This window comes from Antechinus flavipes, chromosome 5, assembly GCF_016432865.1.
Source record: "Antechinus flavipes isolate AdamAnt ecotype Samford, QLD, Australia chromosome 5, AdamAnt_v2, whole genome shotgun sequence".
Lineage (NCBI taxonomy): Eukaryota > Metazoa > Chordata > Mammalia > Dasyuromorphia > Dasyuridae > Antechinus > Antechinus flavipes.
In genome coordinates, this window is record NC_067402.1 from 209,481,433 (window position 1) to 209,609,126 (window position 127,694).

The 127,694-nt window shown below is 35.0% G+C and overlaps 1 protein-coding gene across 1 annotated transcript; it reads right to left on the reverse strand.

The window, feature by feature from the left end:
• Window positions 1-251: 251 nt before the first annotated feature.
• Window positions 252-90,598, reverse strand: LEMD3 (LEM domain containing 3). Its single transcript, XM_051963713.1, has 13 exons — window positions 81,951-90,598; window positions 52,376-52,413; window positions 38,599-38,665; window positions 31,399-31,466; window positions 12,427-12,506; window positions 12,172-12,335; window positions 11,111-11,212; window positions 10,850-10,952; window positions 10,188-10,366; window positions 4,920-5,001; window positions 2,764-2,869; window positions 2,606-2,684; window positions 252-2,442 (listed from the first exon to the last, which is right to left on the reverse strand). The coding sequence occupies exons 1-13, from the start codon at window positions 83,530-83,532 to the stop codon at window positions 2,279-2,281; spliced, it is 2,814 nt and encodes a 937-aa protein (XP_051819673.1). The 5' UTR covers window positions 83,533-90,598; the 3' UTR covers window positions 252-2,278.
• Between the last annotated feature and the right edge of the window lie 37,096 nt (window positions 90,599-127,694).

A 127,694-nucleotide genomic window follows, 5' to 3' on the forward strand; every position in this document is an offset into this window, starting at 1 on the left:
AGTTGTAGTTCCTGGAACATAACTACCACCCATCCTCAGCCCATACTCCTAATTTTGTCCTAAAATCTAGACCTTGAGTCTTTTACGAATTTACTATTGCTAATCATAAGTACCATAGGAAGTGTTTGGATGACAGAAGAGTCATTCACCAACATCTCTAGAAAAATTTAACAAATGCTACCATTTTTACCAAAGAAAAAAAGACAGAGACAGACACATGGCACTTTAAAAGAAATCTAAAAGGCAAAACATATGTAAAAACCCCTAATAAACTTTTAATTAGAGTTTTTTTTTCCTTTTTATGTTTTTTGTTTTTTTTAAACAGGACAAGTGACAAATTACATCAAACATCTGAACGTCTCAAATGTCTAAGTTATTATACACATTCCCATCTGTCTTGCAGGAAGGGACATTGGTCAGCTTAAACAGTTGTAGGTAAAATATGCGGCATAATAGTACATATTACAATAATAAATGTACAATGTTTACATGAAATATATTTTAGAAGCAAGGGAGAGATGCATTTGCATCAAAAGGCGACCTTTTAAAATGCCACAGCTATTTTTACATTCATTCTTGCAACAGGTCACAAGATGGGGTCACTAAGCTCAAGTCAACAAATCACTATGATGCACATAAAATACAGCAAGATCATTTATATATTATATATTTATATTTTCACACTTTAGCATCTGAGACGTAAACTGAGAATTTTAAATGTATTCTCTTCAATTAACAAATCCACCTTTATTCTTCATAAACATGGTGCCCACAAAAGCACAAAGGTAAGGCACAATAGGGTTGTGTTGCAGAAGTGTGCATCATGTTTACTTAACCAGAAAACGTGCATTATCTGTGCAAGTTCATGCTGCAAACCCAACACATTTACAAAAACAGGAAAAAATAACTGAGTTTTAAACAAAATTATTAGAACTCATGTATTTCCAGGCTTGCTATCTATGCATAATTCCTTCTGAAGAATTGATAGCTATGCTTATCAACAGGATATCAGGAGAGCCAATCAGAAGAATACAACTAAATTTTGCTCAGCAAGCATTCTTACTCAGAAATTATCAACAGCAATAAAATAACTTATCAATAGCTGAATTTTAATACTGAGGCACAAAGTAATTGTCACTTGTACATTTACTATAATTCCAGCTCTCAAACCCCAAAATTGCAAATATTATTTGTCAAACAAATGTACATTTTATTGCAAAATGGTACACTGCTTCCAACTTTACAGATAACTGGGTGGTTAAGACTTTATTAAATTATAAATAGATTGGGAGAATGACTCAATCCCAATGGTTCTTTGTCACAGTCCTGTTATAATAAATACAGCTTTCACAAAATATTTTTCCAGTATCTGCCAATTGCTTCTTTATTGCTTACATAAATTTGATTTCATTACAATTGGTATCAGAACTTTCACACAAAATCATAGCCAGACATTTTAATATAAAACCTATAAAAGATATTTTAAACTGGTATCTAATACTTTAAGGTGTTTGGCTGATTGACCTAAGTGATGGTACAGCCTATATATTTATATATATATATATATATTTATATATAATATAAAACATTAGGTTATGAATAAAATAGGAAGCTTATTCACTGCATTAATGCAGACATCCTCACAGAACAGGACTATTTTTGCCACCACCAGCATTTACATGTATATACAAAAACCAGTTTAAATATCTCTGCATCCCTTCACACTAATATGCAACCACTAAAGCCAAATAAATTTCCCCATATTCCAGCGGCAGCAAATCAATCTCTTATAGAACAGAAACCTAAGATTAAATTCTGAAATTAACAGCTTTACCTATCAGTCATCGGGAACCATGTAGGTGGTTGGTTACAAAAACTCACAACATTAGTTCACAGGAAACTATGAAAATGCAAGAAGTCTTCTCTTCACCATGCTTGTATGTGGTTATTAAAATACTTCTTGATGCAATGTACAACCACCATAATGAAAAATGTTTAATAAATTCAATGTTCCTCATGCAAAACTTTAAATGCATTGGTTTATCTGAGCTCCCCAAATGACAGGAAGCAATTGTTCTATTTGTTCAATGTTATTCTAAGTCCCTTTGGAAACTGAAGATTTCTGGAACATTCAAGCAGACCTGTTTTCATTAATGAAAATATTACATACAAAAAGCTTAAACAAAACAAAACAAAACAAAACAAAAAGGAAGACCGGCAGCCAAACAGGGATTCTCCTGCTGTGAATAATAGTCTTAGCAGTGACAGAAACACTCTCTCAGGAGCTTCCCTGAGAATTAGCTGTGCCTGTCCGAAGACGGAGATGAGACATAGAGTTCATATGTTTGTTTGATGGCTTCAAGGGAACGTTGCAAGTGAGGGCTTGGGGAAAACGATGATGGTATCTATCTAGTCGTAGGTATTTTACTGTTACCAATTTTCCTGTTATAAAATACAAAGAATGTTTTAGATTCTAAGAAGAAACAGAATTAGCTCATAAGAAAAAAAAATCTACTGAAAGATGTCAAGACACCCTTGAGACTTAAATGAATAATATATATTTATCTAAATGGGATCCTCTTTTATTATAAAACAAATTTCTTACCATCAAACCATGAGCCATGTAATGCCTTAAAAGCCTTTCCAGCATATTCTGGAGATAGACATTTAACATAAACACAACCCTGTGATGAAATAATAATTACAGTCAGTTTCATTTCATTATGCCAAATCAACAAAAAGAAGACATGCAAACTAATTTACCTCACATGAGTTTCTGTCTACCGCAATGTGAACGATACCATCATTATCGCTGCATTTTTCTAAAATTGCTTCTTGAATTGCCAGGTGCCAATGATCCCCTATTTCCCTAAAAAAATAAAAAAATAAATAGAAAGACATAATTATTCAATAAAAAAATAGCACTCTGCTACAATGTGACTATCATAATTAAGTATTTCAAAAAGATGCACAATGATGTTTGTTAAGATGATATCACTCCCTATCTCCCCTCTTGTCTCTGTAATAAAATACAAACTACTCTGTTTGGAATTCAAAGGTCTTCACAATCTCAGACTTTTTTATCCATTATGTTCTTGGACAAATTCTGGGTATGCTCCCTTCTGTCTTCTACCTCAGTGTGCTTGCAGACCGTGGCCCTATTTGACCAACACCTTCAAAGCATCTCCAGCCCCCTTTTAAACACAATTTAAGTATCATTCCTCTCCCCAAGAGCTGCCAGTTTCCCTTTCCAAAGAAAGCAATTTACATGTATTTAGGATATACAATTTTTTTTGTTTTTGCTGAACTTAATAGAAGCTTGATAAATATTGGGTGATTATTATTTAAACTTATCCTAGCAAGTGACATGTTGATTATGAACCATCAAATGATACCACCTTACCAATTGCAAAATGATGACATTTCTGATGGAAATGGAACTTTTCTAAAAATATAGGACCAATGCTGAGTGATTTTTATCCTTAACCAAATGTCTTACTTTCTTAAAATTTTGATTTTCTAGCCACAATGTCAAATTTACATTTGTTTTTAGTAACATTTTCCCTTGCAGTCATCATAAGTTATAGGTTTTGTTTCTCTTTGAATAAATAAAAGCTTTTAAACTTAAGTGTTTTTCTACTTTGAAATTTTATTTCCCAAAGACAGATTAAAAAATATATTGTCCCTGTAAGACACTTTAATATTGTCATATTAAATAACTTCTAAGAGATAATATAATGGGCTTATTCCCTCATGAAAACTGAAAGATTTTTCACTTTCTTAACTGTTAAGTTTCACAAATTGTTAAAACATATCATCTATAATCAAAAGCTCATAGATGCATAGATTCATCTTTTGTTAGTTAATTGGATATAGAGAAATATTACTAGAATATGCTTTGGAAGGGAAAAAAGTGTTTTAATCTTTATCTTGGATATAATCATCATTATTATAACAGCTACAAAAGTTCTAAAAATCATTACATTTGCATGCAGAAATAGCAATTAAAAAAAAAAGAACTGGGATGTCAAATGAGAAAAAAAGTCATTTTATAGGCACATCATCAAATAGTTCCATAATATTAAATGAAATGATTTTATAGGGGGACAGTTCCATGAATGTGTTCTATATGGGTAATAAAGAAAAATGATTTTTATACAGTAAGATTTGGTTGCAATATATAAACAACCTTACTGCAAAACAACATTGGTCAGGGCAACCAAAAGTAAGGAATATTATTATGAATGGACAAATAAACTAAACATGTTTTTTATGGAAATGTATTACTCCTGATTTAACTGGTGTAGCTGCAGATTTAACCTGAAAGCTTCTACCAATGCAAATTATCAATATATGTGAATCAGAGACACAGAAGAGTTGTTGGAACGAGAGGTTAAGGGCCTTGCTCATAGCAAGAAACAGAGCTAGAATAAAGCAGAAGCCAAACCAAATCTTCTTCACTCTAAGGCTATCCCCATGTGCCTCTTAGACATGCTTGACACAATTATCAAAATGTATTATTTTATTACCCATCTACGTTTACTTCTACGTTGATTTCAGACAAAAGGAAATAACAGAGTGTATGCCTGATGACTAATCTTACACACAAAATGCATCTTAGGCATTAATAAGAAGAGAAGATTTATAGTTCTTACAAATACACTCTTTAAAGTGATAACATCCTGCTAGCTCTAGGTGTAACCCAAGAACCTCTGTGTAATAAGTTCTTGAGGCTACTCCTTCTACAGTTTAGTTGCTACAGCTGGAAGAGTCGCACTCACACAAGGAAGTTGGGAATGGTAACAACCTCCCATTTAGCTGGACTGATGCTTAGAAGACATTCAGTGGAACCAAAGTTGCATCCTTAAAGGATCCACCAAATATAAAGACCACTTGGTATACATAACTGTCATACTTACATAACAGGGTCAAACATATTTCGAATCTTTAGACATGGCGTCAGACTATTTGGTGGTGAATTTCTTCGATCTAAATGAAATGCTAGAAAACACAAACAAATCAATTTTACTAATATTTTGTGGTCATATCATTTTATAGACATATATTTCATTAAAAAAATATAAGATCTTCTTCTACCATTAAGAAGAAGCAAGAATTGTCGAGAAGGATGTTATACACAAACTCTGATAATTTGATAAGGTAAATGATAACTTAGCAGCCTGGGGCATTAATTTAAGCAGTTCATTATTAGTCAAGGGCCTGACAATTATGATAAAATTCAGTGAGCTTTTTTCCCCTTTGCAATAAATTCTTGCCATATAGTTACTGATTCCCTAAATTTCCACTTGCAAGGATGTTTATAAGGCTTTAAAGGACCCTCTAGGCTTCTGCAGTTATAAAAGTTTCTGTTTGGCTTTTAGATAAGTCAAGTTCTAAGCTTTCCTACTTCCTCAACTTTTTTTGTGAGAAGAAAGAACATGACCCATAAAGAACTGCATAACTCTTCTCCACTTAACCCAAAATCCTACTTAGTATTACAGACGAAAGACTGGCCTAGAATGAGCTTATTTACCAGGTCATTTTCAGAATAAAAAACTTTTATAGACCTACTTGATACACATCTTTTCTTCCTAACAGGAAGACCTTGCAGACAGGACTTTGACCCTCCATAAAAGGAACCAGTCAATTTCAAAATCTTTAGAGCTGTCTTTTGGGGGTGAAAATTGTATTATTTGTTATATACTATGACTTTTTGCTGTATAATCAATCTGCTTCTTCTCTAGTTTACTCATTATCAGTGTAGTGAATATTTTATCATTCCTTGAGAGAATCAAGGTTATAATAACAACACATTCTTCAGAACTTGAAAGCTTGGGACAAATTTCATTTTTAAAATGCCTAATCAAAAACTGCAACTACCCTTTTGGGTACTATAAGAAAAAAGTTTACATGTTGTGGTAAGGAGTATGATGCTACAAAAAAGAAAATTCATTTTAGGTATTAAGAGTTATTACATTAAGGAGTAATATAGTTACAATTTAATGAAAAGCATTCATTTTCTACTCTTTGAGGTGTCTGAAAAAGAGGAAAGATTTGAGAGTCAAATCTTGAGTGATCTGGAGAAAGCCACTTGACCTGAATGTTCCTTTACTTATTTATCTGCAAAATGTAGGTTAAAAAATCTTTGTAAACTGTTATGTGCATGCCACCTATTAACATTACATCATTCTAACAGTATACAGTGATTAAAATAATTCAAATATCTGCAAAGTTATTATTATGGCCTCATGTGTGGATACCATCTTGAAGTAAGGGAAAGCCTGTCCTTTCATCTTCCTACATATTACCCAACAAGAATCCCTCTGAGACAAATCTCACCAAGTAAAAACAAAATTAACTAAAAACTCCTTCAAGTTCTCTATCTGGTAAATTCCAACAAACCTTAGCATTCCTTACATATAGCAAAGTTTAAGTCCATTCTGGACTCCACTGAAAAGAAAGAGTATGGCATTAAGAATAAATATTTTCGGAGTTTGGATCCTTGCTCCAACCTGAACCATTTATTTGATCCTTAGGCAAAACAACTCTTGGGACTCAGTTTTCTTTACTATCAAATGTGGATAGTACTTACACTAAATGAATTTCTCAGGATGATTGAAAGGTAATTTTAAAAATATGAAAAAATTTACAGAAATGCAAACTTTTTTTTTAAACTACTAGAGGGTATTTATATGAAAGTCCCAGAAACAGAAACTTAATACTTCCCTTGAAACCCTATTACCTTTATAGTGAGAATCGCCAGATTTTTTGGAGCAAAGCAGCATCACAATAATTTATTTTGTTTGGGATCCAATGTAACTAAATTCAAGACTACCTTCTGTCCCAGGCACCAAAAATTTTTCTCTTCCCTTCTCTTTTCATTTAACAAATTATAAACATCATTATATTTTACCTGAGTTTTATGTAGGGATTTCAATCATGTTCTAGATAGTTTAGAGGCATTAGAACCTCCAAATAACAAAAAATCTATTTTTCACTATTTGGAAAAGCAAATGAAAATCATCAATCATTTTTTAAAAGGTACCCTAGGAGCGTCATATAAGCAATTTTCCTCAAAATCTCATAATTACTTCACTGCCAAAACTAATGACAAAATATTATACCAAAAATTATGTCTATTAAAATCAGGCATTAATTTAAATGAAATCTGATTATTTTTATGTTCTAGTTTTAATGTACCCTTTTTATACTCACACAAAGAGGATTGCTATTCTACCTGTTAATACCTGGCAAAATCCAGTTCATGACATTAAAGTTGCCTTTTACTTTAACTTTGAAGAAAAAATGTGAATGGTTTTTAGGGTTTTAATTTTGTATTCTCAATATAATTTTATTACCTTTTAGATGAATGCTGTTTTCAGCTATTAATGGTGAGTATGCTTTTGTAGAACAAACTTACACACTCACCATTTTCTGATGTAGGAATTCCAGTTTCACTGTGGATCAAGAGCTTCATTTTTATGAGACAACCCTTCCCCTCCCACCCCAATCCCACCCCCTTTGCTTAGTTTGCTGGTGACATCATCATAACCTTTGAATCCTGCTATAGAGGACTAAAGCAAGTCCTTTTTTAAAAAAAATTTTATTTAAATAGCACATGGTTTTGTAAAGTTTTATTTTTAAATGTTATACCCCAAAGGGTATAAAATAAAAACTTCACAGAACTGCGCAATATTGTAAGAAATGGAACTTACCTGACCTCTAGAGGTCGGCTTCATCAAAGAACAAAGGTGAGTGTGATGTTACCAGCAAAACTGCACAAAAGGGACATCACAGCAAGCTGGAGCTAGCCATCTGTGGTGGGTCTGGACATCATGAACTTAAAAAGGAAAAACAAATGGTAAATTTTCAGTTGAATCTGAGGGGGACTATGTGCCTATGAAAGTTTTTATGTTGTGGGAATCAAGAGAACTTCTTGGGGGAGGAGGGGAGGGGGAAGGAAGAGGATGAGATGAGGACAAGGGAGATGTGAAAGGGCAAAAGGAAATGGAAAGCTCTGGAGTTCTTGTATATTCCAACAAAATTTTCAATCAATTTTTCAGTGGGTTTTTTTTTTTTCCTGCTGTAATAAGGAACAAACTCAATTTTAAAAGAAAATCTGGACCTGCAATTCTCTGTTCAAATTTAGGGATGTTGCAAATATTCTCATACTCAGTTAACAAAAATATGGCAGCAAAAGATCAATTAAATCAAAGAATAGTATCATACTTAGTAAATTAATGTGTTGCTACTGAATGGATAAATAAACAATAAGTTGGAAATAGAATTCAAATATAAAACAATCATTTAAATTATCTGAGGAACTAAGATCTCTTTTGTAGGAATAATGTAACTTCAATTGGTTCTTACTGACAAAAATTTTAAGTGAAAATATGATTGGTACAGAGATAATATCTCACCTCCCTGCAATACTTACAGCACTCTGAAATTTTAACTACCAAACTACATCAGGAACTCAGTTCCAAATCTAAATTCAACAATTTCACCACCAGCTAACAAGATGTCAGTTTCTGTAGGAATAACATTAATTCCAATGATGTCAAACAAAACAAATAGCTCTTTAAAACAATGGATATTACAATTGTAAAATAAGACTGACAAAAAGGATACATACACAATTCTAGGAAAACAATAATATAAAGGACAGAATACAAGTATTCTATTTTTTCAAACTAATGCTCTGATAAATTCATTTATAATTTTGGCAATCATTAACTCAGAAGCTTCATTTTAATCATAAGCAAACAATACCATATAGGTTCAATGTTGTGAAGACAAGTGAAGTATTTTAACAAAATACAAAGCAAAAACAATAAACATATACTTAATCTCATATATGTAAATATTATAATATTTACTAATTATACCAAATACAACTTATTATCAACAATTCATTAATATATTGACAATAAGTTAACTAACAGAATATTAATTATATTGATATTACAACATAATAGTTTTAGAATAATATATAAATTACTAAATAACATGGTATTTTATATTTTCCAAATTTTTTTCAAATATATTTTTTCATCAAAGCCTTCCAACAAGCCTGTTAGGCAGATAAAATTGCTATTGATCCCACTTTAAAATGAGGAAATATATACTGAGATTAAATAGCTTACCCAAAGATATACTGCTAATTGATGATATAGTCAAATTAAAACATTCAAATTTTCAAACAAATGTACTGGTTCACTAATTTTTCCATTATAATATTCTCTCAATCTCAATAATTATTATGGTCAAAGATAGGAGCTAATGACACTGATGAGTAAATTAAGTTTTATAACATGCCAAAATCAATATTGTCAAGTGTTAAAATTGCTTCTGTTATATAGCATTGGGACCCTAACACACTCTTTAAATCCCATAAGCATCCCAACTCCAAATACAATAAGTAAAATCCAATGGCCAAAAAAAACAGTAGGATGGGGGGGCGGGGGTGGCGCAATGTGGGGAGTGACAAAAGGATACACACACACACACACACACACACACACACACACACACACACACACACATATGGCTTTGCTGTACTTTTTTTTTCTTTCCTGAAGGCAAAGAGGGAGAAAGTGGCTTTCAAAGAAAAAGAAGAAGTTTAGCCAAAAAAAGGTACTGGTAAAGGGTTTTTTTTAGGACAGACTGGGTATGATGATAAAAAGATATGAACCCAGGTACAAAAGATAGACATGCAGATTCAAAGATAATGATGACATAACTATAGCTGATATTTATATGTTGCTAACCAGCTTAGTTGGTAGACAGCACAAGAACTTTCACTTCCATTTTACAATCCTCACACAGCTTGCTCAGAGTCACAAAAATAGCAAGAAAAACTAGGATTTGAATTCAGATGTCCTGACTCCAAAACAAGTCCTCCTTTCACTGTTCAGAATTCATTCTTTCAACTCTATTAACAATTTTGTCTATCAATGATCTACTTGAAATGTGATAGGACCTGCTTTTATACTATTTGAATCCTTTTTTAGAACAAAATAGATCCTCCTAAAGGATCATGAACTTATAAAAGGAGAACACGTTAGAGGTCATCTAACCTAAACCCTCATTTTACTGAGTTACTGAGGAACACAATGGATAAAGTGCCTTCAAACACTCGTTTTCTGTAACTTGAACATTCAATTGAATTAAAAACAAAAGAATACCTTGTCCTTGCCAAACTTTAGAAGGTACCACTAAGATTTTGTCACGGGATGCCGATGGTTGTATCCATCTCCAAACCAGAAAATCTACACCCCCTATTCTTCGTGTCTCTGTACGAACTCTAGATTCATCTGCTGCCAGGAAATCGACAGCTCTATCCCAGACTTTCTTCATTTTTTTCCTATAATAGAAGACAAAATGAAGTTAAACTCCCATGGCTTGATTCATTGTGCATCTATTAAAATGAAATATGTTGCATCATCTTTTATTCTTAGTAAGAGATCAGGAAACATTTCTACTAAAATTAATTTTTATTACAACAAAAAGATTTGTGCTTTTGCTTGTGGAATTGCATTGATTGCCCACTTGCATTTTTGTCACCCCCAAAAGAAAAATTACCTCAATCTATTTACTATTCTTCTGTCATGCAACTCTGGACCCTAAGACTTTTCTTTCCATCTGTCAAGGATTCTCAGGCTCCAACACAAAATAAAATGAAATTCTAAATAGTTGGGGACAGTGACTTAAGTAACAAACAAAAAAATGAGGATCACAAAACAAATATAGTTCCTAGTAATAAAAAACATAGGCAAGGCTCAATGACTCAGACATACTACTTTAAAATCACCCACATTTCATTTTCTTCACCATATTTTGAACCTACCTGTCTGGAGGTGGGATTAAAGAATCTCGAACATGTGGAATAGGCATGTATGGCTGTAAATCTTTATTCTCTTGGCAAGCATCATTATGACTTCGTAATACATCTGAAAATATAACAAGGTGCTATCATACTTTACAGCTGTATTAGTTACTAAAGTTATTAAAAGCTACTAAAGAGATTTTAATATTCTTTTAAAATTTTAAACTACTTATCAAAATGTTGCTTGAAAAAGCACATCTTGGAATTTTTAAAATCACATACCTATAATCTTTATCACCATATCATACATCTGCCTTGTTTCTTCCTCTTCTTTTGTCCAGTGATATTTCACATAATGCACAACTACACAGGCCATCACTACACCTGAAATATTTTAAAATATGCTTTTAAAACTGCTTAGCTGCATCTTAAAAAGATTTTAATCTTAAAATTATTAGAAAGCTAATTTTCCAAGCTTAGTATTTATGAAGCTAACAATAATAAGGATTCAAAGACTAAGTACTATCTTAACATTAATTAAAATGGCATTAAAAGTAACAATTTTAAAAGAAGTTTCCAGACTGTTCTTAAATGTTTAAGAAAGCACCCTTCCATTACTGTAATATTTATTCATTTATATTTAATTTAATTTTAAAATCTAAACTAACATGACAATATTTTGCTAAGATTTCCTTTGAGTTCAAAACAATGAATTATTACCAAAGTAAAAAGTAAAGAATAAACTTATCTAAACAATTTCCTCAAATAATTAAAGCACATGATTTTAGAAAAATACAACTTTTAGAAGGGTTGGTAAGAAAGAAGAAATGAATGAAAGTGTCTTTTACTAAGTTTCACAAAAATAAAAAATGTAAATTGCAACATTTTACAAAATTCAGTGTTTTTAATGGATATACATATCCAAGAATAATTTAAAAATCACATCTTTTTGCTACTCCAAATTTTCCCCAGTAAAACTTTCAATGAGAAAAGACAAAGTCTGTAAAGACTCAAATCTCATCTCCACACTCCATTCCCATATTTCATGAGGTTTCTTTGAAATCTAATATAATATTTTTCATGAAAGTTCCTTGGCACATAATTACTATGATGTTCTGGAGAGAGTGCTGGACTTGGATTATTCAGAGGTTAAAACGAAATAACATAGGTAAAGCACTCTGCAAACCACATAGTTGACACATTTATATTATTTATATTTTAAAGAATGGCAAAAATCCTTAACTTTAATATTAAATAAATTAATACATCCATTATAAAAACTACCTTCTCTTCTTTATTCTCTATATAATACAAACTATGACTATTCCAGTACAATAACTTACCAAAGCACAACAACAACAATAAGCACAACAACAACAATCTGTGAGTCACAGTAATAAATGCACGTCGAAAACGACACCAGAAAGACATCTGAGGTCTGGTAGATTGCAAGAATTGCACATCAGTTATGTTTGTCAAGTCTTCATTTGAGCCATTACCAATACACCTGTTTAAAAATAATGAAGGGTGAATTTAAAACCTAAGCCATTTTCTTACAAGTTATAAATAAAAAAAAAAGGTAAAAGAAAATTATTTACCTTATGCCCACATCCTTTCCATTTTCTAAAATCCATTTCAAAGATGTATTAAATACATCTTCATATTCAGGACCTAAATCCTACCCAGAAAAAAAAAGGATAAAAGAAGAAACAGATTCCTTAGTAAACAAATGATCTTAACAAAAACTATAATACCATATTAATAAATTGCAGAGAATTAGAATGCCAGCCTAGAGTCAGGAAGAACTGAATTCTAATGTGACTTAAGGATCTTAATTAGCTGGTTGACTCTAGGACAAGTCCATTAATCCTTTTTGCCTCAGCTTCCCTATTTGGAAAATGCTCTGGAGAAGAAAATAGCAAACCAATACCTTTGCCAAGAACATCCCAAATGGAGTTACAAGTCAGACATGAATGAAATTAGTGAATAAACAAAAATCAGGTTTTTATATTCATTCTTTGATACTGGGCTTTGCTTCCCTTTTTTGTACATTTCTTTAAAAAAAAACTAAGTTGGCTGATAAGATCTCTATATAGCCAAATTGGGCTCTTCAAACAAATATATAATTTTCATTTTTCACTGTTTCCCTGTAGACTTTCACACATTGTCCATCTCTTCTGGGCTGACACCCTCAGAAATGCTTTATTCTATGGGAACTTACCCATATTTACTATGAATCATTCAGAATTGCTTTTCCAATATCTAAGCCAGACCATGACTGAAGTTCCTCTCCTTAATCACAAAATCTAAGAAACAGTGACTGTTTCCTTCAGAGTCCCTATCATTTTTACTCCAGAAACGAGTTTCTTTTAGATCCAAAATAGAATTTCCTCTTTTGCTCTGTCCACCATTTGAAGAATGAAATTATCACTTAGGCAAATGGTTATTAATTAGCTGCTCTGCTTTTGACAGCACTCCAGCATGTTTAGATAACTGAAATCCCTCATCAGTCAACTCTGTGTGCCAGGCTTGTGATGGTCTCTTTCCCAAACTCTTCTATACATTCTCTTTCTGTCCGAGGAAAAGGGGAATATTAAACTTTAAAGATATCTGATCACTCAATTATAGAATCTTTTGTGAAATGAAAATCTTTGTGTACTGAGTTTATTATAACAAGAAATACCTAAATGCACTTAACATATCAAATGAAAGAAAATTCATTAAGATCACCATAAGTACGATCAATATATCCTTAAACAAATTTTTTCAACTGTCTAAATAATGTCTACTATGTCAAATAATGTCAGCTATATGACATGAAAACAAGAGGATATGTTAGATGCTTATAAAACAATAATAAGAAGAAATAATTAGGGAGAATGGAAAAAAATTTTTATGGGATAGCTAGGTGGTACAGTGGATACAACACCAGCCCTGAAGTCAGGAGGACTAGAGTTCAATCTGGTCTCAGACACTTAACACTTCCTAGCTGTGTGAGCCTGGGCAAGTCATTTAACCCCAACTGCCTTGGGGATATATATATGTAATCATTTTCTATTTCCCCTATCAATACCTGATGTGTACTCATTTTCAGAAATACTACAGAATGGGGCAGGGATTGGGAGGTGGAGGGGTATCTTTTGCCTGCCAGAGGCCTTTTAATTATTTATAACATCATTCTGAAGCCATACACAATTATCAACTTATAGAACAAGCAATGGGAAGTTGCTGAACCTAGCTTTCAGCTCATTGCGACCAGTGGCTGATTATGCAAATGGTGGCTTTCAGGTAGGAGTTTTCTGACACTATTCACTAACAGATAAATGTCACTAGGTTTGGCAGGGTCAGGAAAGGAATCATGTAGAAGATGGTCTAAGCTATGTCCTAAAGGAAGGGAGTGAGACAAGGTTTAAGAGGAAATGTCTTCAATCATGAGGGAAGGTCAGTGCAAAGTGCAAGACAGGAAATGAAAGAAAATTTGGGAAAAATAGAGAGAAAACTAATTTGACTAGATCACAGTGTGGAAGTAACAGATAAGCTGGAAAAAATGGGCTGGGACAAGGTTGTAAAGGTACTTAAAAGCTTAAAAAAGTTTTTAGGAGAAAGTAAACAAGGAACTATTTGAGTTTGAAAAAGTGAGTGATGACGTTGGTCAGAGGCTGCTAGATGGCACAATAAATAAGAGTACCAAGTCTGAAGTCAGGAACGTTTGAATTCAAATCCCTGACTCTGGGCAAGTCACTTAACCTGTCTAACTCAGTTACCTTATCTACAAAATGAAGGTAACAATAGCACATATTTCCCAGAGTTGTTACAAGCATATAATGAGATGATATGCGTAAAGCATTTTGCAAACATTAAAATAATATTCACCCATGTCTATTAAAAACACTAGAGAGTATAGAAATAAATGGACTTTTCCTTAAAATAGTCCGAAGCATCTATTTAAAACCATCAGTAAGCATCATATGTAATGGGGAAAAACTGGAACCATTCCCAGTAAGATCAGAAATGAAACAAGATTGCCCACTATCACCACTACTATTCAATATTGTATTAGAAATGCTAGCTTTGGCAATAAGAGTAGAGAAAGAGATTAAAGGAATTAAAGTAGGTAACGAGGAAACCAAATCATCACTCTTTGCAGATGATATGATAGTATACTTAGAGAACATCCGAGATTCTACTAAAAAGCTATTAGAAATAACTCACAACTTTAGCAAAGTTACAGGATACAAAATAAACCCACATAAATCCTCAGCATTTTTATACATCACTAACAAAATCCAACAGCAAGAGACACAAAGAGAAATTCCATTTAAAATAACTATCGATAGTATAAAATATTTGGGAATCTATCTGCCAAGGGAAAATCAGGAACTATATGAACAAAACTATAAAAAACTTTCCACACAAATAAAGTCAGATTTTAACAATTGAAAAAATATTAAGTGCTCTTGGGTAGATCGGGCAAATATAATACAGATGACAATACTACCTAAACTAATCTATTTAGTTAGTGCTATACCAATCAGACTCCCAAGAAACTATTTTAATGACCTAGAAAAAATAACAAAAAAATTCATCTGGAAGAACAAAAGGTTAAGAATTTCAAGGAAACTAATGGGAATAAAAAAAAAAAAAATCAAATGAAGGTGGCCTAGCTGTACCTGATCTAAAAGTATATTATAAAGCAGCGGTCATCAAAACCATTTGGTACTGGCTAAGAAACAGACTAGTTGATTAGTGGAATAGGTTAGGTTCACAGGACAAAATAGTCAATAACTATAGCAATCTAGTGTTTGACAAACCCAAAGACCTCAACCTTTGACAAAAACTGCTAGGAAAATTGGAAATTAGTATGGCAGAAATTAGGCATTGTCCCACATATGACACCATATAAAGTCAAAATGGATTCATGATCTAGACATAAAGAACAAGATTATAAATAAATTAGAGGAACATAAGATAGTTTACCTCTCAGACTTGTGGAGGAGGAAGGAATTTGTGAACAAAGAAGAATTAGAGATCATTACTGATCACAAACATAGAAAATTTTGATTATATCAAGTTAAAAAGCTTTTGTACAAACAAAACTAATGCAGAAAAGATTAGAAGGGAAGCAATAAACTGGGAAAACATCTTTACAGTTAAAGGTTCTGATAAAGGCCTTATTTCCAAAATATATAGAGAATTGACTCTAATTTATAAGAAATCAAGCCATTCTTCGACTAATAAATGGTCAAAGAATATGAACAATTTTCAGATGATGAAATTGAAATTACTTCTACTTGTATGAAAAGGTGTTCCAAATCATTATTGATCAGAGAAATGCAAATTAAGACAACTCTGAGATACCACTACACACCTCTCAGATTGGCAAAGATGACAGGAAAAGATAATGATGAATGTTGGAGGGAATGTGGAGAAACTGGGACACTGGTGCATTGCTGATGAGCTGTGAATGGATCCAATCATTCTGGAGAGCAATTTGGAAATATACTCAAAAAGTTGTCAAACATGCACACCCCTTGATCCAGCAGTGTTATTACTGGGCTTATATTCCAAAGAGATCTTAAAGGAGGGAAAGGGACCCATATGTGCAAAAATGTTTGTGGCAGCCCTTTTTGTAGTGGCTGGAAACTAGAAATTGAATGGAAGCCCAACAAGAATGGCTGAGTAAATTGTGGTATGTGAATGTTATGGAATATTATTGTTCTGTAAGAAATGACCACCAGGATTAATACAGAGAGACTTGGAGAGACTTACATGAACTGATGCTGAGTGAAATGAGCAGAACCAAGAGATCATTATATACTTCAACAGCGATACTGTATGAGGATATATTCTGATGGAAGTGGCTATCTTCAACAATGAGAGGATTCAAATCAGTTCCAAATGATCAGTAATGAACAGAACCAGCTACACCCAGTAAAAGAACACTGGGAAATGAGTGTGGATCACAACATAGCATTTATACTCTTTCTGTTATTGTTTGCTTGCATTTTTGTTCTTCTTCCCAGGTTATTTTTACCTTCTTTCTAAATCTGATTTTTCTTGTGTAGCAAGACAACTGTATAAATATGTATACATATATTGTATTTAACATATACTTTAATATATTTAACAGGCATGGGACTACCTAGCATCTAGGGGAGGAGGTAGAGGGAAGGAGGGGAAAAGTTGGAACAGAAGTTTTTGCATGGGTCAATGTTGAAAAATTACCCATGCATATGTTTTGTCAACAAAAAGCTATAATAAAATGCTAGTTATTGTTATTATCAATAGTATTTGTGCATAAGGAAAATCACTTTGGCAGCAAAGTGCAGGATAAAAAGCAAGAATTAGCAACTTAATTCAGATAAATAATGGCTCAGATTGATTTTTATTCCTTAAAAAAAAAATTGCATGTCATTGAAAATTTTGTTAGTTACATCACCCTCATCTATCACCCTCCACAGTGAACTCTCCCTTGTGATGAACAAAAATCAGTAAAATATGAGGCGTGCCGTCACCTGGCAAGGAAAACAAAATTAAGGATAACACAGGATAAAAAACTATGGATAGATGATATAAGTACAGAGACTTGTTAAGAATAAAAATTATTACCCAGAAAAAAAGCATTCTTTGAAAACTATGTAATCATAAGGATCAAATTTAGCTCTACAGAAAACTTTCAAAAATGCAGCTTCCTCTCTTTTACTTTCTAGTTTGAAATGAAAGCAATGTAAAAGTAAAATGGATTGACAAAACTAAGAAGAAAAATGCATTCTATTTTTAGAAAGTTGGGAAACTAGATTGTCTTAAAATCCTATGAGGTTTTATTATAAATTCTAATTTTGGTTTCATAGTGCTATACCTGTTTCATAAACCCTGTTTTAGTTAGAAGCAATTCCACTGTCTACTTATTTGAACCAACTTTAAAAAAAAATCTTATTTTATGAGAAGGGAAGAAAAAGGGAATGAAAAGCAAAATGAAAAGTGAGGAAAAGGGGGCAGAGGGGGAGAATCTAGTTGTTGGCATTTTACAAAATGGCCAAACCACAAGTTGGTAATAGTTAATAGTATCTTACAAATAACTTCAATAAATATAATAAACATTTTATTCCAAAATGATTGCTGCCTTCATTTTCTTTCCTCAGCTCTTTCTAGTCTATTTTCTGATCTTATCACTCAACTACAACTGCTTTCTCCAAAGACCAGGAACTAAGAAGCTCTGAATTGTCATATTTGATAGTCCTTGAGGACCATACCCACTAAATTCTCTCTTCCCAAGACCTTTTCATGATACTACTCTCTCCTCATTTTCCTCTTCCATGTCTGACTACTCTCCTCCATTTCCTTTTCTGGACCATGATCTATGCTCTATAGGTGTTACGCACCAACAACCCTGGGTACCTACTTCTTTCTCCATTGTCCCAATAACCTCATTATTACCATGGCTCTTATTAGCACCTCTATGTGGATGACTCATCAATCCACTACATATCTTGCCCAATCACTCCTGAGCTAAAGTCCAGCACATCCCAAAGACATTTAAAACTTAACATATCTAAAACCAAACTCATAATCTTCTCAAAAGCCATCCTTCTTCCAAACTTCCCTTTTTCTTTCATAGACACCATCCTTCCAATCTCCCAGATTTAAAATCTAAACATTATTCCAAATTCCTCATTCTTCCTCAATCCACATGTCGATTAAGTGATTAAATCTTGTTCTTTTTACTTCTTTGGATCCAACCCACTTTCCCTAATCAGAGCTACCATCTCAGTTCAGCTCTTATTTCTTACCTAGATTAGTGCAAAAACACCCTCAAGTCTCTACCTGATTGTAATGTTCTTCTCTAAAATATAATGTTCTCCGGGAGCAGGTTTCTTGAGGGCTTCTGGAGGCAGCCTTAGTTTCGGTTCAGTGTAATAATCACCTCAAATGCAGACAGGAGTGAAAGTCCAGATCCTTTATTTTCTCTTTCCAAGTCTTGTCTCCTTTACTGGGGCCCAGTTAGCTTTCTTAGAGGCTTATCTCTCTCCTTAGTTCTGAGAGCTCCTGCCGCTAGTCCTTTGCCTCTCCAGCTTCAGCCTCCAGCCAGCACAAAGCTGGAAGATGGAATGAATCTGACTCTGCCTCCTAGAGTGGACTTGTGTCTTAGTGGGCTTGTCCTTTAGTGGGCTCCTCCTTATATATGCTCTCTTAAAGGTGTGAATCTTGTGGAACTCTAATAAGTACTAAGTACATCTAGAGAACTGTTTAGCACTCTGCTGAACAACCACTGTCTCTATCAATTCTACTGACTTAGCATCTTGTAAGAATTCTAACATCTGCCCAGCCTCCACACTGGTACCAACATGATTTTGATAATGCAGATCTGACCATATCACAATCACAATGACACTTAGTGTCTTCCTAGCCTTCAGGTTCAAACACAAATGCCTTTGTTTATCTTCTAAAGTCTTGTACAACTTGACTCCAACCTAACTTTTTGGCTTTATCAAATATTTCTCCCTCTTCCCCTCTGCGATATAGCTAAATGGGTTGTGTCCTTTTTCCTGCTTCCCACACAAGGCATTCCATTCCCTGGCTCTGCCTTTGCACAAAATATTACATAAAATATTTATTTTCAAAAACTTGGAATAAAATTAACTTTGTTATTTTTCAGTTGTGTATTGACTAATACTGAAGAGGTTTGCCATTTCGTTTTCCAGCTCATTTTACTGATGAGAACTGAGGCAAATAAGATTAAGGGACTTCCCCAAGGTCAAACATTTTGCTGCCCCAAAGCCAATTTAACTTGTTTACTACTTATGTTGCCGGATTTTCCAGAAACACTGGACCCAGGAAATGCAGGGGACCCTAAACAAGTCAAGGAGAAGTGTCCTCTGAGCTGACATTATTTGTTATTTGCATCTTTAGCTGGATTCTCAATGTGTCCTTGAGGATCAAGCCACTAGTGTCTTGAGGTCAGACTGGAACTAAGGAAAATGAGCCTTCCCTGACTGCAGATGCAGTACTCTACCTTATGCACTATGGCTCTCCCTAGCCACTCCAGTGCCATCATGACATCAATCTAATTCTTGATGTCCCAACTTGGTCCAAATGAGGACCCTCTCAGAAGGGTTAAATGATTTGTCCATGGTCATTCATATAACTAGTGTGTGCTACAATTAAGTCTGATTCTAAGCTCTGGTCTCTTTCTGCTACACCACTTTACCTTAGTATAACCAAGAAGCTGCTTTTAAAACATCTGGTCCTGCTCTACTGACTCACTGTGGTTCTCAAAAATTGCCAGGTTAGTGAGCTGAGGCAGGTTCTACCAATCCGGAAAAGTTTTAAATTTAGGCCTAGTGACAGACTATATGTTTTCTGTCTAAAAACAAGCCTAGATAAAGCTAAAAGAGGCTCATTTACCGCAACATCACCACACCAGGTTTTAATTTTGGAGTCACACTAATTATCCCAAACAAGTCATAGGAAGGCTGCCATCTTGGTGGGTAAAAGAATTACTCACATCACATAGAAAAAAAAAATAAGATTATAAGAATTGAAACTGAGTCATACACACACACACACACACACACACACACAAATAAAGATCCTTGAGAATAGACCTTTCTCATTTCAGGTAGTTAAATTATAAACAAAGAGAGATGTGCTCAATGGGTCATATGTTTATGCCCCACCCAAGAGAGTTCAATTTAAGAAAGGATTTCCTCTATCTACAAATAACTATGATAATATATCAACAAAATGGATTTTTTAAAAGAAAAATAAACATAGCACATTAAAGATTCTGGTTACTTGAAACGTGTAGACATTTGAAAAAAAGCAATCTGTGTTACACGTACTCCTACATTTACAAAAAAGCTGCTTAGAATACCTAGAAGTAGGTTATTTCAGATTACTAGAAATCATTCTATTTTTTTCTCACACATGAGCTTCAAATGGCATATCCTAATGGCATATTCTTGTCCCTATAATTATTAGAGAAGAAGGTTAAAGATGACAAATCATCTCAGATGTGTGTGTTTATTTTTCCAATAAATAAAAGTATAGCCCAGCCCACAAATATTTCGGAGAGTTTAAAATGAAATTCTAACACTGAGAGATTTAAATGTACTCTATATCTACTATGAAGGTATCCACTGTTTCAAATCTAACTAGCTTCAAAAAAAAAAATCTGATCTTTTAAAATCATAGCATTAAGAGCTGAAAAATATCTTAGAAAAGTGTGTGTGTGTGTGTGTGTGTGTGTGTGTGTGTGTGTGTGTGTGTGTTTTGAGGCTACTGTGGCCTGGGTAAGAAATGGGATATCAGAGACACACTAGTCCAATAAAAGTATTTGCTTCCCACTCTTTCAAGCATTTCCTCAGCTACATCCATCAAGATTCAACGTCAGTTTCTTTCCAGTAAACAGCTATGAGAGATAAACACCATTGTAGCACTTTCATGTTTATTTCTGATTATGCTTATCAGAATAAATTTTCCCATAAAAAACATTTTATAAGGATGATAAAGTTTCCAGCCTAACATATAAAAAGTCTATTACATAATTCAGCTAATATAGCATATATACCACTATTTGATTTTCTATTAATTTTCATGACAAACAAAATGAACTAAAGTTGTGTTACAGGTTTAAAAATGTTTAAAGCCTCTCTGGATACTTAATCATAACTCATTTTCTATGGAAAAATGAAGATTCCAGAGCAATCAAATTACAAAATTAATGTTTGGAATACTTGTTTTTAATGTTAGAATGATTTTTTGAATAAAATAATATGTAACACTAATCAGGTCCACTAGAGGGACCGTAACACTTCCTATACAAAATCTGTGGGGATATATGAGTAAAGATTATTTATACTATTTATTTTTTCTTATAAAACATCTTTACTTAGTTTTTGTATATCTAAAAAAAGTGAATGTTTTCCAAAGCAAAGGGAAAGATAGAAATTGAAGAAAAGATAAAACAAATGAGTGTGCAACACACATGTAAACACACACGTACGTACACACCATGGACAAGTGACTCAATTCATGGATATGATTAAGCTGCAGCTCAAAAGTCTACCTCCAAGTCTACAAACAATGCAACTATTACAAAAAACAGTCTCTCTCATGGGAGAGCACTTTCTGTAAAGAAACCTAGACCTGAAGTCACAGGATCTAAAGTCATATTCCACCTCTGCAAACTTTGGGCAAGTCATTAACCACTTTGGACCAGTTTCTTCATTTGTAATTTGAGGGAGCTAGAATAAAAGATCTCTAAAATTCCTTCTAGCTCCAGACCTTACATGGCTTTATTTCACTCTTATGCCAACTCTACTAAGGTTTTATTGTAATTGTATTAAAACATGACATTTAAAATCTTTACACCTAGGGTTTCAAACATAGTGGGTAAAGTTTGAAATCTTGTACATGTAAAGATTCTCAGCTTCTTTTTTATGTTCTAAAATCATCTGTTTATATGGAAAGGCAGTTCGTCCAAAGAATAAAAGCCTAACTTAAACTGAAAAGGTTTAAATATACTCTAATAAGATTGTAAATATCTGTTTCAACAACTTATAACATGCTTCAAAAAACATTCAATAGTTTCTAGAATCAGATTGAGAACTGAAAGGGATCTAAGAAATCTTTTAGTCTACATCTATTTATTTTATATATCAAGAAAGTAAGGGCAAAAAATGTTCAGTAACTTTCCCATGATTAACATGGGCAATAAACAGAAGATCTGAGACTTGAAGTTAGGTCTTCAAATCCAGACAAAATATTCATAAGTTGGGATCTTATGAATATTTGAATTCATTTATGTTTCATTTTTTATAAAAATTATCTATCAAGATTCTACTAAACCAAAATAAATTTCTCTAAATATAAAGTTAGTGTAGGCAAAATACATGTGAATATTTTGTGTTTTTGCATGAATAGTTTATGACAACAAGGATATTGGTGTTTTTATTTTCTCTGCAGATACAAAGTACCTGGTACATAGAAGCTTTAGCTGAATTAATGAAAACCATGACAATATTTGAAAACTGAGGTTAATTCTATTTTCCAAATATCTGCAAATAAGAAGCTTTACTGCTTCATTAGGATGCCATTAAGTTTAATAATATTAGAAGTACCAACACTGAAGGTAGTAAGAATACAATATTGGAAATTCTTACAACATATATATAATATAAATATAAATTTATATTTATAATATAATATATAAATATATATTTAATTATATATTAATATAAATATTATATTATATAAATATAAAATATTTTAAATATATAAAAGGAAATATAAATATATAATATATATATAAAAGGAATAAAACAAATATATATTTATAAATATAAAAAAGGAATAAAATAAAAAAGGGATAATTCTAATAATTCTGATATTATGTCATGAATTGCTACTGTAATGTTGAACCAACTGTGGATGCCAAAAAAAAAAAAAAAAATCAGACTGTCAGAAAAAATTGAAGCTTAGTCCCCAAAATGTAATTTTACTCAATATCTAGTTTATTTAGAATCAAATTGAGGAGAATCTATGGTCAAAAATATTTGGATGATGGCTCTCCTCACCATGGATGCTTGCTGAATGTTTGGTATTAAGATAATGTAGGCAAGGATTGGAGGACAGAGGGAGAGGGGCCAGAGTCACTTGGCAGCAGGGAAGAGGAGGAGAGAGGCTGATGACTCCCGGACTCCAGAATCCAGGAGACATCTTTGACAAGCCTCAGGGCAGCTTCCTTGCCTCCTTCACGTCTCCCCTTACAGATCAAGAACTTTGATTTATCCTGAATCTTGCTGACCCTGAAGCTCTCCAGGGAGCTAACCCATACTTTACACTCCCTGGTATGGAAACTCCTTCTACCAAAACAGATCTTTAAATTCAACAATTTATAATTTTACAGTAGCCAAGAGTCCTGGAAAGGTGAAGTCAGTTGCCCAAGGTTGCACAACCTGAACTCAAGTCTTCTTAGTTTTGAGGCTACTTCTCTATTAACTTTAACTTTATTTAACTGGGTCTTCCTATATGTACAGAAGAGGGAAAAAGGAGGAGGCAGAAAAAAAGCAGGTGGAATTCAAAAGGAGAAAAAGAAAAAGAGAAAAAGGAATAACGAATAAAAATCTGGTATGAAGTACATGAAACCAACACTGACTTAAGATTTGATCAGGGTCATCTTAAGCTGCCTACTCTTGTTCTAACTTTACCATTAAAAAAAATCAAAAGAGGACTTCCGGTTAAGATGGCGGAGAGGAGGCTCACAGTTGCATAAGCTCCGCGCTTTCTCTCACTATCCACTTCATTACAAGCCTCTGAATCAATGCTTGACTGAAAAAAACCCACAAATAGTTACCAAGAGAAGCCATCCTTGAGATCCGCCAAGAAAGGTCTGTCTTTACTGGAGGGCTGGGGCGGTTTTAGATCGGGCGCAGGCGGCGGGCAGCGGCAGTGAGAGCACGGGAGCAGACTGGAGAGGGGGTGGGGAGTGATCGCAGCTGTCTCTGCGGGGAGAGCTTCGCTACAGGTTTGGAACCTGCAGCAAGTCAACAGCCCAGCAAAGAAGCTAAAAACACCGGGGCTGAAGAACACAACCGCAAACAGCTGGAGTCTCTCAGGACCTGGCCGCCCCCCCCTTCCCCCCCCTCAGTGACTCAGCACGCTTTGGGATCTCAGAGCGCAGGCGCAGCACAGTCCTGCTAGTGCCTCACTGCTGCCACCTGCAGTCTGTAGAGGAAGCTCGATAACACACCCAGCCCCCCCCCCCCCCAAAGAAAGACTCCAGTTTTTTCTGTTTTTCTTTGGTAGTTTGTCTCTGATTAATAGACAGAATGAGCAAGAAGCTGAAGAGGACTTTAACCCTTGACAGCTTCTACACAGATAGAGAGCAGACTCTAAATCCTGAGGAGACTAAAAACAGGCAGTCCCCAGGTGATTCCCCAAAGGAGGAGATCGTCTGTTCCTCAGCACAGATGAACCTCATAGAAGTGATTAAAAAGGCTCTCACAAGGGAGCTAGAAGAAAAATGGGGAAAGCAGAGTGAGGCTTGGCAAAAGGAGAAGGAAGCTTGGGAAAAGGAGAGGGAGGCTTGGCAAAAGAGCCTGGAGAAGTCAGTTAAAGAGAGAGTGGATAAAGAAGTAAAATCCTTGAAAAATAGGATTGGTGAACTGGAAAACAAAATTGGCGAAATGGAAAAAAATTCCACAGAACAAAAGAACTCAATTGGACAATTAGAGAAAGATTTTAAAAAAGTGAGTGAAGAGAATACTTCACTGAAAATCAGAATTGAACAAGTGGAATTGAATGACTCGAGGAGACAAGAAGAATCAGTCAAGCAAATCCAAAAAAATCAAACAATGGAGAAAAATGTGAAATACCTTCTGGGGAAGACAACAGACCTGGAAAACAGATCCAGGAGAGACAATCTGAGAATCATTGGACTCCCAGAAAAACATGATGAAAAAAAGAGCCTGGACACTGTCTTCCAGGAAATTATCAAAGAGAACTGCCCAGAAGTCATAGGAACAGAGGAAAAAATAAACATTGAAAGGATTCATCGATCACCCACTGAAAGGGATCCTAAAATCAAAACACCAAGGAATATAGTGGCCAAATGCCAGAACCCTCAGATGAAAGAAAAAATATTGCAAGCGGCTAGAAAAACCCAATTCAAGTATCAAGGAGCCACAATAAGGATCACCCAGGATCTGGCAGCATCCACATTAAAAGATCGAAGGGCCTGGAATATGATATTCCGAAAGGCTAAGGAACTTGGTATGCAACCAAAAATAACTTACCCAGCGAGAATGAGCATCTTTTTCCAGGAAGAAGATGGACATTCAACGAAGTAAGCGAATTTCATCTATTTCTGATGAAAAAACCAGAACTTAACAAAAAGTTTGATCTACAAATATAGAACTCAAGAGAAATCTAAAAAGGTAAAGATTAATCTTGGGAACTATATTTTGACTATATAGATGCATAAAGAATACATGTATACCTTGTTCTAGAAATTGATGTGGAAAGGACATTGTACCAGAAAAAGGGTAAAGTGGGGGTAGTACATCTCATGAAGAGGCATAGGAAACCTATTATATCTGAGAGAAAGAATGGAGGGGGATGAATATAGTGGGTATCTTACTGCCTTCAGAATTGGCTTTAAGTGAAAAATCTTAAGACATATTCAATCTATGGTGAAACTTCTCCCATCTCATTGAAAAGTGAGAAGGGAAAAGTGGAAAGGGAAGGAATAAGCTAAGCGGAAGGGAATACGGGAACTGGGAGGGAAAGGGGTAAGATAGGGGGAGGAACTCTAAGGCGGGGGAGGGACACTAAAAAGGGAGGGCTGTGAGAAACAAGGGTGCTCACAAGCTTAATACTTGGAAGGGGGGAAAGGGGAAAGAAGGGAGGAAAGCATAAACCGGGGTTAACAAGATGGCAAGTAATACAGAATTGGTCATTCTAACCATAAATGTGAACGGGGTAAACTCCCCCATAAAGAGGAAGCGGTTAGCAGAATGGATTAAAAGCCAGAATCCTACAATATGTTGTTTACAGGAAACACACCTGAAGCGGGGAGATACATGCAGGTTAAAGGTAAAAGGTTGGAGCAAAATCTACTATGCTTCAGGTGAAGTCAAAAAAGCAGGGGTAGCCATCCTGATCTCAGATCAAGCTAAAGCAAAAATTGACCTAATTAAAAGAGATAAGGAAGGACACTATATCTTGCTAAAGGGTAGCATGGATAATGAAGCACTATCTATATTAAACATATATGCACCAAGTGGGGTAGCATCTAAATTCTTAAAAGAGAAACTAAGAGAGCTGCAAGAAGAAATAGACAGTAAAACTATAATAGTGGGAGATCTTAACCTTGCACTCTCAGAATTAGATAAATCAAACCAGAAAATAAATAAGAAAGAAGTCAAAGAGGTAAACAGAATACTAGAAAAGCTAGATATGATAGATCTCTGGAGAAAATGTAATGGAGACAGAAAGGAATACACTTTCTTTTCAGCAGTTCATGGAACCTATACAAAAATTGACCATATATTAGGACATAAAAACCTCAAACTCAAATGTAGTAAGGCAGAAATAGTAAATGCATCCTTTTCAGACCACGATGCAATGAAAATTACATTCAACAAAAAAGCAGGGGAAGTAGACCAAAAAATAATTGGAAACTAAACAATCTCATACTAAAGAATGATTGGGTAAAACAGCAAATCATAGACATAATTAATAACTTCACCCAAGAAAACGATAATAATGAGACATCATACCAAAATGTATGGGATGCAGCCAAAGCGGTAATAAGGGGAAATTTCATATCTCTAGAGGCCTATTTGTATAAAATAGAGAAAGAGAAGGTCAATGAATTGGGTTTGCAATTAAAAATGCTAGAAAAGGAACAAATTAAAAACCCCCAGTCAAACACTAAACTTGAAATTCTAAAAGTAAAAGGTGAGATCAATAAAATTGAAAGTAAAAAAACTATTGAACTGATTAATAAAACTAAGAGTTGGTTCTATGAAAAAACCAACAAAATAGACAAACCCTTAGTAAATCTGATTAAAAAAAGGAAAGAGGAAAATCAAATTGTTAGTCTTAAAAATGAAAAGGGAGAACTCACCACTAACGAAGAGGAAATTAGAGCAATAATTAGGAGTTACTTTGCCCAACTTTATGCCAATAAATTCGACAACTTAAATGAAATAGAAAAATACCTCCAAAAATACAGCTTGCCCAAACTAACAGAGGAAGAAGTAAATATCCTAAACAGTCCCATCTCAGAAAAAGAAATAGAACAAACTATCAATCAACTCCCTAAGAAAAAATCCCCAGGACCAGATGGATTTACATGTGAATTCTACCAAACATTTAAAGAACAATTAACTCCAATGTTATATAAACTATTTGAAAAAATAGGGATTGAAGGAGTCCTACCAAACTCCTTTTATGACACAGATATGGTACTGATACCTAAACCAGGTAGGCTGAAAACAGAGAAAGAAAATTATAGACCAATCTCCCTAATGAATATTGATGCTAAAATCTTAAATAAAATATTAGCAAAAAGATTACAGAAAATTGTCACCAGGATAATACACTATGACCAAGTAGGATTTATACCAGGAATGCAGGGCTGGTTCAATATTAGGAAAACTATTAGCATAATTGACTATATCAATAACCAAACAAACAAAAACCACATGATCATCTCAATAGATGCAGAAAAAGCATTTGATAAAATCCAACATCCATTCCTAATAAAAACACTTGAGAGCATAGGAATAAATGGACTTTTCCTTAAAATAGTCAGGAGCATATATTTAAAACCATCAGTAAGCATCATATGCAATGGGGAAAAACTGGAACCTTTCCCAGTAAGATCTGGAGTGAAGCAAGGTTGCCCACTATCACCATTATTATTTAATATCGTATTAGAAACACTAGCCTTGGCAATAAGAGTCGAGAAAGATATAAAAGGAATTAGAGTAGGCAATGAGGAAACCAAACTATCACTCTTTGCAGATGATATGATGGTATACCTAGAGAACCCCAGAGATTCTACCAAAAAGCTATTGGAAATAATTCATAATTTTAGCAAAGTAGCTGGCTACAAAATAAATCCCCATAAATCCTCAGCATTTTTATACATCACCAACAAAACCCAACAGCAAGAGATACAAAGAGAAATTCCATTCAGAATAACTGTTGATACCATAAAATATTTGGGAATCTATCTACCAAAGGAAAGTCAGGAATTATATGAGCAAAATTATAAAAAAGTCTCCACACAAATAAAGTCAGACTTAAATAATTGGAAAAATATTAAGTGCTCTTGGATTGGCCGAGCGAACATAATAAAGATGACAATACTCCCTAAACTAATCTATTTATTTAGTGCTATACCAATCAGACTTCCAAGAAAATATTTTATTGATCTAGAAAAAATAACAACAAAATTCATATGGAACAATAAAAAGTCGAGAATCTCAAGGGAACTAATGAAAAAAAAATCAAATGAAGGTGGCCTAGCTGTACCTGATCTAAAATTATATTATAAAGCAGCAGTCACCAAAACCATTTGGTATTGGCTAAGAAATAGATTAGCGGATCAGTGGAAAAGGCTAGGCTCACAAGACAGAATAGTCAATTATAGCAATCTAGTGTTTGACAAACCCAAAGCCCCTAACTTCTGGGAAAAGAATTCAATATTTGATAAAAACTGCTGGGATAATTGGAAATTAGTATGGCAGAAATTAGGCATGGACCCACACTTAACACCATATACCAAGATAAGATCAAAATGGGTCTATGACCTAGGCATAAAGAACGAGACTATAAATAAATTAGAGGAACATAGAATAGTTTATCTCTCAGACTTGTGGAGGAGAAAGAAATTTGTGACCAAAGATGAACTAGAGACCATTACTGATCACAGAATAGAAAATTTCGATTACATCAAATTAAAAAGCCTTTGTACAAATAAAACTAATGCAAACAAGATTAGAAGGGAAGCAACAAACTGGGAAAACATTTTCACAGTTAAAGGTTCTGATAAAGGCCTCATTTCCAAAATATATAGAGAACTGACTCAAATTTATAAGAAATCAAGCCATTCTCCAATTGATAAATGGTCAAAGGATATGAACAGACAATTTTCAGAGGATGAGATTGAAACTATTACCACTCATATGAAAGAGTGTTCCAAATCATTATTGATCAGAGAAATGCAAATTAAGACAACTCTGAGATACCACTACACACCTGTCAGATTGGCTAAGATGACAGGAAAAAATAATGATGAATGTTGGAGGGGATGCGGGAAAACTGGGACACTAATGCATTGTTGGTGGAGTTGTGAACGAATCCAACCATTCTGGAGAGCAATCTGGAATTATGCCCAAAAAATTATCAAAATGTGCATATCCTTTGATCCAGCAGTGTTTCTATTGGGCTTATATCCCAAAGAAATACTAAAGAAGGGAAAGGGACCTGTATGTGCCAAAATGTTTGTAGCAGCCCTGTTTGTAGTGGCTAGAAACTGGAAAATGAATGGATGCCCATCAATTGGAGAATGGCTGGGTAAATTGTGGTATATGAATGTTATGGAATATTATTGTTCTGTAAGAAATGACCAGCAGGATGAATACAGAGAGGCTTGGAGAGACCTTCATGAACTGATGCTAAGTGAAATGAGCAGAACCAGGAGATCATTATACACTTCGACAACGATATTGTATGAGGACATATTTTGATGGAAGTGGATTTCTTTGACAAAGAGACCTGAGTTTCAATTGATAAATGACGGACAAAAGCAGCTACACCCAAAGAAAGAACACTGGGAAACGAATGTGAACTATCTGCATTTTTATTTTTCTTCCCGGATTATTTATACCTTCTGAATCCAATTCTCCCTACGCAACAAGAGAACTGTTTGGTTCTGCAAACATATATTGTATCTAGGATATACTGCAACATATCCAACATATAAAGGACTGCTTGCCATCTAGGGGAGGGGGTGGAGGGAGGGAGGGGAAAAAAATCAGAACAGAAATGAGTGTCAATACAATGTAATTATTAAATAAAAAAACTTAAAAAAAAAAAAAAAAAAAAAAATCAAAACCAAACTTGAGCAGTAAGTCCTTATTTCTTTTCCCAAAGAAACAGGTTCCTAATAAGGTAAATTAATAATGTAATGAATATTATGATTAAGTATAGTAACATCTCAGTTGACCAGTGTACTGACAGATAAAACTTTCTAATTAACTAAGGGTTAACATTTATAAAGCAAACCACCAGGACAAAGAATGGAAGTCTCAAACTTCTCTTTCAAGAACATAAATACATTTGCTGGCTTTTCAATTACATATATATTTTTACAAATAACATATTTTAGTAAGCACAAAAATCTTGGCCAGATTAATCAAATTCCCAATGTTAATAATAAAAAACATAATAAATAATTATAACAAATGATAAAAGAGATTAAAAAACAAAGCTAAAATAATATTTTAGTTAAGCAGAATAAATCAAAGGAGGGAAAGAGGTCTGAATTTTCCTAAAACAGAAATCACAATTTCCTAACTGCATAAAAAAAAAAAAATTTAATTAGAAATATTCAGAAGTCAATAGTGAAAAACAGTAGACCACTTGTCTGCATAAAATTAAAATTTTTTAAATGTTAAAAAGCTCATAACCTTTGATAATCAGTTGATATATGCTGAAACATTTTCCCTTACCATCATTCAATAATTCTCCAAAGGTAAAGAAAGGATTAAACAGCCTAATCTGCAACTCCTGTTAAGATTTTATGACTCTGACAAGCTTCAGATGGCAGGTTTTCCGATACTATCCATCCTGATTTTAATTAGTGATGGTTAGATTTGTCAGAATCTCATTTAAATTTCTAAATTGTTCATACCATTGCTGGAATGTAAGTATAGATAATTATATATCATTTAAATTTTTTTAGCAACACAAGAGTAATCAAGTTCACAACAATTTAAACACAACTGCTAGACAAAAGCCGTGACTATTAAAATTAAAATTTGACTGCTTACTTTTAAATATGCAGCTGCCTCCTGGACAGAAAGCCTCCTCTGGATAGAACTGCCACATTCATGATCTCCTGGAAACATTAATATTTTATTTAAAATCAATATTTCATAAAAAGCAAACAATGAAAAAGTATTTACATACAAAATTTGGGAAATTTAAATGGCCTTATAAAACATCAATAATATAGAAGACTATAATGTTGTTTATACTTTCTGTGAAAAATACTTAAAGCTTAAAAATACTGAGAAGAAACCATAATTTTCCATAGAAACATATTCCAGAATCAATTAGATATTGCTTGTCTTCATTCTTCATTTAATAATCTTTTTATATAAACAATTATTTTAAAGAGATGAACATTAAATCCCACTGCACACTTTAAAATAGTAAACCCTAATAATGCTTCATCTATGTAAATCTTTAAATGCTTTTCCAGCAACTGTATCATGTAGTAGCATACTCTATTAGAGGTTAAAAACAAAAACATAATAGACATATAGTAGTTAAGTGAACAAATTAATGACTGGCACTTAGATTTCTTGCTTCTGCTCGTATCACTACCTTTAAGAAGAGAAGAAGAGCATGAGTTATGTTAAGGAAATAAAATCTCTGTGCACATAACAAGTACCCTTGAGTAACACATAAGAAAGGTAGAGGTAAAATTTATTTCTATTGAAAACCATATTTTCAGGCACAATGGCTGACATACAGAGAGAACATACTAGGCTAGTCAATTATCTATCAAAAGCATTTAACTTAAACTCATAACAAAAAATAGCCTTAAAAGTTATCTTTCAAGGGCAGTTAGGTGGCAGGGGGCAATAACACCAACCCTGAAGTCATAAGTTCAAATCTGGTCTCAGATACTTGACACTTATTAGCTATGAGACCCTGTGAGTACTAAGTCACTTAACCCCAGATTACCTGGCAAAACAAACAGAAACAAAAAGTTCTCTTTCATCCAAACATCTCCCATATATGTTGTAGTCAGACAAGAGCAAATGATAAATGCAACCATGAAGAAAAATAATGCTTAATAGCCTTTTTGGTAGCAAGTATTAACTTACACAGAAAATATGGAAGAGGCCCTTGTAAGTGTCCAAAAAGAAGAGGCTCCCTAGCTTTCATTTATGGGTGAGCAATACCAAATGCATTAGGAATTCTATAAGGATTCCTCAGTGAGACTGAAGATTCAAATGACACTAATTAATCAAATTTAAGTAATCCTGAAATAAAATAACCAGTTTATTGAAAAATGCATACTCCCCAATTTAACATGCAGGTAGATGGTCATCTAATATTTCAAGACATCAGAGCAAGCTTGAATCTTAACTGGGAAACTGAGAAGCATTTTCAAATAATCCTAAAATATTTTTTCTAAAACAAAAAGTGCTGCTGTGAATATTCTGATATATCTAAGACCTTGCCCTGCCTTTAGTCTTGGGGAATATATATGTTCTAGCAGGATTACTACATCAAAGAGAATGAACCATTTAATCATTCTTATAGCATAAGCCCAAGTTGTTTTCTCCAATTATTGGATGTTTTCACAATTCCATCAATGCTATATTATTGTGCCTACTGTCCCATAGCTTCTCCAACACTGGATATCTTTGCCAATTTGCTGGATATGAAGTGAAAATTTATTTTGATTTTTATTCCTCTGATTATTAGTGATTTGGAGAATTTTTCTTCATATGGTTCATAAGCTTTTATTTCTTTTTTTTGAAAACTGTTCTTTTCCTTTGACTATTTATTAGGGACTGATTTTCCCTATTAAGATTATGTGGCTGAATATCATGTAACAATATCAGAAAACTCAAAATTGTATGTGATTTAAAGATGAGCACTGGTTACAAAGATACTAGAGCATATTATCAACAATGACTTTGGGAGCATAAACAATCTAAAATATATTAAAAGACACTATGTCTAAACCAGTAAATTCTATTATATATAGTCAGACTGTGTGATATTAAGTGGACAACCAGAGTAGTAGTAGTAGTCTACTCTTCACAAAATATGAAAATAGTCCAAGGACTCCATGCACATTAAGAAAGTCCTCTGTGATGGATATAGGGAAAGACATGAACAAAAATAGTATGATATTAAAAGTGTGGATAGGCTAAGGTCTTCTCTAATGAAAAGAATACTGACATCATTGAAATCAAAAAGCCATCTGGAATTTTAAGTAGCGAGCTTTGTGGACCTTGGTTCTCTTAACCAATGTAATAGCTTTCTTTTCCAATTTTGTGCCATCTTAAAATTAGTAAAATGTGCCATCATTCAATAACTGACAAGAAAAAAAATTGGAGTTCTGGTCCCAAAAATATCTGTGGAAGACTACTATCCAAAATGATATCAATGCCTTACCTAAAACATTAGATATTAGTTTGTCAGATACAACTCATTTGCCTATTCTTTTTAAGTCGTCATCCATTACTGTAAAAAATTTTCAAATGGGTTTTTGAAATCAAGATATACTATGTTTACAACATTTCCCTGACTTACTAATCTAATAATCCTATTCCAATCTAGCTATTACTCATCTACATTAATATCCAATTCAGAGATGGCCTTGGCAAATTACAGGATTATAATGGGCTCACTAGGTGGCACAACTTCAGAAGAAGGAAGATTATCGTTTAGGAAAGGAAGCCATGGGGCAGACAGAGATTCAGAGAAGAAGGAGAAGAAGAAGAGGAAGGCAAGGGTCAAGACAGGATTTCTATCACCATACAAAGGACAGACTCATTCAATGAAAATCTGACTAGTAGGAATTATTTCAGATAGATAAGCCAGGAAGAGAAGAAAAGGGAATGAAAATAAGGTATACTAGTAAAAGAAGCCAAAGCTGCACAAATTTCTATGTAAACAGTAGCTTTTTCCTCTGACTCACTTTGTCAAACCAGACCCTTATTAACAAATCTTAGATTCAAAAGAGAAGAGGCAAAGAAATGTCTAAGGGATTAAAACATCCATTCATCATAAATTATATAATGTTTTGCCTCTATATAACAAATTCTAACCAATTGATTCTGGTTGTCTTTCTTTGGAGCTAGAATTAGTAGTCTCTCTGCCCACCAAATAACATTCCTTCATCTAAACGAGGTCAGCAATCTCATTCCCTTAAGTCTTTGCTTTCACACATTAAGAAGCCATTCAATCAATCTCATTAACATAATTGCAAGTATCCTTATCATACTAAGCAATTTGAATTGTTTCTCAGTGTCATTTTAATAAGCCATATTATGGTCTGACCAAGAAATATTACAATTGGGACTACTATCCTCCCTTGATCCAGACATTACCTTTCATAATGTATTTTCAGGCAATTATATAACATGGTTACATACTAAGCTCTGTACGATTTGACCTATAATTCCCATGATAAATAATGGGGAGAGGGAGAGGTAGAAAAAAGTAGAGAACCAAATATATTTCACATGACCAGATTAAAAAGTCATGTCTCCTCAAGCTTCCCCTATTGGTCAAATAGAGTTAAGTGCGTTTTTACAAAAAGTTTTATGTACACTTCTCTATTTCAAAGATCTGTAATTTCATCAAGGTGAAACTGCAGGTTACACTTTCTATAAATTTTAGTAAATGATTTTTAAGAGTTGCTAGGCATGAAAAATTTGTAGGCAATACGGTAAAAAAATTTCTCCAAATTTAGACAGTCTTAAGATAATACATTAGAGCCTTCCACATGTCCAAATTAATTTCATCTTCTTTGATTTAATATTTCTAGATGTTAACATTTTGAAGGATTTCAATTTTGTCAAGAATAGCTAAATAAGTTATCAGTGTAATTTAAAATGATGTGCCATATAAAGCAAAAAGTTACTTTTATTGGGGTTTGAAAGTTGTTTTTTCTTTTCTACTAAGGGGGAAGTAGAGCTACTAGTTGGGAAGATCTTATTAAATCATTCCTCTGCTTCCCCAATCTCTCCTGTTCAATTCCTACATAGGATGAATAGTATCTTTCTTCTCACTGAAAGATTAAAGACCAACCTAAAAAAAGTTCTCCTTAAATTTTTGCATTATAGAAAATCAATTGTACAAAGAAGAGATGTGCAAGTACAGTGGAAAGATAAAGATCAAATTTGTGAAAAGCTAGCCTGCTAAAGGAAATTTATGTGAAGTCTCATAGGTAATAGGGAGGCACTGAAATCTATAAAATTGGAGGGGAAGGGAGGAGTTGACAAGTTTACAGCTAAGACAAGGATAGAGTGGGAAAAGGAGAGTGACACAAATAGTTACTTAAGAATTTACAACTTGCATGTATTCAGCACACTTCAGAATATATAAATAACTTCTTTTCTTCTCTTTTCCTTTTCCTTCCCTCTGTTTCACATAACCATTACTTGCAGGTACTCTGTCCAAAGGAATGCCAATTTTGACTGCTGAAACCTCCCAAGATATTTTAGAGTTTATTGGCTAAATTTTTTTTTTCTAAAGGGATATGTAGAGACACTTTGGGGGGGGGGGGGGGGAGGTGAGGGGAGGGGGAGAAGGAAGGCTATTATCTATTTTCTTATCTAGCCTTAATCACTAATTGGCAATGTCTGTTAAAAAAAAAAAAATCTTAGCTTTAAAATGCCAAAGTCTCCCACTCCATCCAAGGCCATATTCAGTTGTCCTGAGCTATACCTAGCCACTGGACCCAGAAAGCAATAGGAAGGAAGGAGAAAGGACAAAAAACAAGTAATCCTCTATTTAATATTTTGAGAGGAAATTTTTTTTCTTCTGCATGTTCAGTTATTACTGGGAAATGTGAATTAATTTTTCAAGAAGATATTTTAATGGCCTCTTTTTTGAAAGGAGGGAGAAGAAAGAGAACTTTGATTTCACTGGAAACTTCCTTGACCAAAGCAGATGGGCAATTGCTATGCGAACAGCCTTATGAGAGCTGTTAAGAGGCACTAAGTGGTTAAATGACTTGCCCAGAGCCACACAACGTTAGATGCTGGACTTGAACATAGGTCTTCCTGACTTTAAAGACAAATTTTTATCTATTATTCTATAATATCTTTGAAAGGCTAAACAATTACAAACATGAGTACTTCAAAAAAATGTACTACATTCATGATTTCACTAATATATACCTCTTATTGGGGCAAATTACAATTTATGCTTTCTTAAATAATTCCCACCCCTGTTCTCTCTTAGATTCTCCACAAAGAACCTTTCTATCCATGGCCCAGGATGGCCTTCCTTCAGATCATTTATTATTTCAGAATTGCTGATTGCAGCATGTAAATTGTCTATCTCTACCTGCTAACCTCCACCTCCTCACTTCCCTTTCTATATTTTCTTACTTATTTGATATTAATAATCAGAGAATCATCAAACTGAGTTATCTGTGGTTGCATTTATCAAGAAATTGTAAATGATTTTAATACATATAAGAAATACTCTTAGAGAAAAGCATTTCAGACTATAACCTGCTTAAACTAAATGCTCTTTTAGTAACAAATAATAAATACACCAGAAGCTGGCATTCTATGTTCCCTTCAGCCAATTGTGAGACTAAAGATGCCATCTATAGTACTGAAAGCCTGTCAGTTCCTTCCTCCAATGTTATCCAGAATATCTTCAGTATATATTTAGAGTATTTTTAAAAATAAGAAAAGAGGCATAAAGATCATAAATTACTGTTTCTCAACAGCCTTTTTGGAAGAATACTATTCATGCTTTTTTCTATTCTCTTGTTATTATCTTGTAAAATGCTTTTTAATATTTACTATCTTTAGCACTGAGTATAGTCTAGTCATTCTGTCTGGCTTTAAGTGTCATTTCGGTTTCCTTTTACAGCAGATCAGGTTAAAATATGGTCCTTCCATTGTTACTGATAAGAATACTCCAGAAAGGATCACACGGTCTCACTGCCTATGTCTCTTTGTTGTTGTCCTTTCACTTCTATTCACCACTGCTCTTGGAAACTCCTGGCTTCATTATTCACTAATATCAGGGTAGAGATTGACTTTACTTGTTCTGATTTTAAATGTTGCACAAGATAATACCACTTACAATACCCTCTCTTCTTTTGAAATGTTTTACAGGCTGCTGTTTCTTTTCAATGGGTTAAGATGACTTCTAGGCCCTCTTGCCTTCCATTATTCTGGAAACAACTTCAACTCTTTTGCAAACTTTTGCAAAAACTGGTAATTATCAAGAACAATAATGGTAATTTTCTGGTTTAGTGAATTGGCAGAAAATGTGAGGTTGAAGCTATTAAAATTGTTTGTAATATCTTGTTCTCATTTTTATCCTTCCTTACTTTATATCAATTTTTTAAAACCTTTACTCTGATCAATTTCATTTCTTTGATGATGTTGCTTGACTCTTCTTGAAGAAATTATTAGCCTGGGGAAACTGGTCCCAATTTTCTTTTTCTTCTGTATCCCCCCAAAGTCAACTTTCAACAAGGAGTTCATGTAGTCTACATTGACTTTGGAAGATCTTGTCAAATTCTATGTGTATTTTCTCTATTTCTTTATCCTCTGTAACAAATGGTGTTGTTTTCATTGCAAGTTGCTGTTTATGCTTATTGTGAACATAATATGTCAAAACAAGCAAGTATCCCTTAAAGTTATATTTCTTGCTGTTTTTGAGGATATGAAGAAAGTAACTTCAAGTCTCTTGCTTCCCCCTTGATAGGAACCTGAGAGTTATTAATCCGTTACTCTGTAACTTCCTTTTATCTTCAGGTTAGCCTCCTTTTATCCTACTTGTCACAAGATATTGATGTTGATGTGGCTCAGTCTCCTCATATGTAAATATGCTGATTACTGAGGAGAAATTTTGCATTGAGTATAAAGTTAATTAAAATTTATAGACACCCTAAAAATAGTAATCCTTGACACCCCATGTTTAGTTTTCTACATCACCACCACCATTATGCTACAGAAACAAGGGGAACTGAGGAACATCTCAAAATTTTTATGTGTTTCACAAGTTGTCATAGCCAAAGAATTCATTACTATGGACACCCTACAAATGAAAATCCTTTTCATACTTAGCTAGATTAAATTTCAGACAGTACACTAAGTAGTAAAACCAACAAATAAAAACAAAAACAATCCAAAATGATGGTTAATCCAACAAAAGTAAATACAAAACTTCAGTGTTTCCTTCTAATGCAACACAACATCAGTTTTTAAAGCTTTTAATGCCAATGTGAATTTTCAAGCAATTACCTGCTACTTGTGCCAATCGATCGTGAAGTTTGTATAATGAATTCATCATGAGATTTTTTTCATTTGCCTAGAATTAAGAAAGTCTATTAGAGAAATATCAAATTTCATGAAAAAACGATTCAAATAATCATTAGGCAGAAAATAAAGGAAAGATTGAAAGTATATAAAGGGTCTACAAGACATATACAAAGTTAAACATTCCTATATGCATATATTTATACGCGTATAGGAATGTTTAAGTGCACATAGCTGTGAATTTGAACTCCAGCACTTTTGGGGACCCAGCTGAAAGTGACTAGACAATGACTAAGCTAATTGGTAAAGAAGATGGATACAGTTCTCCAACCAGGATTAAAAAAAAAAAAAAAGACCTGGGGCGCATATGACTAGCCTATTATCTTACTAGATAAGATCAAGTACTAGAATTTGAAGGGAATTCAGAGGTCATCTAGTCCACTATTATCTGTTACAGGTAAGGAAACTGAGATCCAGTGATGCTAAATGACTTCCCAAATCAATAAGGCAAAATACTAGCTTCCCTTTATGTATACTCATAGCTTCTTTCCTGACCTTCAGTCTTATGTCTCCAACTCCCTACTAGAGATCCCAAAGTAGATATCGTGAAGACTTCTTAAATTTAACATATCCAAAACTGAATTCTTTCTTTCTCTTTAAGCCCTCCCCTTTTCATAACTTCCCTATTACTGTCAAGAGTACCACCATCTTCCCAGCATCCCAGATTCAAAACCTAGGTGTCATCCTTGACTCCTTTGTTGACCTTCCCCCTGCTGCATACCCAATCCAATCTGTGACCAAATCCTGTTGATCCTAAATTCCGAGTACATGTCTGCCTACAGGACTTCATCATTTCAAGCCTTAATTATTGATATCCTGCTGATTTGTCCATCTGTTTTTTTTTTTTTTAAATTTTGCTGAGGCAATTGGGGTTAAGTGACCTGCCCAGGGTCACACAGCTAGGAAGTGTTAAGTGTCTGAGACTAGATTTGAACTTAGGTCCTCCTGACTTCAAAGCTGGTGCTCTATCTACTGTACTATCTAGCTGCCCCTTGTCCATCTATTTCAAATCTTTCCCCACTCCAGTCTATCTTTCACTCGGCTATCCTGAAGAAACATCCCACAGACTACCTATACTTCAAATACAAAAATCATCTGTTTGGTTTTTCAAGTCCTTCATAACTTTACCTCTTGTTTATCTTTACTCCCCTTTGTGTACTCTAGAATCCAATAACACTAGACTTCTTGTTCCTCACACAAAACATCCTGGACTTCATGCATTTTTCTGGTTATTTTCCATATCTTGAATTCTCTCCTTCCTCGTAAAAAAATTGACATCTGGCTTTTTTCAAGTCTCAACTAAAATCCCACTTTCTGCAAGAAGGCTTTCCTGGCCCAACTTAATGATAGTACCTTCTGAAATTATTTCAATTTATCCTGTATATCTTCTTATACATGGCTGTTGGCAGATTGTCTCCCACATGAGCCTGTGAGTTCCTTGACTGCTAGAGGCTGTCTTTTGCCTTTCTTTGTAAACCTATTCTTAGCACTGTGCCTAGCACATAGCAGGTGTTTAATAAAATTTTGGTGACTTCAGTTTGTTGACATCAAGATAAAAAGGATGGTGATTTCCTTTTAAAGTCTATCCTTGATAATTTATTTAACAAATTCTTATCTATGTAAAAAAAATAAGGGAGATATAAGTCAACAATTTGACTTGGCTCCTGGGGATAAAGAACTGTATCTGGTGTAGTCTGAATACCACCTTGGTCATTTCATAATTGTGATTATGGACAAGTAACTAGACATCTCTGAGTTTCAGTTTCCTCTAATCTACAAAAGGAGAAAATAAAACATCAAAGACCTATCAGTAAGCTTAAATAAAATAAATAAAGTTTTTGGTCACATATTATTTTATAAATGTCAGTTATTGTTAGAATCCTTATAAAGTGATAAGTAAGTTGCCTAATTTAGCATGGTTCACTATGACTGATCTGATCCTACAGGGAGATGTTACAGGCCAGAACTTGAAACAAGATGCTAACTGGAATTGATGGAAGTAATGCTTGTGTGCTTGGGTTTCCACCTTTAAGAGTTCACATATTAGAGCTCACACATTGGAGTTCACAAGTATGGGAGATTCACAAAGTTAACTTAGTAACCTTGTGAATTCACCCCTTCCATAATCCCACTCTCAGAGCAGGAGTCAACCTTTGAGAGAGCATAAAAACAGCTGAGCTCAATCAGCAGGGTCAGTTGAAAAGATTCAGAGTGGAGGAGCGTCAGTTCAGAAGAAGCCATGAGTTGGAGTTGAGCTAGAAGCTGAAGCTGGCAGACAGCTGCAAGAGCTCTTGGAACCAAGGAAGGAGAGAGGCCTCTAAGAAAGTTTTCCAGGCCCAAGGAAAAAGAAAGACTTGGAAGGAGAAAATAAGCGTTTGGATTTTATCAGCTGGCTGTATTTGCGGTGATTATTACTCTGAACAGAAACTAAGGCTGCCTCCAGAAAACCTCCCCAAGAAACCAGCTCCCAGAGAACCATTATATTTTAAAGAAGAGAACACTACAAGTTATTATTATTATCTTCATTCATTTCAAGAGACAAAAAGAGTAGAACAGTTATGATGGCTGTGGCAATCAGGAACAAGAGCAACAGAAATCTAAGAAGCTTCCTTTCTGAAATCTTGGGGAGAGAGGAGGAAAGTATAATTTCAGGTAAACAATGAAATGGAACTATGTGATATTCTGCCACTGCCAAGTTAATAATATACAACATACAGATTTGTCTCCCTACTAGGAAAAAATAAAAGGGCAAGAGGAATGCCCTTTTTTAGCTTACCAAGAAAGAAATGTTTCCTTAAAGAATAGAAGAAACACTTGGGAAAACAGTAAAAAAGTACCCAACAAGTTAGGAAATTATAGGATAGAAAATGACAAAGGAACAAGGAAGACTGACCCTCTGGAGTTACTAAAGGCAACGAAAACGAAGCTTTGAGACTTCTTGTAGAGAAGGCAACCACAGCCTCTGAGGAAACAATTTTCATGCTGCAAGAAGTGATGAAGAGAATCCATAGACAATATAAAATATAAAGTCAGAGAGATAGAAGAGAGAAAAAAGAAAGAAGTCATGAGAGGATTAAGTAGTAAGGACCTGAAGGAGATTCTTAAGAGAACAAAAAAAGAGAAAGTAGTAATTGACAAGGCAAGGTAACAAAGAAAAGGCAAATAAAAGTAAATTGTTATTTTAAAAATTTTAAACAAATTTGAAACAAATAAGTAGTTAGAAAGAAAACAGAAAGATAATGGGGCATGACTATGAAGTTGTTGAGACAATGGAGGTTAGACTGGCTGTCAAGTTATTAAGAGGTAATAAATGACTGCAAATGATTTAACAAGTACTTAGAAGTCAAAGTATAAACATGCCACTGGCAGTGAAGTTAAAAAAAAAAAAAAGTTTGAGAATTTCAATCAATATGGAAGGTATCTGGGAGTGATTTGCACTGACAGTGCAATGTTTGTGTTAACGTTTGCCTTAAGCCAAGGATGGTCCCCTTCATAGAAGAGAAAATGAAAGGACTAGAACACTTTATTACTAGATGAAGAAACTTCCAATTTAAATTTAAGTTCCAGTTTGGTATGGGGTGAAAGGAAAGAGTAGAATAAATAGGGAAGGTAGAATGCAGTTAACAATACTAATTGTGAAAAGAATTTTGAAGCAAGTGATCTTGCTTCTGTGATCAAGGCCTCTTTTCTCAAATGTATAGGGAACTCAATCAAATTTATAAAAAATAAGAGCCATTCCCCATTGTTAAATGATCAGTAGATATGAACTACATCTAAAGGGTGATAAAATCATACATAGCTTTTGACTTAACAATACCACTACTAAAAATAAATCCCAAGAGATTAAAAAAAGGACCTATATATACAAAAATATTTACAGTAGCTCTTTTCTCAAATCAAAGAACTGGGAACTAAGGGCATGCCCATCAACTATGGAATGCCTAAATAAATTGTGGTATGTGATTATGATGGAATACTACTATTCTACAGGAAATTATGAGCAACATGATCTCAGAAAAACCTAGGGAAGTCCTCCACAAGCTCATGCAAAATGAAATGAGCTATGTACAAAGTAATAATAATGCTATAGGATAAGCTGTGAAATGATCATTGCTATTATCAGCAAAACAATAATCTAAGACTACTCTGAAAAATAATGAAAAACACTATTCTTAAGGCTTGTTGTTTTTTTTTGGGGGGGGGAGGAGATAGGTTTTCTTTAGCAATATGACTTTTATGGAAATGCTTTGCATAACTTCACATGTGCCTTCTCAATGGGGAGAGGAGTATGGGTGGAGTGAAGAAGGAAGGGAGAGAATCTGGAATTCAAAGTTTTAAAAATAAATGTAAAAAAAATTTTACACGTAACTGAAAATATTTATGTATATAAACATTTTTATATAAAAATGTTTTTAAAAGAAAGAAATAATTCAGTTTAAATGTTCTCAAACAAAGGAAAATAAATGGGATTACAATGAGGGTAGGAAGTGGAAGATCTTAAATATAAGAGAAGTACATTTATCTTGTAAGTCTGTAAAAGAAATTAAAAAGACACTTGGAGTTTAAAAACAAAAAAAAACAAATTTAAGACACTTTCTTTAAGAATGAGAGTTATGAGGAACTTGTCTTAGAAGGAAAGATTAGGTAGAACACTAAAGCTTTTAGAATCTAAGAGGGATATAAGGAAGAAAATTATGGACTTCCCACTCCCTACCAAAGCCAGCCTTATTTGCTAGAATGATGATTAACAAGAGAGAATGACAATCTTCTAGGACTTTGTATACGAGAATTATGTAAAATGGATGATAACCCACCAACAGTATTCATATGGGCATAAAGGACACTTCCCCAAGGAATCTAAAAATTGACAAATATTAAATTTTGGGTAAGAAACTAAAATTTGTAGGGACTTAAACTGCTGCTTATTTAGAGCATGAGCTACAGAAGATAAAAACTGATTTGAGAAGTCAACAGCTGGCTAAGACCATGTTGTCTGAGAATGTGATTGTGATTTCTCCACCACAGCTAAAAATATGGGAATGACAGATGCCTACTCTGACATGGAGTGTATTTATCAAAGACTTGTAAGACTGTGATCTGTCTGGCAACTTTGAAATACAAACAAAAGGATTTAAAACTAAGAAAGATGGGAAAGAAGATTGTGTATGCATAATTCACTTAAACTAGTTACTATAAATTATAGCACAAGAAAGGAAAAACAAAAAAAGAAAAGAATCAAGATACCCAGAAATTCAATAAAGAAAAAAATGAAAGATGTAAGCCTTAGGATTTCTCTTTAAATGAAGAGAAACAAAAATAATTGTCATTGATGCATATTACAGATGACATGGACAGAAAGAAATTAAAAGACAAGTTCAGAAAACAGATCATAAAGCATTCAAAGAAGCATGATGGGGTCCCATCAATTATCCAAACATCCAATCAAGTGTTTTCCAGCAAATCTAATCACTTTTTGATTTACCTTAATAATTTAATCTTACAAAACATGGAGAATCTAGTAAAGAGAAATTCTTTAAAAACAAACAAATAACAACAACAAAAAACTCCAATTCTCACTGGTGGGGAGGAATTGGTAATTAAGAAAAGGAACACAATAAATCAAGAATCAAAGGACATGAACCAAAAATTCTCAAAGAACAATCAAGGAGAATTGGCCTTATACTGTGACAAGTATCAAATATGAAGAAAGGGAAGGAAAAGGATTGCTATATAGTGAGATAGGAGATTCTTGAAGAGGATAATGCTGTATGCTTTGAAGAAGCTGTTTGTTTAACAGAGATTGATGGAGTAAGACTACAGAAACTGTCAGATGAGGAATCATCCATTAATAATTAGAGGAAAAAAGAAAAGGAAGAAGGAGAAGGAAGAAAAGAAGAAAGGAAAAAGAGAATTATACACCCTACTTGAGAGTATTTAAGCAGCTATGTTCAGATCTGGTAACAATCTAGGGATCTGTAGCCTTTCTAGGGTATGAGATCTAAGACATAATTGAGAACCTCTTAGGACTTACCAAAAGGGATATTAACTACTAGTGTTCACAAAGATACAAATGATACTTCCAAAAGGAACCTAAAAAATACAATCAACAACTATGATATGTTAGGTAAGACCACATAGGCAGAGTGGTGATTCTCTCCACTCCTCTTGAAAAGAGATGTTCTTACTTTTAAAATCTATTTTCAGCATAGTAAATGTTTAATAAATAAATCTTTTATTCAAAAGGTGCATGGTAGACTTAAAGGCAGTAGGGCAGGCAGCACACAGAATAAATAGCATGGTATATTGAGATATATGTGCATATACATATGATTTTATGTATATACGAATGTAAATAGGAAAACATGTAATTCATCTCCTGTCAGAGAAGTGATAGATACAGGATGCACCATAAGGTATGTTATTTTTGAACATGACCAATTAAAGGAATGGAATGTGTTTTGTTTGACTACACATATGTGTTTCAAGGATTCCTCCCACTTTCCTCCCAGGGTGATAGGGAAAGAAAATACATGTCCGTTCATCAAAAAATAACAGTAATCTGAAACAAAGGTATACTCCTATGAAGAAATTGAGGATCCAGAGAAGCATTACGGAGAATATTTAGGTAATAATCAATGGAGGGAGAAACAATGATTTTGTCATAAGAGGACACTTTACATTTCTAGGGAATCTGGGAAACAGACCACAAGACTAGAACAGAGACGAGGCATGATAGAGTAATAATGGGATTCAATTATCTTAACATATACGTAACACTCAGGAAAAGCAGAATTTCTATTAACTTACTGACTTATCTTAGTGATAATTTCAGCTTTGAAATGGGTAGAGGAATCAACAAGAGGAAATTCCCTTCTGGATGCAATTGATACTAACTGAGAGGAATTGATGTCTATAATGGAAATGATGGCAGGGAGAAGTGATAGTTCTACCGTAGGGCAGGAAAGGACATTGAGTTCAGTCTTGACATACACTCCAGGTTTGGAGAAGGTAGATTTTAATGCATTCAGCATCAACAAAGACAGGTTCTCCCATAGAGAGACATGGTTGAGTTTCTTATTTGCTTCTGGGTGGTTGCTTTTTCCCCCTTATGAAGAAGGACCTTTGCACTAGAGAGGGCAAAAATGACAGAGTTAAAAACAGAATTAAAACCCAACATAAGTAAGGCAAGAGAACATCAAGCTGCCTTTGATGAATTCAAATTACTTGAATAAGGTGAACTGTACATATATAGGTCATGAAGTAACTGGCAAATGTGACTGCTGTCTGTAGAGTCTTGCAAGTGAGTACAAAATAATATCACAAGAGATGATGGAGGCATGGATGACAGGAGTTATTCTGAAAATGATGTAAGGGTTTTTAATAAACAAGTTCAATAAGTCAGCAATGTGACATAGCAGCCTTAAAAACTAAGCTAATAGAGCCCTGCTAATTTTGTCAAAGGAGCAAACAAGATGGTATGTCATAGTGATAGAATCCTCTTTACTATACAAATAGCAAGTCAATCCAGCATTTATTTCAAAATTGACAATTTAAAAAGGAATTAAAGCACAGGAGGCTTTATCAAGGCCAATAAGAGTTAAGAGATACAAGAGCTAAATGACAGCAGGTTGTGGTCAAAGAAAAGAGTTCAAGTTCTTGAAGACAGAACAATTCTGAGTAATGATGTTGCCAGGCTTATGAGTAGCTAAGGTGGAAAGGTGACAAAGGACATTTAAATTGAATATATCAAAAAACCGTGGAGCCAAGATCTTTGCAAGGGTGTTCAGCATGAGTAATTAAAAAACAACACCAATAGCATTTAAATTTGCAAACACTTTTCATATATTAACTCATTTGATCTTTACAGTAAAAGATGCAGGTTCTATTAACATCCTCATTTTAGAGCAATAAGAAACTGAGGCTGAGAAGCCAAGTTGTCTCTCAAAGTCAAGCAATTACTTAGGTTCTGAGATAGGATTTAAACCCAGGATTCCTTGACTCCAGTTTTAGCAGCCCAGACACATTACTACCCTGTGTCCCACAGATATTGAAGAAGTCACCAAGGAAAATGGAGAGACTGAAAAGTATCCACATGAGCAGTTACTACACAAATGACCAATGAGTCACAAATGATTGTGATGCAGTGGGAAGTGTGCTGGATTTTTAATCCAAGGAACTGGCTTGGAGTTCCAGCTCTGCCACTTAATTTTTGTTGACCCTGGCAGCTCAACTCTACTGGACCTTTATGTATCAAATGGAGGAAATGGTTTCCTTTGTTAGCAGAATATTCTCAAATGCATTATACAAAATGCAAAGGATGATGAATTATATTAGAATAATAACTGTCAAAATATTTTTTAAAAGTCAAAGTTCACTGAACCCAGGTTAAAAAACCGTTCTGTCTTGAAGGTTTTCTGGCCTTTCCAGACAACCAAAGGGGCCCAAGGTACAAAAATTGCTAAGAACCCATGCTCTCAGGTTTCTTCTAGCTCTAAATTGATGATCAGGGAGAGGAAATAAGATGAAGAGAAAGAGCACTCACTTAAAGTCCTCCAAACATTTATCTCTTCTTAATCTAATACAATAGTTGGCATGCAAAGAAGTCAAAAGGAACTGAAATGTCATACATCTCTAATTCTATGAATACAATATTTGTCAATGCAGTCATATTTCAGTGAATCTCTATCTCTAGTGAGTGAATCTCTATCAAGAATAAACTTCTTAAAATTGCTAAGACAAACCCCTATATCTTACTATTTGGTTGATGCATGCTGATGAATCATAAATCATAGCTTGAGATTGCTAAAGACCTAAAAGATCAAGTTCAATCCCATTTCACAGATGGGGAAACAGAGGCTCAGAGAAGTGAAAGTGCTTTGCCCAAGGTCATATGGGAAAAAAAGTAAAAGAGCAAGATTCGAATCCAGATTTTTGACTCCATATTCAGTATTCTAGTAATACTGCCTCCAAAAACTTAAAAAACACACAATCAACAGCTTCCTTATTAACTTTTGGAGGATATAGGGGATTATTTCCTTTCATAAGTAGAGTGAAGGTCACTTCAGTTAAAATATTTATCAAATGTTTAATATCAACAAGGCACTGTTCTTGGCATTAAGAATCCAAAGTAGCTCAGGGACATTTCCATGCCAGTGGCCTGAAAATTCTGTTGCCTGCATCTTTTTTTTTTTTTTTTTTTGAATAGGCCTTTAAAAATAGCTGGTTGGGTTATTTTTCTTCCTTATAAAATTTTCTTTTAGTTGTGAACTTAAATAGCAACAAACATGTGTATTTAAATATATGAAGAACCAAAAAAATCGTATATGAAATTGAATTTTTATTCTATTTTTTTTAAAGTGTATACTAAATTTAACATGATTGTAATAAAACTACTGTTTTTGGCCCATTCTGAATTTCATTCCACTCTCTTTTATGAAGTTTTTAAATGTTTCATTGTCCTATTTTTTCATTCCTTTTTAACCACTATCCCTACTGACTCTTTCTCCTTCCCACAAAAGCAAAATGCACACAATGTGTCTGAAAATGCAGGTCTCCTTTTGCACTTTTAAACCATCATATCTGTGCTAAGAGATCATCAGTGTTCTAGACAGAAAACTAATACAAAATTTGGCCTAATCTCAACTGAATTTTCAACTTTGTTTGGCAATTATTCTATTTACCTAACACATTACCTGTCAAATTACCTCAGTAACCTCTTCCAAATCTTTTTATTAATCATCTATAGGAAACTTTATCTTCAGTTTTACCCAATAGTCATTCAACTTGCATCCTTCTACCATGAAAATTCTCTTTCACTATCCTCTATTTTCCTCATTCTTATTAGTAACTGAATTTTCCTCTTTCCAAAAGTATTAGATTCTAAAAATCATTATTCTGATAGTAAAAAGAGATCCAAATGGCTCATTCCCTGTAGTTTTTATGCCATCCAATACTCTACTTGTTCCTAAATCCTTTATACTATCACTCTACTGGTTTTCCTAAACTCATAATTGTTTGCAGGTCAAATTCTGGATTCAGGTTATCCTCATCCTCCTTAAGCATATACTTGCATATTTGAATTAGAGACAAGAGGAAAAAGAGGAGAGAAGCCATATAAAGGCTTTGCTCAATTATTTATAGGCTAGATCATACCCATACTCAGGCAAGCACGAAAAGTTGTGGCAAGCACAAACCATTCTGACTAAATAGTAAGTTCAAAAGCATTAAATGATGATGCATTAAGAAAATAACTAGTTGCCTTCAATGAGTTCAATCAGAAAGCCAGGCCAAACTTTATCCCAAAATGAGGAAAGAAGCACAAATGTTTAAAAGATCATGAAGAATAGGTCAGGTGCTAGAGGATTAGAGAAGAACAAACGTCACCTAGATTTTCAAAAAGGAAAGGAGGTGGAGGGAAAGTATGCTGATGATAAGGTTGTCTTCAAGCCCTAGAAAAATTTTAGTATGCACACAAAGGCCACGAGAAGCAGCAAGGTATGGTATACAGAGAGTCAGGTTAAGTGTCAGAAGATCCAGGGCTAATTCCGGCTAAAGACACATAGAAGCCATGTGAACCTGGGCAACTCACTTAATCTTTCAATGTCCCAGGCAATTTTTCTAAGAATATGTATGATACAGAGACAAGTTATAGACCAGCATAGGAGGTGAGTTTCAAAACTGAGAGTCCTTGAGGATGATGGTTCAGATGGTATGTGAGCATTTAAAAAAAAAAAAAAGTGATCATAAAGATAATTTTCAAGAAGGACATGAACATGAAAAACTAATTCCTTTTCTGAGCTATTTACTAGACTAGTAGACCAGATGAATGCTTCAGAACCTATTTGGATTTTTGGCAAAACATTTAACAAATTATCTCATGCTATCCCTATGAACAAAATAGACATATGGATTGGATAACAGTAAGTTAAGAGGATTCTGAAATGGCTGAATAACCAGGTATAGAGAATTATTAATGAGTTTATATAAACTTGGAAAGATTTCTACTGGAGTACCTCAGGGATTTGTAATTGGTTTTCTGTTTTTAACATTTTTATAAAGAATATGGGTAAAAATATATTTGGCTTGATTATTAAGCTTGTAGATTACATAAAGAATGGGAGGAAGAGATAAAATTTCAAGTAACGGGGAAGACCCAAAAAGATCTTGCAAATTACAATGAGTAGAATTTAATTAGATGAAAATATAATAAGGAAAAACATCAAGTTCTACATGTGTTTAAATGATCAACTTCATAAGTACTAGAAGGGAATGAGATATGGCTAGATAATTTCTTTGAAAAAGTTCTTTTGATTTAATGAAATTCAATATGTTTTGAAAATACAATACAGTAGACAAAAAAAAAGCAATCTTAAGCTAGACTAAAGAAGAATTAAAAATTAAAACAAAGGAGATGGTGATCAAATTATGTCCCTTGTCCTGATCAGCTATCTAAAATGATGTGTTTCATTCAGACAGGGTATCATTTTTTTGGAGAATGTCAACTCCAAAAAGTTGAAAAGGAAAGCAGAAAGTCCATAAGGATACTGTCTTAAGTTCTTATTTGGTCATCACATCCCATAGTACAAAGTAGATTTAAATTCTGGGGGTAGGGAACAGGGGAATTTAAATCACAATTTATTGTGACTTTCTGGGAGACTCTGTAGTATTCTGTAGACAAAAGGGCTTCACCAAAATGAAAATGGGTTACCTGGGGGAACTAATGAGTTATTTTTTAGGGCTTTATGTTTCTGTGTCTGTTCATAGACTTCCAAGAGTCCTTAGCATCTTAGGCATATTCAATAGGTGAAATAACCATTGTTTCTTGCCTAATAGCCATTACTTTCCATTTAGTGCCTGTTAGGGAGCTGGAGACATATTACTCACATTTGAGGAAATTTAAGATTTATTTTGGAGATATTCCTGAATCAACTCCAAGTGGGGAAAGAGCCAGACAGAAACAAGTCCTCTTGGTTCAGGTCCTCCAAGATTGAACTTTGTCCAAGTGATAACTTGGAAAGGGGTTTTAAACACAAGATTTTTACACATTTTCCTTTATGCACTTTGTAATTTTTGCATATGACATTCCAAATCCCTTTTTTGAGCTTTCCACAGAGTTCTCCACCACCCCCCTCCAAATCCCCACCACCTGCTTCTTACAATCTCTAGCAATGCTCTTACTTCACACCTCAGTTCATATGCCACCTTACACAGGTGACATTTCCTGATCTGTTCATATGCTACAGTCCTCTCCCTCAAATTACCTTGTATTTATTTTGCATATGTTGCATTTTTATTTATATGTACATCCATCACTTTCACCCAAGAGATATAAGCTGCTTGAGGACAGAAACTTCTTTGTTTTAACTTTGTATCTCTATTGTCCAAGAAAAAGGACTCAAGCCCATGTCATGAGGATCATTTGGATATGTTTAACTTAGAGAAAAAACTTAAGGGAAAAGATATGATGACCACAATCAAGCACTTCTCATGTAGAAGAGGAACAGAATTGGACTGGCTCTACTTATCTCTACAAGGGAAAACTAGTGGTGATAGGTAGAATTTGCATAGGTGGATGGTACTTGATGCACAGCAAATCTAACGATCAAATCTATGCAAGCTGCATCACTGGACTTCTAAATGTAGATTAAATGACTTGATAGGCCATTATAAAAAGGATTTCTATTTAGGTACAAGAGGACTAGACAACCTCAGAGGTCCCAACACAGATTCTATAAAATATAAATTATTTAACATACATGGCAACTAGTGGTACAGAAAGCTACACAACATTATAGTATAGAGTGATGCAATAACTTGGCATTAGACAATAAAGTGATAGTGGGTACAGTTTGCCTTAAACTTATGTCCTTATTTTGTCGACCTATGATTCTGTAACACCAGGCCTTTCAGAAACATCTAGGAAGAATAATAAGGTACTCATTATGTCTAGGGCAGCAGTATCCATATTTTTTGTGCCAAATGAGGTCATGTTTCCAACAGACTGGGTCCCACATCATAGGAGAGAGTAATAGTTTTATGTAATTACAACAAAACCTATTTATTGTATTGTCCATTGCATTCTTATTTATCCTATAATTTTTTTTAAAAAAGTAAAAAATGACAACTCACTTTGAAGCCATATGACAAGTATTTAAAATATTATAGAGATGCTGGTAAATCTAGTACTTTCTTACATGTTTATAAACACAACAAAAGCTGGGAGCAATATTAATTATCAAAGCAGACACTGGCCAATTTTTAATCTCCTTAGATTAAAAATAAAATTATATATTATTCACATATTAACCAACATTTATATACAAATAAAATAGCAAATTTTTCTTGTGAACTTCAAGTAAAGAGCACAGTACAGAATTATGAAAATTATAATTATCTGAAATTAAGTTTTCACTTGTATTTGAAAGTGAGCTATGTTAATATCAGAATTATTCTGCTTTTTTGGTAATAGTTGGATGTGATTTAATTAAACTTAAGGTTCTTGTGGACCAAAAAAAAAATTGATGTTCTCATGAAAATATTCCATCAGAATATTCCAAAAGCATCAGAATAATCCTTAAACTAAAAGTAATCTTATTACAGTTACATGGGTTAGACTAGATGGCTGCTGAGGTTCTTTCAATTCCAAAACACCGTAATAGTTATCTTAAAATATATATATCTGTTACTGTCAGTCTTTACTTACTTGTATCTTTTCGAATGTTTCATCAAAGGGGCTTTTTACTATTGAAGAAAAGAAAAAAAGAAAATAAATATTAGTTAACACCTAGGAACAATTAAATATCCCATAACAAGACATTAGAAATTAATTCATGTATTTAAAAATCTTTTAAACTGAGCACTTAAAAATATGCAAAAAATACAAATGGGGTAGTAAATTATTTAAGAAATAACTTTCATACTTACCATATTTTCAATTACTACTACTTCTTTAAGCCATCACTCTTTTCTCTCTCCTTCATCATTAAGGTTTGCTTTTTACCTTCTACAATTCCATAAATTGAATCATCTAAGATAACTAAGTATATAATTTAACTTAATCTTTTCAACAAACCTCAGGAAATATCTTTATTCACCCTATTCTATTTTCCTAGGTCTGTTTTCCATCTTTGACAAAATGCTTCCAAGTTTCTTAAAAACACTTTGCTATTCATGCTTCCTAACTGGGATAGAAAATATACTGTGTCCTTTGGCCCAGGGGAAGTGATGATCCTGGAGGTGCAGTTAGGTAGTCACTTAAGTATCTGACAAAGACTATTTCCTTTTGGGGGGGAAAAAATCAGTGATTCTGAGAAATACTTTATTTCCTGTGGCAAAATGCACCAAGCCTTATAGACAATTAATATCCTATTGCAAAGTCACAAATTAATTGACCCTTATGGACTAAATAAACCAAGGGAATGGAATGTTTTAACACAGTCTCCTTTAGTGCTATGGCATCCGTGAGTGATTAATAATCCTGTAAGCAAATAGCTAAAATCACTTTCCTCCTCCTAACTCAGCTGCCCCACCACTCCATTTGACTTTTGAGATTACTAACAGTAATTTGTAGTCTAATATCAGGAAGTAGTTATGTGTATATGTGGTTAAAAAGAAATTGCTTCCACTGCTTTATCAAAGACTCATATTTGGAGTCTTTTCAAGATCCCAAATGTACTTAACTTCTGCTTTTTTAAACCTTATGTTTTTCATCTAAGTTTAGTTTCAGACTATTTTATCTTGCAGTTTATAAGATTTATAACAAGATAAATCTCCTTTCAATTCTGACTTTTAATGAATAAAAGGTTTCTTAATCATCACTTAATGTTTTCTCAGCATTTTATAGCAGAAAATATGGGCAACATAGCAATTGAAAATTTACACAGCTCAGAATATTTAGTAATGGTATACTATAAGAAAGAAACCTAAGAAACATGAATATGGTTCCAGACTCAAGAACCATATAATATTGTACAGTCTTCCTTCTACTTTATCTTACATGAAAATATTCAAATTTTTGAACAGCTTCATCTCACCAATTCTGATCTCAAATAAATGAGCTCATAAAACAGTGATATATCATATTTCTACATTCAAGTTCTACTTTTCATTAAAATTGGAACTGCCATAGGAATTAAGTACTGCCTTACTTCTAAGAGATGCACAGAAGTTTAACAGGGGTAGATGGAGCAAAAGGTGGAAAAGAAGAATCTCTTTCTTATCCAAAAGTCATTCTAATACAGCAATTAGGATTATAAATTTGGTGGTTGTATTAAAGATTACTATTCTAAACCAGATTAGTTTCTGATGGTTAATGAGAGATAAAATTACTTATGGCTTTACTAGATCCAAATTGTTCAGAAAAAAGATAATTGTTCATTCTCAAGTAAACTAAAAGCTATTTGGAGGTCCTTTTTTTTTTTTTTTTTTGGAAACTTTTCAATAGAATACAGAATTTGAAAGGAAATGTTCACAAGATAGAATGCATAAGAACGCTTGGAAATTTCAAAGAAAAAGATTTGGAAATCAAATTTTGGAAATCTGAACATATGTAAAGGAGTCAATACAGTTTACTAAAAAAAAAAAACTATGTCATTAATTCATTTTAGTTCTACCATATATAGAGTACATACTGGCCAAATTAAACCATTAGCTCACCTCTAGCTCATCTCTCTCAGAAACACAGACACAGACACACAGAGACACAGACACATACAGAGACACAGAGACACACAGACACACACACACATTTGTCAAAGTAATGTTTTTTTCAAAATTCCCCATTTCTAAAAAGGGGGAGAAATGCTATTTTTCTCTGGGTAAAGGAAAGGAGTAAGGAAAAAAATCCTATTTCTTCAATCTCAAAACTCTTAGAAATTTTGTACTATGTTTTTTATGGCTACTGTAAGTACTAACTGTAACTTTCTTCTTCATATCATATTAATTATTTACCTAATTTGTACTTAGGTGGATAAAATTTACTTTGACCCCTAAAACATATCAAGACAGCTGACTCTCACTTTGCCCAAAGTAACTTTATAGCTAAGCATCTATGTGAACCCAGATAAACAGTGACACCTGGTATCACAGATAAGCACTTGCATATGCCCTTTAAAAGCTAACTTTTGAATCAGGCAAAGTTCGAATTTTATCCTCTCAATCAATTACTACACTCAAAAACAACAATTTTTATATTTTTAACATATATAACATATATTGGATTTCTTGCCATCTAGGGGAGGGAGTATGGGGAAGGTGGGGAAAATCTGAAACACAAGGCTATGCAAGGATCAATGTTGAAAAATTATCTGTGCATATGATTTGAAAATAAAAAGCTTTAAAAATAAAATTTTTTTTTAAAAAAATGACTTGGAAAAAAATATCAATGTTTAGATCTGGAAGCAGAAGTAGCAGCCAATATTTCTTGGAAACTCTGAAAAGGAGGGAGAATCTCTAAACATAAATCAGATAATAGATTTTTCCTATAAAAAAGAGAAAGCCATTTTGGAGCTTCTATCACAATCATGGAAATAGCCAGACCCCTACCCCAATTTAAGCATATAGTTGGAGGCCATTAGTAGCCCACTTCTATTCCCCAGGAACTGTAAATAAGATCCTTTGCCTATTGGATCAGCATATATAATTACTCATTTGGAAAAATATTTGATAATCAGGAATTGAAATGAATAAGAAAAACTGATCAAGTCTCTTTTTTTAAAAAAAATCCTTAAATCAAGAAGCCCTCATTATAGGTGCTACAGTGAAAATGGCCATCATATTCTTCATCTTTTTTTTCCCATACTTTACAAGATAGAGAAAAAAAACCTGATCAATATTAATAATCTATAGCTATAATGGTGTGTTTTTAACTCCTCTGCTCTTTCTATCACCATCGAGGCCAGACAATGAGCTTTGTTTCTTAATATTTTCTTCTTTTTAACTCTCCTTTTAGGATTCACCTTTGAAGTTTAACTTTGTTTTGCTTGTGACTCTCCCTTCTAGCCCCAGCTCCTTAAGTTTAATATATATCTACACTAAAACGTATGTGTTTATATGCACTCAACCTTCCTTTGCAAGATTTAGATAAGAGTGTGCATGAACTGGCTGTTCAGTCCACTCCCTTTTTCCATATTTGTATACTCTTCTTACAAATCCCAATTTTGCAAAATAACAAGATTTAACTCATTTCTTTTCTTATATATTCCTCCACCTCCCCCTTTCCCTTTTCTTTCTTCATTTAAAACAAAGAGGACAAAAGCTCAGTCCCTTCCCTAAATTTCTGTTTATATCTTAAGTTACTTCCAAGTCTGGACATTTCATCATCAATGTTTAAAAGTCTTGTTTTTTATCAAAAAATCAATTTTCTCTCTTGTAGGATTATACTCATTTTAGCATGGTAAATTTTTATTATGCATACCTATTATATAGGCACCTAGGATTTCTTCATTCTTGAAGACTTTCCTTCTTGATGCTCACAGTATGGGCCTATGATATTCCTAGGCGTTTTTCATTTAGAGATTTCTTTTATAAGACAATGTATTCTAATTATTTGGTTCTCTGGTTTCTTTTATTTTTATGACTTCGTGAAATGTGGCATACAGTTTTTGGGTTAATCATAGGTTTCAGGTAATCCAATGATTCTTTAATAATCTGCTCTTTCTTACATGTACTGATGCTGTGTTAAGTGAGCAGAATGAGGAAAGCATCATACACAGTAATTAGATTACGGGATGATTAACTGTGATGGACTTGGCTCTTCAACAATGCAGTGAATTCAAGGAAATTCCAATAGACTTGATTTGGAAAATGCCAATCACATTCAGAGAGAAATATTTGCATAGAAGCATAGTATTTTCACCTTTATTTGTCCCCCCACCCCATCCCTTTGGTCAAATTTTTCTTGCACAATGTGACAAATATGGAAATGTTTAAAAGCATATCCCATACCAGATTAACCCATTTCAGATCAGTCTTGGAGAAGGGCAAGGTATGAGAGGGAGAGAGAAAAAAAATTTAAATAAAATAATAGCTTACAATATAAAAAATAATCTCTCTATTGCATCCTTCATACAGATGACTTTTAAAAGCACAGATCCTATCAGGTCACTCCCCTAAGCTACAGAGACCCTCTTTTACTTCCACTGACAAAGTGAAATTCCCCTGCCATTTAAAATCTTTCCCAATCTGACTTTTAGCTGTAACACATGCTTGAATTCTCCCTCCTCACCCCACTACTTGAAAATCCTTGCAAAGGTCGGGTCTTACCACCTACAAAGGCCTAGGTCAACATCTTCCTCATTCATCAACTGTTAATGATAATTTACAATCCCATCTTCCCCATTTTCAAATTGTTTTGTACTTACTTACTTTTGTAGGAGAAAGCTAGGTGACTCAGTGTACCCACTGGGTCCAGAGTCAAGAAGACCAGAGTTCAAATTAGAGCTCGGATACTTGCTAGCTATGTGACTCTGAGCAACACACTTAACCTGTTTGTTTTAATCTACTGACAAATAAAATGGAAAATCAGGATCTTTGCCAAGAAAACCTCAAGGGGTAACAAAAAAAAGACATGATTAAAGCAACTTAACAACAGCCCCAGTACAATAAACTCCTTAAAGGCAAGGACCCTTTTTTCTTTGTCTCTGCATTCCAAGGTCCAGTGTAATGTTTTACTTTGTATTGTAAGAAATGCTGATAAGTTGGGTTTCCAAAATATTTTAAGTTTTAGGTAGTGTGGGATAGTAGGTACCACTGACCAAGAGGTCTTCAGGATGTAAAAGGTTAAGGAAGGTTAAGATTCTACAGAACAATTAAGTGATCAACAGAAACCTTGAGAAAACAAGGAACTGGGGAGCTAGGAAGAAGCAGGTGAATTCAGCCAATCAGAAAGTCTTGTAGTTTTGAGAAAACTACAAATTTAAGATAATAACATCCAGCCCAAACTAGTTGGGGTCAATGACCTGAGTTGACCAAATCACTACTACACCTGCTTAATAGGCTAACTGAATATTAAACAACATACCCATAAGTATTTTCCGCCATTTTTGAACATGTATGATAAGGGAGGGGGAACATGTTTATACATAATTAGGGGAAGCGTAATAGGCATATGAGAAAGATTGTAACCTGAAAAAAACGGAACAATCCATTCTCTGAAGGGAGTATAAAGCCTCTTTCACTTCTGTACTAAGTGTTCCAATCTTCCCAAAGAGGAGTGGGGTCTGCTTCTGGCCAGCAATGTTAAGACGATTCCTTAAGATTCTTCTTTAATAAATTGTCCTTGATATCTGATTTTCAGTGTCAAGAATGTATTTCTAACAGTATGTACTTAATTAACAAATGCTTGTTGAATTGAATTAAACTGCTAATCACCCAATTCTACTAATAAGGCTTTAAGTACATCTTAGCATTGCTTTTCTGACTTAAACATGAAAAATAAAGATTCCAAACTAGATCCTATGAACTTATATTTGTATTTTATATTCTGAAAAAAGGCGGTTTCCTTTATGATACTATTTTATACATTTAGAAACATTACTCTGAGAAAAGGATCAAAGACTTGATGCTTCAAAAGAACCTGTGATATTAAAAAAGTTAAGAGTCCCTGAGAAAGGAAGAATCTTGTGCTACCATGCACATTTGGCAGTCAAATGTACAGCTAGAGAAGGGGTCCAACAAGGTGCATTGCAAATTAATATGCGAAGTAAAATGATATAATATATATACACACACACACACACACACATATATATATGTACGTATGTATAAATATATTTATAAAAAAATAGGTCTATATTATAGGTGTTAGTGTTAAGAGAACTGGACTGCCCTCAAAGACTGCAAAGAAGTAGTTTATGTAATGAAAAGAACATGAGAAAAAAAAATTTACTGCATGATTTCTTAGTTGCAAACATTTTTACTGACCCACTGGCACTGTCTCTTTCCCAAGAGCTGGATTAGAATCTTCCTAAATGGTACAATGCATCTATTATATCTATACCTCAATGTCTGGTACTTTATCCTGCCAGATGATCTCTACAATCTTCCTAAGACAATTCAAATGGAAGCGATACAATCTCCTGCCACGGTGCTGGTAAACTGTCCAGATTTCACAGGTATACAACAATAAGGTCAACATAACAGCTCAACAGACCTCCCAAACACAGAGCTAGCTCTGGTTATGCATATGTCAATCTCACATTATCAATGTGGACATTTCTGGAAAGTGTGCTACCAAAGTGAGTACTTATCCACAGTCTTCAAACCTTCACCATTTGCTATAAATAATGGTTCCACATGTGGATGACGTGGTACTGGTTGATGGAGTATCTCTATTTTCTAGTACAAGCAGCAGAGAATCAATCCACACTTTGTTTCATTTCAGGTTCAGGCTGCGAGTGCACAATTATCTATGAACAAAAAAATCATGCACCAGCACTCCCTCACATTAGTTTTGGTTTGTAGTATTTTCAAATTGAAGAATTTATCATTAGTGGGATAGCTGACCTTGATTCCATGTTCATCCTCATTGAAAGCATTTAACAACATGGCTGAAAACATCATGTTAAAAAGCAAGCACATAGCCTTATTTCCCTCCATTGATCACTGGGAAAGCTGAAGAGTATTATTGTCCATTGTCCAAAATCCAGGCAAGCATGCCATCGTGAAATTGACAGATAATATTGATGAACTTTTCTGGGCAACTAAATTTTGACATAATTTTCCACAAGTTTTCATGACTGACAGTTATCAAAGGCCTTGTTCAGATCTACAAATAATTGCGTATAGACTTCTGTTCTGTTCCAGGTATTTCTCCTGGAGTTGTCAGGCAGCAAACACCGTATTGATTGTTCTTCAGTTCTTTAAGACGCCACAGTGGCTCTCAGATAGATTATCTTCTTTCAAAAGCAGGATCAGCCTATTAAGGAGAACTTTAGCAACAATCTTGCCAATAATGACTAAGAGAGACCACCCACCCCATGACTGTCATAAAACAATCTATTCCCTATACTTCTACGGAGATGGACAATGCTTCGAAGAATCCTTGAATTCCTGGGGAATAACCTCCTCTAATATATAATTCAGAAATATTAAAGGCAGAAATCTTGAATCTCCTCACCTTCTGTTCTGTATCTCCTCCTTTGGGAGGAATCTAGAGTGGCAGCTTCAATCAAGCATTTAAGATCCTATATGTTACAGGAACTGAGAAAACAAGGACAAAAATGAAATATTCATGGCTTTCTCTAACTTGAATACTCATGGAGGGTTATCAAGGGAGTGTTTCTATAATGTGGAGAACCTGAGTTCCCATGTTTTGCACTCTAAAGTTATGGATGAAATATCTTCCTCTGGAGCTTCCCAAAGCATTCCTATACATAGGGTAACACTTGTGCAGCTCTAACAATTAGAATTGTGGTCCAGAAAAGACTATTTCAAATCTTTTTGCATACCCAATTTCTAAAAAGGGGGTAAATCTAATTTTTTTCCCCTTTAGGTGGAGGAAAGATGAAAAAAAAAAAAACCATCACAGTTTCATGATTTCAAAATTCCTATAAATTTTACTCACATGTACACAAATTAAGTGAGGAAGCCACCTGATATTTGAAGATACAATTACAATTTCTAACAGTTAAATAAACATATACCCATTTGACAAAACACTTCTATGTATTATCAATAACAGGTCTCACCTAAAAATGAGGGTGAACAAAGTAATAGCATTCTCAGTCTCTTTGCAAAACTCTCCCCTCATTTGTTCTTTGAATATTCTCATTTCTGTCCATATTATTTATATACTGTTGCCTTTTTCAGCAGTTTGACAGATATTAAACAATTGTAATTGAGTCTGAATTTGCAAACAAATGATGAGTTTAATCATATATATAGACTTTCAAAAATGTGAGTCAATTGCAAGATTCACCCCTAGACTGCTTCAATCATGCCATTTCTGTTCACCCCAATCTTTGAAATCTCAGGAAAAACGCCTCTAAATTTTTATTTACTTATTTATTTTGCTGTTTCCACAACACTAATACAGTTCCAGAAGAAGCTAAGAAGCAAAAATCTGCTATGGGAATGAAGGGGAGTCCTAAGATGAAGAGAAACAAAAGGAAAGGGAAGAAAAATGAGGAGAAGCACACAATGATGAGTGTTCCCATCTGTTACACCATCATTTGATTCTTACAAATCTATTACACCAAGACACTGGCTAAAACATGGAGGCCCAAAAGTCTTAGCATAGGTTTAAGCCTCGAAAGCTTAAATTTGCACTAAGACTTTTAGGAGTACTGTAATTATTGTATCTATATTTTATATATGGCTTTGTTTCTCTTCCCATTTATCTTTCTTTATGTATTGAAGAACTAGTAATTTTCAGCTTAATTGGCATTTCTTCAGGAAAAAAATTTAATTCTTACTGAAGATACCACAAAATACGTTTTCTAAATAAAGCTTTTCCGGATACTCTTAACTGCTAGTACTCTCCCTCTCAAACTGGCTTGTAGATAATGTATTTTTATACTTTTATTTTTATAGAATTAAAAAGTTTATAGATACTATATATTATATTTTTAGATTTCTTATCTTCCTCTTTAGGAGGTAAGCAATTTGTGACTTTCTTTGTTCTAACATCCCTAGCACTTAGTACAATGCCTGAAATGTAGGAGGCACTTCATACCTATTGACAGATAAGACTTGTACACCATGAATGACATTAACTATTTTGAAAATGAAAAATTAACCGAGTTGCAAAAGAATCTGAAGGAAAAACTAACACTAGTGGAAGTACAGAATAGTCTACTAAAATGATTACAATATATAAAATGGTAGAAAAAACTTATACACTTTAAGAGTAAAAATATTTCATTTAAAATTGCAATAGAATGTATTTCTTTCCTTTTCAAAGTCTGATTTTTTCACCTTTAATTACAAACCTTACAATGTAATTAGTCCTTAGTTTTAAAATAATATTGTGATTATATTTAAAAGAGATTAGTTGAACATGCTAAATGATTTTTGTAAAGTAGACCCTTATTTTCTGAGACATACTAGTATGTCTTTCCTTTTTTGTTAACTAAACTTTTTTTTAAATATAGGAGAGGCAGTGTTGTATGTTAGATGAAGCTGGTCTCCAAGCCTCATAAAGATTTGGGGTCTAATCACTTAATTTTTCCAAGATCACTCACACTGCAGAATAGGGCTACATTGATAAGAAACAAGTTTCTCACTGAGAGTTCACAGGTCTAAATTAAATACATACATACATATACATATACATACTCATTTGAGAATGAGTAATAACATTTTTACTAATGAAAAGTTTTTAAGAATTAAAATAACTAAGATGGGGAAGTCCCCAAATTTCTCCCTTACTCTGTGGGTTAACTTTAATTTAACTTCTCTCCCTTTGCTCTTTACAAATTTAGTGTTCTTCCTTCTCACCCCTTTACCTCAGTACTCATGGGTTGTTGTATCATCTCAATTTAGTCCTTTCCCCCACTTTTACATTTGTTTTTTTCTTTTTTCCTTAATCTATAATTGTTTTTTTAATTTCTATACTGTTCATGAGATATTTAAAAAAAAAATCTAAGTGGCACACAAATCCAAATATTCTAAAATGAAAGGTGTAGGATGTGTTGTTTTTTTGATTGCTAGTAAAAGCACAAGCATGTTGTTAGTGACTTTTATCACATGGGAAATGTGCTGTTAAGCTATTTTATGAAAAAAGAATACAGCTTCACTGATAGGCACTTGAAACTGATTTACATTAGTAATTCAGATTTCAATTAAAACCATTCTTTTAAAATAGACCTTGTCATAAGTCACATTTCTGTGTTGATATAAAGCATCCCGTGTAAAACTCCAGTGCTGGTAAAGAAAAAAAAATCTTTCAGTATTTTTAGCTGTCAATGAATCAGATAAATTTCATTAGCATAAATTCTTCTTGCTGCTAACTTTACTGCTGCTGGGATGCCTGCTTATATTTATACTACTGTAGCTAGTCTCTATATAAAAGACTTCTAGATATAGCTCCATTAATAAATACTAGGGAAGTTTATCTTTTATAAACTTTTATATTCCTTGTATAATACAAAAGCCAATATCAAACCTCAAAATAACCTTAGAATTCAACAAATTGTATTGAAACTGGAAAATAATCATCGACAAAACTGTTGACTACCATCACCTGGACATAACACTAAACCAAAAAAATGACATTACTTTGAATATACATTCTCATATCAAATACTTATAATCTCCAAGAAATGTGGAACAAAAAGCTTTCAAAAGAGAGACCTAATAGGAAAAAAAAATCAAAACTGTATGGGAATAGGATAAAACACATAGCATCCTTTTTGTCCTGTTTGCTACTTATGTTGTATTAAGGATGCTTTCAACCTTACATTCCAATATTCTTATACACACACACACACACACACACACACACACACACACACACACACTCTCTCTCTCTCTCTCTCTCTCTCTCTCTCATTTCAATTATTTATCTATTTGTCTGTTAATTCAAAGAATATTATCTAAAATAAAAATGACTCGTTTAATCAAATTCCAAGGGGGAAAAAAAGATGAGAACAAGATAAAAATACTTGCAAACTCACAAGCATAGAGGATGATATGAAGAAATCAAATGATCAATTGTTTCATGGCTTTTAAAAAGAGCTATACATTTTATGAGACAGCTAATGCAAATTTACCAGCTCATTTTAGAAAGAATGGAATGACAATAGAGTGACTTGTGTAAGAGCAAGCAAAATGACAGGAAAAATTCTAAGAAGAACTTAAGACCTAAAAGAGCGGAAAACCCACTGCTTTTTACACGCACACTAGGCCAATAATGGGGAGAAATTATTCAAATTCACCAGAAGGCAAAAAAAAAAAAAAAAAAATTTAATGTTTATAGCATGATAAATAAGACAGAAATCTTTTTTTTTAACCATATTTTTCTTCTCAATCAATAAACTGAAGATACAAAGTTACATACTTTATATGCTACACTTCTCCAACTTAGTTCTTCTATAATACAAATTTCAAAGAGGACAGGGACAGAGACAGGACAAAACAGGACAGGAGAGGACAGGACAAAACAGGACAGGAGAGGACAGGACTGGACTGCACCACATTGGACTAGAAAAAAAAAGGGGGAGATGCTGACAAGAGGGAAGTAAGTGATGGAGCAAGAAATAACAACTCCAAAGCTCTTTGCCATTCGGCTAGAGTTATGTGGCTTAAAATAAAAACTAATGGTAAGTAGGACTAGTCAATAAGCTTCTACTCTGCTGAAATAAAAACTGAGCAGTGGTACATACTATAGCTTACAAACCCAGTAGCTCTATTTTAGATCAAGAGCAAAGCAATATATGGAAGAATATTACAAAAGACATTAAAAAAAAAAATCTAGTAATTACTTACCAAGGCACTGTAAGGATCTGTATAGATAATATTACAAAAAGCTCCTTAAAAAATAAACAACTTAAATAATTGGAGATTCAGTGTTCATATCTGGGTCATACCAAAATAAAAATGCGAACACTAAATTAATTTATAAATTTCACGCTGTAGCAAACTACTAAGAGAATTCTTCCTAGAGCTAGACAAATTTCCTTTCAAAATTATTAAGGGGAGGAAGATACCTAATATTAAAGAAACAACAACAAAAAAAGAAAAAGTAGACTTGGATATATTTCACTTCAGATCTTAAATTATAACACAGTAATCATCACAATGATTTAGTACAGATGTTCAAACAAACTAGTCAAAGAAGAATCGGAAATAACAACTCAAGTTACCCTACATTCAATAAATCCAAAGCTATAAATTATCTAGATAACTCTTGACAAGAAGTACTGGGGACAATGGCAAAATACTTTGGCAGAAATTAGTTTTAAGCCAACATCTTACATTTTGTCCCATAATATTCAAAATGGTTATATAAATATCTGAGTATTAATGGTCATACCATTAAAAATGAGAAGAAAATTAGATCAAGAATATTTCACAACTATGGCTAATGGATGGCAAAGTAGCAGCTTTCCTCTTCCCTCCTCCCCCCAAACCCTCCTCCAAATAGACCTAGAAAATGTATCAGAAAGAATTTTGATACAGAATCTAAGAAAAAACTCAAAATGAATCATTTTTTTCCCAGCTCAGTTCATTTCAAGAAGAGGAAAGAGACTCTGAGAACTTTGGTCTGGCCAGGACCAAAGCATACAGAGCATAGGGAGAGGCAGTGAACCAGGGCAAAAGGAATCCCAGCCTCAGACTAAGGAACCATTACAAGAAGAGATATCAACTAGTAATTTTGTTGTCTACTCTCCAATTCCAGGTCACAGATCCAGAGGATAATTTTCTAGAGAATGAAGGGGTAGAAGGCCCCAGAGAGCATCACTGAGAAGGAGCAAGTTCAGAAGCAAGTATCAAGGAGAGGAGGATCTCAGTTCTTTCATCCAGCTGAGTGAAACCTGTAAAGGAAAAACCAGGGCAAGAATCTGAGGCTTAAGGGAAGCCTGAAGTGCTGTCACTCTGATCCAGCAAAGTTATCCAGCTGGCTAAATGACAGTGAGTGAGTCCAACAGCAGTCCACTGCTGCTCATACCCAAGTCAGGAATTTGCTGAGCTTAGGCCAGGGATGGAGTAATTAGATTTTGCCATGGCTCTCCAACCTGTGCTGTCCCTGAGACCCCAGAATAACAGTCAATACCTGGAGAAAGAAACAGTTTGACTAGTTCAGATCTTCCCTCCTGAAATGCATAGAGCCAAGCCCTAATATGAAGTTCAAAATTAGGAAATAAATCAGAAGAATAAACAACACACAAAGAGGTAGTATGATGATAGATTAGGAAAACAAATCCAAAAGAATGACTCCAAAACATTTGTAAATGAAGTCTTAAAAAAAAAAAAAATGTAGTCTTAAAGACAAACAGAACATCCTGGAAGAATGAAGCAAGAATTCAAAATGTTTTTGTTTTATTTTTAAATTTCTTATCAATGAAATGAAAATGCTAAAGGTATTAAGTGAAAAAGAAATGAGAACTACAGAACAAAGAACTGGAAAGGAAATTAACAGCTTGTACAAAACATGTAAATCCTTGCCCAAGAAACAAACTCCCTAAAAATAGAAGTCAATGACTCCATGAAAGAAAAAATATTTAAATAAAGTCAAAAGTCTGAAAAAAATTGAAGGAAAAAATTATAACAAAAACAAGTGACATGGAAAACAGATCAAGGTGAAAAAAAATTTTAAATCATCAGACTATTTTTATGCCACAAGGTATGGAAGCCATTAAGTAATGCTATGGACAGTGTACTATGCATTAAGTCACAAAGACCTGGGTGCAAATACATCCTCAAAAACTTACTAGTTTTGTGGCATTGGGCAAGTCACTTTGCGCCTCAGGGGCAAAAGAAGGATGATAATCTCAAAGTTGAGAAGCAAATGAGATACTGTTAAGTGCTTAGCAGAGAGCCTAACACATAGCAGTATTTATATATAAATACTATTCTCTTTCATCCCTTTCTCCATAACCAAAAAAAGAATCTTGAAACTGTTTAGATATCTTAGAACCAGAAAGTAATGGAGAAATAGAATCTACCAGTAACATCCAGAAAGAAACTTCAAAATGAAAATGCCTAGGAACATCATATCCAAAATTCAGAGTTTCTAGGTCAAAGAAAAACCACTGGCAAGCAGGCAGAAAGAATTCAAGTATCCACAATCCAGTCAGCATCACAATTTGATAGCCAATACTATAAAGGAGCACAAAGAAGGGACTATAATATTCCAGAAGGATAAAGATAAAGAATTATAGCCAAAAGAATAATTTACATAGCAAAAATCATAATTCTATAGGGGGAAAATGGGCCTTGAATGAAATAGTGAACGTCCAAACACCCAGATAGCGACAGAATGTTTCTGAGCAAACATAAGATGAGGAACACAGGGAAGAAGGAATTTTCTGCAAACAACCTCAATATTTTTCAGTGAAATATGAGGCAAGGTTCTCAGCTGAGAGAGTGGGAGGAAGGGGACCTGTGGGAGATCTGAAGAGGAATGAAAAGATTTGGAAATGTTGCTATGGTATGTAGGATAAGGAAACCATTAGGGAAATATAAAAGGATTAATCACCTTTCCACATTAAAGGCTTGGTTGAAATTATATAACAAACTTGTACTGGAATTAGTGTTAGCACAGTTTTGTGAATTTCTCCAGGCTCCTTTAACAGCAGGTAAGTATGATGAAGGCAGTAGATAGTGTAAGTAATCCAAAGCTGGAGTTTGGTAGAGCAAGATCTTCAACAAGATAAAGGAAAAAGTGACATGAGAAAAGTTTTGTCTTTTAATATTTGAAAAATTATTTCCTTGTAATAATCCTGTACATTAGAGAGATGGATATATTAAAGTACTATTGATAGAGCTGTGAATTGATATTATTTTGGAAAGTAATTTGGAAATATACTAAGAAATTATCTAAATGGTCTCTATCCTCTGACTCAGAAAATCTTACCACTAAGCCAATACTCAAAGGAGTCCATGAAAAAAGGCCCCATATAAATTCCTATTTAGTTTTTAAATCTCTTCATTTTAAAGCCCAGTCTTACCTTTCCAAGTATTTTATATTTTATTCCCCTCTAAGGATTCTACACTCCTTGCAGAACTCTAACTATGTTCACCTACTTGTCATCATCATGTTTTTGCTCTGGGTATCTCCCATGCCAGTAATACTGTTCTTTATCTTTACCTCAGAGCTTCCCTGGCTTTCTTCCACACTCACGTTACCTTCTAAGGGAGGGATAGGAGGTGGAGGACAATACGTTCTAAATAATATTAAAATAAAACCTTAAATCACATTTTGAAATGGCAGAGCCAACAAAAAGTCAAAGGGAGACATTTTTTCCAACATATGACAATTTAAGAGATTTACAAAGGAACCATATAACCACAGGGATGGTTATACCAGTAGCAACAGAAGTGGATTTTGGAGTTGCTTCTAGAATAGTAGCAGCTTTAGGAGGTCTCAATCCAGAGACAATAAAGGAAGGATCAGGCTACTATTCAGAGAAAGATTAAAGAGGACTCTCTACTGACAGTGAATGGCAGCTTTACTGTCCATTACACTGCACTGGGTAAAAGTTCCAGGACAGAGAAGAGTGCTTGTGGTGGGTCAAAAAGTGACTCTGGTCAGAGTTACAATGCAGAAAGGAGACCTAGCACTTTCAGATGCCAAGGACCAAGGGTCCTTCCTAGAAAAAGCTTCGAAGAAAAATTTTAATAGGACTCAAATCCAAAAAGAACTCATGAGTCAGTGACAAGAGTAATAAAATTGAGAAAAGAAATGAGTGATATGAGAAAACTATGAGAATATAATTAACAGCTTGATAAAAAGAAACACACACACACAAAATCCTGAAGAAAATAACATCTTAATGGCTGAAAATATCATTTCAAAAATGGAGAACTGACTCAAATTTATAAGACTATAAGCCATTCTCCAGTTGATAAATGCCAAAGGTTATGAACAGATAATTTTCAGATAAAATTAAAGCCATTTATATTCATATGAAAACATGTTCTAAATCACTACTGATTAGAGAAATGAAAATTAAGACAACTCTGAGGTATCACCTTATCTCTCTCAAATTGGCTAAAATGACAGGAAAAGATAATGATAAATGCTGGAGGGAATGTGGGAAAACTAAAACATTAATGCCTTGATGGTGGAGTTGGGAAATGATCCAACCATTCTGGAAAGGTATTTAGATTTGTGCTCAAAGGACTATAAAAGTGTGCAAATCCTTTAATCCAGCAGTACCTCTACTGAGTCTGTATCCCAAAGAAATCACAAAAAAGGAAAAGGATCCACATGTGCAAAAATGTCTGTAGCAGCTCTTTTTGTAGACGCAAAGAACTGGAAATTGAATGGATGTCCATCAGTTGGAGAATGACTAAGTAACTTATGGTATATAAGGATAATGGAATATTATTGTTCTAATAAGAAATGATGAGCAGGCTGATTACAGAAAGCCTTCAAAGACCTACATGAACTGATGCTGAATGAAGTGAGCACAACCAGAAGAACATTGTACACAGCAACAACAAGATTACAATGATCAATTGTTGAGAACTTGGCAGTTCTCAACAATTAGGTGATTCAAAGGAATTCCAACAGTCTTGGGATGGAGAAGCCATCTGCATCCAGAGAGAGAATTATGGTAACTGAATTGAATTGAAACTTAATATTTTCACCTCTTTTGTTTGTATGCATAGAAATAATTTGCATGGCAGCAAAAAAACTAAAGTGAATTTTTCTCAGGTAGGGAGCAGCCAGGCAAATTACAATACATGGATATATTATACCGCAAAAAAATGACAAATATGATAAATCAGAAAAAATGGTTAGATTTATATAATAAAGTAATCAGGATCTATAAAACAATAAACAGTGAACAATGAAAGTGCAAAGAATAAAATAAAAATGGAAAGTTTAAGAAACGAATGAAAAGAATAAAATGAAGGGAAGTAGATGAAAGGGACAAGTATTAATTCAGTACTTACTATATGCCAAGCACTATTAGGTATCATCTTACTGTTTGAAACTGGAGTTTGTGTAACTATAATGACATTTGGCCCCAGAAAATATACCTCTCTTTCACTCAAGAGGTGGGATAGTACAATATTGATATAATGTATATGCAATCAGACACAATGCCCTGGTTTTTGCAGAAATCAAAAAACAAAAACTACCTACGTTATAAGGGAAGGCTCATGGGGCATGAGAGAGGAGTATTTGGAAATTAATGCACTATAAAGCCAATAAAAGTTTGATAAAGTTTAAGAAATATTAGTTAACTGAGTTTGCAGAATGTCCATTTGTTATTAAAGTAAATAAACATAGAAAAGTTGAATATAACAGGTTTTCTAAATAAAAAATGAGGGAGGAAAAAGAGGCAAAAAAAAAAAAAAAAAAAAGCCTAACATTCTGACTCTAAATAAATTTTAAAAATGTGTATTTAATCCTTGGTTAGGGAAAACTAAGAATACATGGACACACAAGGGTTTAGCAGCAACTGCTCTGGCATATGTGTCCCAGGGAAGCAATTACCACCCTGCGTCAGTAATCTAGAACTCTGGTGAGAAAGAAAAACTTGGTAACAAAACATCCCTTCCTTCCCATGGAAAAAAGGTAATATTGAAATGTAGTCTTAGTTTTCAAAAACTACAAATCGATGATGTTTGCTTGCTTTAAGAATATGAGGTGTTTATTGCCTTAAAAAAAAAAAAATGATACTATGTTTCTTTATTGCTATTTCCCTCTGAAATACTAAGTACATTTCTTTATAATGAAGCACACATTAAACACTAAGTTGGTTCAGAACATAACAGTTTGGAGGCTGATACTTCATGAAAGCATGGTTTTTGAAAACAAGGTAGTTTTTACTGGGCTTATATCTCAAAGAGATTTTAAAGAAAGGAAAGGGGCCTATATGTGCAAGAATGCTTGTGGCAGCCCTCTTTGTAGTGGCCAGGAACTGGAAACTGAGTGGATGCCCATCAATTGGAGAATGGCTGAATAAATTGTGGTACATGAATATTATGGAATATTATTGTTCTGTAAGAAATGACCAACAAGATAATTTCAGAAAGGCCTAAAAAGACTTACATAAACTGATGCTGAGTGAAATGAGCAAGGACCAGGAGATCATTATATACTTCAATAACAATACTATATGATGATCAATTCTGATGGACGTGGCCCTCTTCAACAATGAAGATGAACCAAATCAATTCCAATAGAGCACTAATGAACTGAACCAGCTACACCCAGGGAAAGAACTCTGGGAGACAGATGACTATGAACCACTACATAGAATTCCCAATCCCTCCATTTTTGTCCGCCTGCATTTTTGATTTCTTTCAGAGGCTAATTATACACTATTTCAAAGTCCAACTCTTTATATAAAGCAAATTAACTGTTTGGACATGTACACATATATTGTATTTAACTTATACTTTAACATATTTAACATGTATTGGCCAACCTGCCATCTGGGGGAGAGGTGGAGGAAGGAGGGAAAGTTGGAACAAAAGGATTTGCAACTATCAATGCTGAAAAATTACCTATGCACATATCTTGTAAATAAAAAGTTATAATAATAATTAAAAAATAAATAAAAGAAGGTAGTTTTCACCATTGATGCCCACATAGTCAACCTCTAACTTTTCTTTACGTATATGCATTTTCTATTAATAACCAATGTGTAACAATGAACTTATGCTTTCACTCACCCAGATATATACAACTTAATTAACTTAAGTTAATTCCTTATTTCCTTCATTTCCCTCACCCAAAAGAATCACTCTGCCGCCAAGTTTATCAATTTATCTCCTTCCTTTTCTCAATAATACAGAACCTCATCACCTGTCATCAGGCTTATTTGCAGTAATTTGAAAAAAATAACTGCTGTCTCCACCTTTAACTTTTTTTTTTCTGTGTAATACATTACCCCAAGAATTATAAAAAGATATTCCTAAAGCATAGAACTCCTCTGTTCTATAAGCTTCAGTAATTTTCTAACATCTCTAGAATTGAGCACAAATTCTTTTGTATGGCATTTAAAGTTCTTTACAACACTGGCTGTAGTCTCTGTCTTTACATTCATTTATTATTCCTTCTTACCATCTCTATGGTCCAGTTAGCCTTTCTGCTACTCCTCATTTGTGACATTCTGCCTCCTATCTCCATGTCTGGAAGGTAATTTGTTCTTATTTCTGCCTCTTAGAATTCCTAGTTTCTTTAAAAGCTCAGGCAAAAGGCCCCAAGAAGCTTCTTCAAAAACTTTCAGTTACTATTGACTCCCTCTATCATGAACAGTAACTCTAAAGGCCTGCCACATTACCTGGTTATTTTTTCCCCTAGTGTCCTTCTCTAAAAAGGGTAGATTACAGTTTTCCTGAAATGGTATTGTAACTGGTCCCCAAAACTTAGCTGGCTGAAGGGACAATACACCCTCATCCCTAATAGCATGCTGACAGCAGAACATGTTTCATTTCTGTCTTTGTACCCATGTTACCCAGCACAGTATTTGATACAAATTAGATACTTAAATCTTTTGCAGCTGCTAGTGCGTTAATTTCATATGAAATCTATCTCACTCAAGAAAGTAGGAAAAAAATTATACTTTTATCTGTATGGAAAAAACATAGTTACAAGGAATCCTAATATTCCAGGAGAGTTCTAGCATGCTAAGATTTGTTTTCCCCCAGCAGCTATAATAGTGAACGATATATATCAGGTACATATATGCAATTCACAAGTGTTTGCTGAATGAGTAGAACAGGCTCATTTCCACCAATCTTCGGAAACTAAGAAACTAAAGAAACTCAATCTTTTTAATAATCCATTATTGCAAATAAACCATTTCTTCCCCATGTTCATTTAGGTGACCTTCTCTGGACCTTTTCTAGCTTTTCAACCTTCTTAAGGCAAGCTAAGGAGAATTCCAGTTGGTACTCTAAGTATAAAGGTGGGCTCGATCCTTGGAAATTTAACGTCATATATCATTCAGTGGTTCTTAATATATTTTGTTTATGGCATAGTATATTTTGTATATACAATGGCAACAAAGGGTTCCCAAAAAGTTGGATTTCTCGATTCACTACCTAGGCCTTGGATTTCCTTCAGCTCTCCCCAATTCCTCATCCTCTTGAATTCCAAAGGGACTTGCAAAAAAGGAAGCACCTTTATACCTCCTCAAAAGAAGCTCTTATAACCTTTTCAATGCCAATTACAGAAGATCAGGCAGCAAAGCAGCCGAGGACACGATAGACTGCAGAACAGTTTTCAGGCACACCTTGTAAAATTCAAAGAACATTTATATGCCCAGCATACCTGCTGAGAAACACTGTACTACATAAATTTGGAGTTTTCAAAGTTAAATAAAAACAAAGTACATTCAAATTTTCTATTCCTTTATTCAAAAAATCTAGCTACTAGTTCTAACCCTTATATATCATTATGGTTCTAGTGTTGTATCTTCAATTGTCTAAAGGCAAAAAAAAAAAAAAAAATCAAGCTTCCCCTTGAATGTAACAAATTCAGCCTATCCTCTTCCAGAGTCAAATGTAGAAAGTGAATCTTACCAAGTTTTCATTTAAATTAAATTTTATGTTTTTTCTCTATTCTTAATGAAAAAGAAAATAAAAAAACTTTCTTAGTTCTGAGGTCTGGAGTATTAGATCCAATTATCTTACATAGGATTAACATTCCAATTATAAATTCCATCAACCATTCTTGGCTCAAAAAATACTGAATGACTTCTTTATTAACTTCAAAGAATAAATATTCAAGCTCATCACTGCTGACATTCAAAGTTCTATATAATCTGGTCCCATCTTATCTATCCAGTATTTTCTCTTTCTATTCCACAAAGTCAGTCTACTTCTAACATTCCAGGCTAACTCCTGGCTACAAGCTTTTTAAAAATACCCATTTCCCTTTCCACCTCAATTTATACAAATTTACTCCATCCTTCAAGGTAACAATTCTACTACCTCCATGAGATGTTCAAGATTGTTCAAATCTACGTTGATTTCCCTCTTCCCTGAACTTAGGATATTCGCGGTATATGACAATCGGCTACTTAACCACCGACCTGTTATTAACTATCTTTTGTATATCCTAATGTTACTCAATACAGAGTTTCTGAAGCTCTAAGGGTTTGTAGGTTTTTTTGGATTGCAGTTCTAAGGGTAGAAAAGTGAAGGCCAACCAGTCCAACTCTCTTATGTTACAAATAAAGAGAGGCCCAGGGACATGTGTCAAAAAGGATTTGAATGCAAGCCTGGGGATTTAACAGTCATTGCTTTTCCATCTCCATATATTGTTTCTGCACTTCCCTAGCAGAGAGCTAGCACATATCTTGTACCTCTTTTTTCTTCTGGGATTCATGATTCCCTCAACCATTCCATCCAGCAATGAAGGCACCTTCTCTAACACTCTCTGCTGCTTCTCAGGACTTCCCTCTGCATCATCACTTAAAAACCTCTGCTGTTCTAACGCTCATTCCAACTAGACATGTCACCCACTGCAGATACCAGTTAACTATTGCTCCTAACCATGTCCTTTGTCCTCTCATTGTCACTAATTCTGCCTCCTTAGTACTCTTCTAGACTATCACCCTTTCTCTGGCTGCCCTACTTCCCCTCTGAAACTCAATCCCATAATTAGTTCAACTGTTCCTACTCTCAAATCCCTTACTTCTTGTCTTACTACTGCCTGTTCCTTGCCAAACCCTAATAGTCATTATTCCCACTACCTCTACCACTATTATTAACAATGCTAGAGGAAGTCAGGAAACCATCCTAATTGGGTCTGCTACAAATTTATGTTATCTCAACTGGACCCTCTCTTTCAGCAAGGGATTCTTTTTATACCACCTTAAGTCCCACAACAGCTTCCATAAAACTCTCATCTTCCCAAATATCTTCTCTCCACCAAAAGACTGTATTTCATATTTTACAGAAAAGGCCACTATAAAAGCTGCTTTTTCTCTACTATACATCTCAAAACTATATGACAATAGACCATATTCTCTAATCAAGAGACAGCTCTTGTGAACAAAGCCAATCACTGTTTGAATCTTTACAATCTAATTCCTTACCTTCTACAGCAGATTGTTCTCAAGATCCTCATTCTTTCCTCTAATCTTTAGTATCTTCTATCTACTTGCTCATTCTCAGCTACCTACAAATAAGGCCAGGTCCCATCCCCCTCCTGAAAACAAAAAACAAAACAACAACCAAAAAAACTCCTACTAAATCCCCGACTTAAATCTATCATCCCAACATACTGTTTCTTCCCTACTAAAAAGTTGTTAGTTGCTTCTGGGTTCTCTCCTTTCTCTGTCTTCTAAATTCTCTGCAATCTGTATTCAAATCTCATCATTCAACTAAAATTGCTCTCAATATTTCTTAATTGTTAAATCAAGCAATGATCTTTTCTTCATTCAAAATCTTCCTGATCTACCTGTAGTCTATGTCACTGGAAACACTCTTCTTTTTTCTTTGGGTTTTAATGATACTGCACACTTTTCATATTTCTCCTATTTATTTGATTTTTCTCTTTCCTTTACTTAACTATCATCCATATTCCATCAGTAAATCACAAAAATCTGCCATAGGCCTTGACTTTACTTTATTGATAACTTTATTAATTTTTATGGTTTTAGTATGCCTCCCAAATGACTCCCAAATCTTCATTTCCAGTCCTAACCTCTCTCCTATCCAACAATCTTGGGATCACTAACAGCTTATAGGACATTTTGAACTGGATGACCTTTGAGCACTTCAACTGAAATTCAAATTTAGTATCTAAAACAGAATTCACTAATCAATCAAGAAGAATTTTCTTCAAGCCTGCTAAGTGCTAAACAAAGCGGATACAATGATAAAACTGAAATAGTCCCAGACTTCAAAGAACCATCATTCCTCATTATCTTTCTCCATAAGCTCAACTTTCTTCTTAACTTTTCTGTTTCTCAAGAGTACTACCATTATTTCTATCACCCAGATGCAAAAACTTAAGAATCTATCTCAACTCTCTTTCCAGAGCAGATTAGCTGCCTAATTTTGTCAATTCTGCCTCTCCCCGTTTCATCAGTTCTTTTCTCTTCAACCACAAGGAGACCATCCTATTTTAGGACTTCACTAGCTTTTGGCCAAACTTCCAATAGATTCCCAAATTGTTTCCCTGCCTCAAATTACCTCCCTTTTCTAAAAGATTCTCTAAACAGCTGTCAAAGGGATATTCTTTAACTAGGTCTGAGCAGATACTCAAACTCCCTTTGTGATAAAACTAACTCCTCTCTCCTTCCTACACTTTTCAATTCCCTATGTTCAAGACTCAGCTTATGTAGCTCACTGTCTTCAATCCAGAGGCCTTGTGTTTATGTGTGTATGTGTTGTCATTTTTCCTGTTCAATGTAAGCTTGAAGGGAAGGGATACTGTCACTTTTATCTTGCATCTCTGATATAATCAGATATAATCAGGCACTCTATAAATATTTATTATTTGTTGATTCCCACCATAAAAAAAAAAAAATGCCTTTGTGCTGCTCAGTGTTGACTGAGTAGGAAAAAGAAAAATCGCATAAAAGAAATGGATCTACTTTGTTCCTCTTCCTATTTTCTTTATTTTTAAAACTTGAATATGCTGATTACAGATTGATATGACACTCCTTTATGAAAAGAGATGTGTAAAGCAAATGGAGGTGTCAATTAGTAAAAGCAGGGAACCATTAGAAATTTTTCTGACTTTTTTTTTGTATTTGCAAGAATCGTATCTAGTCTTTGCTAGACAAAACCTAAAGGGACAATAACTCTTATAGAATATGCACTTTTGCCAATTCCTACATTATGACTGTGAACAAATCATTTCCCTTCTCTGGGCCTCAACTTTCTAATCTGTAAAAATGAGGGAGCCAGAGGAAAGTCAATACAAACCAATCAACAACAAAATAGTCATAGTAGTTCTCCCCCAAAATTGCAAACAGATGGTCTATTAATGTAATGGACTATTATTGCATACTAAGAAATGATAAATAAGAGGAATTCTGAGAAATCTGGGAAATGACGAACAAGGTAATAAACAGGATAAAGTATATAAAAATGACAACAAAGGTGAACTTTAAAATCCAGAAGAGGTAACAAAATATACATTTTCTGTCAGAGAATTAACTTCCAGTTACTACGACAGAATATCATATCTATTGTCATACAAGGTTTATTATGTGCTTTTGAGTAATTATTTTTCCTTGTCACAAGGGACCAGAAAATGACAGTAAGGCAAAAATAAAACATTCTAAAAAAAATTTTTAATTGGAAAAAAATGAAAGGAAGATATTGGACCAGAGGACCCAACCCCTGAGGACCCTCCCAATTCTAAATCTACAATCCCTTGCTTTTTTTGGGTTTGCAAGAATTATATCTAGTCTTAGATACAAACACTATCAAACCAATGAATGAAGCCTATAGTTAAATGAAGTCTACCGTCAAATGCTTTCAAGTGTGTTCCAAATTACTCACCCTGGGAACTTCAGAGGTCTGTTAAACAATTTGGATGATGAAAGAACTAACAGATTGCCCTTTTCATCACTGGTTATCAAGAGATAAACATAATATACTGTAAAAAACATAATCCTAATTTTCTGAGAAAAATCATTAAGTTTTTTGAAAAATAAACATTGCTAAATACTCAGAGCAATAGTCATAAAAAGACCATACCTAATAATTACATTTTTCTTTTTAATGTTTCTAATAACTTTAAAAGGAAAATCACAATTAAGTTTTGTATGCTATTTTCTATTTGGCTTTTTTCTTTTAACTTTTATAATCTGATGAGGTAGGAAGGGTAGGCATTATTTTCTCTTTTTTACAAATGATTAAACCTATGTTCAGATTTTCCAAGGTCACATCCATTATTAAAATACAGATCCACAAATAGGATAAAAGTTTCAACACTACATCTTAGTGCTTCATATTCACCACTTGCTAAAATGCACTTATTTTTTTTCCCTAAGTTTCTGAGAAGCACATATCTAACAATCTGCACAGTTGCCATATTTCCATCACACATCTTATTGAGAAGAGAAAACAGGGAAAGTTATTCATCTAGCTCTGACCCACCTCAGATAGATGGTTTCACATGTATTCTCTAACCTACATAAACTGAACTACTTCCTACATTTAGGCCTGCCCTTCTACCTCTAAGGCTTTTCTTACAATATCTCTCATGCTTAGAAAAGATTTCCTCATCATCTTCACTGGCTCAAATTTCTCCCTTTCTTTAAGGATGAAAACAGGTGTCTGCTCCTCCACAGAGATTTCCCTGATTTGGACTCTCAGAATATCTGCTATCTTTGTAGTCCCCAACCACCCCCATTAGCACTCCTACCAGCTGAAGTTATACAAAGTTGAAAATGTGGCCAAAAAGAGATCCTGGAGAACTTTGAACAGGAGAGTAGCAAGTTGAACTATATATTTTAGAAAATATATGTTTAGGGGCAGCTGGGTGGAGCAGTGGATAGAGCACCAACCCTGAAGTTAGGAGGGATCTGAGTTCAAATCTGACCTCAGACAATCTACACTTCTTAGCTGTGAGACCCTGGACAAGCCACTTAACCCCAAGTGCCTAAAAAAAAAGAAAGAAAAATGTTTAATCCCATAGTATTTTTAAGGCAAAGTTATAGTTAAAAAATTAGAGGGAAAAACCAAGTAGAAGGTTCTTGGACAGTTCATAAGTAAGCAAAATTAAATTAAAAATTGATATTAATAATTTAAAATTGAATTAAAAAGTGATAAATGGTGGGAAGGAAAAGAAAAGAGAGTCAAATGTAGGACACTTTGAAAGAATAGGGATTGTAAATGATTATATAATAGGACATGAAGAAAGAGTAGATCGATGATAATGCCAATGTTTGTAGAATAAGGTGAATGAAAATGTCATAAAATTAGGGAACTCAAAAGTGGAAGCTAATTTTCCTCAGAATTTAATAAGTTTTAGTTTTGGATCTGCTGAATTTGAGGCAATGGGATTTTAATCAGTTATGAATTGGACTGAGTGTCTTTAAGTTCTCTTCTAAATCTGAAATTCTTGTAACCGAATACTGTTGAGCAAAGAAAATATGTACATAGCTTTCCTCTTGATCCTAGGACAAAGGTTCAACTGCTAAACCCTAACCTTAAATTGGCCCTATGACCTACATCTCTACTCCTATTCCAATGTTGCTAAATGCTACAAGCAACTGTGTTCATTAGATCTACTCAAGAGTATGCCAATTAGTACCAAATTGCTGATTGTTAAATTCTCAGTGTGAGCATTAGTATCTTGGAAGTAGGGCTTCATTTATTGGTTTTTCAATTGTTTAGATTTTAAGCGTTGAAGAAAATGTTAATAAGATTTAGAGTATATTGTGTGTACAGTTTTCTTGATAGTCGATTGTTAAATATTTATCAGGAACCCCCAGTTATGTTAATATCATTTGGGTCCACATATACCTTTTACTCACTAAGCATTTCTTTACTGACTTTCACATTTGTCAGCAGCTATTCTAAGCCTTTTCTCAAGGGCCAATTCCACTCCATTCCATCAGAAGAATTGTTTATTAGAAATCAAAATCACCCACTAGTTGTTTCCTCTTCTCCCCTATTTTACACCTCAAAACTCTACTTCATCTGGGAAAAATGGCCTTTCATGTCACTTTCATTGCGTCTACTCATGCCCATTATTCGAGTCTCTCCATTATGCTTTGGGAGAGGCTGCCCCTTTAATCATTTCTTCTCATCTTCAAGCTCTCCTTATCTTCTAATCTGTTTTTACTACTTGCAAATATGCAGGACCCATCCACCTGAAAAATAAATAAATCACTTGACTTTGCAATTCCTTTCAAAATAATTTTATTCTCCCTTTCCCCAAAAGTCTATCCTGGTTACCTCCATTTTCTCTCCATTCATTCCCTTCACAATTCCTTTCAATCTGGCTTTTGACCTGTCAACTCCATGGAAATCACTTTCTTTAAAATCACATTATCTCAACAGCTAAATTCAGTCTTTTCTCAGTTCTCATTTTATTTACTCTCTCTGTACCTTCTAACACTAATGACCATTCACTGGGCAACCCTATTCTTCCTTCCTTCTGTAATACAGCTCTTTCCTGCTTCTCCTGTTTGTCCACTCCTTAGCTGGAGCACCACATTTTTTCCACCTCTAAAATGTGGGGGGTACCTCTTCTCTATGTCCTCTCCCTGTCAGCTTCTCTAAGTTCAATTATCTCTATGCAGATGACAAATTGACAATGCTGGAATTGCAGTCAGGAAGATCTGAGTTCAAATCCAATCTCAGACACTTACTATCTGTGTGACTTGGGAAAATGACAATCTCATGAATGCTTCAGTTTCCTCATCTATATAATCAGTGTAACAATAATACTTATCTCCAAGGGTGTTTAGAATCAAATGAAAAAGTATCTGTAAAAACACTTTGCAAACTTTAAAACATCATGGAGGTACTAATTATTATCACAGAGATCTTAGAGATAAGGAATCTCAGTCATATCCAGCTCTACTTTCTCTTCTGTATCACCAAAGGCCTGCTGGCCATTTCCACCAAGGTGTCCCCATAGGCACTTCCAACTTAGCATGTCCAAAATGAAATTCATTATCTTTCTCCTAAATACACTCTGACTTCTAACTACTCTATTTCTTTTAGTGTAACAAAATCCTCCTAAATATCCCAGGTTCATAACTTCCAAGTCTTCCCTTATTCCCTCTATAAGGAATATAATTGCTAAATTTTTTTGACTACACTTCAATACCTTTTGTATCAGACCTCTTTTCTTTACTCATACAGCCAACACTAGTTCAATTCATCTCCCTTTGCCTGAACCAATTCAAGAGCTTAAGGTCTTGGTCTTCTTGCTTCCATCTTTAACTTCTCTTATCCATTTGCAAAACAAATAGTAAATTCATATTCCTAAAACACAGGTTTGTCCATTTAATTCCTTAGCTCAAAAGATTTTCAGTCCCCCTCTTGCCTCTAAGATAAAGTAAAAAAAAAAAAGTCTCTGTATGTCACTGCTGGCCCCTCAACAATTTGCTCTCACCCACATTTCCACACATTTTACATTATCCCCATTTAAGCTCTACAGGCAAATTGGCTAATCATTCCATAAACCCAGTATTTCATCTCTATGCCTTCTTCACTTACAATGGAATGCCTATCCCAGACTCCTAAGTTCAGTTCAAATGCCACCTCTTACATGAAGCTTTTTCTTGACCATCCTAACCTCCCCTCATCTCTCCATGCTTTCTTCCTTTCAAATTATTGTATCTTTTCTTACCTATATACATGTTATATCAACCCAATAGAATTTCAGGTTCAAGGCCTAGGGTTTATTTAACTTTACATTTCATAGTACCTGGGTAACATGTTTTGCACAGAGTAAGAAACAATGTTTACAGTCATTAACATCTAAAATACAACATCAATAGTCAATTACTTTTGACAGTTTTAGGACCAACATTTAAATGTATCTAAGTCAAGCACTATTTTGACTCTCATCTTCTTTGACAGTGCAAAGAATGCTGGATTGAAAATTAGAATTGTGTAATAACCCTGAACTTTTCTGGGTCTTAGTTCTTCATCTGTAAAATGGGGAAAGCCCTCCCCACCCCACCTTCCAGCTCAAAATACACGATTTGTAATATCCTAAATATAGGATTTGTTAGCAATTTTTCAGAACTATGTCCAGAGGGTACAATTCATCATAATCCCCACCAAAGCCTCAATAATCATGACCAGAACAATAACTAGAAATTATGCTCATGAGCTACTTAGAATGGGAAGGTCATATTATAGTGTATAGCGTAACTAAGAGACAAGAATTTTATTAGGAAAAATAAATGATTATAACTGTATTTAGCAACAGGTGAGGAGGGGGTGCAGTTTAACTCCAGAAAAATCATATGTTGGGTATGCTGTTTCTATTCTCGATGAAAATACCATTTTTTCATGTTAGTGAATACTATAAATTTCATTTTAAAACAGTTTTAATGAGCCAAGATGTCTTATTCTGAGAGGAAGTTTTCTTCTAAACAAGATGTTCCACAAAAGTCTATCTACCTAAAGCAGATTTAATAAATTTCAAAACAGAAAATGGAGAGCTGGAAAAGTCCTTAAAAATTATAATACAACCCCTCATCTTAAAAGCAAAAAAAAAAACCTGATGCTTCAAAGAGATTATCTGATTTCCCCAAAGATCACATAGGAAGCAAAAAGCAAAATCCAAATTTAAACCCAGATTTTGTGACTTCAAATCCAAACTACTACTTTAACGTATGTGACTTTCTGCTACTTCTCTTAAGTGCTTTGGCCTTTCTGCATCATCTGTGGGGATTTTCAAACCCAAATGATGATACTTAGGCTGTACTACCAAGTTTGATAACTTGTTGTTTGCAACTTCAAATCTTCTTTCTGATATCTAAAATAAAGTGATCACTGCAGAAGAGTCACAGAACAGGGCCTGGAGCTGCGATTTCTCTGGGGTATTTTCAGTCAAGGAAAATCAGCACCTTCTTCTATAATAGCATTCAGCTAAGAGAATCCCAGAAGTGAAATCACCCAGCCTTGCCTCCAAGGCCAAGAACTCTATGCCCCCAAAACAGCAACGAGGGGGAAAGAGAAAGGGAGGGTCTTACCCGCTGGCCCATACTTACTGTTGAGTGCCCCGTCCTCAGACACTCCCGTACCTCTCATGCCGAGGTAGGTGAGTCCGAGTATCAGGAAAAACAAGCAGGCAGCAGTCAAGAGAAACATGGACAAATAGTGGGCACTGAAGCCCCCCGTGGTGGACACCTCCTCGCGTTTAAACTGCTGGAGTAGCTCCTCCTCCGGTTCCGAGAGCTTCTGCTTGTTGTAGGTGTTTTTCAGGTAGGTATGATTGGAGCCCGTATGATTGGAGTGATTGATCCTGAGCGGTGGGGAGGAGGCGGCGGCGATTAGAGGGCTGGGCGGGAGACTGTTGGCGTAGACCCTCGGGGGGTCCAGGTGGAAGCCCCCCGCTCCGATGTGGTTATTGGTTTTGCGATCCAAGGGCAGCTCCCCGTCGGGTAGGGGCGCGGGGAGGAGCGGGGTCTGTTTCTTGGAGGTAAGGCGGTATCTGGGAATGGGGCTGCAGTCCAGTGGGTCGCATCCCCCTCCCTCCTCTGGACCCCGCCTCCGGTCTAGACTGCTGGCGGCCCTGTCATTCCCCGGGCCGCCGCCTGCGGCCGCCGCCGCAGGGTGCGGCGCCTCCCCCCGGGCGCCCACGGGGGCTTTGCCGAGGCTGCGCCTGGGCCGGGGCCGGAGCAGCGAATCGTCCCTGAAAAGCGGACGGGCCACGGCCACGTCGTCCTGCTCCTCCTCCTCCTCCGAGTCCGAGTAGTTCTCCCGGCAGCTGAAGGGGAGGAGCCGGTTGCCGTTCACTGGCCGGCTGGTCCAGCGCAGCTCCTCACCCTCCAGCTCCCTCTCGCCGCCGCCGTCCCCGCTTTCTTCCGCATCCTCCGGCGCGCCCTCCCTCCCCGATGGCCCCAGGGGGTCCGGGGAAGACGCGGGTCTCCGGGCCCCCCACCACGCGTGCGGCTTCCTCCTCTCGGCGGGCTGGCCCGGGCCCGCCTCGCCGTCTGCTAGGGGCGCGGGCTTCGGTCCGCCGCGGTACTGCAGGGCCGCCCGCTCCTTCCTGCCGCCGCTGGCCTGGTCCCTGGGGCTGGCCTCGGCGTCCGATTCGTCCGAGCTGAAGCCCAGCAGCACCTTGCTGCTGCTGCTGCCGCCACAGGCGGCAGCGGCGGCCAGGGCGGAGGCGGGAGCGGCTGTGGCCCCAGCGGCGGCCGCGGCTCCAGGCGGGTTATCAGGGGCTGAGGCCGAGCCGCGGCTGAGCGCCCCCGAGGTCCGCAGGTACGAGAGGTCACCCGAGAGTGGCCTGCCCCCCATGCTCGCGGCGGCCGCGGCCGCCCCAACCCCTGGCGGCGCCCCCACGGCCGCCGTGTTATTGTTGTTGCTGTTCCGCGTCTTGGCGCTGCGGCCCCCGGTCCGGTGCTGCTGCTGTTGTTGCTGCTGCTGTTGCTGTTGCTGCTGCTGCTGCTGCTGTTGCTGCTGCTGCTGCTCCTCCCGGAGCTTCTTCAGTTTCTTAAGGTAGACTGGCCTGGTGCTCTCCGTCACCGGGCCGGGAGACAGGCCGTAACGGCGGAGCTGGGAGAAAAGCTCCTCATCTGAGAGCTGCTGAGCCGCCGAAGCCGCCGCCGCCGCTGCTGCAGCCGCCATTTTCTCTCCTGGGTGTTTTACAAGCTCCGCGCTACCGGAAGTGACGCGCCCACCCTAGACCCTGAACTAGACCCGTCGGCGTTGGCCTTCCCGAGCCGGCGGCGCCTGGGCCAATGGGAGGCGTGGGAAGGACTCACCTGAGCGGGAAGGGTAAACGTAAGGTGCGGCGGCGGCGGCGGTAGTGGCGGGGCGGCGGGGAGGGAAGGAAGAAGGAGGTACGCGGACGCTCAGCGCGCGCGTCTCCGGGGAGAGGGGCTTCCCCGCCCGCCTCGCCTGGGTCGAGGTGCGTGCGCCCGGCGTGCGTGGGCTCCTCGTGCCCAGCCCCGGGCTGCGCTCTCGCCTAGCACCTTGACCGCTGGCTCCTCTGCGGACTCAGGGGACGGTAAAACTACGGGGAGTGGGAGGGAAGGATGGAAGGGGTCCGCCCAACGTCAGGCTTCCTTTGTCTCCCCATACCCCGGGCTGCGGAGAGCTCCCTATCCCACCCTACTAGTCCCTTAATTAATGATCTTCCTTTTTTTCTTTTCTTTTTTTCTTTTTTTTTTTTTTTTTAAATCCAGCTGGGGGGCTTTTGCAGCAGGAAGTGGAAGAAGATGAAAGAGACGGGAAGGAGAGGGAGGAAGAGAAATGAGACAGAAAGGGAAAGGAGAAAATGAACAAGAAGACAGAAAAGGGAGATGGAGGGAGGAGGATAAAGAAAAGGGAAGGGGAAAAAAGGAGGAAGGGGTAGAAGGAAAGGGAAGAGGAAGAAGAAGGAGAAAGGTAGAAAGAAGAAAGGGAAAGGCAAAGAGAAGGAAGAAAAGGAGGAAGACTGGTGGGTTTCTGGACAGCTGGAGGAGTCCAGCGCTAACCGACTTCTCTAAGGTCAAGGCTGCCAGGCCCCTAATATAGTGTAAGGAGCTGATATTTTATCTCCCTCACCCCTACTCTCCCATTTTTGACATATGGATCACTTTGAGTCTATGATGCCCAGCTTTATTTGTTTCTGAAAAGCAAGAGAATTAAAAGTCTGGTTTTGAGAATCCTACTCAATGAGGATTATCTAGAAGAGACTGCAAAACTATTTTTGGTCATTTACTTCTCTAGGAGCAGGTATACAGGGTTGAATATTATGAGTGAAGAATTTCTAGTAGAGAAACCTTGAACCCTAGGTCATATCATTTATCCCCCAAAGTCCTGGCGTTCAAGGCACATTCTAAAAATGGCAAACAGTTGTTCCACTATGTGTACAATCTGAAAATTTGCCCTGAAAACCATAGATACTTTTATCAGTCCCCTGAATACTACAAAAGAATACTTAGCAATAGGCTTCTGCCAAAGAATATTTTCTTGGGGAAAATCTTTAAATTGAATACCATTTCCTATCCCTACAGATTTAAGTCTGAGACTTTGGGACTAGAAATGTATTGGTTTTGTATGTTGAGGGGAAAATGGTTACAAACTTGCTTTGCCTACATAGTATCTATCCCATGTCTTGAGTGGGGAGGAATATATTATGTGTGTGTCACATGTGGATATATACGTACATACACATGCACACATTTACATATATATCTGTGTAGAAGAAATAAGTAGCAAAACTATTCTAGTGGGGGACTTGAACCTTTCCCTTTCAGAATTAGACAAATCTAATCTAACCACAAAATAAACAAGAAAGAAACTAGGGAGGTTAATAGGATCCTAGAAAACCTAGATATGATAAACCTATGGAGAAAATTGAATAGGGACAGAAAGGAATACATCTTTTTCTCGGCAGTACAAGTTGCATATTACACACTTACCCAAAAATTGACAATGTATTAGGGCATTAAAAACCTCACAATCAAATGCAAAAAGGCAGAAATAGTAAATGCTTCCTTTTCGGACTACAATGTAGTAAAAATTATATTCCATAAAGGGCCAGGGAAAGACAGACTAAAAACCTACTGGAAATTACACCTGTGTGTGTATATACACATTTACACATACTCTATATACACATTCATATATGAGGCATATAGATGTTTTAGTGCTGTCATGGCTAGATGACTGCAAATTCTTTAACTTGTAATGGAATCACATAATTTCAGAGTTGGAAGAGACCCAAATAGCCATCTTATCCAGCTATGCCTTATTTCAGCATTCCTGAACAGCAGTCATCCAACAGGGAGATGAAGATGAGTGCAATGAAAAAAGTACTAGCATTTGTCTAGCATACATAAATAAGGACTGAAGAAAGCAAAATATACTCTCTATTTGAGCCTGTTATAAAGCATTTAGCACAGGGCTTGGCAAAGAGTAAGCAATATATAAATGTTGGCTACCATTATTATTATTGTATTATTACCTTTCCTTACATATTACAAAGGCTAGTGAAGACTACTGAGATACTTTCAAATTCCTGAATTCATTTGGTCCTCATCGCAAAAAAAATGTCTTTGGTATATTCTCATTCTTTTCAAACTTTAGTCTCAATTTGAGAAAAAACTAAGTAATTATTAGAGTTATCCAAAAATAAAATGATTTGTCTTGGAAAGAACATAAGTTTTCCCTCCCTGGAGATCTTCAAGAAAAAGATGATGAATGACCAGGTTAATTGTGTTTGTTGTGAGGAAAATTCTTGAACATCAGTTGTTGACCCGCAAGTCCTTTCTAACTCTCCAGTGCTCAAAGATAGCTTAAAAAAAAAAAAAAAAAAGTCCTAAAGCTTAAAATTGCCCTAAAACTTTTGAAACTCTATATTTACAAAGATATTTATTGGTGAAAAATCTGAAATAATCTTTATGTACCATTTTGGGAAATGGCCAAACAAGTTGTGGCATATCAATATAATAGAATACATTTGCTATTAAAATAACATAGAAACATAAAGAAAAATAGTAAGCTACAATAATCTAAAAGAAATCAACTAGAAGAGTATTATACATTCATACATGTAAAGTGGGTAAGTTGTAATTTTAATTCATTGATAATAATTAGATAAACTATTCCTGAGCTCAGCTCTGATAATAAGCTTAAATAATCCACTTAATCACTTAGCCTCAGTTTCTTTATGGGGAATTTTGAGCAGTTAGATGGCACAGTAGGTAGAGCACAAGGCTTGGAATCAGAAAGACACGAGTCAGAAAGACTCATCTTCTTGTGTCACTAACTGTTTGACTCCCGGCAAGTCATTTATCTCCATTTGATTTTGTTTTATCATTTGTAAGATGAGCTGGAGAAGAAAATGGCAAAGCACTAGGGTATCTTTTCCAAGAGAACCCCAATAGAATCATGAAAAGCCAAGCACAATTGAACCATAACAAAATGGGGAGTATAATACTTGCCTGGCCAATATCACATAGCATTTTGTAAACCTCTAATGGGAGAGGGATGGGACCTGTGATTTCATTAATATAGAGAAACTTCTTCAGCAGTCCAAAAGCAGAGGAGGTGGGGGCTTCAATCAGTGCCCACAACTTATCCCTATCTTTTTTATTATTGGCTGCTTCTCTTTTCTGGTACTTGGATTTACCTATCTGGAGTATGTAAGGATGGGACACTAAATAGTAAGTTTTAGTTAACCAATAAAATCATTTCTACATTACAAAAATGTGGTTCAATTTTACTATACTAGTCGCATAGAGACCCAGCCAAGAAGGCCTGAATTCAAATATTCCACCATTGTCAGAGTTAAACTGAGCATGAAGCTGTTTGGTAAATTGCTTTTGAACTAAAAGACAAAAATTATACTATGTGTATGCAGGAGGGTAGTTTCAGATAAGTCTCGGCCCAGCACCCCTTCTAAGTTCTGAAAAAGAGTATACCTTAGAAGATAGACAATTTTCACCGAATTATTGTGGAATTGAATCTTACCCTTGCTTCCTCAGGATGTCCTGTCACTTTTGCTTCCTCAGAAATTAGTTAGAAAAATAAGGATACACACATTAAAAAAATAATAATAAAATAAAGATTCCTCTCTAGAAGGCTAAAAGCCTCAAATGAGCTGAGATTTATAAAAATATAAACTGAAGAAAAATACTTTAAGATTTATTCAGCGCTAGAAGAAAAACAAAGCATAGAAATAATTATACTAGGGTTGAGTTAAGATTATTCAACCACTTCTATTTAACCCCTTTATCCTACTATTCACCTGGTATAGATGGATTTCTCAATATAAACATTACATACCTGTTCTAGGAAATTATATATAAGGATCTGTACCTCTCTTGTGTTTATGGCTAGGTGCCACCAGTCCAAGGAGAGCAAAGCTAATTTTTTTTCCTCTCTTCTTAAAATATTTAAAATATAGAAAGACAAACAGATTTTCCTATGGAAAAGCTTCCATTAGAGAACCCAAGGGAAAAGGGAAATACAGGTTTGCCATCTTTGGGTGGAGTTATGGTTAGAGTTAACCTACTTGTCCTAAAGAGAGAGTGAATGCAGACATCTATTTGGATTGCCCTGAATGGTTCAGGGATTCTTTGGAAAATGTAAGGTGCTGCAGGGGCTCAGAGGATCTTCCAGTAAGGTCTCTTAGTAGCAGAAGGAAAGAGTGGGCAGTCAGTCCACCCTGAGCTGGATAAGTATTCTTAGCTATATGTATTCCTTATGGATCAGTAACACTGCTTCTTTCCTGATATTCCTTCTGTCTCATCTGCCTAAGTAATCTTGCTATTGAGAACAAAAAAAGGAAGAGAACAAATATTTATTAAGTATGTGTGAGGTACCATGCTAAGCACTTTACAAATATTATCTCACTTAATCTTCAACAATCCTATAAGATAAATATTATCCTCATTTTACAGTTGAGAAAACTGAGGCACTCAGCCATGGTTCACACAGCTAGTAAATATCTGAAACTGGATTTAAACTCAAATCTTTATGACTCCAAGCCCAGAATTCTATCCACTGCAGCTATCAGAAAGCCTGGGGTGCCTTAAACTAACTGGACTGTGTTTTTTTTAAAGAGTCACCCTGAGGTGTGGCTTCTCTAGCATGGTTGCTCCCTTCTGATTCACTCAGGTACTTATTTGTACCTCATAAAGGAATCATCTGGCATGGCCTGAATTTTTACAGTTACTTTAACACCTTGTTATCATCCCTGTTAGCATATTATTAACATTAAGGCAAGCACGATTAACTTCTTTTTTGCTTTTATCCACTCCAAGAACTACAGTTCCCCCTCAATGCCAGACTTCTGGAAAAAGTAGTCTACTTTCCCTGCCTCCACCTCTAACCACCTACTCACTCTTCAACTTAATGTAATGTGGCTTTGGTTCTTACCATGCTATAGAAATTACTCACCCAAAGATCTGTAATTAAAAATTAATTGCCAAACAATGGCCTCTTCTATGTCCTCGTTCTGCATGACTATTCTGAAACACATAAGGCTGTTTCATACCGTTGGCTTATGTGAATCTGCCCTCTCTAGTACTGTCTTTTTGGCCTACCTTTCCTTGCTTCTCTATTCGCATTTCTTCCTAAAGCTATAATGTCATCATCCACTAAGACTCTCTTCTTGCCCCACTTTAGTGATCTTATCCATGCCTACTTCAACCATTACCTCTTTAGATAATTCCATATGAGGACTTACTCCAGGGAACTTGTGGGGCAGGGGAAGGACTCTGCCTGCTGCCAACTCTATACAGCTTGCTTTTAGAAAAACATAAAGGTCGCTGCCCACAACTTCAGGATATATGCAGGTATTTGCATGCATATCTTACTCATTTTTGCCCAGTATCAGACACAGTGAGTTTCACAAAGTGGGCAAATTAATAAGTAGAGAATGAACAAAAATTTTGTCTTTCAATTAGATTTTAAAAATCAATTGCACAAGTGAAATGTATTTTTTGTACTTTATTTTTCTCTGTGTGTGTGTTTTCTTTTGCAACTTGGCTAATATGGAAAGGTATTTTGTATGCATGACTTTACATGTGTAATTAATATATTGCTTGCTTTCTCAGTGGGTAGGGAAGAAATGGAAGGGAAGGGAAGAATTTGGAGCTAATTTTTTTTTATGAGTGTTAATTTTTTTATATGGAACTGGAAAATTATGAAACAAATAAAATATATATGTGTATATGTATGTGTGTATTTCAATTCAATTGTGTTAATGTAGAATGGAGGAAACCTACTTCTTCAGCTGTCTGCAAATCATTGTCAGCCAAAAGGGTTACCTGTCAGCCCCCAAAGCTAATGTAAGTGTAGGCTATATTAATGGAAATACAATGTTCAAAACAAAATTTATACTCTGAATTGATCAAACTACTTCTCAAGCACTGTGTTCCTTTCTGAGGGCTAGATTTTACAGATATTAATTTGGGAGTATTCGCAGAGGAAGGAAATCTATATGGCCAGTCAATAAACATTTTTTAAATACCTATTATGTGTCAATCACTAAATACTGGGGATACAAAAAAGAGGCAAAAGACGATTCCTAGGAGCTCACAATCTAATGGAAGAGACAAAAATATACAAACAAGTTATACGTAGGATAAATAAGTAATTAAAAGAGGGAAAGCATTAAAATTGAGAGGGAATAGGAAAGGTTTCTGTAGAAGATGGAATTTTAGTTAGAATTCAAAGGAAATCAGATGGGATAAGGAAGGTTGAAAGAACTAAAGATTATTATGGAAAAAGGCATTTTAGCTATTTTTGAATTTTAAAAAGGGATTATTATGCAGAAGATAAATTAGACATACTCTTTGTTACTCTAAAGGGCAAAAGGACCCATGATTAGAAATTAGAGAAAGTTTGGGCTCATGATGAAGAACAACTTTTTAAATAAGTAGAGTGGCCCCCAAAATGGAATGGGTTTCATTATGAAGTAAAGATAGTCCCATTGCTAAAAAAAAGCAAAAAAAAAAAAAAAATTTAGCAGAGAATGGGTAATCACATACGGGTCAGCACCAATTTAAAACATAAATGTGTGTAATATACATAGATGAGTGACAGAAGAGAAAAGACATTACAAAATAGTGAAAAGTAGTGGGGAAAAACAATTTTGCAAAAAGATGGGAATAATACTATTAAATCAAGTCATCCCAAGGATGTTCAAAGATGAAATTAGTGAAGGACCACAAAAACGTGGAAAATATATTTGTCAATGTTTTTCTCTATGGCAATCTATTTTTGCCACCAATAACAATGGCTCTATGACATTTCATACCTCAATCCTCAGTATTATCCATTAGGAAGTCAAAATAATACTTAAGAAAACAATTTTAGAAAGATTAGCTATCTACAGAGGAAATCTGAGATGGAGGCAACACAATCTTCAAAATATTGATTGATAATTTGACAAGATACTTTAGGGCTAGAACCTCAATATTGTTATGAACTTTGATTACTAGGCAAAAGAGATGAAAATTCTGGTAGGCAATATGGAACCACAAAAATTGTTCAGCAGAGGAATAAGATTTGTGATCACATCTATGCATAAGGAAGGTCAAACTGGCAACTTTTTTGAAGATAACTTGTTGTAGGGAAAGATTAGAGAGATTAAATTAACCTTTTAAATTAACAAACTGATGAGGTCCTGGATAACTAAGTGAGATTGGCAGAGAAAGCTTGAAGTACTGTTAAGATTACTACCTAAAGCAAGCAGGGAAGGGCATTTATGAGAACAATTCAACCTTAAGGTCCTACTTTTGTAGAGGTCTTGGGTAATCCTATCTTATCGTATTCATTCAGAAAACCAAATTAAGTCAAAGCCCTAAGTTAAATTTCCCTTATAAATCTGTCCACGACCTAGGCCATATTTGCTGAATCACTTTTGGATTAACTTGCCACTGCATTCTGCCTCATTGTATCTTTGTTCTTACCCCATCCCTCCTTCATGGCTCTTGATGTCTTTTTTTTATAGATTACTAACCCTTTTGGGGTACTAAACTGTTCTGTGGTTTTAGCCTGCCGGTCAATGGTATACTCCTACCTTCTGATGTACTCCCTCTCTTCTGGTTAATTGTGAGTTCCACTAGGGAACTTATCTTTTCCATTATTAATTGTTAAAACCCCATCTCACACCCCATACCAAAGTAAGATCAAAATGGATACATGATTTGGGCATAAAGGATGATATCATAAACAAATTAGAAGAAAAAGGGATAATTTGTCTATCACATATTTGGAGAAGGGAGAAATTTATGACCAAAGAAGAACTAGAGAATCTTATGAAAGGTAAGATAGACAACTTTGATTACATTAAATTAAAAAGGTTTTGCCTAGAAACTAATAGAAACAAGATTAAAAGGGAAATACAAAGCTGAGAAAAAAATCGTTACAACCAGTATTTCTGACAAAAGCCTTATTTCTAAAATATATAAAGAGCTGTATCAAATTTATAAGACTACAAATCATTTCCCAATTGATAAATGGTCAAAGTATAAGGCGACAATTTTCAGATGAAGAAATTAAAGTCATCTATAGTCATATGAAAAAATGCCCTTAATCACCATTAATTAGAGAAATGCAAATTAAAACAACTCTGAATCCCACCTGACACCTCTTAAATTGACTAAAATAACAGGAAAAGATAATGATAAATATTGGAGGGGATGTGGGAAAACTGGGACACTGATGTATTTTTGGTAGAGTTGTAAAATCCAATTTTACATCTGGAGAAAAATCTGGAACTATGCCTAATAAGCTATAAAATTATGCCAACCCTTTGACTCAGTGGTGCCATTACTGGATCTGCATCCCAAGGAAATCATAAAGGAGGGAAAAGGACCCACACGTGAAAAATGTTTGTAGCAGCCCTTTTTGTGACAGCAAAGAATTGGGAAATGAGTAGATGCTCATCAATTGGGGAGTGGCTGAACAAGTTGTGGAATATAAAGGTAATGCAATATTATTGTTGTATAAAAAATGATGAACAAGCTGATTTTAGAAAGACCTGGAAAGATTTACATGAACTGTTGCTGAGAAAAACAAGCAGAACCAGGAGTATGTTGTATACAATAACAGCAAGAATGTGTGATGATCAACTATGAAAAACTTGGTTCTTCTCAATGGTGCAGTGATCTAAAAGCAATCCCAGTAGATTTTGGACAGAAAATGCCATCTGCGTCCAGAAAAAGAACTAAGGAGACTGAATGTAAATAAACACATGGAATGGTCATTTCTTTTTTTTTTTTTTTTTTAAATCTCTCCCATGTTTTTTTCTTTTTGTTCTGATTTTTCTCTACCAACATGATTCATAAAACAATGTGTGTTAAAAAAAAATTAAAGAAAATAAAGGAAAAAAAAAAAGAAAAGGAAGGGGAGGGAGAGAAAAACATAATCCATCAAGGGGGCACAATGGGGAAATCCAAAACAGTGTAGCTAGTGGGAAATGAAGAAATAGTCTCCTTAAATGGAAATTTGGGAATTAGTAATTTCACTCTCCCATCAATCAGGGTGGGACAGTGTACTAATGAGTATCAAGGCTGATTGGTACTTGATAGAATGGAGATATTTCCCAATCATAAGGTTCCTGGGGGCCTGATGGAGAAGTTCAAAGAAACAATGTAATCAAAAGAAAAAGAAAAATAATCAAGTAGAAAAAAACTTTTATTTGGTGAACAGATCTGATAAAAGTCTGACATCCAGAATATATAAGGAATTGATCTAGCTTTATGAGCAACACTCCATGTTACAACTTGGGAATAAATAACCAAAGAATTTAAATATTTACAAATGAAGAAAAAAATGAATATTAAATAGCCATGGGAAACTGTTCAGTCTTTCTAGTAGTCAAATAGATGAAAATTAAAACAACAACTACAAAATTGTGGGAAATAATCTAAAAGCAATTTTTGAAAACAGATACATTGTTAAAATAAAACTTCTATTGAAATTGTGAATTGAGGTACAATATGGAAATTAGATATGGAGTGGATTTTATTTAACACACAAATGAACATGCGTAAAATATGAAGTATTCACTAGAGCCCATGGGGGAATAATACAGAAACTGAAAATTGTGAAATACCCTATTAAATTACTTGACACTTTGGGGCTACTTAAAAACAGTCCCATTCCCCTTCCATGTTCATTGCCTAAGTAACTCATAGCAGTATTTTATAAGGAAGACAAGTTTTAGATATTCTGGTGCCCCGCTTCTTTTCTCCCACTTTGATGATTCTTTCCTTAGAATCATAGGTTCTGAGTTAGAAGAGACTTTAGAAGGTATCATTTTCAGTTCCTTCATTTTACAGATGAGAAAATTGAACCCTAGAGAATTGAGATGATTAGACAAAGGGAGCAGCTTTTAAAGAAATTTCCTTCTAGGAAAAAGATTCTTTAACTTTTCTGCATCATGGATCCCTACTCAGAATCATACTTTTAAATAATTGAAGAAAATGCCAAATTTCAGTTAAAGGTGAGTAAAAATAAAAACAATTTCCTCCCCATCTCCACATTCATAGACTCTCTAAAATTTGTTTATAAGGAAGATATATTAGATGACTGATGTCCAAATCATCAAACTTAGAAACTCTTGCTCTCTCAAGCTTACTCTTGAATTCCCTAATGCTGAAAAGTTCATTTTTCAAGAACTCTAGTTCTCATGTTCAAAAAAATAAACAATCAGAAGAAAGTTTTCTAGTCTAGTCTAGTCTAAGTTAGTCTAGAAGTTCAAGAGAGAAATGCATTTTTTTTCTTTTAAAAAATTTTAAATAGTATTTTATTTCCCAATTGCATGTAAAAACAATTTTTAGCATTCATTTTTATAAGATTTTGGATTCCAAATTTCTCTTCTTCTCCTCCCTCTTCTAAAAATGGTAGGTTTTGATATAGGTTATGTATGTGTTGTTATGTCAAACATATCTTCATGTTAGTCACAGTTATGAAAGAAGAAACATTGAAAAGGGGAAAAATAGAAAAAGAATAAAGTTAGTGAAAAAAAGCTTCCACCTGCATTCAAATTCCAGCAATTCTTTAGATGTGGTTAATATTTTTCTTCATGTGTCCTTTGTACTTGTCTTGGATCATTGTGTTATTAAAGAGTTGAGTCATTTATAGTTAATCACTGCACAAGATTGAATGTACTGTGTACAATATTTTTCTCATTCTCATCATTTCACTTTGCATCAGTTTGCACGAGTCTTTCCAGGATTTTCTGAAACCCATATGTTCATCATTTCTTATCACATAATATTATTCCATTATATTTATATACCATAGCTTGTTCAGCCATTTCCCAATTGATGGGCATTTCCTCAATTTCTAACATTTTGCCACCATGAAAAGGGCTGCTATAAATATTTTTGCACATATAGGTCCTTTCCCATTTTTTATGATCTCTTTGGGAGACAGACATTGTAGTGGTATTACTAGATCAGGGTTTGGTTGCCTTTTGGGCATAATTTCAAATGGCTTTCCAGAATAGTTGGATCAGTTCACAACTCCATTAACAATGCATTAGTGTCACAATTTTCCCACATCTTCTCAAACATTTATCTTTTTCCTTTTTTGTCATATCACCCAATCTGATAGGTTTGAGGTGGTACCTCAAAGTTTCTCTAATCAAAAGTGATTTAAAACACTTCTTCATATATCTCTAGATAGCTTTGATTTCTATCTGAAAACTGTCTATTTGTATCTTTTGATCATTTATCTATTGGGGCATAATTTGTATTTCTATAAATTTGACTCAGTCCTCTATGTATTTGAGAAATAAGGCCTTTATCAGAGACACTTGGTATAAAGATTGTTTCTTAGCCTTTTGCTTTCCTTCTAATCTTGGTTGCATTGGTTTTGTTTGTACAAAAGCTTTTTATTTTAAAATAATTTAAATTATCCATTTTCTATTTCATAATGCCACTTCTTGTTTGTGAATTTGAATGGTACATATATGTTTAGTATTGATATTACTTTATTAACTATGGTACTTTTTAATAAAATGTGGTTTCCTTCCTTATCTCTTTTAATTAGGTCTATTTTTGCTTTTATTTAGTCTGAGATCAGAATTGCTACCCCTATCTTTTTTATTTCAACTAAAGGAAAGAGGGAGGGAAGGGAAGGACAGAGAAAAATTTAGAATTCAAAATCTTATGAAAATGAATGTTGAAAATTATCTTACATGTAATTAGAAAAAATAAAATACTATTAAGTGAGGAAATTTTCTTAAGAAAAAGAAAAAATATTGTTTGAAAACACTACATGCTTTGAGTGTGCAAGAGCCAAGCTTTCCCCCAATTTGGACTCTTCTTTGCCTTTTTGGATTGTTATTTTTTTGCATGTGCGCTCTGTTCTCATTCTATTTTTCTATTTATACTTGAAAGTCTAGATCCATTTAATTTAACAAATATCTATTAAAGGACTTTGTATATGCAAGAATTCAAATGTCCTTAAGTCAAAAGAAAAAAACAAGGGCTGATTCTCAAGGAACTTACATTCTACTAGAAAGATGCATGCAAACAAAAATGAATGAGAAGTAATTTTAAGGCAGAGAAAAGCACTAACAATTGGTGGTTTCAAGGGAGAAGTTCATTAGGAAGTGGTACCTAGCAGCTTGGTGGCACAGTGGATAGAGTGCCAGCCAGGATCCAGGAAGATTAACATTTGATCTCTGACATTTACTAGCTATGTGACTCTGGGCAAGTCACTCAAGCTGTTTGCTTCAGTTTCCTCATCTATGAGTTAGAGAAGGAAATGGCAAAGTACTCCAATATCTTTGCCAAGAATACCCTAAATGGAGTCACCAAGTATCAAATATGACTGAAAAAGAATTGAATACCACCACCACTTGATCTGGTCCTTGAACAAACTAAGACTTTTCAGAGGTAGAGTCAAGGAGAAATTAAATAGTAAACATGGAGATGGTCTATGATGATGACTTTGGCCTACAATGGCCAAAGACTGCATTAAATTCAGTGACCAGCTAGGACTTCAATATAGATCTACCAATGAACACAAGAAAATAAATTCCAGAAAGATAAGCAAGACCAAATTATGTTAGATGAATGATTATGTATTTTATCCTGGATATATCTTGGAATTCCTAGAGATTTTTGATCAGAAGAGGTTTGGGTTTTTTTTTTTTTTTTAATTTTACTTTCTTTTGTACAAACAAAACTTGTAATGTTCTGGCTAGCTTTCTAGAGATCTCAGGACCAGCCTTGTTTTCAGCAGAATAATCACCAGGAGAATAGTCAGGGATAAAATCCAAAGTCTTTATTATCTCCTCCTTAGTCCATCTCCTTCACCTGGGGCAGGGCTAGCTTTCTGCAGGCTTCCAGAATGGGTCGTGGTTCAGAGGAAATACAGGAGGCAGGAGAGCCACCAGGAGGCTGATGAAGATGGAATGTATCTAGAAAGTTCTTGTTGGCTTTTATATACTCAATTATAAGTACATCATCACGTTATGGAATATTATTGTTCTGTAAGGAATGACCAGCGGGATGAATACAGAGAGGACTGGCGAGACTTACGTGAACTGATGCTGAGTGAAATGAGCAGAACCAGGAGATCATTATATACCTCAACAATGATACTGTTTGAGGATGTATTCTGATGGAAGTGGATCTCTTCGAACTAATTCAGTTTCAATTGATTAAAGATGGACAGAAGCAGCTACACCCAAAGAAAGAACACTGGGAAATGAATGTAAACTGCTTGCATTTTTGTCTTTCTTCCCGGGTTATTTATACCTTCTGAATTCAATTCTCCCTGTGCAACAAGAGAACTATTCGGTTCTGCACACGTATATATATCTAGGATATACTGTAACCTTTTCAACATGTAAAGGACTGCTTGCCATCTGGGGGAGGGGATGGAGGAAGGGAGGGGAAAAATTGGAACAGAAGTAAATGCAAGGGATAATGCTGTAAAAAATTACCCTGGCATGTGTTCTATCAATAAAAAGTTATTTAAAAAAATAAGTACATCATCATAGATGTCAATCTTGTAGAATAGGTGTCAACTTGTAGAACTATACTAAGTACTAAGTACATGTAAACTAGAAAATCATTATCTTAATTCTACTGAGTTAACACCTTGTTTTAGGATTAAATCAATCATACTGAGCCTAAAGAGTTCCTGCCCTTTATAAAAACTAATGCAGATAAGTTTAGAAGGGAAGCAATAAACTGGGAAAACATTTTTACATTCAAAGGTTCTGATAAAGGCCTCATTTCTAAAATAAAGAATTGACTCAAATTTATAAGAAATCAAGCCATTTTCCAATTGATAAATGGTCAAAGGATATGAACAGACAATTTTCAGATGAAGAAATTGAAACTATTTGTAGTCATATGAAAAGGTGCTCTAAATCACTATTGATCATAGAAATGCACATTAAGACAACTCTGAGGCACCACTACACACCTCTTAGATTGGCTAAGACAGGAAAAGATAATGATGAATGTTGGAGGGGATGTGGGAAAACTGGGACACTGAAGCATTGTTGGTGGAATTGTGAATGGATCCAACCATTCTGGAGAACAATTTGGAACTATGCTCAAAAAGTTATCAAACTGTGCATACCCTTTGATCCAGCAGTGTTTCTACTGGGCTTATACCCCAAAGAGATACTAAAGAAGGGAAAGGGACCTGTATGTGCAAGAATGTTTGTGGCAGCCCTCTTTGTAGTGGCTACAAACTGGAAACTGAGTGGATGCCCATCAAGAATGGCTGAATAAATTGTGGTATATGAATGTTATGGAATATTATTGTTCTGTAAGAAATGACCAGCAGGATGAATACAGAGAGGCTTGGAGAGACTTACATGAACTGATGCTGAGGGAAATGAGCAAAACCAGGAGATCATTATACACAGCAACAACAAGATTATATGATCACCAATTTTGATGGATGTGGCTCTCTTCAATGATGAGATGATTCAAACCAGTTCCAATTGTTCAGTAATGAAGAGAGCCATCGACACCCAGAGAGAGGACTATGGGTACTGAGTGTGGCCCACAACATAGCATTTTCACTCTTTCTGGTGTTGTTTGCTTGCATTTTTGTTTACCTTCTCAGGTTTCTTTTTCTTTCTAGATTCGATTTTTCTAGTGTAGAAAGATAACTATATATATTGGATTTAACATATATTTTAACTTATTTTAATGCATTGGACTTACCTGCCATCTAGGGGAGGGAGTGGGGGAAGTAGGGGAAAATTTGGAACAGGTTTTGCAAGGGTAAATGCTGAAAAATTACCCATGTGTATATTTTGTAAATAAAAAGCTATAATAAAATAAAAAACAAAATAAAATTCTACTTTCTCAAACTTGTCCAGGTCACATTAATCTTTCCTTCCTTTGAACAGTGAACTCTTCACTATATTTATTCAACCTGTGCCCCACACTTCCAGCTTTGGATTTTTATAAAGTTTAATGAGGGGATAGAAAACATCCTCAAAATTTGACCTTTTCCTCTCCCCTATCTACTCCATCAGCGTTTACTTTGGGAAGCAAAGAACATAGTACAAATCTGTGTGTACTCAAAGTAGGTAAAAGGTCCCTAGCTCTTGTGTAAGCATTCAACATTATTTCTGTCCTGGATTGGTGCTATTTCTCTAGGTTCCAATAATTTTTTCCTTAAAATTAAAATTTTTAATGCAAGAAAAATTGATGAGTAGTTTTCCCAATACATTTTAATGCTTATGTATCTTGCAAAATGGTTTGGCCAATGAGTGACTCTGAGATAAAACAGTCAGCTTGTGACTTAAGGGATAGAGTGCTGGCCTGGATCCAGAAAAATCTGAGTTTAAATCAGTCTCAGACAAATGTCTGACTAACTGTGTGATCCTGAGTATGTCACTTTGCCTCTGCCTCAGTTTTCTCACCTGTAAAATGAGGATCATAATAGTATCTGTCTCCTAAGATTATCATGAGGATCAAATGAAATAATATTTCTAAAGTAGTTTGTAAATCTTAAAGTTTTATATAAATGCCAGCAATTGTTGTTATCCATGTGAGAAAGGAAAAGAATTAGTCCCACAAACTATTGCATATCCAAGTTAGATTTATTGAAGGATATTCTTTTTTAATAGTATTTTATTTTTCGAAGTATATGCAAAGATACTTTGCAATATTCACCTTTGCAAAACCTTATGTTCCAAATTTTTCTTCTTTTCTCCTCCCTTCCCCACTCCTCAATACAGCAAGAAATCTGATATAGGTTAAACATTTGAAATTCTTCTAAATATATTTCCATATTTGTCATGCTGCCCCCAAAAAAATCAGATCAAAAGGAGAAAAACATGAGAAAAACTAAACAAAGAAACAACAACAACAACAACAAAAGGTGAAAATATTATGCTTTGATCCACATTCAATCTCCATAACTCTCACTCTGCATGTGAATGACTCTATAACAAGTCTATTTAATTGGAAGGATATTCTTTATTACAAATTTAGGCCTTAGAAATGATGGAGATGGAGGTGTTGCATAAATCTCCACATCTAACCCTATAGAAATGGGCTTGAAGGCAGGAGAAGTGAGAGGGAGGGAAACAGTTTCAGAAATGGCTTCCCAGATTTCTCACAGGTCCCATCTTGCTTCCTTTTATGTTCAGGGAGGCTTCTCGTGGGGAAGTAAGGTGTTATCTGCCACTTCTTCTCCTAGATAGATGATTTGGGATTTATGTGTAATTGGTTGACAGGTGACAGGAAAATGGAAAGTAGATAAAGGTCTGCCCCACACATAGATTATGGATCTAGTCTCAGAGAGCCTTCCAAAAACTTGGACCTAAAAAATTCATCCTTGTAAAGGCAGTCTTGAGATCATAAAAAGAACAAAGGTGTCAAAAGTTTTTTCATAGCTTGAATTCATAGCTCTGAAGCCAGTCCCTAGACTCAAAAATATACAATAAATCATTTAACATTTACTTAGGGCCTTTGTTTGCTATTTTGCATATTAGCATGACTTGCATCTATGACATGAGTTAGCAAGCAATTGCCCATTTAGAACAGGCTCTAACACAACCTCATAAAAAGTAAAGAAACATAAAGGACTCACAGTAGCCCATAAATAGTTAATTGACCTGTCCTCAATTTTCTAAGTCTTCACCCCCAAAGACCTATATTTCAATGCCATACTAAAGTTTTGACCTCCCTTCCTATCCCTATCCCACCAAGAAAAACAATTTTGCAGTTGCTAAAGAGACAACCTCCTTTCCAACAACCCGATATCATCTGAAAAACTCACACCAGTATTATAAGGCAGAGTTCACTTTTGTCTTCCTCCAGGGACTCAGTTGTTGCTCTTCCTACTCTAGGGCCAAGCAGTTTTGGCATTCCTCTATAAGGTTGGGGGTTACAGAAACTCTAGCCAAAAGCTAGATCTCCTTCAGAAGGATAGAATAGAGGAACTCCCACTTGACCCCTGTTGGCATTTCTGGAATGTTTCCTCCATTGGTTCTCCATGGTTTGGTCCAGGAATTCTTTTGTCTCCGAAATTCATCCTCCTCTCTACAGGAGACTGAATCAGTCCCCATTGTCTCCTTGAGCTTGAAAGATTATACCACTGATTTTCTCTGCTATCTTTTCAGTGATATGAGTTATAAATAGATAATGGCAACATTTTTTATCCCTATCTTCCCAAGGTTTCTATATCCTGGAGAAGGTTATGCTAATATACCTTGTCTCAACCAGAACCCAGACCCACTTTTAGCTAGATTTCCTGGTAACATAGATTCAATAATACAATAAAATGAAATACTGATAGATTATTGAATAGTTAACAAAAGATTTACTTATCCAAAGAAGAAGGATATTCAATGAGGATATACACTAAAGACAGCCTGACAATCTGTCTCTTGCTACAAAACCACTTTGCTTGAATTGCCTGTTATGGTCTGTCAGCCAAGCATGAGAGAGTACTTGGAGTTCCAGGTATTTTTCATTTACGTAACCAAGAAGTGACATCCAACAGCATATTTTTAGTCTCCTGAGCCAATCTGATGTCATTCAGGATACCATTTCAATACCATTAAGGAAAAACTAACCTAACACATAGTGGAGAGGAGTTATGATATTACTGCTAATTAATCAACTTTTACAATACAAAAAGAGAGTATAATAATAGCCAAAGCCAATCAAATCATCCCTTAACTATGTAACCTCAAGATGGTACAAATGGTTCTTCTCCCACCGCTCCTATAGGAGAGGCTCGAAGAGATTTGACACTTTGAAGATGTTAAGAGGAAGAGATGGAGGACAATTATTCTCTTTTAAATCCACTGATTAGGCCACTTTTCCTGACTTCCTGACAAAGGACCAATCAGGGTTTTGCTTTGTTCTTCTAGGTTACCAAAGTCATTACTCAGCAATACAGGGTCATCCATAAATAGCCTAGTGTATCCTTCATTATCAAGTGTACTCCAATCTAGCCAACCCTTCAACCCTGCCTTGGTGAGAGACTGCCCCAGGGAATCAGTTAAAGTGATTTATCTAGGTGGGGCTGGTTGAGTCTTGAGCTAGAAAATTCCACCCCTATTTAAATGTAGATCCTTCATTCAATTCAATTCAAGCTGTACCCAGCCCCATCAAGAGCAACCCCCAGCTTCTAGCCAACTTGAGCTGTCCCAGTCAAGGGACTCTGTCCACTGGAATACTCTTTCCAGTGCCATCCTCTTTTTCCCCTCACCTATTTCCCTAACCAGACTTCATGTCTCTGTCAGGATTTCTAACTTAATTTCCAATGCCCATAATAAACCTCTTTTATCAATCTAAGTTTTTGGGTCTGTAAATTCTTTTACAGGAGAACCTCTGCGCCACCAGAAGGGAGTCCCTAAACCTCCCTATGCTAGTGCCGAATCCCAGAGGGTTGTAGGGGAGCCAAACCTCTCCATTTGGTTCCCTGAACCCTGAACCTGCCACTAGATCTTATCATTTAACTCTTTGACCACCAGAAACCCTAATCTCATTTTGGTTCCCTAAATCTAAACCTTATCATAACTGTGGTCACTACCACCAAATAATTATGAGATACTAACTCATGTGAAAAGGAGCAATTAAAATCTAACTAGATTACTTAAAAAATCTAAAGGTGGCTTGCCCAAAGCTAAAAATATAAGAAAAGAGGAAATTCAAATATCATATGCTGTATTCCATATCTCAAGAAAATATAAAAAGAACGAACAAACAACAATCTATATACACTTTGACACTTAAATTTCTAATAACAGTATGACATTTCTTTTGGGTTTGAATTAAACTAGACAACAACAAAGGTTCTATCCTAATTTAAATTTTGTAATTTGTTTAATTTTAGAATTTCCTGGTAGAATACATAGCTTCATTAACCATAGTATACCACCAATTAATCAATTAATGAACAAGTATTTGTTAGGTGCTTGCTATGTACTAGGAATGGTGTCATATCCTAGGAATATGAAGTCACTAAATAGTAGCTGAGAGAAAAAAATATACATGTAAACTGTGTTATTTGAGTTGGGCTTTGAAAGAAACTAGAGATGCTAAGAGCTGGTGGTGAGGAGCAAGTACATTCCAGGCATGGAACATAGCCTATTTAAAGGCATAGGAGCAATAATTAGATTGTCAAGTGAGTGAAGAGGAATAGTACATAACACTCTTGGAAAGGTAAATTGAAGCTAAGTTTGAAAGAACAGCTCATTGGAACAGTGGATAGAGCAATGGACCTGAAGTCAGGAAGGCATCTTCCTGAATTCAAATTTGGCCTCAAATACTTCCTAACTGTATGGTTCTGGGCAAATCACTTAACCCTATCTGCCTCAGTTCATCATCTGTTATTAAAAGAAAACTGGAGGAAAAAATGGCAACTACTCCAGTATCTTTGCCAAGAAAACCTTAAATTGGATCACAAAGAGTCTGAAATGACAAACAACAAAATTGAAAGTTTTTAAATGCCCCAAAGAAGTACCTCTATTTGTTCCAATAAGCACAAAGGAAAGAACCCCATTGTCTTTTTGAATTGGGGAATGACATGAATATTTTAGGAAAATCACTTTGGCAGCTGTATTGAAGACCGACTGGTAACCTGAGTCAGGGACATCATTTAGGAAGTTACTGTCATAGGTGATGGTGGCCATGTGAGATGAGAGAAGAGGACAAGTAGAAGTGATGTTGGAAAGGCAGAATTGGTTTGAGATGAAAGATAATCAAGAATTAAGAGTCAAAGGTTCTGATAAAGGCCTCATTTCCAAAATATATAGAGAATTGATTCTAACTTATAAGAAATCAAGCCATTCTCCAATTGATAAATGGTCAAAGAATATGAACAGACAATTCTCAGACGAAGAAATTAAAACTATTTCTAGCCATATGAAAATATGCTCGAAATCATTATTAATCAGAGAAATGCAAATTAAGACAACTCTGAGATACCACTACACACCTGTCAGATTGGCTAGAGTGACAGGGAAAGATAATGCGGAATGTTGGAGGGGATGTGGGAAAATAGGGACACTGATACATTGTTGGTGGAGTTGTGAACACATCCAGCCATTCTGGAGAGCAATTGGGAACGATGCTCAAAAAGTTATCAAACTGTGCATACCCTTTGATCCAGCAATGTTTCTACTGCGCTTATACCGCAAAGAGATACTAAAGAAGGGAAAGGGACCTGTATGTGCCAGAATGTTTGTGGCAGCCCTGTTTGTAGTGGCTAGAAGCTGGAAAATGAATGGATGCCCATCAATTGGAGAATGGTTGAGTAAATTGTGGTATATGAATGTTATGGAATATTATTGTTCTGTAAGGAATGACCAGCAAGATGAATACAGAGAGGACTGGCGAGACTTACATGAACTGATGCTGAGTGAAATGCGCAGAACCAGGAGATCCTTATATACCTCAACAAAGATACTGTTTGAGGATGTATTCTGATGGAAGTGGATCTCTTCGATAAAGAGAGCTAATTCAGTTTCAATGGATCAAGGATGAACAGAAGCAGCTACACCCAAAGAAAGAACACTGGGAAATGAATGTAAACTGCTTGCATTTTTGTTTTTCTTCCCGGGTTATTTATACCTTCTGAATCCAATTCTCCCTGTGCAACAAGAGAACTGTTCGGTTCTGCAAACATATATTGTATCTAGGATATACTGTGACATATTTAACATGTAAAGGACTGCTTGCCATCTGGGGGAAGGGGTGGAGGGAGGGAGGGGAAAAATCGGAACAGAAGTGAGGGCAAGGGATAATGTTGTAAAAAATTACCTTGGCATGGGTTCTGTCAATAAAAAGTTATTTAAAAAAAAAAAAAGAATTAAGGATGATTCTGAGGTTGTGAATGTAGATGAATGGAGGATGATATTGCCCTGACCAGAAATGGGCAAAGTAGGTCAGACTGCTATTCTCTATTTTGCTACACCATCCTAACTCTATAGTTTACTTTTTTATAATTTCTTTTCCTAAATATATATTATATTTATACATCATATTTATAAATTAATATATAGCATATTACATTACATATTATATGCCATATAATTACAATATATAGTATAACATATATACAATGTTATATAACACATTATATAACATAATATTATAATGTTGATATATATCCAAATTACTTAATATTATCTAGAAGTACTGTACTATACGTGCTTTTTTGCCTAACTCCATTATAGGCAGACAACTGGAGAAAGTGAAAGATGAATATTACCCTGTAAGAAATCAGACTATGGAAACCATCTTTTAGCCGCTATAAGGAAGGTAAGTTACACAGTAGATAGAGCACCGGACCTGAATATAGGAAGAACTGAATTCAAATCCAGTCTTGGACTTACTATTTTGTATGATCCTGGTTGAGTCATTTAATCTTTATCTGTCTGGGTTTCTTTGTGTATAAAATGATCATAATAAAAACATCTACCTCCAGGTTCTTTTTTATCTCAAATGAGATATTTGTAAAGTGCTTTGCACTATGCCTGGCACATAGTAGGTGCTTCATAAGTGCTTATTTCTTCTCTTTTTTCTTGTTAGCTCTGCTAACTCCACTGCAGACAGGCCACTCAGAGAGCAAGAGGAAATATATAGCTATGGGATGGTAGACATAAAGAAGCATAATATGCCATAACAAAGTTCTGGATGAAATCTCATCAATCTGCTTAACTCTACAGATTATTTTGTTTCTGCTTGTTTGGCATTCCTACTTCTCTTAGGATTGATAAGTCTCTTTATTTCACACGTTTGTATCAAAATTTGTAAAATCTCTCAAATTTGCCTTTTTTTTTAACCTTAAAATTATGGTATATTTGAGCTGAAAGAGATGTAAGATATTTTTAGGATTGATCATAAATTGAAGGCTCTAAGTGACCTTAAAAGTCATCTGGTCCAATCCTCTCATCTACAGATGAAGAAATGGCCAGGAAGTAACACTCGAACTCCTAGAACTGGGCTTTTTAAACTGTACTCCCCCTCAACTTTATTATATATTTAAATATATAAATAGCAAATTGTACATAACAGATTTGCAGTTTCATGTATGATCACTTTTTTTTTTTCCTATTCTACTATGTCATGGAAATGCTTGTTTTATTTCTTAAATTCAGAGTAATTTTTGTTTTTTGCTGAGGCAATTGAGGTTAAGTGACTTGCCCAGGGTCACACAGCTGGGAAGTGTTAAGTGTCTGAGGCTAGATTTGAACTCAGGTCCTCCTGACTTCAGGGCTGGTTCTTTATCCACTGCACCACCTAGCTGCCCCCAATAAATAATTTTTTAAAAGCGTAAACGGAGACAGTCTAGAACCCTGAGCCAAAAGTCCTGTCAATAACTGTGCCTCCCAGACTACCAGTCCTGTCTTGATATTGACCTTTTCAACTATCATCCAAGGGAGAAACTCTTTTTTAAAAGGTAACTACCTTGCCCACCAGCAAATAGTGCAATTGCTCACCAATTGCCACCAATAGCAGTCTAAGAATCCCAGGACAATAGCACTTGTCAGATTCTTGACCCTGCAGCCACCCTGACTTCTGCAGTTTCTACAGTGCAAACTGTAGGGTCCCACATCTTCAGCAGTCATAATTGTTAAAGGCTCAATAAACAAAGTTCATACCACTAAAGCCTTGGCATTATTTAATGATGATGATGATAATAATAATAAACATTTATATAATGTTTAATGTTGCTGGATATTGTATTAAGTACTTTACAATTATTATCTCCTTATTATAAATGCTCCATGGTGCAAACTATTATTTTCTTCATTTTACAGATGAGGAAACTGAGGCAGATACTAATTAAGTAACTTATCAGATAGTTGGTATCTGAAGCTAAATTTAAACTAGATCAAACCACACTTCTTCTGCTTTACCCAACTTGATACAGCTTACATTCTAAATACAAAATCTTTGACGTATGTCTTTATCCCCTCTTCTCTGTCTAAAATCTGCAAGTCTGTGTGTGTTGGAGAAAGAACCCTCTCCCATCACACAAAGAACAGTGAAAATAAATAAAATGAGAACTCAGCATTTTAGGGAAATGGTTAAAGGTGGATGGTTCAATACAAAAACACATAACTATTTTTCCTTTCATTTTTACTATATTCAATAAATGATGGGACTGTACCCATAATAATAATGATGATGATGATGATAATGATGATAGTTGATAACATTTATATAGCACTTACTATGTGCCAGGTACTATGCTAAATGCTTTACATTACTATTTCATTTGATGCTCACAACAACCCTCAGAGTGGGCTATTACCCCATTTTACAATGGAAGAAATTGACTTATCCAGGATCACAGAGTAGTAAGTGTCAGAAGCCAGATTTGAACTTAGAAATTCCTAACTCCAGATCCAGTGCTCTATATCATCTAGCTACCTTAGTACAATGAGTTTCTATATCTTGTAAATTATGGGAGATTAATGACTAAGAGAAGATAGTCCCATTTTGGAATGATAAATTCTAGAATTATGAATTCTAAATTCTGACATATTGAGTTCTATTTCAAAATATCCCCTTAGTAACTTCCATATCTAGCCATCATACTTTTCTCCCTCCTTAAGGTCACAAGATCTTTATTGGCAAATTCAATGGTCCATCCTGAATGTTCATCCTTCTTGACCTTTTTTGTAGTATTTAATCTTGATGACCTCCCCTTCTTTCTGCATGCTCCCTCCTGTGGTGGTTTTGGTGATACTGCTCTATAATAATTATCTTCTCACTTGTCACACTAATTCTTTTCAAGTTATTCTGCAAAATAATCATACTTGTGCTAAACTGTCTTGGGTCTTTTTCCTCTTCTCTTACTAGGCCCCATCTCTTGGTGAGTTTTCTAGTTTCCACAAGTTCAAATATAATCTCTATGCCAATAGAGATTAGCCAGCCCTTGTATCTTTCCTGAGCTTCAGTTCCATATCTACAATGAAAAGATATCTCCCTGTGCATATTCCATAGGGATCTCAAGCTCAACATGTCCAAATTCATTATCTTTCTCCATTCTCTATTATTGTGAGGGGGTTACCATCTTTTTGTTCATTCATGTTATGCCAACAACTCCTCTTCCTCGTGTACCTCATTTATCTAGTTATTGCTCACATCCCCTCATCCCCAGCATCCCATTTATCTAATAATTGCTCAACTGCTAGTCCTCGTGCACCCTATTTATCTAATAAAGACTTGGGAATCTTGCTATATCTACCTTCACAACAACTTGCCTATTTTCCCTCTCCCTTTTCACCACCCACATTGTTACTACCCAATTTTAGTCCCTCCTCATAATCTGTCTAGATTATTTTAATAGCCTTACCCCCCACCTCTTCTTTCTCTGTGCCTTTGTATTGGCTGTCTCCTATTTCTGTGATGCTTCCCCTCTTGGAACCCCTGGTTTCTTTCAAGGTTCAGTCCAAGCATCCCTCTTCTGTAGGAGGTCTTTCATGTGTGTTGTTTCCCATCCACTAAAACAGCAAGTCTCTTATCTTCTAACTTACTTTGTATCTGCTTTATAAATATATTGTCCCCAAATTGGACCATTGTCTTCCAGAAGTTTTGGGAACATCTTGGCTGTCAGTACTTTGTGGAAAGGGGTAGAAGGACAAATAACAAGAGCAGAAGCAATGGTTACTAATCTACCCAATTTTATTCCTTAGCCCTCATGTGTTTTAGTCACTTTTCCAGCTGAGAAAAAAATATAATTCACAGAAGACCATGGTCCAATCTAAGGCTACATAGATATTTTATAGATCTCTATATTTGTTATTCGTCTGTACCTTTATAAAATATATATTGTATCCTATCTTAAAATGTAAGCTCCTTGAGAGTCAAAACCATTTTGATTTTGACTTTGGCTAAGGGTGGAAGTGCTTGTAAAGTACTTTGATTGACTCAGTTCTGATTCAGTCTAAAAGTACTATTAAATAGTCAAACTACTAGAGCCAAATGGGAGGCTACCCTTATATTTGTATAGCTAGGATTTAGTAGTGTGCTTAGTATGTAGCAGGCACTTAAGAAATGCTAATCCCTACTACTAGGGAGGCAGAGGTTGGTGGATTTCTTGAGCTCTGGAGTTCTAAGATGTAATAAGTAAAGTAAATCAGGTATACACATTAAGTACAGCACCAATATGGTGATTTCTCAAGAAGTGAAAGCTGCTTAAGAAGGATCAAACTGGCCCAGGTCAGAAATAGAGTAGGTCAAAACTCCCAAGCTGATCAATAATGGAATCAACTTATGAGTGACTCTTATACTTCTACTATTGGTGAACTAAGGAGACCAAGTCTCAGACAAACAAACATAATAAATAAATGCTTGATTGAGAATTAAAAAAAAAACAACATTCTGCACAGAACCTAACTTTGTAAACTTTTAAGATGATTACAAAAAAAAATTTGCATTTAAAAGATATATGTATGGACAGCTAGACAATACAGTGGACAGTGTGTCAGCCCTGGAGTGAGGAAGGCTCAGCTTTGTGAGTTCAAATCTGGCTTCAGGGCTATTATCACTTCACCCTATTTGTCTCAGTTTCCTCATCTGTAAAATGAGCTGGAGAAGGAAATGGCAAATATGATCAAGGAAGTTACCAACTGAAAATAGGAGAGGGAGAAAACTGACCCTATATATCTTCCAAACTAAACTTTACAGAAATAATAGGTTTGACACCACAAAAAACATATCATTAGTAATGACTAGTGATTCATAAAGGACAATATTCAATGGAAAATACCATCTGCAATCAGAGAGAGAACATGGAGACTGAATGTGAGACAAAGCATAGTATTTTCATCTTTTTTATTTTGTTTGTTTGCTTGCTTTTTCTTTCTCTTGGTTTTTTTTTTCCTTTTGGTCCGATTTTTCTTGGCATAACATGAGAAATATGGAAATATGTTTAAAAGGATTGTATGTGTTTATCCTAAAAAAAGAAAAAAAGACAGTATTCAGGGCTAAAGTCAGCAATAAAACCTGTGGCTTCAGATGTCCATACACAAATGTACCAAATGTATCAAATTATAAACAAATAAGTCATGCCAGACTACTACATTTCCTTTTTTTTTTTTTTTTTTTTTTTTTTAGCAATGACTCTAGACCAGTATATCAGTATATCTTCTCTGGTATAACAGAGAAGAATCCTCTGGGAATTATATTTTTTCTCAGCTGGAAAAGTGACTAAAACACATGAGGGCTAAGGAATTAGAGCTGGTAGATTAGTAACCATTGCTTCTGCTCTTGTTATTTGTCCTTCTACTCCTTTGCACAAAGTACTGACAGCCAAGATGTTCCCAAAACTCCTGGAAGACAATGGTCCAATTTGGGGACAACATATATATAAAGCAGATACAAAGTAACTTAGAACATGTGCTCTTCTGCAGGGATGGATGGATGGATGCACAGAAGGACTGGCTTCTTGTTGAGTGACAAGCAGGTCATTTTACTAAAATGATGAAGCAACTGCTAACTAGTCCAAAGTCCCTGTGATTTAGGTAAGGGAAAGAAACAGGGAAGAAAATTTTCCAAGGAAGAGTTCAAGGCAATGGGGTCAGAGAGACACCATGCTCTCAAAGAGAGAGGGGTGGAGCCTTTATCCTCCCTTTTATAGCTCCTTAGATGGTAGATTTTCCTTTTCCAGTCTCCAATCATAGGGACCCCAGAGGATTAATCAGAAGATGCTAAGTCATCTCAACATAATCATGTTCCTGCCCCTTAGCAAGAGGTTAAAACACAGCTCTCCAGCCCCAGACACTACCTGTTCTATGCCCATTACAAGAGTAATGTCAGATTCTAGAGTTAAGATGGTGGAATAAGGCAGAAACTTGCCTGAATTCTCCCAAATTCTTCTCTAAACAACTTTAAAATTGTTCCTCAAAACAAACTCTGGAGTAGCAGAAACATCAAAAAGACAGACTGAAACATTTTCCAGCCTGAGACAACTTAGAAGGTCTAGAGGAAAAGTCTGTTTCACTAAGGTGAGAGTAGAGCACAGTCCAGGCAGGCGAGGCAGTAGCAAGTCCCTGCACCCTGGAGCCCTGAGGTAAACCAGCAGCAAGTCCCTGCCTCAGCAAGCTAGTACAGGCCTTGGGGGCAATTGAATCAGCAGCAGTAGCTCCCAGAATGCAGTCCAGATTAGAGAGGACGCTTTGCTGGCACCAGATGAAGGACTCTGTTGCACTGTCCAAATAGGGATCTGGGTCCCAGACCTGGCTCACAGACCTGGGTCACAGTGTCAGGGTGAGGAGGAGCACTAGCACATTATAGTGTGCAGCCATGGGGGAGCAGGGATCCTGGTCATAGGTCCAGGGCAGAAAAGAATGTTTGTTGTCAAAGCACAGGTTAGGAGAGCAGTAACCACACCTTTCCACTCTGGAAAAACTGATAACTTACAAACCCTCTGAATTAATTCTGAAAATAGTAGTATGAAAAACAGAAAGGTTAGGATAATGCCCTTTTTACTCCAGGACCTAAACCCAACTTTAACATAAAATTAAAAGTCAAGAAAGAGGATAACAATATCAAAACAATTATACATGAATCTTCAAAGAAAAATATGAATTGATTTCAGGTTTAAAAAAACTGGAAGAGCTCAAAAAGGATTTTAAAAATCAAATAAGAGTGGTAGAAAAAATTAGGAAAAGAAATGAGAGTGATGCAAGAAAATCATGAAAAAAGAATCAAGAGCTTGGAAAGGGAAGCATAAAAAATGGGAAAAGATATTTCAAAAATTAATGGAAGAAAACATCTCCTTAAAAAATAGAATTGGAAAAGAAGAAAATAATTCCTTAAAAATTACAATAATAATGCCTAGATTTTAGGGGGAAATCTGGATCAAATCTGTTATGCTATATTTTGAGTTCAACATGCAGAGAGTGAACTCCTTAAGGACAGGGATTGATTTTTTTTTTTTTTTTTTTTGCATCTTTTTGTGTTCCTAACACTTAGCATTGTGCCTGGCACATAGTATGTGCTTAATAAATATTTATTGAATAAGTGAATTGACTAAGTGATAGTGGAGTCAGTACCTGAATGACTTTACTCAATAATCCATGTCAGAGAGGTAGGTCCAAGATGGTAAAGAAAAAGTAGGGACTTAGCAGAAGTTTCTTCCGAACTTCTCCAAATATTCTTAAATAATGCCTCAAAACAAGTTCTAGAGTAGCAGCACTAATAAAAGAACGGAGTGAAACAATTTTCCAGCCTAAAACAACTGAATGAAAGTAGAAAAGATCCATTGCACCAGGATGAAAGTGGAATATAGGCTGTACCAATGCAGACCTATCCCCAGCAACCAGATACAGGCTTTGGGGGTGACTGAATCAGTGGTAGCAGTGGTAGTTTGTAGAACTCTCAGCCCACAGATGGTAAGGGGGGGTTGGACAACTGGTCAGAAGAGTTCATAGGGGGTCTGTTTTCTGCCACAGGGATAAGACTTTGTTGCATTACCAATACCTGGTTTTAAATTGCAATCCTAGATCTCAGTCCCAGTGCAAGGAGGAGAATTAACACACCAAAGCTTGAAGCTGAAAGGAAGCAGAGAATCTGATCACAGTTCCGTGATGAAAAAAGAATACTTGTGGTTGCTCACAGACTAGTGTACAATATTGAAGAGTAGTTAAACACCCCTCTTCCTAGATCATACAGTCTTGGAAGAACCAAAAACTTTCATGTTCTCAGAATTGCCTCTGAAAACAACTGCACCAAAAAAAAAAAAAAAAAAAAAAAAAAAATCTTGAAGCTTGAGATGGTGCCTTCTCCACTCCAGAAGCAGATCCCCATTTTAGGATAGAACTAAAGTCAAGAAATAAGCTGGAAAATGAATAAACACCAAAGATTCTAACTATAAGTTACTGTAGTGACAGGATAGATGAAAACCCAAATTCAGAAGACAAAAGAGTCTCCTATATCCAAAGCCTCAAAAAAAAAAAAAAAAAAAGATGAATTGACTCTAGGCCATGTAAGAGGTCAAAAAAAGATTTTAAAAATCAAGTAAGCGAGATAGAATATAAATTGGGAAGAGAACTGAAAGTGATACAAGAAAATCATGAAAAAGGAATCAATAATTTGGAAAAGACACAAAAAATGAAGAAAGCAATGCCTTAAAAACAGAATAGGTCAAATGGGAAAGAAGGTACAAAAGCTCACTGAAGAAAATAATTCTTTAAAAATTAGAGTTGAGCAAGTGGAACTAAAGACTCAATAAGGCAAGACACAATTTAAAAAAATAAAAAGAATTAAAAAATATAAAAAATATGAAATACTTATTTTAAAACATCTGACTTGGAAAATAGATCCAGTAGAGATAATTTGAGAATTATCTACCTGGAAGCCACGATAAAAAAAAATTAGCCTAAACATCATCTTTCAAGAAATTGTTGAGAAAAATTTCTATAATATTCTAAAAGTAGAGGGTAAAATAGAAATTTGAAAGAATCTATACATTACCTCCTGAAAGAGATCCCTAAAGGAAAACTCTCAAGAATATTATAATCAAGTTCAAGAGCTGTCAGATCAAGGAAAAAATATTGTAAACAGCTGCAGGAAACAATTCAAATATCAAGGAGTCACAATCAGGATAACACAAGATTTAACAGTTTTTGCATTAATGGATTGAAATGTTTGAAATAGAATATTTGGAGGGAAAAGAGCTAGAATTACAACCAAGCATCACTTACTTAGCAAAACAGCATAATATTTCAGGAGGAAAAATGAATATTCAATAAAATAGAGGACTTTCAAGCACTTTAGATGAAAAAAAAACTAAAGGTAAATATAAAATTTGACTTTTAAATACAAAATTCAAAAGAAGCACAAAAAGGTAAACAGGAAAGAAAAATCATAAAAGAAACAATAAAGTAAAACTATTTATATTCCTACATGTAATTATGAAACTTGTAACTTCTAAAATTTTTCTCATTGTTAGGGAAGTTAGGAGTATACATAGACAGAGGACATGAGTGTGAGTTGAATAGGATGATTATCTTTAAAAATAAAATTAAGTGATAAGAAAGAAAAATGTGCTGGGAGAAAGGAAAAGGGAGAAATAGAATGGGGTAAATTATCTTACATAAAAGAAGCATGAAAGATCTTTTATGATAAAGGGGAAGGTGGGAGAAGTTTGGGTAGAGTGAGTGATTTACTCTTATTAGAACTGGCTCAAAGAAAGAAGAACACACACTTAAGTTGGGAATAGAACTTTAGCCTACCACATAGGAAAGGAGAATGAGAAAGGGAGCAGTTACTAAGGGAAAAGAAATGCTAATGGCTGTCAATTCACTAAGAGTCAATGAAAAGTGTTAGTGTTAAAAAACATTAATGCTATCCAAATATATAATAAGAAAAGCAGAATGAGTTGGATGAAAGTGGTCCCAAGTTGTCTTCATCTTGCTATGGTCTGACAATATTTGGAATATTGTGTTTAGTCTTGGTCAACTCATTAAGACATTAACAAACTGGTTTGCTTTCAGAGGACAACTAGGATGGTAAAAGTATTGAAGATATTGTTTTACAAGAATCTTCCCCTAGGGAAGGGAAAGTTTAGAAGGGACATCAGCCTTCAAATCAAAGACAGAAGTGTCCTGTCCACCTTAATTTCCTCAGATGTAAAATGAGCTGAAGAAGGAAAAAGGCAAACCATTATTTTTGCCAAGAAACCCCAAATGGATTAACAGAGTTAAACATAACTGAAAAATAACTAAACAAAGAGAAATTAAATATGTTTTCCTTTGCTTCTAAGGGCAGAACTAGAAATAATAGGGAAAAAAAAAAAAAAACAAAGAGAGAAAGACTTAGGTTCAATGTAAGAAAAAACTTTTGAACAATTACAATTATCCAAAATTGAAATGGAAGTAGTGAGTTCCCTGGGAATATTTAAGTAGAAGCTAAATGACCTCTTATTATTCAAGAACTGTGACTTGACATAGTAGGTACTACATTTTTGTTGAATTTATCGAACATTATAGAGAGTAATCTTGTTCAAGTATGGTTTGAAGCAGAAAATTGTTTTACTTTTCCAAGTTTGAACTTCTTTGATTCCTAGCTTTTTTAGAATTTTTACAAGGTGCTAAGTCAGTGGAATTGAGGAGACAATGGTTAAATCTAATTTAGCATTGATTTAATCCTACAACAAATAATGGTTTCCTAATGATGTAATGATTGGAGTATACTCAGTTTGCAGTATATAAGCAAGAAGCTCTCAGGGCCAAGGGGCACTCTGGGAGATTGAGAAGCCAGGATTCAGTTGGGCAGAACGAAGGAAGACAGAGAAGTGGTGGCAGGTTGTTCTGTGGAGAACACTGAAGCCAAGATCCGGAAGACCTCCAGAAAACTAGCAGAGCCCCAAGTGAAGGAGATAAGACTTTGGAAGAGATAATAAAGGATCTGGGCTTTAACAGCTGGCTGCATTCGAGGTGATTATTACTCTGAACTGAAACTAAGGCCGCCTCCAGAAGCTCCCCAAGAAACCTGCTCCCAGAGAACAATATATTTTAGAGAAGAGAACATTACATAGCTTGAGATGTAATTTAAGAGATTAAATAAAGACAGATTGCACTAGTCAGTCTGAGGTTAAACCATGAAGAAAATTTCAGTTCATGTGAAATGCTCTTAACTGGAGCCAGGTCAGAAGGTAATGAGTTAAGAAGTATCTGCAAACTTATCAGACAGGCAATGTCAGATCTGAGCACCAGAAAGATACTTTGAGAAAGAGGTTAAGAAATAGTTTGCAAATTGCCCAATCCATGTGACTTAATAAGATAGGAAAAGACATTTGGTTGAGTGGAAATGATTCAGGGGAAATTCCTTAATAAAAGTATGGATTTTTAGTATTTCTCTGCTACACATTATTTAGATTGAAAAATAAATTTCTTTCTTTAAAAAGACCAAACTAGCCTCTTAATAAAATCCCCATTGCCATATTTTCTTCAATCAGTTTCTAACAAGATATTTTATATCCTCAAGGTAGGGCATAATTGAGTTTGCTTTGTACATTTTCTGGAGTTTTAGAATACCTACCAGAATTAAATTTTAGGAAAATGAAAACATCAATCTGCCTCCAAACAGTTTCCTCATTTAGCCTGAAGCCTCAAATTCCTGTCACTATGATTTATAATGATTTTAGTGGAGAGGAAGGCTGTTGGGGCTGAGTTAGTAAGTATTAAAAACCTACTATGTGTCAGGCTTTGTGATGAATGCAGCAGCTACAAGGACAAAAAAGAAGCAATTCCTATCCTAAAAGAGTTTACATTCTATAGGGAGACAAAATGAAAGAGAAGTGTAACTAAGTGCCTGTGGAAGAAAGAGATTACCTGTTGATAAGGTAGAGACTAGATTCCCCTCAGTTGAACAGAGACATAATTCTTATGGCTAAGACTGAAATTAAGTATATTGTGGCAGAGAAGTGTGCATGATCAATTAATGAGATTATAAAAGACCTAAATAATAAAGTCTAAGGAAGCCAGTGAAGATACACTAAAATTAATGTAAAATGACTTAGACCAGAAATAAGATAATTCCTATTTGACACTGATTTGTATCTATTTCTATCAAGTTTTGAAAGCTGATAGTATAATATGTAGAATGTGGTATGAATGCAAAACTATCCATGGATCCTTGGCTTGGGAAGACTTAGCTTTTCCTCATTCTCAAGCATTTTCTCATGTATGGATTCAAGAATCTCATCAAAGAGAGGCACATTGATGGTTCAGATTTGAAGACAAAAGTTAATTGGAAATCTATTGAAACTTTAGACAATAAAAAAATCTAATTTGCAAAAATGAAAGACAAAAAGAACAGAAGTTATAACATTATATTGCAAAATTATAAGCAGCACAGTGTAAATAGAGAAGCTAGTTCATCTGTTACAACTGAGTCCTGGATAGATTCATGAGGGATGAATATATTCTAAAGAAGAATGCAAAATTAGTTTTCAAAGAGCTGACTTCCAAAAAATAAACATCAAGAAACAAATATGGGGTTAGAGATTCAGGTCATCCCAGACCCTGAAAACAATCAGAAAGACCTCATATCAATTACAGGAAAGACTTCATATCAATTATATCACAGCAGTTTGATAAAAAGTCATTAATGTCTAAATAAAATCAAAGAAGTAGAGTAATCTTTGATTATAAATATGAATGCAATGGCCATGGATATGCCGATGACATTCAAGAGGGAATTTGCTATTTATTTCAGAGGAAATTACACTTAAGGAATCAGTATTGAGAAATAAATGATGCCATGAAGACTAAGCTTATTATCAAGAATTTAAGAAAGATAATGAAGTTTTATTGAAGAATTGTGATGTTCAGACAATACTGGAGGGAATTAATAGCTAGCTAGAAGAATTTAAATGTGAACTAGCTTATCTAAAGAAGGAACTGGAAGGTGAAGTAAAGTTCTATTTTTGTAACAAATCAAGATATTCACTTTTTGAGTACAAATATAGCACATGCTCTGAGAAAGGAGAATTATCCTAACTCTCATACTGAAGAGTTAGATACCCCAAAGCCAAACCACCTCTTCCTCTCAGGGTTCTAGTGATCCCCTGAGGGTTGAGAAATATTTTTCAAATGTTATGAGCTTGAGCTCTTATCCTGGTGTGTTTTCTCCAAAGTCAATCATCAGTGATTAGCATCACAGTTTCATTTTAACCAATTAACATGAATTATTTTTTACAAAGGAATATTTAATGAGTAGATATACAAGAACACATTTCCTTCTAACACTCTATGACATACTCTCCCACAAATATAGACAAATCCAAGAGAAAGTGGGCTCAAACTTAGAGCAATTTTTACAGAACAATTGCTTCATCAAATTCACTTCCAAATGAAGCATAACTGATGAGCAGAATAACTTTCTTGTCTATAGGACCCAGAACTTTGGCTGTTGAGTAAATACACTGCCAGAATGCATTCCAATCATTCCTTTGTACTGTATTGGCAAACTGGGCTCAGCTTTTTTGCAACTCCTTTGCACATGGAGACTGTTAGTTATGAGACTCCTACCTTATAAGCAAGTTTTTTTCATTTTTAAAGTCTTATTTTTAATATTTTAGTTTATTCTAAATAATATCAGTCTATAAAAATAAATGTTCAAATAAATGAAAATTCTATGTCAAACTGTAATTTTTGTTATTCATACTTTATTATATTAATTATAAATTATTATACATGTTAAATGTATCAAAGGTAATAACAGAAACATTTGTTTCCATGTTTTATTCTGAATTCCATTTCTTATTTCTGTATTTTTATATATTTGTTGCTGTTTATTATTACCATCATCATACATATATATTGACCTAATTCAGCTTCCTATATATCACTTCATGTTTTTCCTTTATTTCTTTGAATCTTCATATTTACTCTTTTATGGCACAATAATATTATGATGCTCATGTGACACCCCAGATCCCAGATATTGGATACATTACTATCTATATATAGCTCTTTACTATTAGAAATATAAACTGCAGCTCAAAGCCAAATTGCACAGATCTCTCCTTACTGCTGAAAATTGATTATTCGATGCTCCATGCCTGAGTGAGGGACAGAGTTGAAAGCCGCTTTGAGAGAGAAGAGATATTGTGAACTTCTGACTTCCAGCTTTGAGAGAGAGAGAACACATGGTTCTAGACTTTCTTCAGGTTGCTGAAGGAAAAGAAAGATTCCAGAAAGAAACTGACAGGTAGAGGAGCCACCACCTTGATCATTTCCCTTATTTCCAACTTGTTACAATAGAAACAGGGGACTTTTCCTCTTAGGTGAGATCTGGGAACTTAGCTCTTGACTGAGCTAAGATTTCCCTTTAACAGCCTATCACAAAAGGAAAAAGGACTCATTTGTACCAAAACTATTTATAGAAACTCTATGAAGGCAAAGAATTGGAAATTGCGGGCATATCCATTATTTGGAAAATGGTTGAACAAATTGTGTTCCAGTAGTTATTCCAATAGGAAAGCTCATTCATTTTACATACTGTCTGGTACATATATTCTCATCTATATACTTTCTTATTTATTTACTATGGAATTGGATAAATAGGCTTATTTACTCTTTGCTAAATGTATTTATTATGGATGTGGTATATGGTGGGCAAAAAATCAAGCTTTGAATATATAGATTGGAACATTCTTTCTCCGTAAAAGAATAGTAAATAGGACTTCAGCTTGAACCTAAAAATTAATTACTCTAAACTAACAATATTTTGGGACTGGATAAACTATATTTTTTCTGAGCAGACCAAAGCAACCAATTTCTAGCACATCTTTTCCCCTCTTCTGATAGAAATCAAGTCTACCTGGGAGAACTATATAATATTCTAAAGATATCTATTTATGTTTCCCTGAAAATCACATCTAAACAGATTCATGTGAGCACATATCACCTTCATGGGTAAAATACAACACATGAATAATGCTTTATGTATATTTGTGTACAGAAAGATTCTTATTATAATTTTTGATTACTCTAATCACTGAGTCATTTTGTTGATGTTGTTGTTGTTTTTTAACACTGTACCAAAATCTATCTCCCTGCAATTCCTAAACATTATTCTTAATTCTGGACTCTGTGGCCACAGAGTTCCAAGGCTTGTTCCTCTTCTACGTTTTCCTATCTTAGAAACAGGCGACAATGTGTTGTAGTGGAAAGAGGATTCACTTTGTCATGTCAGACCCTCATTTCAAAGTCACATTTGGGACAAGTCACAACCCCCTTGATTCTCAATTTCCTCATCTGTAAAATGAGAAAGTTGGACTGAAATCACAGGATTATGGATATAAAGTGGGGAAAAAACTTTAGAGGGCATCAAGTTCAACCACTTTCATTTTTACAAATGAGGAAACTGAGTTCCAGAGAGGTAACATGATTGTTTTTTCTGTCCCATACCGAAAGGGCATATAATTATTTCTGATTATAAATCTATTATTCTAATATTGTTATAGGTGTTTGATTTGAGTAGAAATATAGTAATTCAAGGGAAAAAAAACCCTAGGTGTTTTGTATGCAGTCATCAGGTCAGAATTTTTTATTAAAGGAATTTTCCATAAAGATATGCCTCATCCTTAACCATACCACTATTAGGCATGAATACCGAAAGAAATTTTAAAAAAGGAAAAGGACCTATATTTATTAAAAAATATTTGTAGCAACTCTCTTCTCAAAGCAAAAAAAAAATGGAAACTGAGGAGATGCCCATCAATTAGGGATTGACTGAATAAATTGTGGTATATAATGTCATAGAATATTATTATTCTATGAGATATAATGAACAGGATGCTTTCAGGAAAAACAACAACAACTGGAAAATCCTCCACGAACCCAAGCAAAGTGAAATGTGCTGTATAAACTGATTGTGTCTGGATATAGATTAAAGTATTCTCTCACTACTGATTCCTGAAGTCCCATTTATGCATTGTAGACATTCAGTTCTCTCTCTCTCTCTCTCTTCTCTCTCTCTCTCTCTCTCTCTCTCTCTCTCTCTCTCTCTCTCTCTCTCTCTCTCTCTCTCTCTTTTTTCCTCTTCCTCTTAAGGCACTTTTTTTTTTTATTAGAATAGGAGCTCTATGTTTTCTTTCACAGCATCCCTTTTATAGAATTGTTTTGCATAACTTTACATGTGATTTCTTAATGGGGTCTGGGAGTGGGGATAAGAAAGAATCTGGGGCTCAAAAGTTTAAAAAAACAAATGTAAAAAATGTTTTAAATATAACTGGGAAAAGTACTAAATAAATAAATTTAAATTTTAAAAAGATATACCTCATCACTATTGAGCCTGGCTGAATGGTGATCTAAGAAGTCATTCATTATGACCAAATTAAGCTTATGTCAAAGAAGCAAGAACAGCTCATCATTGGGGAAATAATACAATTAATCACACTTAAGGCAAAAACATCCCAAATCCACAGATTATCTCAAAAAAGACAGGAAAAAAACTTTTGACAAAGTACAATACACATTTATGCTAAATACACACACACACACATACACACACACACACACATACACACATCCTATAAAGTATAGCAACAAGGGGACTTTTTTTAATGTCATTAAAAGCATCTACCAGAACCAATAGCCAGTATTATATTCGATGGAGATTCCTCAGGAGTTTTCCCCATCAAAGCAAGAGTAAAAGATGTCCACTCTCTTCACTCATAAGGTTGTTTTAGGGACTGAATAAAATATTATTTGTAAATTAGTGTTTAGTTTGGTGCTTGGCACATGATAGGTTCTCTATGGGGTTTTTTTTTCACTTTCTTTCCTTTTCCCTATAGACAAGCAAAGAGGAAATAAAAATATACCTGTTTGCTGATAATATGATGGCTTACTCAGAAAATTTAGAGAATCAGGAAATACTAATAGAGACAATAGCTTCAATAAAGTTATAGGCTACAAAATAAGCCCAAGGAAATCAATAACATTTCTACATAATAGTAACAAAATCTAAGAAATAATGATAGAAAGGGAAATCAAAGACTTCAAAATCCGTAAGGTATTTGGGAATCAACCTACTACAGTACACCAATATTTGTATAAATTCAATTACAAAATACTTGGTGGTCAGGCTGAATCCTCACCAAAAAATATTGCAAGGCAAGTATTCTTTTTAATAAAAATTTCAATATTATTAATATTGAATTCCTGTTTTAATTTTATGCCAATCAAACCATCAAATGATACTTTAAAGAACTTGATAAAATACTAAAATTCATTTAGAGAAACAAAATATCTGGATTAGGGAAAATAATGAAAAAAAACTCTACCACTTCCATGTCTCAAATTGATACAAAATAATACAGCAGATAGAAAAACCATCTGGTTTGTTTAAAAAATAGAAAAGTACATAAATGAATTATAACACACAAGGAAGCTCCAGAAACAATGAAACTCAGAAACGATCTAATCAGTGTTTGATAAACCCTAAAACATAAATTACTTGAACACCCTATTTAATTAAAAAAAAAACTTCTAGGAAAACAGGAAAGGAATCTAGCTGAAACTGAGCTTAAAACAAAATCTTATGCCATAATAAATTCAAAAAGGATTTTTCTTCCTTTGGACCATTTTCCTTCTTTAGATATATTAATTTTTCTTGTACAGAAGCTTTACAGTTTTATGTAATCAAAATTATTTGATCTTTTGTAATTTTACATGAAACTGAAATTTTCTGTATAAACAATACTAATGCATCTAAATTAAGAAGGAAAGTGATTAAATGGGAAAATAACTTTGTATCATATTTCTTGTATAAAGATTTTGCTCTTCAACATGTACAAAACACATCTTTAATTATGCAATTCCATTATTTTTATTTATTATTTTTAAAGGTGTTATATTTTTCCAAATAATCACCTTCACTAAACCTTGTGTTCCAGATTTTTTTCCCTCTTCTTCCCAATCCCCCCTCTTTCAAGACAGCAAGTAATCTGATATAGGTTAAATGTGAACATTGCAAAATTTTAAAGAAAAGAATGTCCCCAAAGAAGAGATAAGAGAAGACACCCTCACTCCTTGTAAAGGTAGAAAGCATGTGATTATGAAACACTGTAAATTTTCAAAAATTTTTGATGTTTTATTTGGTTTTGCTGATTTTCTTCTCTTTTTTTTTCATTCTTTAAATATATTATTTGTTATGTGAGATGACTCTTGTTGAGGTCCCTGTATACCTTTTTTCATGTGGTGCTGCATCTTTCACTCAGTTTGCACAGATTTTTCCATGTTTCTCCAAATCTTTTACATATATTATTTCTTAATCAACAAATATTTATTAATGATCAACTTTGTGGCAGATATAGTACTAAGCCTCAGGGGTACAAAAAGAGGTGAAAGGCGTTCCATGCCTCCAAGAAACTTATGATTTAATGTGAGAGACAACATGTAAACACATATATACAAAACAGGTTATATACAGGATAAATAGAAAATAATTAAGAAAGAGAAGGCACTGGAGTTGTTGTTAAGAGGAATTAGGAAAGACCTCCTGTAGAAGATAGGATTTAAGTTGGGATTTAAAGGAAACCAAAAGGTAGAGTTGAAAGGACAGCCAGAGATAATGCCAGGCATCAAGAAATGAAGCATCTTGTTCATGGAAAAACTGGGAAACCAGTGTCATTGGAGTGAAAGTATGTGGCAAGGAGTTGAGAGTGACTCAGATTATTTTTATTTATTTTTTCTTTTTTAAATAACTTTTTATTGACAGAACCCATGCCAGGGTAATTTTTTACAACATTATCCCTTGCACTCACTTCTGTTCCGATTTTTCCCCTCCCTCCCTTCACCCCCTCCCCCAGATGGCAAGAGTCCTTTACATGTTGAATAGGTTACAGTATATCCTAGATACAATATATGTGTGCAGAACCGAACAGTTTTCTTGTTGCACAGGGAGAATTGGATTCAGAAGGTATAAATAACCCAGGAAGAAAAACAAAAATGCAAGCAGTTTATATTCATTTCCCAGTGTTCTTTCTTTGGGTGTAGCTGCTTCTGTCCATCCTTGATCAATTGAAACTGAATTAGCTCTCTTTATCGAAGAGAACCACTTCCATCAGAATACATCCTCAAACAGTATCGTTGTTGAGGTATATAATGATCTCCTGGTTCTGTTCATTTCACTCAGCATCAGTTCATGTAAGTCTCGCCAGTCCTCTCTGTATTCATCCTGCTGGTCATTCCTTACAGAACAATAATATTCCATAACATTCATATACCACAATTTACTCAGCCATTCTCCAATTGATGGACATCCTTTCATTTTCCAGCTTCTAGCCACTACAGGGCTACCACAAACATTTTGGCACATACAGGTCCCTTTCCCTTCTTAAGTATCTCTTTGGGGTATAAGCCCAGTAGAAACACTGCTGGATCAAAGGGTATGCACAGTTTGATAACTTTTTGAGCATAGTTCCAAATTGCTCTCCAGAATGGCTGGATGTGTTCACAAGTCCACTAACAATGTATCAGTGTCCCTGTTTTCCCACATCCCCTCCAACATTCCACATTATCTTTCCCTGTTGAGAGTGACTCAGATTGCAAAATGAAGAAACTGGGAGGATAATATTGTCCTCTATAGTAACAATGAAGGGGATCAAGGGAGAAAGATGATTAGTTCCATTTTGAATGTATTTAGTTTAAGATGTCTCCATGAGACATCTGAAAGACAGTGGAAAAGTAAAAGTGAAGATCAGCAGAGAGATTGGGATAAGACAGGTAGATCTGAGAATCATCAGCATAGAAATGTTAATTAAAATTCATGCAAACTGTCGAGGTCACTAAATGAAATAGTATGGAGGGAGAGGAGAGGATTTAGAAAAGAATGATGTTGAACACTTTCAGTTAGAGAGTATTATTTGGATAAGGATCCAACAAAGGAAATGGGGAAGGAGTGGTCAGATAGACAGGAAAAGAAAGTAGAAGAGAGCAATACTACGAAAACCTAGAGAGAAGAGACTATCAAGCAGAGTGATTTTCAGTGCCAAAGCTAAGAGAGGCTGAGAAGAATGAATATTGAGAAAAAGCCATTTGATTTGACAACTAATGGATCACTGGTAATTTTGGAGAGAGCAGTTTCCATGGAATGATGAGGTCAGAAACTGGCTTGTAGAGTTAAAAAAGTAGGAGATGAGAAAGTGAAAGTGCTTAGTCTAGATGACATTTTAAAGTATTTTAGTCACAAAGAAGGTGACTTAGAAAGACAATTAGAAAGGATGGAAGGATTAAAGGAAGGATTTTTCAGGATGAGGGAGAAATAGACATGTCTATAAGAAAAGAAAATGCATCAGTAGATAGGACAGGTGAAAACTAAATGAGAGATCAAAAGGGGAAAATAATAAATGATAGACTAGGGATGGCAAAGAGCTGTTCTATTGAAAGAGATGAGAAGCAATGGGATCATTAAAAAGATAAAGATATCAGCCTTAGTAATGAGCAAGGCCACCTAGCCATGTGAGACAGAAGTGAAGGAAGAGATAGTGGCAGGAGACATTTGAATGACAGGAGTTGGGGAAGATGGGAGAAGGAGGAACTCACTGAAAATGGCCTAATTTTTTGCTTTTAAATATGAGACAAAATTCTGAGCTGAGAGAATGTGGGGGAGGGATGTAAAGCCATGGGAGGTTTAAGAAGAGATGAAAATATTTGGAAGAGCTGGTGTGGAGAGTGAAGAGTGAATTAATAAGGCAGATATAGATATAGCAGAAGTTGGGGATTAGATGAGTGTGTAATATACCTTTGTAATAGACCCACTCAGAACAGTTGTATATCTTTCTCTACCTTTGTTCAGCAACATGAATATAGGAATGAAAATGACAATTGAGGGAATTGTTCTAAGGCTGGGTCTTGGCAAAGAATAATTGTTGAAATGGTAGGAAAGCTAGGGAATCAAGAGTACATCGTAGAGTTGAATTAATTCCTTAAAGGATCAAGATGAGGGAAAGAGAGAAAAGTGGCTAGTACAAGAAAAATGACCTGAAAGAAATCTAAAAAGACAAAAGAATAAAAAAAGAATAGAGTTTTGTAAAGGAAGACAAGAGAGGGAGTTAGGTGAAAAGTCAATAGATTATGGTTGAATAAGGGAATTTCAGAACTCTTAAATATGTAAATGATCCATTTGTGAATGATATCAAGAGGGAAAGTATTACTAATTTTTGTGTGTGGTGGAGATGGAGTGAAAGAGTAGGTAATAGTAAGGGAGTAAATTTTAGAAACTGAGTACTTGGGGTATTTGAGAGTCAATCAATATGTATGTTGAGGTCCCCCAATATGAGGGCAGGAGTTGGGGAAGAGAGAAAAATTGTAAGCCACATTTCAAAATTCATTAAGGAAAAAGGGGATGACCTGGAGGTCTATAGACAACAGCTGTTAAAAATTTGAATGGTAGATATGAATAGCATGAATTTCAAAGGAAGAGAATTTACTAAACAATGGCGGTAAAGGGAGGTAAAATCCAGGTTAAAAAAAAACCTGGAAGTGGCATTTCTCTCATGGCAATCAGTGAGCAAAGGAAAGGGAATGAAGTTTTGGAAAGGATGATCAGGGAGACATCAGGGAAGATCCGGGTTTCAATAATAGCTAGTAGATGGAAGAAGTAGGAGAGGAAAACATTTAAGATAAAGAGAAGTATAAAACCTATGGAACAGTCAATCCAGAGGGCACAGGAGAAGAGCTAACAATGACTGGAAGTTCATTACTGAATGGAAAGTGCTACAGATTGAGTTGAAGTATAGTTTGAGAAGTCAAGTATAGAGTTAGATGCTCAGACAGAAGATCTCATATCACTATCCTGTTCCTCTGAAGGGTGGAGATGAAGCAGGAGAGAGGTCAGCAAGTGGTAGAAGTAGAACCAAATTCCTCTTTCTCTTCTCTCAAGGGAAGGTCACAGTAGGAGGAGATGAAAGGACTGATGTCCAAGGAAAGGTTGTTTCCTTTGTTTACCTGTGGTTCTTCACATCTCATTTGGGGAGATTAGACTGACAGAAGGAAGTAAAAGTTGCCTTGGTGCTGACACAGACAGAAGTCATTGCTTTGTGGCAAATGGAAGCCACCCAGCTCAGCCCCATATTACCTTCCCTCAGGGGACATGTTGTGCTCAGTAAAAGATGAAAGGCATAAGACATATAATCAAAAGGACTTTTGGCTCCTCTTCTTACACAAGGAAGCTGGAGATGCACAATAATATTGCATTACATTTATATATTGCAGTTTTTTAAAGTTGTTCTCCAATCATGGAGCATTCCTTATAAGTGGCTTCCACCACTAGGGGAAGATGAGTGTTCTGTAGTCACATGAAGGGAGTAAACTTTTGGCTCCTGAGAATAACACTTTTATCTTCCATTCAACAATTTAAGAACTTTTAGTGAGTATGTTCATGGCACTATTCTAGGTACTTGAAAAAAAAAAGCTATTTTTGCTGTCAAAGAGCTTCTATTCTTTTGGATGTGTGTGTGTGTGTGTTTGTGTGGGTAATAGAATGTGTACATGAATAAGTTAATACAAAGCAACTAGTCACGTGGTAGATAAAGTCCTGGGCTCATAAGCAGAAGACCAAGTTAAAATCTGGCCTTTGATACTTACTAATTGTGAGACTATGGGAAAGGCATTTAATCTCTTGTTTGCCTCACTTTCCTCATCTGTAAAATAGGAATGATAATAGCACCTACCTTGAAGGATTATTGTAAAGATCTGTTAAATGAGAAAATATTCATGAAAGCACTCAACATACTGCCTGACATGTAATAGGCACTGTATAGAGGCTTTATCTCTTTCCCTTCCCTACAAGATAATTTGAGGAGGAAGTATTAATGATTTGGAAAATCAGGGAAGACTACTTAGAAACAGTGAAATTCAAAGAAAGATAAGAATTCTGAGAATGAGACTCGGGAAAGGAGAGCATTCAAGGGTATAGGGAAGAGTTTATTGAGAATATGTATATGTACATATTATCCACACGTATATATAACATAAGTAATACACACACACACACACACACACACACATATTTTGTCGTTCATCCTTTATTTTTGAAGAGGACTTGTTGAATTGGATTTAAGTGAAACAGAGTCCCATCAAGTCATCAGCTTCACTCTTCTACAGAGTCATTGAAGTAAAGATGACTGGCTGTGACCCTGGGATGCAGCAGAACATCTTGATGTCTTTGATGTCTGACCAAGCTCTAAGCACTCCACAGTATCTGCTTCAAGCATCTTCATGGCCATTGGAACAAATTTCCTCATCTGTCCATTCAGCCAGAGGAAGTTTTGACATGCTTGGGGCATTCCTTCAACTCACTAAGGGGTTAGAGGACTGTTGGTCACTTTTAATCTGTCTGCCCAGTTTTACCAGGATG

What these genes read in the sequence shown, in the direction of transcription:
- LEMD3 (XM_051963713.1), bottom strand. Translation starts at nt 83,532, where the DNA reads ATGGCGGCTGCAGCAGCGGCGGCGGCGGCTTCGGCGGCTCAGCAGCTC. An exon ending in TGAGGACGGGGCACTCAACA is followed by an intron (nt 52,414 to 81,950) that starts GTAAGTATGGGC and finishes TTTCTTCAATAG; the next exon opens with TAAAAAGCCCCTTTGATGAA. An exon ending in TAGACAGAAACTCATGTGAG is followed by an intron (nt 2,685 to 2,763) that starts GTAAATTAGTTT and finishes ATTTCATCACAG; the next exon opens with GGTTGTGTTTATGTTAAATG.